The 121896-nt window shown below is 49.1% G+C and overlaps 2 protein-coding genes across 6 annotated transcripts; both read left to right on the forward strand.

Moving 5' to 3' along the window:
• The first annotated feature begins 34762 nt into the window (after positions 1–34762).
• TMEM250 (transmembrane protein 250) lies at positions 34763–39407 on the forward strand. Its single transcript, XM_036394179.2, has 3 exons — positions 34763–34882; positions 36058–36213; positions 38851–39407. Exon 3 carries the CDS (start codon positions 38963–38965, stop codon positions 39380–39382), a length of 420 nt encoding a protein of 139 aa, XP_036250072.1. The 5' UTR covers positions 34763–34882; positions 36058–36213; positions 38851–38962; the 3' UTR covers positions 39383–39407.
• An 18235-nt stretch (positions 39408–57642) lies between these two features.
• NACC2 (NACC family member 2) lies at positions 57643–112151 on the forward strand. 5 transcript variants are annotated; one of them, XM_036393952.2, is made up of 6 exons: positions 57643–57796; positions 92409–93332; positions 101221–101388; positions 103977–104082; positions 104451–104548; positions 106512–112151. In XM_036393952.2, exons 2-6 carry the CDS (start codon positions 92471–92473, stop codon positions 107009–107011), a joined length of 1734 nt encoding a protein of 577 aa, XP_036249845.1. In that variant the 5' UTR covers positions 57643–57796; positions 92409–92470; the 3' UTR covers positions 107012–112151. The 5 variants fall into 5 exon arrangements, with proteins under 5 accessions (XP_036249845.1, XP_036249849.1, XP_036249848.1 ...); XM_036393956.2 differs by lacking the exon at positions 57643–57796 and adding an exon at positions 84703–84723; XM_036393955.2 differs by lacking the exon at positions 57643–57796 and adding an exon at positions 84742–84760.
• The last annotated feature ends 9745 nt before the right edge of the window (positions 112152–121896 follow it).

Here is a 121896-nt window from a genome sequence, read left to right on the forward strand (position 1 = left end):
GTTCAGTAACCCCCAATTCACTATTGCAATCAATGGGTAATTATGTAGTTAGCAATAGTTCTATTAAATCTAAATTAATATTGAGATTTGGTTTGAAAGTGGTAATGTTAAGTGGACTTTGTTTATTGCAACACAAAAGCTTGGGGTAGAGCTGGAGCAGCCTAAATGCCCAACAAGTACAACCAAAAAACAAACAAGGAAACCTGAGAAAAGCCTCAAATCTGGATCAAGCTCATTGATTGGCACATTGTAGTGTGAAAACATCATAAACAAACATTCCCTGTGGGCCCAGCTCCTGCTGCCCTGGGGCTGAGGGAGGGATTTGGGCAGCTCTGTATGGGCTGGGGGCTGATTTGTGTCCAGATCCCCAGGGAGAGCGGGGTGGGGGCTGCAGGTGCCTGGGGAACAACTTGCTCTGAGCCCCTGGGAGATTTCCCAGTCGGAAGAAGACACTGAGGGGTGGTGAGAGGGTGTGGGCAGGGGATGATGAATGAGGGAGGAGGGGGAAAAAAAAAAAAAGAAGCGAGAATGGAGAATGTGAAAAGAAGTGCTTGAACTCTGACTGTGGCAGTGTTACACCCCAGATGGGTTTGGCTTCTGTCTTTAGCAGCAGGAATAAAACATCTCCCTGGACAGTCAGAGGCAGGATCACACAGCTATTCCCCTCTCTGGAAAAACAATCCAGGTTAGTTAACAGGGGTAGTTCTAGAATGCCCAGGAGGTAATTAGAACACTCTCTCACATGGATCCCAAGCTCCAATACCAAATAAACACAGGAAAAAAAGTAAGAATCATAGCTGTTCTCTTGCCACATGTTCCAGCAGCAGGTATTTGCAATATAAAATTCAGTAGGAAAGTCTCATTGGTTTATTTCCTCCACTTTCATTCTGTTCTAATTAAAGAAAAGCCCCCTCCAAAGTTTAGCTAATTATTTAGGTTCCTGGTGTTTTCAGCAAGGTTTACATTCTCTTGATATTAGACGTCTAAATTAGACAGAATTTACATGAAAGCAGCTTTAACACATTGGCTGTCAACACCTATCAAATATGATGTGATTTTGGCAGAGTTAAATCCTGGCTGCCAGGACCACACCACATCAGCCTGGAGGAAGCAGCATCCCTGCTCCAGTGTTCAGGGATGATTTCCTCTCCCAGAATCTGGCACATGACATTCCCATACTGCAGCTTCAGAGGCACACAGTCCCTGCAGCTGGGTTTATCAGGAGGGATAAACTACTTGGTGGAATATCTGGGGGGGAGAAACAGCAATTCCCAGTTTAGAGGCTTTCCCTGGGGCACTGCCAGGTTCAAGCCAATCCCAAGGTGTCCTGGCAGCAGGAAAACCTGGCTTGTGTGGCCTCAGAGAGGGAAACTTTGCTTAGCAGGTGCAGAGATCCCAGTTTCAGGGACTAAAATAACTGTAATAACTCTGGATTAAGTTTACCCACTCCTTGGCTTATGACCACCCCTGGGTAGATTGTCACAAGCAGAATCAGAGGGTTAAAGCTGCTTTCCAAACCACCCAGGGACCACTGAGTTACCAGGATGCTCCTGGTTCTTGACTAGATTTTTTTTAATGAAGTGCAAGTCTGTAACCACAAGACACTAAAAAGCAATTGCATTAAATCAAGAACTACATTTGACTTTATGGATTGTTTATGGGATCTTTCTTTTATTAATTCTTTATCCTTTAATATTATAAAGGATTTGTGTCTACAATAAATAATGTAAAGTTACATTACATCCTCTTTGGCTTAAAATTTTAATATTCCTATTGCCCATGTCCATAAAGAAATTGTGTTTGAGGTCATTGCATATGTATAGCTGCAGCCATAACCCTAATGGAATTACTATTCAAGCAGAGCTGAGATTAGTGTGAATGCCAGGAAACTACCCGGCTGTCAGGGGAAAAGGTAAAAGTTCAGAGTTCAGCTTGCATCCAAATTATTTATCTCCCTAATAACTTAATAGATTGAATATATTACTTGTCAGTGACCTCGATGTACAACAATAAAGACCCCTTGGTAGTGTCAGAAAATATATGAGACTATAATAAGTAGTACTTATGTAGTGGAATAAAAACATATTCTTTATGATAATGAAGTCTCTTCCCCCCAAGGACACAGCAAGGACATGAAACCATGTAAATATAAACACCAGCCTGTATTTGATTATAGCCAGACTGAGGCTTTTCTCCTGAAATCAGCAGTGAGGGAGCTGCACCCTGCAGGTGCCCTGCTGGTGCCACTGGTGCCCCCACACACCACAGCAAGGATGCTTTGTGCCCTTTGCTGCTTGCCCAGAGTCACATCCTCCACCCCATCTCTCAGCCACTTTCTGCACAGAAGAGCCTCCTGCTTTTTCAGATTTCCTGCCACTTCTAATTATTTTCCCTCTTGATCTCCCAAGCGTTTAAAAGAACAATTTAAATTAGAGTTTAGGATCAAAGGTAATAGTGCAAATAGGCCTGTTGTAAACATGCCTAAAAATAGGGAGGTAATTTCCCTGAGTGCTGTGGTGTCTGGAGCAGTGCAACACAGTGTCTTTATTTCTCTCTGTTTCCAGGTCTATTTTTCAGGGCTTCACACTCTCCAAAGGGGAAAACAATAAGCTCTCCAAGGATATTGTTCTTTAATAAGGCTTATGATTATGGATTTTTTTTCTTCCTCAGCCAGCAGAGAATCACCATTAATATACTCAAATGGAATGAGTCTCTTCTCTTTAATAGATCATTTTAATCATATATTTAAAGTTTCACTTGGAGATAGAGGGGGAGAGGGGGCACAGGAAAAAAAGGAAAAAAAGGGACTTATTTGATCTGTTTAATGTTTTTCAATTAATCCTCCCAGTGTTTCCACCCGTGGTGCCCACGCCAAGCTGAGCAGTTGTTGTGCAGCTGGCTCTGATCCGTGTCAGGAGCAGCCCCCTCAAATCCTGGGGTGTGGGAACTTGAAGTGGTCCCATGTCTGACAGGAGCATCGTGGAAAACAGCTCTGCATCCTGTCTCTGCTGCAAATCCTCCTTTCTTCCTCCAGCAGCTGCATGCTGGGCTGAGCCTCCCCAGAATCCCAGGACCCAGCCCTGCAGGTTTGTCCCTGCTCCCAGAAATGCCCCTGGAGCTGGCATCTGTGTGGCTGGGCTCCTGCTCCCCCAGCAGCCTCACGTTTCTGATTGTATTTATGGCCCCTTAATCTGTGCTAGCAGCCAGGATCAAATACATCTCCAGGTATTGATCAGCTTTAGGCTGATAGAAGTTCAAGCTCACAAGGTCTTGGTCTTTGACCCTCAAATAGGATATGAATCTCAATCCAATAGACTGATATTCACACACAGTCGCTGCCCAGGGTTGCAGGCTGCAAGGGAAAAATCAATGAAGAGTGCTAATGATTCACAATTTATAGAGCAGCTGCCATTTTAATATTAGAATAAATGTTATATTGCAAAGGGATGGGAACACAGGTGGTGGCATGGAAAATATTTCTTTGGAGCCTCTTCTGTGAGGAAATGATGTGCACAGGATTTTATGAAGTATAATTTATTGGCCTCATTTAGACTTATAATTTAAAACTCCTTATGAAAAAGGTCTTTAACCAGAGTGGATTGGGTAAGGAAACAGCAAGGGCAGAGCTGGCTGGTTTAGAGTGCTCCAAGCACGTGCTGGTGGGGAAAAGGAACCGATACCCAAACACATGAGACTGGATGGAAGAATTCCCCTTCTGCTTAAACATCCCTGCAGCATCTGGCCACAAAGAGGCCCTGTTCTCTGTCCTGGCTCTTGAGAGCAGACTTGTAAACGAAAATATGTGTATTGAACATGCTGATGAGGAATATGGAGCACATCAGGATGAAATAATGGATCATGGCAGGGCAGAAATTCTGCTGAGTTGGGGTGTGGGGGTTAGAGAGAGATGGAGGGCAAAGAGAAGGAGCAGGTTAGAAGACAGAATTCAAACCACTGGAAGATAGGAACTCTCTGTCCAGATCACACAGAGTTTGTTATATTCTCAAGTAATTTTTACAATTAATTCGTTTCCTTTGAGATTTCTTTACAGTAGCTCATGGGGGCAGGTAATTGCTAGACTGGCAGAAAGGCAGGAATTACAGGGATGTCAGAAAAAATGGAGGGTACTGTGCCCTCCTGCCTTTTCCTGGGGCCTACACCAAGGAGGGAGTAGGCAGGAGAGAATGAAATGTCCTTGGCTGCTGCAGTTCCCAGGATAACCCAACAGCTGTGAGTGCAGTAAGTCTTCACCTGTAAGTCCAGTTCACAGGACACTATTTCAGTGTATAATGATGTCTTTCACTGCACAGATGCAAATGGTAAAAGGATTTTCAGCACAAAGAACCCAGGCTTTTTAGAACAGACAAGGAAAGATGGAAATCCTACATCAAACCCACAATTTATGGCATCTGGTTGGGCCATCTCTGTATTTATTTTTTTATAGAAGTGAAAAGAACTTAAATAATTCATCTGCCTGAGAGCTCATAACTCTCTGGCCTGTGTAGAATATCTTTCATATATCTCCTAACCTGGAGCCTATTGACAAACTGTATGAAAAATAACAGCCTTTTCACTTGCAAAAAGCAAAATCCAATTTATTGATTGTGATAGTCTAAGTAATGGCATTTCTATGGACCAAAAGGTATTGCCCAAACAGGTTAGAGTTTACTTAACTCAGGGCATGAGATGTCCCACGCATAACAGCATAAACCCAGAATCTGCTCCAGGCTTTTCCTTCCTTGGTTGTACAGCCTTTGTGACCAAGCCATTGAACTTTTAATGAAATTAAACTCAAGATTTCTGGGAGGGGGAGTGAGAGGAGGAACAGACCCAGAGCATGACCACATTTTTTATAGTTTGACGAGATACAGCAAAGGCTTATCCACACAGCTGCAGGAGTAACCATGAGGGCTTCTGGATTGACTAAGGGGATCCCAGTTCTCCTGCTGTCAGATAAAGTTTGCACCCTGGTCTGATACTAGAACTATCTGCAGGTCAGGGTGGGTTTGTTCCAAGGTCCTAAATTTTCACTAAGTCTTGCTTTATCCCCGTCTTGAGAGATTTCTGCTTTCCTTTGTTGGTTTTTTCCCTCATTCTCTGTCAGATTGTCTCTAATTAGGCACCAAAGAGTTTGTTACAGCCTCATAAAATACTGAGAACCCTTCCTCATCAATTCTGCCTGTTGGAAAATGTTGTTCTCCAATTCCAGCCTTGCATACATTCTGTTATTTAATTCATAAATGTTGAAATAGGGGCCTAAGAGATCCCAACTGTGTCTTTTTACATAATGAAATTACAAGGAGTGATACGTTACTACCATCCATAAACTTATTGTGCACTTTACATAAAATTCAGATGGGGTGGCTCTGCATGCATGCAGATTTGATATTTTCAACTTTATTAAAGAAATGAGTAGAGTGCTGGAAAGGCTGCTGTGCTGTATGGTCAATTCAGATCCTGGGGGCCATAAATCTGAGGGGCTGTGATTTGTTGCTCTTTGCTCACCATAAATTAAGGCTTTCCTGATGGAAAGGTTGGCTCCATTTGTAGCAGTTTAGGTCACAGTGTTTGGACAAAGATGTGCTGGGAAGGGAGTCTGTGCTGGGTCCAAGGAGGCAGAGAGAATATTTTTATTTTATCCAGCTACTGGAGCTGGAGCCCTGCTCTGATTCTGCAGCAGAGATTTTTCAAGTCAGGATAACCAAGTGAGGTATTTGGCTGAGGGCTGATTGCATTTTAAATGCTTTTGATGTGTTCCTTGAAGGTTTTCTTTCCTTGAATGAAGCAGTGGTTTAACCAACAGGGTGAAAGGCAGGGCTGGCTGCAGGTGGGATTTGGGTGGCCCATCCTGCAGCTGTGTCCTCATTTCCTGGCCAGGAGGAGGACACTGGAGCAGTTCTCAGGAAAACAGCATAAAGCAGGGCAGCACCATGTCCTGGGTAAAGGCAGCCCTGGGTGGTGCACATGACCCGGTATGGCAGACACTCGTGGGCATTATACAAGTAAAATAACATAATTTTATCTCCATCTCTAGTAATAAATGTCCTAAATTGCTGCTTAATGGTGTCTCCACTGGGTAAGGAATAGGATGATACACAGGGTCTGAGAAAGCAAAGAGTATTACTGCTTCAACCATGAAATCATAATGTCATTTAAAAATCAATCACTTCAAAGTGCTTAAGTCTGTCATATCTAGCATGAAGGATGATTTAGTTGATAGTTATAATTTTCCATTAAGAAAAAATAATCACTATTCCTAGGTTTCCTTTTCCTCACCGAGATTTCAACCTTCCTTTAGCCAGGAAGGGAAAGTGTTCTTGCCATTGAGCAAGATAAAGAGCGCTGGTTAGAAACAATCTCAAAGCAATGCTGAAATAACCAGGTGCTCTGAAAACATCCCAGAGTAATGACCCTTCCCTGCCACAAGTTGGCCCATTGTGTGTTCCTTTCCTAGCACCAAATTTTGTAATTAATAAGGTAGATGAGCTGCAAAAGGGAACGCTGCAATTTGAAGGGGAAAAAATAATCCAAGCAGTAACTTCTCTTTTTCTCCATCTGGGAGAAGATTAACACTGGGAGAGGTGGCACTGGGATAAATACAATACTCCCAGCTTATTGTCTCAAAACAAATCAAATGTAAAAAAATCCAGAATAACTGTTGATAAATTGGCATCTGACTTTTCCCTGGAGATGCTTTTGTTGGAAACAGAATTATTCCAATATCTGTATACCTGTGTGAGAGCTTAGAGCTTTTTAAGAATCCAGTAAACAGCTCAGGGATATTGGCATTAATTTTGCCACACTAAGACATAAGGAGTTTAATATTTTCTGTAATATTATTGTAAGACAAGATGGGTGGGTGTGGCACATTCCAAATCTGCTCTGAATCAATATTGGGTGAGGAAACTAAATGTTGTTTCAGTGAGGAACATATTTCAAGTTTATTATTGAAATGGTGAGGTCAGCCTGGAATTCCCTCTCCCAGAGAGGCACTGCTGGCAATTGGATGTTAATCTGGGTTAGATCCCACATCTGCTCCTTATCAGCATCTCAACTTTAATTCAGGAGAAGTTTAACCTTGACCCTTTGGGGCAGTGCCTGGCTGGTCTGGCCATCCTGGGCCTGCTGAGACTTCCAAGGCTTTCCTGGTGCCAAAAATTCCCTGACTCAAGTCTGTGGAGAGCTGAGCAGTGCCCAGCTGGGGTTGTGATGTTGCCTGTGAAAAACCTGATTTTTGTGCTGAATGAATGCTTTACCCATTAATTGCCAGGTAGTAATTGCCTGGCAGGTGCTGGCTGAGGGGGCCAAACTTGCTATTAACACCCCAGCAAGAATAGGAGGATTAAAACACAAAATCAGAGGAAAATGGGAAATCTGAGCTGGTACCTATGAAATGCATGTGAACTTGTGTCCCCAGTGTGCAGGGAAAGCTGCTGTGAGCCTGCAGTCTGCACATTCCTCCAGTGCTGACACAAAGCACCTGACAGGCTCTCCCAAACAGCAGCCTGAACTTGAGGGGAATTGCTTTTGCTGAACAGCGATTATAATTCCATGCTGTATATCCAGATTTTGACAAGTAAATCTCATATTTTAAACACAGGATTAAAAATTTTTATTACTACAGTGGGGATTAAGTAGTAAAGCCTCAGAATGTAAGTCTGCAAAGTAGGAAACAGGAAAATAAAGTGAAATCTATTGTTCAAAATAAGTTGGGCTTAACCCTCTATCCCCTGGTGCAGACCCAGATTGCTGTGGGCAATAATTATCCACGGGTCTCCTGTAGCATTTCACAGGACAGGTAGGGGATATGGGATTTCTTCCTGTTGTTTTCCAAATCCCTCCATTTCCAGACTTGGCTGCACCATCATGCTCAGAAATAACAGTGGCATTGAATAGCATCCGAATGAGAAACCCAAACCAGCCAGGTTCATTTGCTGCTTTGACTTGGCTGATTACAAAGGAGCTCATTTCCGTTCCCCCTCCCTTGTTTTTAGAGGAAAGTCTCTTTATGAAGAGTTTCATTGTGAAAGTGCAGTAAATAAAACAATTTCTGTGCTGAAAAGCTTTCAAAGCTTTGGGTGAAACCCTGACCCACTGGAGCCAGCAGAAGGACACTGAGGACAAGGGCCAGGTTTCTGCTGTACCAAGGATTCAGCTATTTCTACCAATATTGCTTTTCTGAACAACTAATGAACTCCTAGTTTCCAATTAGCTGTTCCTCTGGATACAGCTTAGGAATCGAATAAAAATCACAGGCACAATCTGAATTCTTATGAATCTGAAGTCTTTACTTTTGGTTCTTTTGGACAGGGAGAATTCTTACAATTTTTAATGGCTTTCTGCAAAATAATTTCCACGTCTTCAGCAAGAACGTGTGAGCTTTGGACTTGTTTTTAGAATTAAAAGTGAAATGGTTGATAAACATAAGCCTTCAGATGTTCCCCCTGCTTTGCTAAGGGGCTAAATCTATCTGATCACAAGTTAATTACCAGCTGTTTTCACACTACCAAAACATCCTTAAAAAACAAATCAATGTGTAATAAATGATTTATGTGTGTCCAATAATTAAAACACGAATGCTCAGCAGTCACCAGCTTTTACCACACTGGAATTGTCAGAAGGTGCTATTTCATTCTAGCAGTATCAGGTTTTATTTTACCTCTTGATTCTTGCACAAGGAGATAAAATCATTGAACATACAATTATTTAAACCCTCTTCACGGTAGGAGTCATAACTCTGCATTTATTTATTATGCCAGCCACTGTTATTTTGCTTTGTGGTGCCCTCAGCTACTTTCCTGTTTCTCCAGGTAAGGAGCACAGGGAGGTTTGGCTAAACTGCATACAAAGGGAGCTGCAGGCAGGAGTGGAGGTCATTCTGGGGCCAGAGAAATTTCAAGTTTTTCTTTCCATGTAATTTTAGCTGTCTTTTGATATGGTTCTTAATTAACTAGTAAACCTGCCCTTTCATTCCCAATGAAATGTATTGATGGTGCATTCTGACTTGGCTTCTAATCTATTTTCCCTTTGCTGTAATCAGTATGAAGATGCCACAAAGCTACAGGTAACATTAAAAAGATCTTTTCTTTATCCCATGTGATTAATTTGCTTCTCTAGCTCCTTTCCATTATGTAACCAGTGTAACAAAATAGTCTAGAAGGCTGCCTTGTAGGCAAGGTGGATTGAGGTTTTTGGTAGTACTGCTCATTGCTTGAAGCAGAGCTGGAAACAAGTCCTGGAGTTGGGAAAAACTCTGATTTTCCTGAAGGAAGGGCTGCCTTGCAGGGTCAGAGCCCATTGTGGGGGCAGTGTGTGCTGCAGTTCATGCAATTGTTTTCAGGAGGAGCTCTGCAGTTCCAGGGAGAGGGGTTCTACACATGTGCACACATGGCTGTGGGAATGTAGGATTTGCTCTGCTCTGTCAAACTATTGACTCATCCTTTCTGGAACCCTGCATTTCTTTCACAAACTCATTATCAGTTTGTGCCAACTTCCTGGGAGAAGGTGGCACTGGGGTGAGCAGGAAGAGAAGGTGTGAAGCCTAAATTCTTCAATAGGAAGGATTATTGTTTGCAATTTTTTTTTTACCAGATGCAGCAATTGTAACCTAGAGACTGAAAGGCAGAGGTGGTTATGGATGCTGTTGTTGGAACTGAAGTTCAGGTTAGTTGGAATTAAAAAAGTTACTGGAAAAACTCCCAGTTCAGACATCCTTTATGTTCAGGAGATGCCTGAGTTGTGCTTACTATGGGGACACAGCCATGCAGTTACACAGCCCTTCAGAAACCTCAAACACAAGGTGGGGATGAAACGTGCTGTTCAACAGGTTGGCTCCATAGTGCTTCTCTTGTCAACTCTAAAGTTCTTTGTGATAAATAATAGATAAATACTGGAGGATAATGTTGCTCTGCTGTCGTGAATTGCACAGAGCTTTTATCATATAATGCAGACTGTGTTGTGGGGCTATTGGGTAAAAGCTGTGGGATTTGGCACGACAGAAGGAAAGAACAAAAGACGACAGAAAAGGCAAACGGAGGTTACAGTTTTTGTTAATTAACTTCCTCCCTGGCCTTTACTTTCACTCCTGCCAGTAAGCCCATTCCTGCTTTGTCCATAAAGCCCCGTAGTCACAGGTGACTGATCCTGGGGGGAGTTTATGTTACATTTAAGACAAACATAATGCCACAGGTAAAGCCAGAGGTAATGAGTTTGGAACCACTCCCAGAGCAGCTGGGTAAGGGAAGACTGGGAGAACTGGGGTAGTTCAGCCTGGAGAAGAGAAGACTTGGAGTGAGTTAATTGCAACTTTCCAGTACATGAAAGGAGCCTACAAAAGATGGAGAAAGATTATTTTATTTTTGTCTGGAGTGATGGGACGAGGGGGAAAGGCTTCAAACTGAGAGTAGGCTTAGATGGGATATTACAAAGAAAAAAATTTTCTGTGAGTGTGGTGAGGCTGTGGCACAGATTCCCCAGAGACTTCGTGGCTGCCCCAGACCAGGCTGGAAGGTAACCCTGCCAACGGCAGAGGATGGGCTTTACGGTCCTTCCAACCCAAACTTATTCCGTGACTCTGTGATCACCATGATCACCACTATCCCGTGTCCCCAGGGGCCATATCCATATTTTTTTAACCTTTAAGGAATGATGTGACTCCACAGGCGGGAGCAGCGAGAGGCGGGAAGGCGCTGCCGCCCCCCCTCAGCCCTCAGGGCCCCGCGCCGACGGTGCCGCAGCCTCTGGCGCCCCCTGTCGGCCCGCGCCGCGCTCCCCTCACGGATCGATCCCGCTCCATCACCCGGGGCCAAACCTCGGGGTTTTAGAGCAGGTTCACCAAATTGTCAATTAAGTGCAAATCAATCCCCGGCCATTTATCACTGTGTTAATCCGCCCGCGCGCTGCGAGGCGAGAAATCGATCTGCTCGTGTCACCGGGGAGCAATCGCGGCGCGCTGGCAGCCCGGCAGCTGCCGGATCAGGGCAACCGCGGAAATTTATAATCCTAGAGAAAAATTGCGGCTTGCCAAGAGGCACATTAGGAACTTGGGAAAGTTGAGTGCGGGCAGGGGGAAGGGGCTGTGACAAAGAGGTTGTGTGGGGAGACCCGGCTCTGGAGGGATCCTGCCGGGCGGCTTGGGCCTGAGGAGCTGCTGATTTATCAAGGACATAAATAAAGATTATTGTGAACTCGGATCAATGCCTTAATACGAGGCTTTGGGGGAATGGCTCGTTCGCCCTGCAGGGTGGGTGCAGATATCCTGCAGCGTTTGGCTCCAGTCCTGGGAATCTCAAAGGGGAGCAACAGAATCTCTTCTGCCAAGTAACAAGTGAAAGGAGCAGAGGAAACAGCCTCAGGTGGTGCCAGGGGAGGTTTAGGTTGGATATTAGGAAAAAGCTCTCTGTGGAAAGGGTGCCCAGGGAAGGAGTGGAGTCACCATTCCTCAGAGTGTTCCTGCACAATTCCAGGGATGGGGCAGCCTCAGCTTCTCTGGGCAACCTGTGCAGGGCCTCCCCACCCTCATGGGAAAGAATTTCTTAATAATATCTCTCTAAACCTGTTTTCTTTCCCTTTGAAGCCATTCCCTCTTGTCCTGTCACTGCATGCTCTTATGAAAAGTATGTCTCCATTTTCCTTGTTGGCTTTCTTCATGTACATTTGGACTTGATGATCTTAGAGGCCTTTTCCAACATTAACAATTCTGTGAGTCTGTGCCCATCACGGCTATTTTTAAAAATGCTTCCAGAAAATTCCTCACTTGAGAGGAAATAATACATCTCAATCTTACATGGAGCTCCAGAATTGCTGGAAAAGGCATCAAAATGCCTTTCCTGGAGGTTTGCCAGAGGTCAGCGTGGGCAGAGCCTGTTCTGGAAGAGCCCATCAAGAGAAGTGACTATTGGGGAGCTCATTTCTTGAGCTTTCTTTAGGGTCTTACTGAATGCAAAGCTTGAAATCATACACACAAGCCAAGAGCTGGGGAATTAAAACAGTGAAGTGATTATTAGCTTAAAGAGGTAAACGGTTATTTCCTCTGGAAAAGAAGAGCTGTGCTGGACAGCAGCCTGTAACTCTGGGGATGCAGCATCCCGGGCTGACATTGCCACGGGATTTTGGAGTGGTGATTTCTCTTTCAGAACTTCCTCTGGCTGCTTTTGGGAGCTGTTGTTGCTTCTCACTGGGAGTGTGGAGCGATGAAACTGTGCTCTCATCAGCTGGGTTCCCTTGGTGCCATACTGGGAATAAAAGAGCAACTCAGCTTGTGAAGGGAAATCGAAGCAGACAAGAAAAAGTGTAGTGAACCCTTGAGGTTTTCATTCCTTTAGTCTGAATGAAAAACCTGCCCTTTTATTTTCTTCATGGTTGTGTGAAGGTCAAGAACTTTGGTTCAAGACTCAGACAAATAACTAAAAACCAAAACTCTGGTTTAAAATTTTACATCAGTTTTCACTGCTGTGTTTCAATATATACCAGACTGAAAACTGTCATTGTGTGTCTCAGTTTGTTCCCTGCCAGGATCATAATTGGGTAGGCACAGCTTTCTTGCAGAAAGAAAATCTATGTCCAATCACGATTTGTATTTTTTGGCAATGCCAGCAATCTGGTTATAGATTTTAAAAAAAATCTACTGATTATATTATTGAACTGTTTTGAAACTCCTATATTTCAGCTAAAGAAAAAAATATTTGCTGGCTTCTTCTGACATTTAGGTGCTCTTTATCCATAATGCTGTGTAGTTCTTTGAGTTAAATGGGAGGAAGGCAGAGTCATGTGCATCTCACTCCCACTGACTTTCATTAGAACCAAAAAAATTATATTGAAAAGGAATCAACCCGTGTTGGTGTGTGTGTGTTACATTTTTCTTGTAAAATCTGCTAAAATATCAGTCAGAATCAGGTTGGTTGGTCTTGGTTCCCAGATTAAGGAATTAAAGATCGACTAAACTCTTCTCAAGTATTTAAGAAACGAACCATCTGTATAAGAATCTAGGACAGATTACACTTAACCTTATTCTGAAGCAAGAGATTAAGATGAGAACAGCTACTGTAATTAAGATGCTGCAGATGCTGTTCACTAAATATGCAGCAAAGGAGATCCTGGATGCTTGTGCTGCAAGAGGGTGAAAAATAACACAGGGTCTCTTCTGAAAAAGCCTCAATATTTTGTGAAAACTGTCACACTCCAACAATTTTTGACTGAACTGCTAATTTTTCTCTGCTGTGCTAGTGATTCACTGCTGGGCTCTCTTCTCATGGGCTGTGGGGATATTCCCCACTAAGTCTTTAAAACCAGGCCAGGTGTCTGTTGGAAGGCTGTTCTCTTGCCCTGCTACTGCAAAAGCTTCTGGAAAAGGATTTTATTCCTTTTCTGGGAGGCCAAAGGAAATGGGCAGGCTGTGTCATCCTAGATTTACAATTTATTTTGGGATTCCCAGGTACAATAGGTCCTTATCTCACCTTTTTCTGGGCAAAATTAACAATTTATGATAGCGAGTGTGACTCAGGAGTAATGAGGTCTTGGAACTAAGATGGGAAGAGGGTTGGGTTGAGTTTTTTGAGTTTCTTTTAGGTTTTTTTCTTAGTTTTCAGTTTTTAAAGGTTATCCTGAAACCTTTCTTGAAAGTAAAGTAAATAATCAAGTGACAGTGTGAAATACTGTGTGCCCTGTATAGAATCTGTTTACTTTCTGTTTTCCTGGACAAAAGGATTCCTTGCTGACACCTGCAAGAACTCCAGGCTCCTCCTAACTGCACAGACAGCAAGCACACAGATATTGCCAAATCAGGGATTTTTCATGGATACCCACTCAAGCCATTTCCTATGTGACCTTTGTATCTGGTAGCTAATGAAAGAATTTTGGCTACTCTGACTCTTGGACAGAGCTGAAATACCAGAGCATCAATCTAACTGGCCTTGCTAAAACCACCAGCTGGGATCTGGTTCCCATTGGGAAGCCCAGGCCTGGAAGTGAGCAGATCATTCCCAAGTGCTCATCTGTAAATCGTGTTGTAACTCATCAGTCTGGTGCTTAATGAAGTGTTTATTGTACAGCAAGCTTCCAAATTGTGCCAGTAAGAGACAACTAAATCCCCAGCAGCCTTCTAGCAACTGGGACTCCCAAATGAGCCAGGAAGTAGAAAGAAAACCAGGGTGTTTTTAAAAAAACTTATTTACCAGCAGAGATCAAACTATCAGCAGTAAGAATTTTCTTTCACTGTCCAAGTGGGAGATTTTATTTAAAAAGAGAAATGACACTGAGGTGTTCCCTGAAGGAACTGAAGTTATTTGGCCATCCTTCCTGTGCTTTGTGGACCTTTACTATTCCAAAAGCCCCACCTGAAAGAAGGGGGGAACATCCTCAGAATATTATCTGTGCTTAATAGAAAGCGACACATTTGAAAGTGCTCCAGAAATGAGTTGTGCATTATTTAAAAAGGGAAGAGTATTGCTGCCTTCCTTGGGTCTCACTCTTCTTGCCTATCAGATTATTATTTTTTTCCCTGGGATGGCGGGGAGTTGCTTAAAATGAAAAATTGATCCCGATGAACAGCTGAAAACTGGTTTGCATAAGTCACAGTTATTATTCAGATATTACAACGCAAGGCAGTGAGATCCATGAATACTTGCATGGAAGCATTTAAATATAAAAGCTTAGTACTTCCAACCCCAAACAATCCCTGCAGCCTGCCAACAAACGAGAATCTTACTGGAATACACATAAATCATCTTGTTTCTGACAAATCCTGAAGAAGCAGGGGGAGGGGGAACAGAATCCCTTGCTAATTCTCCCAAGCTGTTGTTTATTGAAATTAGGCAGCAAGGATAAACTATAGCTGGATCAATAATTATCTGTCTAATATAATCAAGTGCCTCCTATGAGAGCCTGTCGGTAAAGCACAACTTCCTGCCAAAGCCGGGGCCAATGTTTCACTGCCGAGAGCTGTCGGGCGGTTCCGATGACGGGAATGCCAAGCAGGATTGTCCCGCTGGGTGGCCGCGGGGCGGGACAGGGGCGCTCCCCTCACCTGTGCTGCAGCTCCCGCAGCTGCTGCTCGTTGTTTGTCCCGTGCCAGCGCCGTGCAGGTGCAGCACCGACAGGGAGAGTCCGATGGACTCACGGGCTGCAAATCCCACAGCAGGTTTGGCACTGGAGCGAGGCAGGAGTGGACAATCCTGTCATGTAACACAAAATACTCGGTTTTTTAAATGTGTTTTTTGTGTTGCAGCCCTTCTCTTCAGTCCTTTCTTTCTCCAAGTCTGAATTCTCCTGCCACCCCCTAAATTTCATGTCCTTGGAGGGGTAGAGTTGAGGACGTGTTCCCATGGGTGCTCTGAGGGAGACTGACTCGAACAGGGAGTGCAGCTGCAAATCCTGGAGCACAGCACACTTAACCAGCACTTCTATTGAAACAAATGAACTGGGAGACAGAAATAAGCAGGAGACATTTCCTGTAGTGGCAAAATGAAGGGCAGAATCCATTTTGCCATATTCAAAGCCCTGTTGCTTGAAACAACCCTCTTTACTCTTCAGATGATGGCTGCTAAGACTGCAAAAATTCCTGTGATTAGATACCTGTACAGACAGAACTAATTGCAACTCTGTGATGAGGGTGAAAGCAGAAAAGTATTCTGGTCGTTTTCTCCTTCTCTAAACTGCTTTTAACATTCATCAAGAGGTTCCTTGCATTTTTCTGATTTTTAGGCTTCCTACTTGAAGTTTCACATCTGAGCATTATTTTGACAGACAACCCACTTACACAGTGAATTAGGCATTTACAAGTGACTTTCTTCTGTTTCCACAGTTCAGCTGCAGAATATTAAAGGCTTGTAGGTGTTACTGATAGTCATATATTGCAGCAATAATGTGTCCTACAGCGATGAACGTCGCTGCAGAAATCATCAGATCCATGAAAAATAGTTCCACGTGCACGAGTGTGGAAGTTCACTGCAGTGCTTGTGCCTGGCCTGTGCTGGCAATAGTCATAGATCACTCCATGACACTGCTGAATGCTTCCCCACATCCATATGAAAATGTCTTCCTGAAATGGAATTCACAATTTTGGGCCCTCCCCGACACCCCCACAGGTACATATGTTCCTGGAGCAACTTAATGTGTGTTCTTGTGATAGGCACAGCCTTATCTTTATATCTTCATTTAAGAGACTCTTTCCTGCCTGTTCTCAGCTTGGATTGGAGTGTGGTGCAGGGCTGGAAATGTCCAGAAGTTTGGGGTTATTATAGGGATTCTTATTTTCTTTAACAATTTGTGTTTCTCCTAAATTAAATACAATTATATAATGATCATAAAATAAAAAGAAATACAGAGGCAAGTGGTTGGTGTTATCTGCACAGGTCCAGTCAGAACTATGTGATTAAAAGCTTTTATGAGTAATAACAGTAGCTATGAAGGGACTCTCCTGTTGGAAAGGCCACTTTTAATGCAGTTGTGCTTTCCCCAGAGAGCTTGCAGCAGACATTTAGACTTTACTAAAAGCAATAAGCAAATATATCTCTGTAACACATCCTCTTTGGTATTTGTGTTTCAGCTGGCAAAATAAAACCTGGTATTCAGAAAAAGGCTCCTTAAAATCTGTCAAGAATAGGAGAGTTTAATGCCTGAGCAGATAAAATCAGCTCCCAGCCTGTGAGATCTGCCTCCTCAGAAACTGCCTGCCAGGTGAGCGTGAGAAACATTTAATGTTTTGATGCTCCATGGCTACTTTCTGATCTAATTTACATTTAATGTTTTGATGCTCCATGGCTACTTTCTGATCTAATTTTACACTTAGATGAGCAAGTTGAGCTGCTTTGAATTTAGCCAAGTAATTTAAATCATTTTTGTGGCCCTTTCTCTTCTGTAGAGGTGTTGGGTAAAAGCTGGGATCCAGATCTGTGAGGGGCAGGACTGGCACAGCTGTGGCCTGAATAAATCAGTAGGGGAGGTGTGGTTGTCACCTGTGCTTTTTCACACTTTTCTTTATCATTTAGCCTTACTTAATAGAAGCTCTGGCAATAAAGGACTAAGCAGCTTTTGATAGGCACCTATGATTAAAAATTAATTTAAATGTTCATTATTCCAGAGGGAGAAAAATTAACTTGGATATCTCAGAGGAAACAGGAGTTTGCCTGTAGAGAAAGCATGGAAATAGCTTTGAAACTGTTTGTAGTACTTAGACCTGGTGATTTGTGGTTCTGCTGTTCTGAGAGCTCTTATACTTCAAGTGCTTTATACAGCCAGAGGTCAATCCTGGCTGACTTAGAAGACTATAAGTCAGCAGCAGTAATATGTAACCTGAGAAAGATTTGACCTCTGGACTGTATTTAGGGATTTTCAGCCATACCTCAAAATAGGAACGTGCAAATAATAAGATACATTAAATTTAAGCCTGCCAGTCTTTCACTACTGGGCCTTTATCCTGACTTACACTGGAAAACCTTTGCAAACAGAACTCCAGTGTAGCAATAAAGTGGCTGGGCTCAGTAGGAATATGTGCAAAGCCAAACATGCACATGTGCATTTAGAAGCTTGAAGCCCTCCTCAAACATCCTGCTCAGAGAATAGTTAAAGCCATGAATAAAAGATCTCCATTTGGCTCAGTGGTCTCTCCAGGCTGGGTTCATTTCCACTTACAGATTATTACTCACCAAATGTATAGTCTATGGAAATCTAACTAATTTGTTGTTGTTTTCTGGTAGCTGCATCCCGCTGAGTTATTGATTGTCTGGACTCAAGGTATGCGTGTTATTGTAATGGGCTCCTGAGCTGTTAGCACACCATTGATTCAATATTTCTCTGGAGCAAAAGCCTACTGCCAAGGAATTTCCAGGCACTGAGAGGCTGTAACTATTCCTATAAATTTTATTCTTAGCACTTTGAACTCGGACAAAACTCTTCTAGTTGTTGCCAAAACATTTCTCGTTATTAGCAGTAGAAACGGGAAGCTGAATAAAAAATGGCAACAGAAGAAACTCCTTTCCTGAAGAAGAGCTTCTAAATGTGCTTTACTGACCCACCCCCATGTTCTCTGTCTTTCCAGCCCCTAAATTAGGGAGGCAGGACATCCTGGTGAGAGGCAGAAGCAGTAAATAAGCTCATGGAATTCTCTCCCTGCCTGCCTGGTGCCAGCAGTGCTCCCAAAACCATGCCTCCCCTTTCACAGGATCACACACAGAGGCTTTCTCACTGAGCAAGGACTGAGTAAAGAGGCTGAGCAAACTTTGTGCAATCTACTCCTCATTGTCAGTGAGGCAGTCTGGAGACATTTAGAAAAGGAGTGTGTTGATCACATTTGGTTGCAGGACTCTGCAGGATCATGGACAGAGATTCTCTAATTTATTTCAGATACACTCATGCCCAGCTCTGTGCTTGGCTTTGCTTTTTTTCCTCAGCAGTGCTGTTTGCAGGGGGTGTAACATCTCCTGTGGAATAAGTGCCACGGGGTGGGGTGAGGGCTTTATAACCATAAGTAAGGATCAGCTCGTATTTGTCCATGGCTAATCCCTCTCCTGTTTCATCACTGATTCTCCCAGCTGAGCAACAAAGCCTGCAAGGAACCAACTTAAAAAAAAGGAAAAAAAAACCTGCATGAAACTAAAGGAAATCAAAAGCAAATTATTTTCCAGATTATAGCCCTCCAGAGCTGCTGAGATATTGCCCATTTTTCACAGCAGACAAAAACATTTTCCTGGGGATCAATTTAGCTTCCAGAAGTCGGCTCCTTTCAACCCATAATCCATCATATTTCCCCATTTGCAATCTCTCTGTGTCTGAGTGTTTTAAGTTTCCTATGAATTATTTTATAAAGAGTATAAAGAGGCCTTTTTTCCTGCTGAAATGAGGGAGTTGCCTTTCTGCCCTATCAGGTCAGATACCATTAGACTGTTGTACAAGGGGGCCCTGCCATCCATACCTCCATATTGGCAACTACCTTAGTAGGCTCATCTGTCAAAGAGATCCAGTAATCAATCACTGCAGTGATCAATATGCAGCTTATGCATTCATCATTCCTTTGAGGAGACTATTAGGATGAAGTTGTCAGTGAAACAGGAACAAAGGGAGAAATATACTGAGAAGGCTGAGGGGTGGGAATGCGTGTTGGGGCAAGAAAGAGCAGCTTAAAAGGAGGAAATACAGCTCTACTGAAAGAGGGAGAGAATTTTGCACCTTGAGGGAAGGAGAAGTTTGTGACAGATTTATCTGGATGCCCAGGAACATGGTGCAGAAGGTGACTCATCTTTCAAGAGGCAGAGTGGTGTAAAAATTTCCAGATCTCTTGATTGGTGTGTCACTATGATTTGTGGGCTGCTCTGCCAAGGTAAAACAGGTACCACGAGGAGCTGGGCACAAGCAAGGCAAGGAGGAAGAGGCAGGAAAGCTTGGGAATGAATCCCTGAGAAGCACGTTGAGGCAGGGAGAGGACTATTTATTTATTGCTCAGAGCTCATGCCTTTATTCCATTTAATCTGAGCCCAGGAATTATTGCAAACATTGATGACCACTTCTGCCTTGAAAAACACACCAGGGTCCCTCCAGGTCTCAGCAGCACAGACACTTGGAGGCATTTCTGATGAGCATAAGCTCCCTGCCTGGGGCACTCTGACCACAGACCCCCCAAAGCCCACACTAAATCTGCCTCAGAGACAGGACTACTTGTCCCCTTTTCCAAAGGCACAGGAGTTGGGCTGGTTCCCAATCCTCACCCCAGGTCCAGTGGAGTCAGGGGAAAGGGTTAACACAGTTGGACCTTGGGACTTTTCAGGCTCACTTATGATTATTCCCTTATCTGATGCAGAGCCATTATTTAGTCACTGTAATAATTTACATTAATTGGATGTAATGCATAACAAATTTATGAGGTTGGGGCTAGGCTCAGCTTTTGCATGAAACTCATCTTTGTGATGTGCTGACCAAGCACAACAGGCTGGGATCTGCCAGTCAGAGGAGAAGTGATGCTGGCCCACATTGCCCAGGGACAGCAGGGAATGTGCCCAGCCCCGGCTGGATGCTGCTAAAACCCCTTCAGCTGTGGTTGCTGTGGGGCTCTTACAATCAGTATCAGTCAGGGGTAGATCTCTCCAGCAAATGGCTCCCACAATTTAGAGAGAGGGATAAAGTTATGTTTGCCATGATTTGTCTCTTGTCTGGTTCCAAACTGGACTGGAAGAGGAAGAAACCTGGATGTTTGTTCAGCTGGGTGTCTGAGCCAAGCCACAGGTCTGTCAGCCAGAAAACTGGAGGCAAGTGGTGACTGGGAGGCTCTGACCAGAGGTCAGAGAGGACTCAGAAACAAAGAGGAAAGGGAAAAGCCTGTGATGTGATCCCTGTTGCTAATTAGCTTGACCCCAGGGATTCTTTCTTAAAGCAACTCAGATGACCTGTGACCGTGAGGTTCTTCACCTGTGATCCAATAAAAGTTGCAGGAATGAATTTTGCTTTGCATGTGTCCCCAGGGTATTTGTCTCTTAACGGATTCGTAATAAGCCTGGAAAAACATAGGGGCCTTCCCCTAACCTCCATATTCTTACTTTACAAGACACAGTTTCCTTCTCATACCTGATAAACAGTCATAAAAACTTTGGTGGCCTCTAAGATCTGAAGTCCAGCGTGTGCCAAGGGTCAAGTCTTGCTGGTTAGTTCCATTCTGGTGCTTTCTTCCCCTGGTACCTCCACTTTTTTCTTTCCTTGTGTGTCCCTACAGTGGTTGGTGACCCCAGTCTTGAGTCACCAGGGCTGGCAGGAGCAGGACTGGCTCTGCACTCAGCTCGTTCTGGAGGTGCTGTAGCTGTCAGTGTTGCACTTGCACACATTTACCTTCCCTAAGCTCTGTTCTGCTCCATGATGGTCCAACCAGTGCCCGAGAGTCTCAAGTCCTTCTCTCTTGACAGTCTCTTCCAGGGTGCAATGTATCTTAGTCATTTGTCCTAATAATTTATTACAGAATTAAGTGTATTGCCTAGGAAGCATGCCAGTAATGCTCTGCCAGTATATGTACAACACTTTGTTAATTAAAAGTATTAGGCAATATAGACTCTATTGTTGTGAATTAATCAGTTTAATTACAAAGAGGATCAAGTATCATAGTTAAAATAATAGCTTTTGTCATGCACCAAGGTGAACGCCTCGCATTTGGCAAATATTTTTTTCATCTAAGCAGTAAATCATTGCCCACGTTCATGTTTCCCTTCCTCGCCACACTGTGTGGCCACCAAGCTGCTGCCAAGGTGGAGAGGGAATGGAATTCACTTTTTCCCTGTCTTTAGCTCGCCGGGGTGGGACCGTTCCGGAGCTGGGAAGGGCAAGTGGCAGAGGCAGCCCGGAGCTCTCCCTCTCCAGAACCGCCGGTATCCATGGGGAGGGCTGGGAGCCGTGTGACAACCTCACAGGGCTGCCGGAGCTATCAAAATCCATTTCCCTTATTTATTTGGGGGATTACTCATTTCTCTCGGGCAGGAGTGGAGCGCAGGGGCTTGAAGGAGGTTTAATCCCCGAGACAAGAGGAAACCTTGGGAAAGGTTAATTGCTGGGCTTTGCGTGCTGTGTCGTGCGGCTGCTCAGGTTACAGCAGCGATGCCATCTGCTCAGCACCCCGCCCTGCATAATTCACCAGCCTGGCATGTCGCTGTTGGGCTCAGCGTTCGATGAGCGCTCCTGGGCTATTCATGAGGAAGTTACCTTTAGGCAGAGCTCAGGTAACCGGTTACCCGACACCCCAGACTGACTTCTGCTCTCTTGTCCTTTTGCCCTTATTGTTCTTGTCCCCGCATTGAGGGAGTTAAGAGCCAGTGGAGAGGAGCTGGCTGGGTGGTCTGTCCCCAGCCTCCTCCTCCGAAGGCACAGGGCCCTGTCCTGTCCCCAGCCATTCCTCCAAAGGCTGAGGCCACTGTTCTGTCCCCAAACCTCTCAAAGGCACAGGGCCCTGTCACAGGCAGTGCTGCTCTCCACCTTGCCCTGCTCAGCACCACCTGTTCCTGAGTCACGCTTTCACACTGGCCCTGCAGGTTTGATGCTGTTCCCTATCCAACCCATCTCCTTTCCCCATGTGTTTGGGCAATGTAAGGACACTTTCTTTTCCCATTAAAGGTTCAACCTGTTTGGAAGTTCCTTCTGGCTTCTCTAACAGCCACAAGCTCACACAGTGTTTCACCTGCCACCTGCCTTAGGGCTCCAGGGTGCCACTTTATGGGTGACACTTCAGCAGCACAGTGTGACTGGGATGTTTTCCTACCTCTCCATGCCCAGGCCTTACATGGGGTAAACCATTTCCACAGGGTTTTTAACTTGATATGGAGTCAGTCTCCTCTGCCAGAGCACCCTTCTCATGTCTGCTGTGTAACCTGAGTTCAACTGCTCCCTCCCCATGAATATTTAACTGGGGATCTTAGCAGATGAGCTCCAGCTAACATGTGGCAAACAGATTTCCAGTACAAAAGGGCCTGCTAAAATGATGATGCATGAAAGAAACCCTGGAAGGAAAGGGAAGGTTCACATTCTGGAGAGGGAAGTGCAGTTGAGCACAGTGAACTCCAACCAGCACTCCAGTGAGCTGAGCAAGGGGACAAAGGAGCAGCAGGGCTCTGGCAGAGCAAACAAGGAGGGCATTGGTGAGGGACAGAGACAAAAACAGCCAGGCAGATAAACTGGAGCTCTTCTAGTGGGTCTAAACCCTTATTTAGGTGAGCTTGGAGTGGTTTAATTGATATCACAGCCCTCAGCAACTTGCTGATGAGAGACTCCTGGGTTAAAAGCAGTAGATGCACATGTAATGCATGTTTTGGCATAGCCTTTTTAAGGTCTTTCATAGGGAAAACTTACACAGATCCTCCAGTAGTGAGTTCCATCATCCTGTAATGCTCTGGGGGAAAAAATAATCAGCCTGATGATTTTACTGTGTTCCACTTAATTCTTCCACAGAAAGGAAACTATGTCTTATTCTTTTCCTTGGATATTATCTTGATTATTTGCAGACAACTACTGTGTACAATTTGTCTATATACTCTACTCAGGTAAATCTGTGGTTCAGAGGTTCATTAAACACAAAATAGAGGATTAATTTCAGATCCAATGAGAGATTAATTTGGCAATTTCCCTTCACCGATGAGGTGAAAACCAGTAGTACTGTCAATAGCAAGAGGTCTTTCTGCTCTATTGAACAGCCTGAATATTAACAGTAATCTCTGCTGCCAAAAAAGAGATGCTCTGACCCCCAACCCCCAAGGACTCATTAATGATAAAGGGCCCAGATTACCAAATTAAACGGAATTGCTTTGACCCAAGTAAGGGCAACAGGTTAATTTTTGCATAAACCATGACCATGTCTGTGCCTGAATTGCTCTCCAGGCCCATGCCTGGGTGTGGGGCTCAGGGACACTCAGAGGTGAAGGTCTCTGGGAGTCTGTGCTCCTGAAATATTGGCTGTTTCACGGGCTCTCCCTCCTGAGAGGGATGAGCAGGATTTACAAGGCAGGGCTGATTTGAACTGAAGCAGCCATTTGCACAGAATAATTTCCTTTTCAAGCCCTAAATTCAGACTTTATGGCTTCCCCTGCTCCTTTTGGTCTGCTGTGTGTCCTCCCTCTGATCTGACTTGTCATTCACGCAGCTCAAAGCAGAGGCTGCCCTGCCAGGGCCAAGGAGAGGTGACAGGAACCTGCAAACTGGGGCCCTTGTTTCAATGTGTAATCCCTGGATGTACTTGTATTCCAAGAGGAAACACACCAGCAAAGGCAGGCAGTGAGAAAGGGGCTGCACTGGACCCAGCTTGGAGGCTGGAAACCTTTAACAGAGCTGGGCTTTTGGGCTGTGAAAAGAGGTGCAGCTTCTTGGGAGAAAATTCCAGCCCCCAAGGAGATGGAGGCTTGGCCATGCCTTAGCAAGTCCAGCCAGGAATTCTGGCACAAAGCCTGGGCTCACTCCAGTGCTTCTGGGACCAACAGGACTCTCCTCCCTAATACATGCTTAGAATTTAAAATGAATCTGCTGCCAGAAGGGGTGAAGAGATCCCTCGGGAGAGATGTGAGGCTGTGGATAAGGACCCTCAGCAGTTGGGGCTCCAAAGCAAGGATCTGCCTAGCCCAGCTGCTCCTGCCCTCCTCCTCTCCCAGGGCCTCCTTGCTCCTCCCCAGTTATTTGGGATCCCCAGGCAAGGGATCCAGGAGGGATAACGGGGATTCCTCTGTGGTGCAGAGCCTGGGGTGCTGCTGGGGGTGGCCCAAGGCAAGCGGGGTTCAGGCTGCTCCATAAGCAACCTCTGGCTTTGTGCTAAGCTGGGAATTTATTGGTGTTAGTCAGGTTAATGTCCTATTACTTTGCATATTAATAATCTCTTATTACATTTGTTCTTAAGAGTGGTATCATGTTGAGGCAATGAGGATTAATGGCACCTCGGTAATATTTACATATTTACATTATTAAAAAGCAATACATCTTTTAGACAGCCCTGGGCATGGTGTAGAATTGCAGATGCTGTTCTGAGCCCACCACAGCCTTCACCCTGTCCTGCTCAGAGTCACCTTTCCCAGGTGTTCAGCAGGTTCAGCCAGGGTGAGGAGGCTTGGGCACCCCCTGGGCAGAGCCAGCCCCTCCTGCTGTCCCACCTGCTCCGTCCTCCTGGCCAACCCCTCCTGCTCCATGGGCCCAGAGACCTCAGCTCTCCCAAAGGGTGCTCAAACCACCCCTCCCTCCGTGGCTGGGAGATGCTGGGGGCTGCACAAGGTGTTGGTTCCCTCCCTGGTGTGCCTGAGGACGATGGACAAGGGAGCAAAGGTTTCTCCCCCACCACGTTGCATCCCCAGGGAAAGGCTCCACGACTCGGCTGGAGGCTCCCAATCACCTCTACAGTCCTAAACTTAATTAAAGCTGCCAGCTTCTAATTAAACTACTTAATTAAGTGCCACATTGTCACTAGGTAAAGATGGAACAGACTTAATTATTTAGCACAATGACATAGAAGAAAAAACCCACTTTAAAAGCATGACATCTCCTAGGTGGGCAGGAGCCCACCCTGCCCTGCAGTGCCAATGTCCCAGCCAGTGTTCCCAGCAGCAGCCTGGTGTGAGAAAGGCCTTTTAGAGCTGTTTTGAGTTTCTCCAGAAAGGAGGCATCTAAAACTTCCAATGACATCAGCAGCCCTGCCCGGGACACTCCGAGTGGGGTCAGCACCCATCTTCTTGTAATCTCTTGGCTCTCCTGAATGATCCCCAAATGTGGCTCATTAACCCCAGACCACAGAGGGGTCATCCTGACCCTGCTGAATCGATGAGCAGGGCCCAGCAGCCTCCCCAAGGTCAGGTTCTGCCTTCACACTCTGGCAGAGGCTGCTGGGTGGGTGCTCTCCCTACCCCAGGGCCTCTCAGAGCAGCACTTGGCTTCACCCACCACCTACTTCACCTCATTTCCATCTTCCTTTTAAAACTCTGCCTAAGGCTCCTGTCTGCAGGGTGATGTAACCTGAGTGACTCCCAGGCTGGCATTCTGCAGGGAAGATTAATGGGCACTGTCTTGTCAATAAATCCATAAAGACCCCAAACCCGGTGATGAACGTGCAGAAGGTAAAGGCAATGGTTAATATCTTCCAAATAGGCCCCAGAGCCTTTGAGTGCAGGCAAAGAGGAAAGCACTGGTGACCCTTGTTAATCTTTTCACTGGCTCCAGCAACTATTGGCACCTTTCTCTGGCCAGAAATTTGCAAGTCTTTGGGGAGCAATGACTCCACAGTCGGGGTCTCTTTGAGAGAGGAAAAAAATTCCCTTTGCTCCTAAAATGGGACCATTCTTCCAAATGAAAATTGACATTTTGGTTTGAACTTCATGACCTCCAGCAATCACACTAATGGCCTTAGCTGGCTGGCTGGGAGGGAGCTGGCTGTGGCCAGGACTGATGGGACCTGTATGGATCGTTGGAAATGGGAGATGGGGATGGCAGAGGCTGCTAACGCTGGGCTCTAACTGGCCAAGACACTGCAGGGGATTTCTGACCTGCTCTGGAGGCTTTGAACTGCAGCAGGTTTGATCTTGGGTATTGACAGGGTGGTCACTGAGTGCTCTGAGCCGTCCATCCATCCCCACCCCTGTCCATCCATCCATGCTGAGCTGCCAAAGCTAAGGAGCACCCCTGGAGCAGGCAGAGAGCAGCTCCTGTGCTCTCCACAGCTCAGAGCCTTTCTCAGACACTGCCCTGGCACTCCAGGAGCAGCAGCACTGGAGAGGGGCTCCCTGCCAGCCCCTCAGCCCCAGGCTCTGAGTCCAGCTGTGCACACTTGTCCAGGAACAGCACCAGGATCCTGGTGCCCAGGGCAGAGCTGGAGCCAGGTTTCCCTTTGCCCCCTCTGCAGACACACAGTGGGAAAAGGTCCCCCCTCTCTTCCTCAGATAAAAATCCCCATTTCCCATTTGTTATCCACCTGCACCATGGTAGCCAGGGTTGGGAATTGGCTGTAACTAAGAATGCAAGAGGGTCCTTTTATTTTATTTTTTTAATACCTCATTTAGTAGGTTAATATTCCATGTTATTTTAGGCTGTTTGTTCTATACATCTGCCACCCAAGCCTGTACAGATGTTTTAGGATTCTTTAATCCTGACAAAGGACTTAGCGTTAAGGAAAAATGGGTTACATAAAGATCCTTATCTCCTTAAGAAATAAAGCATGTTTTGGGCATATTGTGTACAAAACAAGACTAAAATAGAGACAGAACATTCTGGGGCCACTTACCAGATGTCCAGGTTGGGAGATGTGGGTCTGGTTTGCCTGCAGTTTTCCTGCCTGGCTCCTGAACCAGAGTTAGAGCCTGGGATGGGTTCTGCTGAGGGAAGAGGGAGATGAATCTGTGGGAGGCAAAAGTGCCAGCTCTGTGTGGAACAGGGAATTACTGAGTTCATGTAACTTCCCACCAACAGCAGCCTCCTGGAGTAGATGGCCAGAGTTTTGCTTGGGAGAGGACTTTTCCCAGGACAGCAGCTCAGGCTGATGCTCTGCCCATGGCAGGAAAGGTGATCCCAAGCTAAAATCTCTCCCAGCCAGAGCTGTTGGAGTTTGCAGGCTCGTGTTCAGTATTTCATCCCATAAAATTGACACGGTTCTCACATTTTTGTGACTCTGGTGATTGATCCAGCCCCTGTAAATTACAAAAAGGAGTCACAATCCTCTAGGGTCTGAAGCAGAATATCAAAAGAGCATGGGCTCATGCTGCCTTAATTAAAACTTCATTTAATTAAAAACCTTGAGAGCTTTATTAGACTCAGTAATTGATTTAATTTTCTTGTGGAATTCTATTACAAAACACTTCCAGCACATTGGCTTTGGGATCTCCAGCACCATCCTCCTCCCTGAGCAGCACCTCTGCCCTCTCCAAGGGACAAATCCCAAGCTCCTTGGCCCAGCAGATCCCAGAGTCTCAGGGAACATTCCTGCTCAGTGTGGGGATGAAGGCCTGGCTGGAGCAGGCAGCACCTCAAAGCTCTCCCTTGTCAGAGGAGTTTGTCCCTGTCCTCAGCTGGCAGAGCAGCCAAACTGATCTCCTCCTTCCAGAAGGAGCTGGGGAGTAGCTGCACATGAGATTTGTGCTCTCAAACACTCTCTGATCTCTCTGAGGTGACAGAAAACCCTCTGGCTTCTCCCTAGGGCTGAGCCTGCTTTGGATTCACCATGGTTTTTGCAAACACACCGTGTACAGGGGGAGGGCAGGAAAACCTAATCCCCATCCCAACAGGTTTGGCAGCACTTCCCAAAGGTGAGAGTGCCCTGTGCCACCCAGACAGGCTGGCATTGGCCTTCCTGAATTCCCTTTTTGCTCCCAGCTCTGCTCTTCACTTGCTGCCTCAGACCAAAGCGGGTGGCTCTGTGCTGGGAATCAGCTGCCACATTTCCCCCAGGCCAGGCTGCATCTCTGTGCCAGGAAGGATTGGCAGGGGGGAGAGCTCTGGGAATTGCCCCAACACCTCCTCCCCAGCCAGCTGGCAGTGGGTACTCTGGAGACATGATGGGTGTTAAAGTCTTTCTGGTCAGGACACAGGGAATCAAAGAGTAAAATAAGAATAATAATAAAAAAAAACCTCGCCACCACACAATGATTGTCTGATCTATATCTATTTCACAACATCCAGAATTAATAGGATACAGGAGTTAAAGCAACCATGGCAACTGAATGCAGAAAGGGCTGTCCTTGTAAATAAATGAATTCATAAATAACTCACAAGTGCTGATATAAAAAGTCATGGGAATCTAATGCAATGCTAATGCAATTCAAGCCTTCCCTTTTTTCCATGCAGAATTAGAATATTGGGTGCGCCTGGCTTTGCTCCGTGCTACAAGTGTCATTCTTAAGATAATAGAACTTGCTAATTGTACCAGGAGCCAGGCTGTGATTGATGAGGGTTTTGGGTTTTTTGTCTCCTTCATGTTCTTCCCAGAAAAAGGTTGCACCAGTAAGTTACAGGCTGGAAGTGAATTACAGAAAGTTAGGGAGCAAGGAGCAGGATTCATCCTGGCAGAGACACTCCAGCAAAATAAATCCCTTGGGTGACCCTCAGTGTGGCATTTTTGGAAGCAATGTTCTCAGCTCTTCTCCCTGTGCTTCCTGTGATAAAATATATATCATATTATTGGTGGAGGGGCAATTTTGCCATGGAGATCCACATAAGGAGGGTGGCAGTGCTTTGATCTACACCAAAATCAGCTTTATTTCCTTGCAATGATTTCCCCCAGTTTGAAAATCGTTCTTGATAAATTTGAAGATAGTTTTGTCTTATAAACACTTTGTTCCTTTTCCTTGATGATTTTTACTGATATGGATTTTGCTACTGTTTGATGCTGGAAAGCCATTTTCTCCTTTGTACTACACAGTCTATGCATAATCAATGTCAAAAAGACTCTGAAAAGCTTTTGAGCAGCAGAAGTTTCTCTCAAACTGTCAGCAAAGCATTTTTCCAAAGATTGCAGCCAAATCCCTCCTCAGACCTCTTGGATTGCCAGTGCCGATCGCCCTGGGAACACAGGGACAAAATTCCACTGAGCAAAAGAGACAAAGGGTGCGGTTTGCCCCACAGAAACGTGAGAGTTTGGTTTATCCCCCCCAAAAACAGAGGTGGAGAAGGCTCAGGGGCTGCAGCGGAGGATGGAGGATCCATCCCAGAGGGGTTCCCTCTGATGCTCCTTCCCGCAGGCACCGCTCCATCCCGCAGCTCGGATGGATCAGGGGGAACGGGACAAGGGGGACATCCCCGCTTCACACCCAGAGAGCCTCGGGGGAGAGGTTTTGCCCTGAATTCGAAGCTTCCAAGGTTTCGGAGTTGGTTTTCCCTCTCCCCGCCGCTCCCTGCCGGCTGCAGCGCGGCAGCCGCAGCATCCCTGGGGCAGGAGCACCGCCACGTGGGGTGTGACCGCAGGCACAGCCCGGCTCGGGGACCCTGCGGGGACCCTGGGGGCTGCCCACGCCCCGGCCATCGGGGCCGACCCTCGCCCCACACGGGAGATGCTGCCCGGGGAGTTTGGGGTGCGGAGATGCTGCTCTTCCCTATTGGTTCTGAAGAAGTAATAATTTAAAAAAGAGCTCTTACAGTAATGTACATTAAAATTGGGTTATTAGAGATGTATTTGGAGCACCCCATCAAAAAGCACGGGGTGTTTTGGGTTCCTGGCCCAGTGGACTCTCTAGTGCTGACAGCAATCATTGTGAATCCCAGGCAGTGAGGACTTGACACTGACTGATGCTCTGGAACGAAGCCTTAGAAACACATGAAAACTTGGCCTTCCATTGATCCCACCAGGCTGAATGCTGTCCCTAAATCTGACACTTGGCCAATGCCCAGGGCAGGTGAGTTCATTGATTCAGAGCTCAGGCACAAACCCCTTTGCCAAACCAAGGTTTGTCTCTGCTCTCTCCTGTCACCCAGCACTGTGGGTGACACAAGAGGAGGTTGCTGTGGCTAAAGTGACCCCAGAGCAGACAAATCTCATCCACATTGGAGGGTCCTGATGGATCTGTGCAATGAGTTTAACAGGAACCCATATGCACATGATATGGCTGAGATATAGTATTGATGAATGGGAAATCAGGGAACTGAGATTCCCAGAGAAAAGCTGTTCCTTTGACCTGAAATATCACCCTTAGAGAAGCACTTTGCAGAGCCAGAGGGCTTGGGAGGTTTTCTCAGCCATCCCACCAAAGCTCAGCTCCACGAGGCAGGGATGGATTAGGTTTTACTGCCTCCTGCTTAAATTAGACCCAGCCTACAAAGGAACAGAAGGCAATAATGACACTTCTCCTCAAGAGTTTTCTGCATAATAAGCAGTTTCTGACATCAGCCAGATCAGGACTCGCCAACATGATGCAGCAACAAGCTTTGGCAGGAATTCTGTCCCTGGCAAAGCATCCCATTCTATTTTCATTTGTTTTAGAGACAGTTACTCACTCACCATATGTGTGCAGCTGGCTCCTGCTCCAGCCCCCGCAGGCCAGCAGGAATCTTTCCATGACTCCAACATCTTTAAAATAACCACCTTTCCATTTTCCAGAGGTGGAGGGAACAGCCAGCCCAGCGAGGCTCTGTCTTTTGGGGTAGTCAAGTGTCCCTGCTATGGGACAATACACATTTTTTACGTGCATCAACATTTTTGTGGGTTCTCTGGGATCCCACCCACGCTGACACCAGGCTTTCCCTCCCTGTCCTGATCCCTGCAGCAGAGAGGGAGCAGTTTTCTGGGGCAGAGGGAGGCAGGCAGCCCCCAGCCCCCTGAGCATCCCCTGGTTTGTTTTCAGAGCAGCAGAGGCTGGCAGCAGCAGATTATTATGCCCAAAAGCAGCATGAGGTGTCACGTAGATAGAATACATCAAACATTACTGTCTCAGCGAGCCTCACACCAATCATTTATTTCTTTAGAAACTGCAGACTGCTCTAGTTTTATATTTTGCAAGTCACCTGTAAAATATATATCCATAAAACGCTTCCAGGAGGAGGATTCCTGCAGGGACACGGCAGCCTGGCCTTGCTGAGCTCCACAACCCAACCATCTGTGCTGGCACTGCTGCTCCCCAGCCTGCAGGGTGCTCAGTGCAGGGCTTGCTGCTCTCTACATCCCTCACCCCCTCGGGAGCCAAAGCTGCCAAACCCCAAATAACACCCCAAAACTGCAGCCCTGGGGAGCTGGGAGAGCCAGGGGCTCAGAGTGCTGCTCCAGGGCTGCAGAACTGGGAATTAGTTCCACTTTCTGCTACATGTCTTTTTATTTGGTTAGTCTAATAGGCTGCATTATTATTTACCACATGCAAATCTCCTCAAACTGATTAAAGCTGACATTTCCAGCCTCGAGATGAGAGCTGGAAAGAAGAAATAAAGAAAAATTATTTCACAACTTTTGCACTTTGTATTTGCAGGGAGGATCGGTTACATTTAAAATTTAAGGGCCAGACTCAACCCTAAATCTCCTTTAAGTAAAAAAAAAGAGTTAATTCCTTAATTTGTTTTATTTCTTGCTCAGCAAAACCCAAGGGAGTTTAAGATGCCGCTGGTTTTGAATGGTGCTTTTGGATATGACTGGAAGGCGGCAGCATTGAATGCTTGAAAAACACCATGTTAACACTTTATTATCTTTAAACCCTGAGGAATTATGGATGTCTACATGGCTATGGAATTGCTGGGGAAGTAATTGTTTCTGGGTCACCCAAGGAAACCTGTTAAGTATTTTTCTGGATATTCTCTTCAGCACATGGATTTTTATTTACTCATTTCTGCTGAGGACCAAATGGTGCTGAGTGCCAGATATTTATAAAGCACAATCTCCATTTCAAATAAAAAGTGGCCAAAATGCTCAGTTAGAATGTGGAAAGCATATTTTTCAGAGATAAAGAGAGAGGAGAGTCTTGCAATGAGTTCATTCCCCCAGCAGCTAGGTGGACATTGTTATTTTTTGTAAAACAGGTGTGGAAAGGTTAAAGACCACATATGGGTGTGATTTTCCTGAGGTTCAGGTATTTTACAGGGTTGAATACACCTTAAAGCCTCCTTCACATGAACCTGTAATGAGAACCTCTCCATAAAACCTTGCTTACGCCTGCAGAAGTGTAATGTTTAGCTCTCCACAAGTAATGGTATTGAAAGCTTTCCTAGGCAGGGGTCAGGCCCATTTTATTGTAAGTGCAGATCCATTCAAAGTGCAAAAGGACTGAGCTAAAGGACATCTCAATATTGCAGGGCTGTTACTCCAGCTCCAGCCTAAATGACCTGAAGGCAGCAGGGCTGGAGGTCACTGCCCCCAGGGAAAGATCACACTCACAAAATGACTCAAAAATGGGGAGGGCACAGCTCTGCAGGTTTGACTCCTTCACTCATCTCAGGCTGAAATGAGATTGTCTCCATGGGCTAACACTGGGGCCATCCATCCACACAAGGGCTGTCCATGATGGGCATTTGCTGGCAAAAATCCCCCTCCAAATGGGAAGAAAAAGATGTTTTCATTATAAAATGAATGTGACAACTCAGCTGCAGTTTTTTGCCCTCAGCCTCAAAGGCATTTCTTGCATTCCTGCCTCAGCACACCACCTTAGCGGCCCTTCACGTGCAGCACCACAGCAATTCATCATTACCCAGTCTCCAAATTATTCTAGTGTTGATTAAATTAGTAAATGCAATCACAATCTGAAGCAAGTTAATTGAGAGAATTTATTTGGCCCTGACAGTTTTATGCATGTTTGATTAAGTATTATAAGGTTTGTTTTTGATTTTGCATAATTTAACTTTAAATCCTGCACTGGGTGGGGGAGGGAGCATCAACTATTAATGACCAAAATAAACTCTTTTAAGACACACATATTTATGATTTATTTCTAAAGGCAGTATCTTCCAGATTTTTTTGTTCTGTTGCCAAAGTGACAAATATGTTCAAAGCAATATTTTGAGCCGTCCGCTTCTCGCTATAAATCTTGCGAAATGTGCACAATTCATTAAAAGTTTTGAAAGGAGTACAAGTTAGCATTTATATTGCAACAAGTGACATATAAATGTGTATGTTTGTCTTCAGAGAGGGCCATAAAACACCCGGGGCCTGGCCAGCGGCGCTGACGGGGACGAATGGGCCGCTCTCGGGGCTGGTGATGAGTTCCACCACAAATCTCCAACGCTGTCAGCACAAAACTGTTCAATCAACAGGAATATGAGTTGTGTCTTTAGGAAAATTAGCACGGGGAAGAAATACAGCCCCGAGGGCTGTGGGCGGGGTCCCTGCGGGCTCAGCTCCGAGCCCTCCCTCAGGGGCTGATCTCCCTGAATGTCAAAGCTGCCATTCCTGCCTGACCCCAGGGCACTCCCTTGTTTATGGAGCATTTCAGCAGCTCAGAGGTCAAAAATGTGCCAGGCTGGGAATTGAACGGGGCTGTGCTGGTTTTTGGCACAGAATCGGGGAATGGTTTGGGTTGGAAGGGACTGAAAACCTTCTCTCATTTCATCCCCTGCCAGGGGCAGGGACACCTTCCAGGAGACCAGGCCAACCTGGCCATGAGCTGAAGGTCACCCTGACCTAAAAAACTGGAAGGGTCAGCCTTGGCAGTGGTGCTCACACGTGTTTGGGTTGTGGGGTCACTCAGTGGAACTCTGGGGTTTTCTGGAGGGTAGGAAAGACTTTTTCCAACCCAAGGGACTCCTGCAGGACACCAGGAGCCCCCAGTGCCACACTTCCATTCAGCAGCACCCTCGTGATTCCCCAAGGCAAGACTGGAAAGACAAAGTGCCTTCATAATTTTGCTGCTCAGGCTGAAATTCCCATCTCTGGGTTATGGCTCCAGTCCCAAGGAATGGCAGAGGGAATAAATGGAATGTGGGTGGCTCTGCTGCTTCTCCAAGTCACCAAACAGCTGCCCCCAGTTCCAAGCTACTGGGGAAATTTATCAGCTCCTCACATCCCCTTCTCCTGCCACAGAAGGGGCATGGGGGACGTGGAGATGCCAATTTCCTGGGACAGCTCCCCAGAATTCCCTTATCCAGAATTCCCTCTGGCATTTCAGGATCAAACGGCCCTGCAGGGCAGGGGAAGGGCCCGGCAGGAGCTCCGGGACACCGTGAGGGTTTGGCCTGTGCAGAGCAGCAGCTCTGAGAGGTGACAGATGGCCTGAGTTATTATTATTTAATGTTTGTCCACCGTGGCACTGCCCAGACAGAAAGCAGGGCAGGGAGCCAATGCCAAAGTTGTGTCTTCTTTCCACTATGGAGAAGAATTCCTAATTCAATCTCGGGGAAACAGCAGGGAGGAAGTTGTCTTCCTTCCCTTTATATTTCTTTGAATTTTTCTCCACCTGTTTTGTTTTTTAAGAACTTTTTGCATCTTTTGGGGACTCTCTGGACAGCTCTGGGCTTCCACTCTGGTTACACTGTACACAGCACCTCAGTCCTGGAGTGACCCCTGGAGTGACCCCCGGTGTGAACCCCGGTGTGACCTCCTCTGTGTAATCCCCGGTGTGCCCCCCAGAGTGACCCCTGGAGTGACTCCCGGTGTGACTCCGGGTGTGACCTTCGGTGTGACCCCCGGTGTAATCCCCGGTGTGACCCCTCCCGTGTGACTCCTCCGGTGTGACCTCCTCTGTGTAATCCCCGATGTAATCCCCGGTGCAACCCCCGGTGTGACCTCCTCTGTATAATCCCCGCTGTGACCCCTCCGGTGCAATCCCTGCTGTGACCCCTTCGATGTGAGCGGGCCCGGCCGCCCCCGTTGCCAAGGCAACGCGTCCCCGCCACTTCCGGCCGTGGCGCGGCGCGATGACGCCATCACCGCGCGCCGCCGCTCCCCGCCCGCCGCCGCCGCCGGAACCGGAGGAACCGGAGCCGCCCCCGCACATGCGCAGAGCGGGCGCCCGGCGGCCCGGGCCTCGCTCCGCCCGGGCCCGGCGCGGCCATGGGCACCACGGTGAGTGCGGGGTAAGGCCCGGCGAGCGGCGGGGCCCGGGCCTCGCCCTGCGGCGGCGGCAGCTCCGCCCCGGGGCCCGGCGGTGCGGCAGCGCTCGGTCAGTGCCCGCCGGGCCCGGGGGTCCCCGTTTCCCAGGGGGAATCGCGGCCGTGCGGGGCTGCCGGGGGAGGCCGGGCCGGGCTCCCTCCGCAGCTCCCGCCGCGGGCCGGTCGGGCTCGGTGCGGGGTAGGCGGAGTTGGCGTTTCCGCCTCTCCCGGCGCTCGTCCCTCGGCTCTCACCTTTATTTGTCATTGTCCCCAAGCCCGTGCGGCTCCTCCCGGAGCGCTCGGGGCCCTCCGGAGCGCCCCGGCAGCTGCGGCCGGGTCGGAGCTGCCGGTGCGCACCGGGAGTGCCCCGAGCCCGGCGGGTCCTGCCCGGTGTGCGCGGAGATCCCGCCCGCTGCTCACCGCCCAGGCGCCTTTAACGGAGAGGGACGAGAAACTCCGGGAAACGGAGAGTTCTGGGCGTTTGTAACGGCCTGGGGAGGCCGCCACCAGCGTGTGCCGGGGGTGCCTCCCGGTGGAGCCCTCGGAGCTGCGGATGGTGCCCCGGAATGACCCAGCCGGCCCCAAAATGATGGAGGGGGTGCCCAAAGCTTTGTGTGGGCACCACGTGCGAAATCCAGGCCGGGGGATAATCACAGAATCACTGCGAGTTTGGGGTTGGAAGGGAGTTAAAAACTCACCCCATCCCATCCCCTCCATGGGCAGGGACACCTCCCTCTGTCCCAGGGTGCTCCCAGCCCTATCCAGCCTGGCCTTGGGCACTGCCAGGGATCCAGGAGCACCCAGAGCTGCTCTGGGCACCTGTGCCAGGGCCTTGCCACCCTCCCAGGGGAAGATCTGCTGTTCCATATTCAGTTTGGAAAGTCTGTGCTCCCTGCATGGTGTTTCACGTGCCCCAGAGCAGTGTGTGGCAGGGGAAGGTGACCAGCGCAAGGTTTTGTGTCCTGGCATTGAGTAGCAGCTCCCTGATTGTTCCCAGCATGGATCACAAGCTGGAATCCATATTTTACTCAGTGCTGGGCTCTTTTTAGAGTCTTCATGGGCTTAAAAATTCATGCTTGAGGAGAAGCCTGGTAATTGTGAGCGTGTTAATGCACAAATTGAAAATGATTGTGTTGTTTTGTCTTTTAGATCAGCTGCTGTGCAGAGAGTTGTGAGTTTACGAAGCACCTCAGCAGTTTCTGTCACTCTTCCTAGAAGGTGTCACAGGAAAACTTCACTCTTTTGTTCCAAGGATTCAGTGGCATCGCAGAACAGCAGCGAGTTGGATGGCAGCACCCCTAAAATGTAAAAATTCAGAGTTTGTTTTGTCCTCCCAGTGTTCCAGTGTTGATATTTGAGTTCATCCAAAGAGCATGGACCCACCAGAGGCTGTTTGTTCCCAGGGTGGGCACAGCAACTGTGCAAGAGTTTGCTGGAAAAGTTGGTGAGGGAAGTTGCAAGGAGAGGCTGGATTGTCAGGAATGGAATGCCAAAAATGGGATTTTTTGACCTGTCTTGATTTAGTCCTCCAAAAATATCTCTGAGAGCCAACTCTGAGCAGCTCAGAGCCATCATGTGGGAAGTGTGTGGGGTCACATGCTGCAGAACTGGGTTGGTTCAGAGTCTGAGCAGTTCCTGTGCCTTGCTAAAGCCACATTTCTGACTGGCATTTCCTGGCCCCAGACAGCAAATAGGGCAAGAGGCATCCAAAATTCTGAGGCTGTCTGTGATGATTGAGGAGAACCTTGGTTTCCTAAATTCCTTACATCATAATTTAGCCCTTACTCCTTTTTGGGAGTCCCTGATTCATGCAGAGCCAGCACTGCCTCACATTTCTGTATGGGCAAAAAGGAATTGGAACATGAGGCTGAGCAGGAGAGATCAGAGCTGGAATTTCCATTTCCATGGAATTTGAGGCAGGAAGCAGGCAGAGACTTCCCCACTGATACACATTGAATCAGAGAAGGATTTTGGTATCAAAACTTCAATTTCCTGCAGCTTTATCATTTGCTCTGTGGTTAGTTCTATTAGTAATGAAACTAAACAATTCTTGAAGTAACTCCTGAATTAGTTTTAATTTTAAGAACAGTCAGATTTTGGGTTCAACGAAGGAAAGATCTGCCTGGATCTGAACACTTGGGTGTGCAAGGAGTCTGGGGAAGTCCCTGTTGTTTTCCAGCATTATCTGATGAGTGCATTGTCATTTCATAATTCCCGGAATTTGGCACATCAGAAGCCTGGGGTGAAGCAGAGAGCAGCTCAGAGGCTCCTGCTCATCACTCACACAACAACAATGGGTGTGTGGAAGGATGTTAGGATTATAAATCCTAAACACTGCAGAAGATCAAGATAATTTCACTTATCTCTGCAGGTCCCTAAGGGGAGGAATAAACTGGTGGATGCCTTTGAAAGGCTGCCTGGCCCTGCCTTGCAGTGACAGTGAGAGCACAAGGCTGGCCTGAGCCAGGGGAGGTACATCCTGTGGAGTGTGAAAAACATGATTGCCTCATTGTTCTTCCCAGACCTTCCATTATTTTCAGTTTGTTTATTTGGTGAAGCTTTGCCAAGTTTGGAAATGAGCACAAATCTGGAATCCACTTGCGAAAGTACTCAGAGAACTTTTTTTTTTTTGCTTTTAAAGGAAATGTGACCCCATGCAAACACATTAATATTACTGCTCTCACATAAATATTATTGCTCAGGTGGGTGGGCTCTCGAGGGTAGCTGTTAGATTAGGAATGATCTGTGAATTAGCCAGGATAATTTCAGACCAAAGCTCTTTTCTGCGTTATTAACACTGGCATTGAATAGCAGCTCCCTGATTGTTCCCAGCACGGATCACAAGCTGGAATCCATATATTGCTGAGTGCTGGATTCTTTTTAGAATCTTTATGGGCTTAAAAATTCATGCTTGAGGAGAGGCCTGGTAATTGTGAGCATGAGATAAAGTTTATAACAGGCTACAACTGGTGCTGGCTGAGGAATTTATTTGGAATGTGGCATGGAAATAGAATGTGTTTGTGTGAGGAATAAGAAACAAAGAGAAGCAAATATATTCTCTTTTTGCAGTGATTAACGGGGACCCATTGCAATGATCCTCAGTGTTCAGATCCTGGCATTTGCTTCTACTTTCCCTTGAGCTGATTCATTCCAGCTTTCTCACAGAGATTCTTCTTCAAATCAAGGATGTTTTAGGGGAAGAAGCTGAGGTTTGGAAAACAGTTGTAAGGGTGTGCTGGCACTGAAGTTGTCTGGGATAAGTTGCTCTGTTGAGCAGCTTCAGGAGAACTGAAACTTTCTATTGTTTTTTCTTTCAGTTGTAAGGGAGCGCTGATACTGAAATTGGCCGGGATCATTTCACTTATTTCCTGAAGCTGTTGAGCAGCTTCTGGACAACTGAAACTTTATATTGTTTCTTCTTCAAAACAAAGATGTTTTAAGGGAAGAAGCTGAGGTTTGGAAAGGGTGTGCTGATACTGAAATCGGCTGGGATAAGTTGCTCTGTTGAGCAGCTTCAGGAGAACCAAAACTTTATTGTTTCTTCTTCAAAACAAAGATGTTTTAAGGGAAGAAGCGGAGGTTTGGGAAGGGTGTGCTGATATTGAAATCAGCTGGGATAAGTTGCTCTATTCCAGCTGGGATAAGTTGCTCTGTTGAGCAGCTTTAGGACAACCAAAACTTTATTGTTTCTTCTTCAAAACAAAGATGTTTTAAGGGAAGAAGCGGAGGTTTGGGAAGGGTGTGCTGAAACTGAAATCGGCTGGGATAAGTTGCTCTATTCCAGCTGGGATAAGTTGCTCTGTTTAAGCTGGGATAAGCTGCTCTATTCAGCAGCTTTAGGAGAACCAAAACTTTCTGTTGTCTGTGTTATTTAGACAAAATGTCTCTTGCCTGCGTTATTTCTCAGCACCCAACCGAGCTGCTCGCTGTGTCTCCCCGCAGGTGCGTCCCTCGGCGGCCGTCCAGCCCAGGGTTAGCTGCGCCAGGCTGTCCCGCTGCCGCCTGATATGTGCCCCGGGGGTGGCCTGGGGCGGGCAGCGCGGGGCGGGGCCCGATGCCGGTGATCCCCATTCCGCGGCGGGTGCGCTCGTTCCACGGCCCGCACACCACCTGCCTGCACTCCGCCTGCGGCCCCGTGCGCAGCGCGCACCTGGTGCGCACCAAGTACAACAACTTCGACATCTATCTCAAATCGCGATGGATGTACGGCTTCATCCGCTTCCTGCTGTACTTCAGCTGCAGCCTCTTCACCTCCATCCTCTGGGTGGCTCTGTCGATCTTGTTTTGCCTTCAGTACCTCGGCATCCGCATCTTCCTGCGCTTCCAGTACAAACTCTCCATCATCCTGCTGCTGCTGGGGAGGAGGAGGGTGGACTTCAGCCTCATGAATGAACTGCTCATCTACGGGATCCATGTGACCATGCTGCTGGTGGGGGGGCTGGGCTGGTGTTTCATGGTCTTTGTGGATATGTAAATAAAACCAAGCGCATGTGGGATCAGGAGGTGACTTTTCTTCCAGCCCCGAAATGTGTCAACATCCTCTTCTTCTTCTTCTTTTTTTTTTTTTTTTTCCTAATATAAATTAATTTATTTCTCAGTGGTAACTTTTGTGGATAAATTAACGTGCTTGTCTCTGGAGTTTGTATCTCTTTGAGGGTCGAGGTGCCATTTTGATTATCAAAGTGCAACATTTGACTGGGTGTTTTATTCTTTGCACAGTGCAAGTTAGTGTATCTTTTAATCCATAAGAGCTTATTTTGCTGCTGTTCCTGTATTCCTGTGGCCATGAAAAAGGCAGGATTTATCTGGAGGACAGAAGCCAGATAATTTTGAACTCCACACTCTAAATCCATCTTCACGATTTTCCTAGAAATGTTCCTTAATGTCTTAGGCATGTAATAAGCATCTTTCTTGTAGATTTTTGTTTTGCATGTTCCCAATAAGAATTTGGGCCCAAAATTCAACAGACTGTAGGGCTTTGGAATTTTTTTCCTCTTTTATTTTTAGATTTATGGAAGACATACATTTGCCCCACTCTCCTGTTTCATCCACTTTAAGGTGATTATGTAGCTTTGAGTGGCTTTGTCCTTTTCAGGCATTTAGTGCTGAGTAATTGAGTCTTTCCCTAACAGCACAAATCCACAGGAGGGATGGGAGCAGGGCTTGCTATCGTGTGCTCCTGAAATTCCCAGTCACGGCAGATATGTTCTCATTTTGCAGTGATTAAGGGGGACCCATTGCAATGATCCTCAGTGTTCAGATCCTGGCATTTTGCTTCTACTTTCCCCTGAATTGATTCGTTCCAGCTTTCTCACAGAGATTCTTCTGTCTCGGGGAGCACAGTGAGGTGAGACTGTCTTACCTAGGAGAGATGGGAAGCTGAGTGCAGTCTGAGCTGGCAATAATTGTTCTCTGAAATGACACAAATTGTTCTACCTCTGCAGCAGAGAGAGGGAGGGTCACTCCAGGGTGTTTGTCAGCAACAGCTCAAAAAGGCAATTGAATTTTAAGCTCAGTTCTACTGGTCTTGATCTAAGATGTCACTGTGCAGTCAGTTAAGTAACTCTATTTATGGAGCCCAGAAGCTGGCCTAAAGTTTATTTTTATTCTGCTTTTGTTTGTTTGTTTTGCCTTATGATGGAATATTGCCTTTTCCCCTGCATTCTTTAAGGAACTGTTTGAAAACAAGTTGGTAAAAATTATGCAGAAACTTTTTCCCTCCCTCCACAAAATCTTCGGGGTCAATCATAGGGAAATAAGCAAGAGTGAAATTACATAACTGGTTTTTTATCACCTCCTTGGTCAGAGCTGTGAGTTCCAGTTGCACACAGGGACAGATCCTTCCCATTTCAGCTTTTGAGTGGTTGGTGCAGTCTCTTGCTGATACACTTTGGTTTGGAGGCTTGTGGATAGAAAATAGAGAAATTTCTATGTGGAGCCCAAAGCTGAAGCACTCCCCAAAACTCTCTCATTATGGAGTGTTACAGATAATGCAGCTGAACAGCGGAGCTGAATAAATAATGGCCACGGTGGTGTGAACTTTAGATTAGCCCCAAAAGAGCCAAAGGCTCTTTCTGCAGCAAAGATGCAGCATCAGCATCTGTCACAAACTGGTGTCTGGAACTTTCCTCCCAACAGAGAGCTCCCCAGAGCCTTTCCTGGGCTTGTTCTGAGCTGCTGAGTGTCCTGTAGGGGTGAGCTGCAGCTCTCTGTGTGTGCAGGGAGCTCCCAGGAATGCCCAGCCCCTGCCCAGCACAGCTGCCAGCCCTGAGCATCACGGGCTGGGGAGGCTCTCAGGTGGCTGTAATCCACATTTCCTGCAGAAAACCTGTCACAGCCCACAGCAAACAGCCCTGGCAGAGCAGCTGGGATCCTCCTTGGGCAGTGGGACCTGGTTTCACCTGGGAGTGGCTGAATTTCAGCGCTCCTTGGGTTAAAAAGTGGTGATTTTGTAGTGATTTTGTGGTGATTTGCGGTCCCGTGCCTGCCTGGTCCTCTGTGATGGACACACTCAACTGCTTGGCCAAACCTGGGGTGGTTTGAGGAGATAAAGGCCTGGGCTGTCGGCAGGTCGTGAACTTCTCTGGTTTCACGGTGTTCTTTGAAAACCCCCACAGGAACAGGGTGACACGGCCGGCTTTGATGTGTGTGCGCCGGCAAAGGGAGCAGCGATCATGCGATTAACACATGAATAGCAGGTGGTTCTTGCAGCGCTAATTTGGTCAAGGAACAAAGGAGCTGGTGGGTACAAGGAGTCTCACAACCTTTTTCATCACTTGTAATTTGACTGCGAGCCAACTGCTTTATTCCATAAATATGACAGCCTGAGTGAGCCTTTTTTGAGCTGTCCCTGCTGAGCAGCTGCCATGGGGGGATCTGGAGCTGGAGCCTCACAAGGTCACCCCTGGGGGCTGAGAGACCCTTGCCAAGTGCAGGTGTGGGGTAGGTGACCGATGTTGTATCACAGAGCATTAAATCCCATTTTGGTACCCCTGGGTCATTATCACATCCTTGGTGAGCAGGAGATTGAGCCTCACTTTTACACCTCCCTTCAATAAACCCATGTGGGCTGCTCAGATTTCCTCTGGCCCTGTGTTCTGAGGAAGAAGGACATGTCCTTGTTAAATCACAAAAAATAACCTGTGCCAAATGCCCAGATGTTCCTCCAGAGAGGCCCTGGGGCTGAGCTGCTTTAGCTCAGGGACTCCCCAGCATCTTCTCCAAAGGTGGCCAAGTACCTGCACTGAGAGTGCCCTGAGGATCAGGTCTCCTGTGGCAGACAGAGTTAGACAACCCCAACATGAAATCATTGAGGTGGCCTCAAAGGCACCATGATGTTGAAAAATCTCTGATTTTTGGTTGTTACCAGTACTTGGACACCTTGGTGGTGTGATCCTACCAGCACACTGGGGAAGTGAAGTCCCTGTGAAGTCACGCTGGCAAGGAAGAGGAATTAATTTTCAAATTATTTGTTTTATGATGTAATAATTTAGACATTTTAGCTCTACCTGAGTGGAGCAATATTTGGCACTTTTCCTCTTCAAAGCCTTTTCCAACTGGAGCTAATTAAACCTCATAACATCCCCAGGAGGTTGCAGAGTAAGTAAGATCTTGGGAATGGTTCAGAATGTAAATTCATTTGTTTTAATTTTTTTTAAAAAAAGCTTTCAGGATTATTTTGCCAAAGTATTTCTTTCTTGCAGAATTGAGATTCCAAAACTTTCTTAGAAGCTGAAAGGGAGCCAAACCACAACTGAGGGAGGGAGAAAGAGGCAGGCTAAATGTTGTATTAAGTTTATGCAAAGAATAAGTTGAGCTTTTCCTCCCCTTTAATTTCATTGAAAAACCTGGCATTATTAATAAAGGGACCCACAAAATGTTGTAGAATATGAGTAAGGAAACAGGGGAAGTTGAACTTTCTGCTTTTCAAGATGATATTTGCCAGAAATATTTCATGTTGAGCAGGTTCTTGCAAACTGTGCCTCGTTGGGGAATTTCATGTTCTTTTGGGTATTTCACTCTTTCCAAATTCAGTGTTGGGAGGAATGGATCAGGCTTTAAAATATATTAAGTCTATTAAAGATATAAATGGCTTTAACTCTAAAATTACTGCAATTTTCACTTCATCATTCCTTCATGCAGATCCCATCTTGAACAGCAAGAGCAGATGGCTTGTCTGGATTGTTCCTTTCTTTCCATGCCTGGTCTTTAAACATTGCCATTCCACATTGTGGGTTAAAAACCCCCTTAAAACGAATCAGGAAAAATATTAGAAATACTGATTTGGGAGAGTGTGTCCATTGCAGAGCCATCCCAAACCCTTTGGAGGATGAGTGCTGCTGGCTCCAGGGCTTGGCAGGAGTTTGGGGGATCCCTGAGGAGCCGCGCGGTGGCGAAGCCGCCTTGGGCCCGATGTTCAGCCTGGGAACGTTGGAAGGAGGCTGAAGTGTTGGAGTTTCACCTCGTTAACTCCTCAGAACATGGCACCAGCTGGTGTTTTGGGTGCCTGTAAGATTCTGTATGAAACATGCCACCTACATTAAACTTGGGTTGTTAATATGTTGGTGGATGGGTTGGGAAGAAAAAGGAAGGATTTCCTTTTCCTCTTCTCGTGGTGGTTGTGGGGATGTCCTGGTGGTGGGATGGCAAGGGGGGAGCACAGTTCAGGCTGAAGGTTGGACTCGATCTTGGAGGTCTTTTCCAAAATGAATGATTTTGTGATTCTCCAAAACAGAGCAATGCAGGGTAGAGGGGATGGGAGGAGCTGTCACTTCCCACTGAGGGCGCAGCAGTTCACTCCTGGGAGGTGCTGCCTTTCCTCCTTTCCCTGGTGGAGCTGAGCTTGCTGAGCAGAGCTGTAGTTTCAGGACACAGTTGTGATGCTTCCTACGGGATTGGAGGAATATTCCTGCTGTGGTGGACACTGTCATTCCTTTATCCTTGTGTGGAAAGTACTACAGTGATGTTCAACAGCATAAAGATGCTGGACAGGACTTTGCTCCAAAGTCCTGGCAAAGCTGGAGTCCGTGGAGCACAGGTTTTGGAGAACCACAATGGTGTGGACAGGACCATTACAGACCAAACTGGAGACACATTTGTGTGGCTGGAGCAGCCCACCATGCCCATGTGTGTAGGAGATGCTCCTTTCTGTTACCCCAAGAGCTGAAGAGTCACTGGGGAGAACTTGAAGGGGAAGGCGGTTTCTGAGAGAGAGCAGGATTTGGATAAGGGTGGATGTATTTTCACTTTCAGTGATATGTGAATATCGAGCCTTTGCCATCCCCTGGGGAAGAACTTGTTTTGCCCAGTTCCTAGAGGGAGCTTTGGGGCCACGTTTTGTCCCAGATTATAGCTGCAAGTCTCACAAAGTCACTGGGAGCAGACTGGAGAGGAAACCAGCTCCTCACCTGCCTGAAGGCTCACTGCAATTCTTCCCAGGGTTCTCCTACATCATTGGCTTGATTTCCCTCCCTCCTGGGGAGGTAGGAGACAGTGTTTACTTCCAGTTGTGGAGAACAGCACGGCACATTTCCCTTCAGGAACAGCTTTGGCTGTTCTGGAGCCTCCAGCACACACAGATAGAACGCTGTTCCAGCAAACACGTTGCTTGAAAATATGAAGCCTTGTTATCTTTCTGCATTTTTATTTAGCCAAACAAGGTTTCCATAGCTCCTGGACAGCTCTGCTGCTGGGGGAAAGAAAAAAAACCACCCTGTCATTTCTTCACCTGCCAACTCTCTGCACTAATTTTGTCTCCCTGCTTCAAAGCACTCGTCGTGCCCAGAAACCGTCAGTTCAAAGCGAAGTTTGGTCCAGTAATGAGCCAGTGAAAATTGCTCAGTGTAAGATCTCCTTGTGCAGCTCTCAGAGCTGTGCTGGGGTGGGAGCAGAGCTGGGCACTGGGGTCTGCTCTGAGCTGCAATCAGTGCTGCTGTTCCACAGGGGCAGCTTTAGGGGAGCAGATGAAAGGAGCATCCCTGAGCTTCCTGCATCTTCCCAAGGGATAAATTCATCTGCTGAGGGGGGGAAAAAAAACTCCACCCCATGCCTTGCACAAGGAACTGGGCACTTCTCTGTGGGGCTCTGCAGAGCCTCTTCCCCCACTGACCTCCACCCCAAAACGTGGGATGTTCCCTGGGCTGGGGAAGTGTGTGAGAGGGAGCTGCTCCTGCCAGGCTCAGCCTTGTGACACGGCCTGCGAGGGCCGCAGCCTGACCTTGGATGCACAAGGCTGTAGTAAATCAGAGCCTCAAACGCAGCCAAAAGCCAACTTCTCCCTGCAAGGAAAACACTGTATGTAACACCAAGAGACAAATACCAAAGTCCTTAGCTGGTTCTTGAAAAAAAGAAATAAATCTCCCATTGGCCCTGGTGAGAGTTTTGCCTGAGTAAGGACATCCAGATTATGCATGCTAATTACATGAACGACCCATCCCTTCAGAGTCTGCTCTCTGCTGGGAATTCCCCTCTGAGTAACTTGCTCCCAGTGAGGAAAAGAGTTGCATGAAAAATTTCCCAGATGGTGAATCTGTTAGAGAAAATCACAATCTGTTTGTGCCTTTTTCAAACAAAAAAGAGCACAGGAGACGCTGCGGAATAAATTTGTTGTTGCAAACCATTTGCTCAGTAATGGGGAGAATTTAGATGGGCAAAGAGATTTTTTGATTTTTTTTTTTTTTTTTCCGGAGGAGTCTTATCTCCCTGCCTCGAAAAATGAGGCACGTTTTAAAAAATGAATCCCAGGGATGTATCTTTGAAAAGCCCAACGCTGTTGCTTTAACGCTGCCTGTTCGTTTATTCTGACATCAAGGGTGTCTGAAGCCGCCGGGGGGACAGCGGCTCGTCCATGCAAAGCTCCTGAGGAACAATCGCGGCTGTGTGCGGCACAAAGGGGCCGTTTCACATCGCTTCAGAACGCCGTGCCCCGCCGGGTGCCCTGCCAGCATCCCCGGGCACCGGGACCGGCAGCCCCGGGCCCCCCGCCAGCCCCGCCGGCCCCGCGGCCAAAACCAACCCCGGGCAGCGCTGGGGGATGGAGCAGGAGGAGATGGAGCAGGGGAGATGGAGCAGGGGATGGAGCAGGGGAGATGGAGCAGGGGAGATGGAGCAGGGGGAGATGGAGCAGGGAGATGGAGCAGGGGATGGAGCAGGGGATGGAGCATGGGGAGATGGAGCAGGAGGAGATGGAGCAGGGGATGGAGCAGGGGAGATGGAGCAGGGGAGATGGAGCAGGGGATGGAGCAGGAGGATGGAGCATGGGGAGATGGAGTAGGGGATGGAGCAGGAGGAGATGGAGCAGGGGAGATGGAGCAGGGGATGGAGCAGGGGAGATGGAGCAGGGGAGATGGAGCAGGGGGATGGAGCAGGGAGATGGAGCAGGAGGATGGAGCATGGGGAGATGGAGTAGGGGGAAATGGAGCAGGGAGATGGAGCAGGGAGATGGAGCAGGGGGATGGAGAGGGGGAGATGGAGCAGGGGGATGGAGCAGGGGAGATGGAGCAGGGGATGGAGCAGGAGGAGATGGAGCAGGGGAGATGGAGCAGGGGGATGGAGCAGGGGAGATGGAGCAGGGGATGGAGCAGGAGGAGATGGAGCAGGGGAGATGGAGCAGGGGATGGAGCAGGGGAGATGGAGCAGGGGAGATGGAGCAGGGGGATGGAGCAGGGAGATGGAGCAGGAGGATGGAGCATGGGGAGATGGAGTAGGGGGAAATGGAGCAGGGAGATGGAGCAGGGAGATGGAGCAGGGGGATGGAGAGGGGGAGATGGAGCGGGGGGAGATGGAGCAGGGGGAGATGGAGCAGGGGATGGAGCAGGGGAGATGGAGCAGGGGAGATGGAGCAGGGAGATGGAGCAGGGGGATGGAGCTGGGGGATGGAGAGGGGGAGATGGAGAGGGGGAGATGAGCAGGGGAGAAGGAGCAGGGGGATGGAGCAGGGGGATGGAGCAGGGGGAGATGAAGCAGGAGGATGGAGCAGGGGGAGATGGGCACTGGGGCCGGGCAGGATGGGCAGAGGGGAGCTGTGGGTGCCAGGCTGTGCCCTCTGCAAGGGGACAAGTGCAGGGATTAGCACTGGGGAGAGCTCGGCTCTGTCAGCCATCCCTGCCTGCACTCTGCCTCTGCTGCCGCCCCACTGGTGCTGCCTGGCCACGTTTCACTTCAAATCTGAATTTCATAAAAAGCTCCGAGCCAAGAAAAATCCTTCCAAGTTTGTCTTCTTTTTTTTTTATTTCTTTCTTTTTTTTTTTTTCTCTCCCTCGTTTAAACTTCAAATGAGCACTGCTTAATAGTTTCTTGGAAAGGCGTTTGCTTGCAGTTCTGTGCAATGTAGGCACTGTTACTTCCTTCTTTTCCATGTGAGGCTGACTGCAAACTGTCTGGTGGCAAACATGAAACCAGCGTTGTGCAACGGGGATGGGGATGAGGGGAGGGAGGCGGGGAGCAGCACAGGCCTGAATTTTCAATGTGGAGCTTTCCCAGCAAAAACTGCTGGGGAATTCTTGTGCATACATTGCTTTAATCAGCCCTTTTAATAACATCAGAAGTGCTGGGAATTACATAACCACGCTCTGTCTGGGTTTTGCTGGGTTGTTGAGGAGAGATTTATGTGCCTTCAGGACTCGCTGAGCCTCAAGGACTGAGGGTCCAGCACGAGGCACGACGGGACCTGCTCAGAGTTCTGTGCTCCTGCCTTGCCTTGCAAACTGAGCTGGTAGTGCTGATTTGCCAACAAATTTCCTATTTACTGCTCACCAGAGCATCAGTTGTGACAAATAGACAGAAGAAGGCAGCATTTCACTGAAAGCATTTTATGTACTGATTAAGACACTGTACAAAGAGCTCCTCTGGGCGCACGGGGAGTCTGGATTGCAAAGTCGCTGTGCAGCATTTGGGGGGGGCTGCTGTAGGGTCAAAATTCACCCAAATTGCTGCATTTCTGCACTCTGGCTGCCCAGAGCCAGGGGAGTGCAGTGACTGCTCTGTGCAGGAGCAGGGGGTGGTTTCCACAGAGATTGATTTTTTGAGTTGTGCCCGTGCTCGCACATTGTGAATGCCCTCGGACAGGGCTGGGTGCAGGGGAAACACGAGAGGATTTTTCTGATCGGTAGCGACATGATAGCCATGTGCTGTAATAATGACAGGAAAATTTCATGCTTCAAGGACTGTAGCTGCCCTGCAGAGAGAGGGCAGGAGGGGGCTGGCAGGAGGGGGAATGAATGGTGGGCATGCAGGGAAGGGCTGGAGGATTTTTGGTCGCTTCCTTTAAAGCATCGAGCTCCAAAGGAACAAGAACCAAGACCTGAACTCTGGTTATAACTCTGTGTAAATTTCTAATTCTGCTGCAATCAAGGGTAAACTCTCAGAGCTTTCAGCAAGGTCAGGGTTTCACCTTGTTTCCTCTCAAACAAACCTGCCTTTTCTTGGGGAAATAAATAAACCAGTTGAAAGCAAAACCTGGAAGGTCAAGTTGCAACACTCAAACCTACAGAAGATGCACATTGTTTGTGTCCCGTGTCACACAAGAAATATGAGGCCAGACCCTGAATTCCCTCATTTCAGGCCCCTGCTGTGGGATTTTTCCCAGGCTGACTCTGCTGTAATTCCTGAGTTGTGCTCCTTCCTGGCTGGTGCAAGGGAGCAGCCTGGGATGGGAGGAAGGTGAATTTGCTTTTCCAATGTCAGGGGTTGAATTCAGCCCAGGTGTACAAGCTGCACCTCTCTGAGGGTCCAACCGCCCCCAGAATGATAAGAGAATGGTTTGGAGAAACCACCCCAGTCCTGCAGGCCCTGCTGGGCCCACAGCACCCACGGCTTGAGCTCCACACTGGCGACAGAGTGCAGTGAGGCCACTGAGGACAGAGATGGGCAATGAGCAGGTTTGTTCAGGAAGAATTTCTTCACAGAAGAATGGGTTGAAAGGGGCTGCCCAGGGGGGTGGTGGTGTCCCCACCTTTGGAGGTGTCCAAGGAAGGGCTGGATGTGTCCAAGAGGGCTGGAGGTGTCAGGAGGGCTGGAGGTGTCCAGGGAAGGGCTGGAGGTGCCACTCTGTGCTCTGGGCTGGGTGACAAGGTGAGGATCAGTCACAGGTTGGACTCAATGGTCCGGGAGGGCTTTCCCAGCCTCGGTGCTTCTGGGATTCTGTCATTCTGCTCACAGCATGCCCATGACCTTGAACATCTTTTCCCTCCTTGCAGCGCATGATTCGGGGGAGAGCAGGGGCGGGGGCGGCAGCACAAGTATCGAAACGTTTGTTCAGCAATTGCTGCAGAAAGAAAAACTCGCTTCAATCCGCAGAGATGCCAACTGAATTTTTGTTTTGTTTTGGCGCTCTGGAGGCGAGCCAGGAGCGGGATGTTGTGAAGTCTCCGGCAGCTACTGCCTGCTTGTTCCATACCAAGCATAACTCTGGCTGTATTTTTATCGGCAAACTCGGTCCCACGCGCGGGGATGAGCGAATGGAGCCGGGGCTGCTCCCGGGGCTCATCCCGGGCGCTCTCGGGCACAGCCCGGCCCCGCCTGCAGCCGGTGATGCCCTCCGGAGGTTCTGCCCCTTCCCTGCCAGCTCCAGGAGGAACAGCGCGTGGGTTTATTGGGAAAAGGGGAGCAGCAGAAGCAGCTCTGCTCCCACTGAGGTCCCTGTTCCTCGGTCTCGGGGCAGGGAATTTCTGGGATTGCTTTTCTCGTTCCACGCGGACCGGGGCTGTTTGTGCTTTGTCAGCAGAAGGGCCCCGCTCTCTGCCTCGCACAATGGAGTATAAATAGCCTTCCGTGGCTGTCACCTCGCTGGCTCTAGCGGCGATGCCCTGATTTATCCCTGCGGCCGGAGGATGCTTCAGGTGTGTGTGCGCTCTCCCCCCGGGCCCCAAGGCGCATTTCAATGAAACAAACGCCTGTTTAAGATGCTCTCAGCACTGGCACTCTGAGCCCCGGGTTTTAGCGTTTTCCAAGCCGGGATGATGGCACGAGGGGGAGAACCGAGGCTGCTGTCGCTGTTTAAGCGCTACAACTGTTGCCTTCACAAAGGATCCGCGCTCAGAACGGGGAGACATCTTAAGGATGTCTGACAAATATATATACATATATATGTACATTTGGGGACAGAGAGCCTCGCAGCCGGCACCTGGTGAAGGGAATTGAACATGACAGAGCTCCAGGGCAGATGGAGCCGATGCTTTACCTGCCTCCAGAGGGGGAAATGGGGGCTCTCTGCTGTCCCCCAGTCTCTTTGTCCAGCTGCCCATCTCACTCTCACCGCTGCTTTCCACGCCACAGCCCCAGCATGGCCTGGGACCAGTGAGTGTTATCAATATCTGATTTATCTCAGGGCGTTGCAGAATCCCAAAGCGAGTGACAGGAGATCTGTGGTGACATCTGACCAGGTGGCCCGGTCCATGCCTCACCCCTCTGCCTTGCCTGCACCCTGGCTGCCCCTTTGTTCCCAAAAAAAGCCCCCGAGGTGGCTGTGGATGCCTTTTGAAATGCTCATCGGCACATTATCCATCAGATACATATTTACAATCATTCATTAAATTAGGATGTACGTTTCATTCTTCTTTCTTAGAATATTAATGCCTACTCCTGGCTGAAATGCCATATGAATATTCATTAAAAAATCAATCAATTCCTTTGCCAGGAATGATGTCATTTGAGCAATAACTGAAGCAGTAATCGAGCATGCTATGAAAAAACGATGAATGCCATCAGATCTAATGTTTATTGAACCCCGTGTGGGTAAATCACAGCAGGTTTTTTCCCATGCTTTTGTGTGCAGCCACTGGTGCTCCAGTTCCTCCTCCTGCCGGGTGCCAGGAGCCCAGCCCAGCCCCAGCAGGAGCACCTTGGAACAGGTGGGAGACATCCCACAGGGATGGATGGGACATCACATCCCTGCCCAGCTCCTCGTGAAGAGTGCCTTAGAAATTTGTCCTATAACAATGGGACACAAAACTCTCCCAAAATTGTTGTGGGAAACCCGGAAAATTCATCAGCTGAAGGTTTCTTTCCAATGGATCTTGGCTGGCAAAGCTCTCTCTCCTCTCTTGGGGTGCTGTCCTGGGTGGGCTGGAGTGGTGGCTTTTCTTGGGGTGCCCTCTCTGCTCTAAAGGCGCAGCTACCAGGGCAAACACGGAATAAAGAGTCACAATACGCTTCAGGGGGGATCATTATTACTGTAAATTTTCTCAGACCAAGACTTTCTCAACAATAGCAAAGGAGCTGTGCCAATGCACAGGCCTGACTGCAGCTCCTGTGATAAGATCACACTCCAGTTCTGTGGGAAATACGAAGAGATTTGGCTTAACTTCAGCACCAAGAGTCACTCAATCCCTCACAATGAAACCCTAGACCCTCTCGTGTCCAGGAGCAGCATTCCAGGAGACATCTGGGGATGCTCCTTGCCCTGCCTGGTCCATCGGCAGTGACCAAGACAGGCGCTGTGCTGGTTTCGTGAGCAAGGAGAGCCCTCCCTGTGTCACCCCAGCGGGGACAGAGCCGCTCCCGGCAGCACCTGCCGGTGACACCGGATCCCAGCAGAGCGGCAGGAGGAGGAGCAGGAGCCAAGGTTACCCGCTCCCACCCCCAGCACTGCAGCAGCGACTCGTGAATCAGGCTCTGACAGCGCTGACTTGCTGCATCAGTCACATCACAGACACTTCAACCCAAAATATTCCTCTACAGAAAGGAAGGGGAAACACAGACCGATTATGCCAGTCTCATTTACATGCTTAGCTCAGAGAAATCAAACGCCTGACTCTGTCTCTGGCAGTTTCTCATCGAGGGTATCATCATCTCCTGCAGGGCACACACGTGGCCACCTCCTCCCCTTTCCACCTGGCCAGAGTTACCTGCCCTGCAAGGCTGACCCGAGCATCTTGATTTAAAGGCATCTTGCTTGTGTTCCTGAGCACCCACATCAGGAACAGTGAGGGGTGTCAGAGGATCTGCAGGGAGAGCCTGAGCACCATTTGTTGGCTCAGCAGTCAACTGAGTGGCCAGCTTGAAATGAATTTAAATTATGAACCAAGAAAGACTTTGAAAAAGTGATGGTTGATCACTTTCTCTGATCAAAAAAGTTATCAGAGAAATGAGCCACTCTCTGAGAGGGTCTGCAGGGAGTTTGGGCTGAGATACATCCTGAGGTGTTGCTCCATGTCCCCAAATCCCCCAGGCTGGCCCCTCCACATTACAGGGGTGTCCAGGGAGCAGCTTTACCTCCTCTGCCAGACCCAAAGGAGAAGCTCCTTCCCAGTTTTCCAAACTCTTTGAAGCAATCTCTGACTCCAGGGCAAAGCTGCAGCAGGAGTGAGTCCCTTGGGAGCTGCCTCAGTGTCCCAGGGCTCCTGGATCCAGCGCTGAGGGGATGTCTGCTCCCACAGCCAGTGTCAGATGGCTCATCTGGGGAGCAGAAATCATGGGCAGAGCTCAGACAGAGAGCAGGCAGCCAGAGCAAGGCTGCTGGTGTCCTGTGAATTGCGCCAGCTCGCCTGAAATACCATTTCTGAGCTTTAGAGGCAATTAAATATCAGCACCAGACGAGCTTCCATCCACCAGCACGTTGAGTCTTTAAGATGAAAGCAGATACTTTTATGGAAACTTATTTTAATGCTGCTCCTGGGAGCAGAGTCTGCAGGCTGTGTCCAGGGAGGTCAGAGGCTCCCAGGCCAGCAGCTCAGCTGAGCCAGGCTGTGAGCACCTGCCACGGGCAGAATTAACACAGGCAGAAAACGCCTCCCAGGGCTGGGCTTTCTCTTCTCCCGCTTGCACAGGCACCACACCATTATATAATAAATAATTACTAAAACAGGCCAATGATACATGGTTTTCTGTTGTTGTCCTGCTCTCACCTCGGGGGACCCAGCTGGAAACAAGCAGTGCCTTGAGCTTCTGGAGCAATTCCCCAGCAGGATCTGGAGGATTTCTCTATTTACTAACAAGTAAAGCCTTTTTACACACAGCCTTGTGCCAGTTTAGGCAGGACAATGCAGCTGCCTCGGAGACATCTCATTTCTGTTTGTTTTAACTTATTCCTAATCATTTTAATGTAAATCAAATAAGCCTGGCTGGAGTCAAAACAATCCACATCTGCACCGTGTCAGCTGCGTGGCACAGGGTGATGCTGGAGCCTTCTGTAGAGGCTTCATGTGAAGAGCTCAGAGATTTATTCATGGTATTCATAAAAAATAACAACTTTAACTTCACCCCATCCCTGGAAGTGTCCAATGCCAGGCTTGGAGCAGCCTGGGATGGTGGAAGGTGTCACTGCCTTGGATTGGGGTGGTCTTTAGGGTCTCTTCCAAACCATTCTGGGATTCCAGGAACATCTGTGTCCATCCCATCACCCCAGGGGTGACTCCGTCGTGCTGATGGGGGAAAGCCCTGCCCAGAGCAGTGGGGTGGCAGAGGCTGCCAGCAGAGCTTCCCTCTCCTGGCTGACATCAGGAGCTGGGGTGGATGGAGGGCTGGGAGAGCTGGAGCCATCGCACCCCTCTCAGAGCTGGGAAGGAGAAAACCCCACGGAGAAAAAATGAGAGAGCTGAACAGCCACCAAAGACAACAAACAAAGGCTTTCATGGGTAAGGAATCATCCCCTGGGTGCTGTGGCTTTGGCTGAACAAAGATTTCAGGGGCTTGTCCCAAATTGTGGTGTTAGCACCTCATCCCTCGTCCCATGTGTGGCACTGGAGGCTGTGGGGGATGTTCGCTGTCCCAGCTGCAGTGGCAATGGCTCTCGTCACCAGAGACCTCACAGGGTCACAGCCAGGTCCAGCGAGCTCAAACACCATCAAAATGCCAATTCTGAGCCTCCCAGGGGAGCTCTGGGGGCTGACATGGAAACATTGCTGGGCTGGAATGAGACCCCCTGTGACCCAGGAGAGATTTACTGCAGCAGGGTTCGAGCTTTCCCAGTGAAATCCACCCCAGGCAGGCTCCCTGATGGGAGCAGAGAGAAATCCTGCAGCGGGAGGAGATGGAGACACCGCAGCACAGGAGGCAGGGAGGGCCATCCAACCTCTTAATGTCCATTTTCCAGGGGCAAAGGTGGTGGAAGAGCTGCCCTCAGCCCTGATTTGAGCTTTGTGGCTGACAGGGGTGCACCTGGAGGGTCACTGCTCCCAGTGCCAGAGCCTCTGCCCTGCTGGTTGTCACAAATCCCCTCAGAACCAGCTCTCCCCTCACTCATGGTGCTGTTTGGTTTCAGAGATTGTCTCTATTCCTGCACGAGGGAGCGCCACAAGCAGAGCTCCCCACCTGGCAAAGTTCACTGGGCTGCTGTGAACGGCAGAGGAAAAGGCAGATCCCTCTGGCATGAAGTGAAGCACAGAATGAGGGGTTCTGACACATTTTGTTTTGTTGGGTGTGATGCTAATCCCAGGGAACTTGGCTGGGCTGTAACAGAGCCCTGTGTCCTCTCCTCCGTCCATGAGTATCAATTGTGCTCAGGGCTGGCTGAGTGGGCCATGCCAGGGAAGGTTTCTGGAGATCCTCTCCACCTTCCACCAGGCCTTGTAGCTCAGCCCAGCACAAATATCGGTCACACCTTGGGCTGGGGAGATAAAAATTATTCTACCGACAAAGCAAACTACACAAATCCTTCCTAATGTGGCAATTGAAGTCCTCTGAAGGATTGCTGCAGGGTAAGGAGTCTCCTGGCAGACTCCTGAATTTTTGCAGGTCTTCCAGCACCTGCTCAAGGTGATCCCACCGCCACAAAGTGCTGGGAATCAGTCCAGGGGCATTCCCAGCCCAGCATCTCTGCGGGCAGGAAGATTAGAAAGACCTTTTTGCTTTCCAAAGTTTGCTGGAAAGTCACATCCCTGCACAAAATAAATCAGAGATTGGTGCAGAGATTGATGCTTTGCCATGGGCTGGTCCCCAGCCAGCTGGCTCTCTCACCCAGACATCCAGAAATCCACCTGGAAATCAAGCTGCAAGGTGTATTTTAGCCACCTGCAGTGGCCTTAGAGCCCAGAATTTGGAGAAGGAACAAAATCCCTAAAGCTTTGCAGTGAACAGCGAAAGTTCAGATGCAGCCAGAAGGGGTTAAAGGGATGTGGGATGCTGCAGGATTGTTTCTTCTGCTTCACTAAACCACTGTTCAGATGGAAAAAAAAAAAATAAAAAAGTTAGCTGTTCTCCTGCAAGAATGTAAATGTTGGGTATTTTATCAAGTGATTTCTTCAGCCCTCAAGCCATTCTTCAATTTGAAATGCTAGATTGAAAAAAACGCAGGCAAGAGAGAGAGAGAGAGAAAGAAAATATTTCCGCAGCCCAGGAACACTTTGCAGACATTATGGAAAATGTTGCCTGGTTTGTTTCCTCTACTCACTGAACCAATCTTTCGCATTAAAATCAGCAGAGTAGTAAATAAACATGTTTTCTCTAACCCCGGAGCCATTCTGAGACATCAAATGGTACTTAAGAAATGTTTCTTTCTCCATCACAGAACGTTTTTAAAATGTCCATGGCTGAAGGGAGGGAGATGCTCCTGCGCTGGAGCATTAAGGGCTCTGCTGTCTCTCCAAGCTGGGGAGGCCCTGGGCGAGTCACAGAGCTCAGATCTCCTCTCCTGTTGGAGCACTGCAGGAGGGACTGGAGTTTTCCAGCTCCCTGTGGATGTCTCTGGATTTTCTGAGACCCTCAGGGAGGTGCTGGGGGCTCCCAGACCCCAAATCCCTGTGCTGAGCCAGGGCATGGAGCTGCTCAGTGCAGCGCTTGGGGCCACAGGAGTGCCCTGAGCCATGTCCCCATGTCCTGTGTGTCACAGGGATGCTCTGATGTGGCTGTGCTGCTCAGGGAGGGACAGGGGACAGTGCTGTCACCCCACAGGGGTGTTTGTCCCCCAGAGCAGTGCTGTAGCCCCACAAGGTGCTTTGGGGCATCTCCTGGGCCAGGGAAGTTCTTGCAGGAGATATTGCTCAGATTTCACCTCTCCCTGTGCCAGGTGGCTCCAAGCCCTGTCCAGGGACACTTCCAGGGATCCGGGGGCAGCCACAGCTGCTCTGGGCATCCCCACCCTCCCAGGGAACGATTTTGTCCCAAAATCCCACCTAACCCTGCCCTCCCTGCAGCCATTCCCCCTTTTCCTGTCGCTCCTTCCTGATGAGCTGATGTGGAGATGCTTCAATGAAAGCCGAGGAAGAGGAGCTGGGCTCTCCCACTGGAAGGGTTCTACGGCTGCTCTGCTCAGAATGCAGTTGGGGACATATTTCTCATGCATCATTTCTAAAAAAAACCCCCGAATTTATCTTGAGCAGAAAAGCAAATGTGTTTGTCCTGACCTGACACTGTTTTTTAAAGTGTCAAGTGCTAATGAAATTCCTCAGCCTTGAGCAGTTCTAGGCATTCAATGCTGATTTTTAAAATATGGGGATATTTTGCTGCAGATTTTGAGGCAGCCTCGAAATGATGAATGTTGGTGAGTGTGAGAGGAGAGAAACTTCCAGATCCAAAGAAGTTCTGACATAATCTCGCATGCAAAGCAGACAGCAAGAGGCTCCTGCTTTAAAGAGGTTTTTTGTTACTCCTTTGAAATTCCTTTAGCAGACATAGGGCCAACGCTGCACACTTTCATCATGCAAATTTGCTGATTTTAATATTTTGGGCTTAGGGAGGCAACAAAGCAAAAGGACTTTTTTAATTTTTTAGGCTGTAGGATGAAATTTGGAATGGAAATGTGCCCACAAGGCTCGAGCAGTCCCACCTCAGATTACTCTGCTTTTTGTGATGCTTGAAAGGCTTTTTCTGCAGGACAAGGGTGTGGAAAAGGGGCAGCCCTGGAGCTGTGGGTCAGCACAGGGCATCTCCCTGTGACATCCAATCTGGGCTGGGATAAACACCAAAACTGGGGATGGAAGCTCATTATATAGTGAAATAATTAAGGTAATAAGTGTAATTATAAATAAATAAATAACAGAAATGAGATTAAATGAAGTGAAAAATAAAAAAGAAAAATAAATTATCAGGTTAAAAAATAAATGAAAAGGAAATTAGGAAGGAAATAATGAAATTAATTAAAAAGAAAAATAAATAAAATATAAACAGACAAAATAAATGGAATTAAAAAAGTGAAAGAGGAAAAGGAAATTAAAAATATAAACAGCAAAAAAGAAATAATATAAAATAGAAGGGCTAAAATGAGACTAAATATTAAGCGAGAATAAAATAAAATAAAAATAAAATAGACTAAAATAAAAATCAAATAAAATAGACAAAAAATAAAATAAAAATAAAGCATAAAATTAAAAAAAATAGAATAAAATAGAATAACATATAAAATGAATAAAAAATAAAATAAATAAAAAATAAGAAATAAAATAACAATAGAATAGCATAGAATAAAATAATAATAGAATAGAATAAAATAAAATAAATAAAATAATATTAAAATGGAATAAAATAAAATGGAATAAAATGGAATAAAATGGAATAAAATAAAATAAAATAAAATAAAATAAAATAAATAAAATAAAATAAATAAAATAAAATAAAATAAAATAAAATAAAAGTAGAACACATGGGGAGCCGAAGGCAGCAGCCCGAGCCCCGCGGTTCCCGCCCCGCTCCGGGCCGTGCCCGCCCCTCCCGGGCCCGGGGCTGGGGGAGCGGGCCCGGGGGGTTCGGGGTGTCCGCGCCGGTCCCGCCCCCCGCGGCTCCTCCCGCGGGTCCCCCCGGGCCGGTGCCGCCCCCCGCCCGCCCCCGCCCCGCGGGCGGCCCTGGCGCGGAGCCGCTGCCGGTGCCGGTCCCGCCGGGCCGGTCTGTGCGGCGGCTGCCGGCGCTGCTGGGCGAGGTCAGGGAAAGTCCATGTGAGGAGCGGCTGGAATCACTTCCTGCCGCCGCCCGGCCCCGCCGCGTCAGGCCCAGGGCAGCCTCGGGGGCCGGCGCCCCGCAGGTGAGCGCAGCCCCGGGACCCCGGCCCGGCCCCGACCCCCGGCCCAGCCCCGGCCCGGCCCCGGCAGCGCCCGGGGCAGCGCCGAGCCCGCATGGCCCCCGGGGCGGGCTGTGCCGGGCTGTGCCGGGCTGGGCTGGGCTGGGGGACGCGCACATCGCGCCCCTCACCCGCGGGTCCCGGGGGTCCCGGCCGGGGGTGCGGGGAGGGCAGGGCAGGGCAGCGCAGGGGGGACCGGCCGGGCTGTGCCCCCGGTACCCCCGTGGGAAGCGCGGTTCGGGGGTTCCTGGCGGTCCTGCGGCAATGCGGGGTTGGGCTGTGCGGGAACCCCCTCGGGGGCTGCGGGTTAGGGGTGAATGCAGGCGCAGGCTCGGACTTTGGCTCCCAGGGGAGGGAAACGCTGCGAAACGGGAGAGACTGAAATCCAAAACCCGGCCGAACCCCGAAATTGGGGTTTGGGGAAGGACCCCCGAGCCGTGGGCGCTCACGGGGGTCCCCTTGGCCGGGTGGGATGTGCCCCCATCCCAGGGGGACCCCTCTGTCGGGGGGCTGGAGCCGCTCCGGGGTGCGGGGAGCGGGGCGGGAGTTGGGCTCGGCCGGGAGCGCTCCGTGCCCGCCGCAGCCCTGCTGTAGTTACAGCGCTCAAGGACTTCTCCAAACATCTTCCCTGCCCTAGGAAAAGCCAGCGGTACATCGCGTGCTGCTCCGCCGGCCCGGCCGACGGCGAAGTGCAGGATCACTTCCAGCCAAGTCTCCATTACCCCGCCGGCTCATTAATTTGAATATTCCTTTTTTTTTTTTTTTTTTTTTTTTCTTTCTTCCCCTCTCTCCCCCCTCCTCCTTTCCGGAGGCATTTGCGAAGCTTGTGGGCAGCTTGATGTGCTCGCTGCCTGCCAAGTGTTTGCCTCTCGCCCTGCGTAATTGAGGGGCTGGCGTGCCGGCTCACCTTCTCCAGCTGAAATATTAAACAGCAGGAGAAGCTGGGATCGGTAAACAAACCGGGATGATTGCTGCTGCTACTGCTGCTCCGCGGGGACACTGCCCCTGGGGTCCTGGGGAGAGCGGGGCTGCTCCAAACTGCAGCATCCCAGCACGCCTCCCCCCCAAATCTCCTGCCAGATTCGCAGCCTGCTCTGAAATTCTGAAAGCTTTTAACTAAAAAGAGCAAAGCTGAGCTGTTCCTTAGCAGCTGACTTGCTGTGGCTTGCCCAGCTGAGGACAGTAAGGCTGTGACCCCAAGGTGAGGATGATGGGGGTGATAATGCTTGGATTTGAAGTAAGTGGCAAGTAGAAAAAAAATCAGGGGTCTCATCCTGTCCCTCCTGAGAGTAAATGTCCTTCTGTGGCTGTAACTGCTGTGTTTTGGGGATTTTCGTCCTGCAGAGGCCTTTTAATTAAGGCTTCACTGGGTAAAAGCTGTCGTATTGGGACAGAGCAGGGTGGGGATGGATTTCTGAAACTTAAAATTTGTCAAAAAAAAACCCCCTCCCAAGGCGGCTGGAATTACAGAGAGCAGAGTAAAGCCAGGCGTCAGGGCAGGAGCAGGGGGTCCCACGGGGGCCAGAGATGTGGTCTGTGTGTTGGTTGGGCTGTGGCTGTGCAGGGCAGTGCTCCCAAAACGTTGTCCAGGGCTCCCCAAGCTTTTCCCAGAGCCCCCCTCTGTTCTGAGAGATGGATGCCATTAGCCAGGATGCGTGTGCTGATGCTGGATCACTTTGGAAGTGATATTTTTGGAGCCCTCTGGCAATATAAAAGCCTTTTAGCTCCCCCAGCCATGACTGTGCTTTCCTGAGGGAGCCTGCTGGAACTGGAGGCAGATTTTGGCTCCTTTTGGCTGGTGCCAGTGACAGGGCAGCATCCCCGTGCTCGGGGGGGGCACGGAGCATCCTCACTGCTTGTAAGTCCAGGAAAGAAAATTCCCTTCTCCTTGAACTTGAGCCTGGCTGGAGCATCCAGGTGAGTCCCTCTGGGCTGGGCTTTGGCTCAGATCCCAGCTGGAGGTGTCAGGAGGAGCGAGGCCACTTTGCAGCATTGCTGGCCAGGGGAGAAACACCAACAGAGCTCCTGCCAGAGCCTGATCCACCCGGGGAGATCAGGGCTGGCTTGGGAGGAACCTCCAGACTGTGCCTTCCTGGCTGGGGACACAGCCCAGCTCACCTTGGAATGGAAATATTTATTTCAGGCTGTCTTGTTGGACAGCCCCTGGTCCCTGGAGGGCTGTGGGGTGGGCAGGGATGGGGTCAGAGGTGGCTCTGCTGGCACTGGGGTGGCAGGGACTGGGGACAAACACCATGGAACAACCCGGGAAAGAGTGCTGGGACTCGGCTCCTGCTTTGCTCTGTGTTTAAAAATACTCTGACAAAATGGGGTTAGAAGGAGGGTTCAGCCATGGCTTTGAGTTTTTCCAGGTTTTCTGAGCCAGCAGCTTTTCAGGTGGGGAAATAGGGTGGGATGTGCTGGGCCAAAGGGAACTGCTCTGAGACAGCTCCAGGGATGTGAGGAGCAGGGGGGGGCTGCACTTGAGTGGCTTTTCCCCCCCTCTCTTTTCTAACCCCTGAGTTTGCTTGAATGTAATGAAAGAAATAAAACCCAGGCATGCAGCTGGAGGAAATTAAAGGGAATTGTGAGTTCCCTGCCATACCTAATGGCCAGAGCGAGCATCGAGCATCGGATCTTGCTGCAATTAGGCTTCAAATCGAGCTGAGCCTGGGCTTGGCATCCAAAGAGCAGCTTCCCAGCCCATTTCTTCCTCATCCAGGGAAGTGGCAGCACATCCCATGGCCCTCAGCACCCACTGGGATGGGCACACCTACAGGAGGGCATGTGGGGTTTTTTTATTTTATTAAATCAAGCCTGTAGAGCAATTGAGAAATAGGTGAAGCGTGCTTAAAAGAGGGTGAGGCTGTTGGTTTTCTCTACCTGACTTTATTTGCGGAGTGACAGGAATTTTGACAGGCTTTGTGTCTTTTTTAGCAAATCAAGTGTCATGCCAGGTTTGCCTGTGGATGAGATCATTTGCAAAATATGTTTCCCAGCTTGCTTCAGGCATAATTCATTGTGTCAACTGCAATTGCTCATTTGCTAGGAACTGTGATTCATTAGTGGTTTATTTTTTGTTGGGGTTTTTGGTTTTTTTTTTTTAAGTTCAACTTGTTTTTGAGCAAATGTTTGGAGGCAGAACAGGCATCTGAAAAAAAAAAAAAAAGATTAAATCTTAACATTCTTTGTAGCCACAAATTCTGCTGTGAAGGGAAAACTTGCTAAAATGCTGTGTTCCCGGGGAGGGAGAGGCAATCCCAGGCGAGCTCCCTGGGCAGGATTGCGCTCGGCTTTGTCATGTGGTTACTTCTAAATGGGGACGGAGGTAATAAAAATCAGACTGCTGGGACAGAGGATGGAGGCAGAGTGTGGAGCTTCCTCCTGCTCCCTGCTGGGGCTTCAGCCCTGGGCAGGATCCCAGGGATCCAGGCTGGGCTGGACAGGAGGGATGGGGGATGCTGGTGCTGTTGGGATGATGGTGATGAGAGCAGTTCTTTGGTGGCTGTGCCCAAGACCCCCTGAAAGCTCCTGGCTGAATGGATAAAATGAAGATAAATAGCCCTTGGCACAGGTTTTGTGCTCTGTGTGTTCCCGGGGCTGCGAGCAGCCGGCGCAGTTTGGCCTCAGGCTTTTCAGAGGTCCTCACGTCAGACTTTTCACAGAATTTTGCATGTCAAGTACATTTTTTGGTGTTGCATTTCCTATGAAGACAAGTATTTCAGTGAGGTTTTTTTCCCCTAGGTGGGTGGATGGGGGGTAGGGCCAGGAATTGCAGCCACAAACTACCCAGCACTAACAGCCTATGTGGGCTGAATAAATTGATACACTTTTCACCAAAAGATTAAATTTATTTTTTTTCCATAAAACATCTAAGTGATTATGAAATGTACATTTAAGCATAAGTAACTTGACAGCTTGTTGTTTTGTTTTTTTTTGTCCCCCGTGCAACAATTCTCTGTAAAACACTCTTAAAATGTCTTAGGGTTTTTTGTTTTGTTTGTTTTTTTTTTTTCCTTGAGTATTTGCGCATTCTCTCTGGTTTTTAACTGATAAAAGACTTTTTACAAGCCAGAAAAAAATTGGGAAAAGGGGAGAGAGAGCACAGGAACGTGGGGAGTCTGCTGACTTGTGGCGCGCCGGCGCCGTGCCCAGGCCCTGCCAGTTTGCTGCGGAGCCCAGTGCCAGGAGCCAAGGGCAGCAGAGCGTGAGCACGGGGAGGTGGCTCCATCACAGTGACCATATATAGTCACTGGGACGAGATTAAACCCCTCACCTCCTCCCTGGTGTCATCCCCAGGGCTGTGGAGCCACGAGCAGGATCTGTGCATCCTTCATTAGGAAATCCCTCTTGTCCCTCTGGGCAGCGATCAGGGCTCCTCTGCATGATCAGGGCTCCTCTGGATGGATGGGCAGGGGGACAGCAGCCAGCTGTTTTTCATCCTGGGCTTTCTGGGGGCTGGATTTCAGCAGCACAGCCTGTGCAGGGAGCTGGGGCTCAGTGGGGCTGAGGTGGAGGGGCAGGAGGGTCCTGCCAGCGCTGGCTCTGCTCCACGCAGCATTCCTGCCGTGGTACCCACTGGGAAGCATATGGCAGCCTGGGATATATATATACATTTTGTGTGGGGGGACATGTTTTACATGCCAGTTCTCCCTGTCATAGGACAAACATTTACACTTGGATTATAGGAAGCATTAGGGAAACAGGAGAGAACATCAATGCTTGCAGGGAGGCTGTAGGAGAGGCTGGGCAGTGGTGGCAGGGCAAAGGGGTGATGATGATGTTTTGGCCCTCCTGAGCTTTGTGGGGTTATGCTGCACAGAGGTGAAATGTGAGACATCAATAAAGGGTTGGTGTCTCATGGTGTGCCGTGCAGAAGGCAATGGCCCGGTGCCCAAAGGAGATGGGGAGTGAGGGTTTATCCATTTGAAGGTGGATAAAAGGATTTGATTTCCAAGGGAAGAGGCAGATGGGGCTTGCTGGGAGGATTCCAGTGGGATGCATGAGCCTGGCTGCCCTGTGGGATTACAGACCCTTCCATGGCTGAGATCCTGTGGGATGAAATCCCCACAAGCAGCAGTAACCTCTCTCCATAGGTGCCCCTTCACTGGAAACCTCCCTCAGCACCTCACCAGCTGCAGGAACCTTAAAACGTTTAAACCTGAGTAGGATGATGGTTATTCTGTTGTGGCAGGAATCACATCCTCATGGCAAACCTGGGGATTATGATTTCCTAATGGGCATAAGGAGGCTTTGAATCCCTCAGACTGGATTTTCTCTCTTCTAAGAAGTTCTGATGGACTGGGAAGGAAAGCTGTGGTTTTTGCATCTCCCCTGCAGCTTGGCCTCAGGGCAGGCGACAGAACCATATCTCTCACTCATTTCTACAAACCAAAGTTGTTTAAAACTTCATCTGTCTGCTCCCCAATTATCTGCTCCTTCTGTGCCTCCGTTTATCCGTGCTAACATCATCAATACATGCCCATGCTTAATGAAACATTATTGCTTAGGTTTAATTGTCTTCTAATTAAGTAAAATAAAATTTTGCACGGCGGTTGCAGCAGCATCTTTCCTGTCTGGGAATTCTGCTGTGCTTGAGGTGCCAGAGCCCAGGGAGTGGTGACAGCCACAGCAGTGCCATTCCATGGAGAAGGGGATGGACAGCAGCAGCCTCCTCCCCTGAACCTGCTGCTCCTCTCTGTCACCCTGCTAAAATCTGATTAATTGACAGCTTTTTTTTTTTTTTGTTATAAACTTCTGCGTTTGGTAGAGCTTCTGGGGTTGTTGCTTTATGGGTTTTTTTTTCATACAACTTCTAAGTGATTATGAAATGTACATTTAAGCATAAGTAGCTTGACAGGTTGGGTTTTTTTCCCCCTGAAAGACACAAGATGAGGTTGTGCTGAGTACCTGGGGAAAGGTGCCCCTGTTCAAAGTCAAGGCATGCAAGTGTAGGGCTGAATTTTTGACTCTTGTCTGAGCACAGTTTCTACTCTTAATGCATCATTAACATGGTTTTCTGCATTTCATTCAGTTCCCATTACAGCACTCAGTTCCGTCTGTTAATTTTGGTATGTTGATATTTTTGTTGTCAGCAGTTTTTTTTTTCTTTTTCTTTTTTGAAGCATATAAAAACCATTAGTGTGAAAGAAGATTTAAAAGATACATTACAATTAAAATGTTAATGAAATCGGCATCATACAACTTTTGAAACCATTTAGGCATTAATCTTTCTTGGTCTCATGTCCATTAACTCGGGCGATTCTTATTCCACACTGACCCCTGCTGAGAGAGTCGTGCTATAATTGGATTTTAAGAACTGGGGGGAAGAAAAGCAGGGAGAGAGAAAAGCCTTGGAGACAAGGGGAAGTTGGGAAGGTTTCTTTGGCTTTCTGCATGGTGTCCGTGGAAATGAAGCCAACCAAACCCAGCCCTGCTGCTCCATCACTCCCCAGTGCTGTGTTCCCCCCAGGTCGTGCCTGGGAATGTGGGAATGCCGGGGTCAGGGGCTGGGGCAGAGCCCTGGGAAGCTCCAGAAGCTCCAGAAGCTCCAGACTGGGCTCCTGCTGGGCTCTGGCTGTCACGGTGACCTTGGGCAGGACACGAGCACCAGACTCTGCTTTGGTTGATCCCAGTGTAACGTGAGCAGGGCCAGGGCAGGATGGTGAGAGGCCTTTTTAAGGCCCTGGGAGGAAGGGAATGGGAGAGCAGCAAGGAATCGTTTGTCATTATTGCTTCAGCTTTCCCCAGTTCCTCCAAAATAGTATTTCTGCATTTTATCTGTTCGAATTTGGTTGGGTTTTTTTTTTTTTTAAAGAGGCTCTTTTTCAGCTTACACAATATTTGAATTGGGACCAGCCCCCCTCCCCAGGCGAAAGAGGAGGATTGACTAATTCACAGGCTGTGCAGTGAATCCAACATCAGGACTTCTTGACTCACCACACAGCTCCCAGGATCTGTGCCATGGCTGCATCAGGGCCATGGGCTGTGCTCAGCCCCTCCAAGGCTCCAGAACACTCTGTGCTGGTCAGTCCCAGCCTTACACACTCCTGGACACCTTCTCCAGAGCCCAAGAGCTTTACACCTCCTGTGGGACCTTGGATCTTTAGGGAAGGGCAGGTCCTTTAGGGAAGAACATTGTCCTTGCCAGCATGGGGAAGGGTTTGGGGTTTTTGGGAGGGTGGATGTGCTGCTGTCCAGGCAGTGATGCACCTCAGGACCTCAGGCTGAGCTGCAGCTCAAGGGATGAGCACATCCCGCCCAGGGAGGAGTGGAGTACCAGCCCAGCTTGTGTTTATGCTGCAAGCATGAATTTTTATTTAGAGATTTTATTTTTTTTTTTTTAAAGCAAAAAGCTGCACAGATCCATGCGAGCCGCAGAGCTGCTGCCTCCCAGCAGGAGAACTCTGGGCTGGGGAGAACAGAGCAGAACTCTGGGTTGGGGAGAGGAGGAGAATTCTGGGCTGGGGAGAACAGGAGAACTCTGGGCTGGGGAAAACAGGAGAACTCTGGGCTGGGGAGAACAGAGCAGCAGAACCCTGGGCTGGCAGTGGCCTGGGGCTGGCTCATGCCGTGGGCAGTGAGCCGTGCAGCACAGAGCGTGCTGCTGGCACCTCATCACAGGGACCAGCACTGGGCACCCCGGCTGGGGAAGGGCTTCTTGGAGCTCTGCAGTGCCTCTGCACACACAGCACAGCCTGGGTTTTAATTGTTTTGCTCCCTTTTTATGTGGGTAGGAAAAAATATAATAATTTATAGCGGTGTTGTTTTGCTGTCGAGGCATCGCGTGAATTTATAACCTGAGAGAATTGGGGATGGGGATCCAAAATTGTCAAATAATGGCAGGGCTGGGGGAGGCCTTGCCAGAGTGGGAGCCATCCTTGTCCCAGCTCAGCTGGTCAGATGAACTGGGGGTATATTCTGCACCAGGGGTACCCCAGGGGGTGGTTTGTGCCTTTGGGTGAAACCAGCAGCATTTGTGCCAGTCAAGCTAAATGACTTTCCCTTACGGGAAGGGAAAGTTCCAGGCTCGGGAAAAGGGAGCAAGGAAAAGCAGCCCTGAACATTCCCAGTGCATTTTCTGGCCCAGCACACAGGTGGGATTTCTAGCAGGGTGAATTTCTGTGCTGCAGGCTGAGTGAGAAGCACACCAGAATCAATATCTCAGTAGTCCAATAAAACCTGTGGGATTTTCATTTCAGCTCATTTCAAGTGATCTAATAACTGGCCTTTCAGATGACTGCTGGGTGTTTGGTTTCTTTGTGCAAGTGTAAAAATGTAGATGGAGCCCAGGGTCCTTGCAGGGCTTTGGCTGGGCAGTGGGAGCCTCCATCCCAAGGTTTGTTCTGGGGTCAGGCAGTGAGGGCTGGGGGTTTGGCTCTGGGTGGTTTTCAGATGCTCTGGTGGATTCTAATTCCAGCTTGCAGCACTTGATTTAGTGTCCATCCCACCTCTGCAGTCCCTTGGGAGCCAGTGGGAGCTTCAGCAGAGCAGCTGGAGGTACCTGAGCCACGGGGTACCTTCATGAATATTTTTGCAATCAAGTTTAGGAAGTTTCCTCATTTACCTTCCCTTTAAGGTCCCAAGCTGGCTGTTGCTTTGTTCATGAGTGCCTTAGGAGAGGTGTATCCTGCAGTAGTTGCTGACTAATCTGCATTTGGCAGGAGAAATGATGCAGGAGGGAGGACTTAACTCTTTGCAGGGGGGCAGGAGGGCAGCACAACTTGGAGGGGGTGGAGAAACCAGGAGAAGCTGCAGCCTGTGTGTGTCTGGTCCAGGCTGTCACCCCAGCACAGCTTGGCAGAGCACTGAGCTGAATTTTTTTGCTTGACCATCCTGGAAACCCAGAGAAGCACAGTGGCACACTGGTGATGTCCACAGTGCAAAGTGTTGTGAGCGATTTTAAACAAAAATATTCCAGTGGCTTTTACCACTCTTCTGTGAGGTCCTATAGAGTGACAGTCATGATTTCTTGCTTCTTTTTCACACCTCCCAAGTGGTTTTTGCCCCAAAAATCCTGGAAGTTCAATTGCAGTGTATTTATGAAGCATCACAAGTGATGCCGGATGCTCCTGCAGCCTCCCCTGGCTGTGCCTGAGGGATTGGTGCTGTTTGGCTGCTTTGCTGTCCCCTCCCTGCCCTGCAGCCTGCTCCTGACCTCTCCTGGGTGCCTCAGGAATGTTGTGTGAGACCCGGGGTGCAGCATTAGCAATGGAAATATTTGGTGCAGGCGGTTCCCACACCCTGTGCCCGCCCCAGTGCACGTGTGCCAGGAGCTCTGGTGTTTTGCTGGGAGGAGTTTTCCCTCCTGCTGTCCAGGTGATGGCTGTCCAGGTGACAGCAGGTGGGTTGGGAGCTTAGGAGTTGTGTCTGGTGGTAGCACCCACCTCTATGGATGGATATGTCAGTCTGGGGGAAAAAGGGAGAGATTTGCTGGCAGCTTTTGGAGAAAAACCCAACCAACCTCCCAATGCTTGCAAACCCATCTGAGGGAGCCTGGCGTGAGGTGTAGCCAGGAGCTGCTTGGAGCTTGTTTGAAAAGGTATGAAAAGGGGAGATGGATGGGGTGAAGGATTGTTCTCATGTCCATGTGGTTGGACAAACTCTCCAAGTTACCCAAAGTTCTTGAGGGCAGGAATGGTCTCATGGCTCTGGGATGGTTTCATAGCCAGGGCAGTGCTTGAGCTGCCTCAGCGAGCCCAGACTGACATCCCAGAGGTTTTTTTTCCTCCTTGCCTTGGCTGCTCAGATCTGGTATTTGAATTTTAGTCTTGGTTTTGTAGGTGGGACAAGAACCACCCACTGCAGAGGCTGAATGATGCCCTGTTGTGTGTGTGACGGGCGTGGGTGGCACTGACTGTACGTGCTGCCCACTGTGCTCCTGAGGCTGCCATGGGCACAGTGGCTCTCTGGGACACTCTCTGCTGCTGGCACTGCCCTTGGGAGCACTGCCCACCCCAGACCTGAGCTGCATCATTTGTATGTTCGGTCCCAAAGTCCTCATCCCACTCCTGATTCCACCTCCTCCTGTCTCAGGAGCCTCCCTCTGTTCCTGGCAGTTCAGGGAAGCTTGGCTCAGGTTTTAACCACTTGCCTGTGGCTGTTAAGCCTCAGTGACATATTAAGTATTTAATATCCAAGTGCATTAGCTGCCCACCCACATCCCCCTTTGGAGGGAAATCACCCACATCCAGCAGGATGCTGCCCAGCAGAGTTGTACAAATGGCTTCCTCCAGCACCTCTGCTTTGATGTCTGGTTCCTGGCCTGGTTAGCCATGAGTGATGGGGTGAGCAGAGATCCCTCGCAGGGATTTTGGGGAGACCCCTCCCTGCTGGAAGGGACCCCTGTGGGGTGTCACAGTCTGAATGGCAGCTGGGCCAAAGCAGGAGTTACCCATCTGCTGGCAGGCAGGGCATGCCCTGGTACTGCCACCTCTGCTGGTGGCACTGTGAGAGGGGACAATCCACCTGAGCAGCCGCATCTGATGGTGTTACAGCTTCATTTCTGGGCCCTTGCTTAACCCCTGCAGCACATCAGAGGCTCTTGTGAAATGTAATGTGCTGGAGCAGCAGCACAGGAAAAAGCTCTGCCTTCTGTGAAGCCAGACTGTTGCAGTGTAATTTGTTTTGTAAGATTTTGAAAGGCAGTGTTGCAATCTGTAACAGTAGAATAGTGGGAAGATGGTCAGGTGGTTCTTGGGACTTCAACAGACAGATTTCATGTCTGTGTGTTTTTGCAACACCTTTCTATAAAGGGAAACATAATTTAAAATATGATTACTTAGTGTTGTAACAGTCTTCTCAAACGTTTTTGCATTATGCAGAGATCATTATCAGAGGCTGATATTAACTTGCAAAGAATATTATGCAAATCATTCTCCTGTTCTTCTAAAAAGAAATTTCCTTCATAATGCAAAGCGTGACAAAAAAAATTGTGCAGAGGCTTTTGGCAAAATTACATTCAGAAGATGTAACAGTTTTTCTGCTTACTAGCACAATCCGTTTCTGCCTTTTGACTGGATTTGCTCAACTCAAGCTGATAAAGGCTGAATTTTAAAAGCAGGCTGGGGCTGGGGGGAGTGAGTGGTACCTCGTGGGTTCAGGGATGGTCAGGCAGGGTTTTTGTGCTTGGATCTTTGTTTCCAATCCCCCTGATGGTGATGACAGGCGCTGGTGTGCTCAGCTGTGTGGTGCTCTCTGGAATTCCGTGGCGGGGCCTCGTGTTCCTGGGGTGGGGATGCTCAGCACCAGCCTGGGCACCAGCAGCAGCTCCAAGGAACAGGCCTGGGATGGATCCCACAGGGACAGACTCCCCAGGTGCCCAGTGCCACCTGTGTCAGCCTCTGGGCCACTGGGACCAGTCAGACCACCCTGGATGGGGTTGGACCCATCCAGTGGGGATGGGATGGGTGGTCGTGCCCCATGCAGCCTTCACGGGGTCACTGAGGCTGGAAAAAACCTCTGGGATCATTGATCCCACTGATCAAAAGTAGCAATCATTAAATCATTTGAAAAGAATCAATCATCAGGCCCATCCTGGAGCACTGAGTGCCACATCCAGGCCTTCCCTGGGCACTCCCTGGGCAGTGCCTGGCCACCCTTTCCATGGGGAAATTCCTGCTGCTGTCCAAGCTGGGCCTCCCCTGGCACAGCTGGAGGCTGTTCCCTCTCTCCTGACCCTGTTCCCTGGCAGCAGAGCCCGACACCCTGCCTGTCCCCTCCTGTCAGGAGTTGTTGGGAGCACTGAAATCTTCCCTGAGCCTCCTTTTCCCAGCCTTGGCACCTCCCTGCTGTTTCTCCAAGCACCAGCACGTTCCTGGAGGTGATCCTGGCCCAGCTGAAGCCATTGAGGATTTTGCCACTGACTTCATCCCTGCTGTATGTATTTTTTTTGTGTGTGTGTGTGTATTACAAACTGGCTGTATCAGTTCAGAGCTGCCCCTTTCTCACACAGAAATCGGATTGTGCTGAAATGGAGCTGATTGTTTTATAGGTATTGGCTGTTCTGCTCTTCTTATGGATTGATTGACAAAAATAGAGCCTGATAAATATTGTAAATGACTAAAATACGTGTAAGCTGTGCATTCAGTCAGCTTTGGAGAGGCTCTTTTGCTGTAGAACCCCGTTTTCCAGGCACTTAACACCATTTTGAGAAAACGAGCTCCTGATTTCTCAATACAAATGTGATTGAGAAAAGTCAGTAATATTCAGACATGTATATTGAATTAAAGCAGCAGGGAGAGTTTTCACTAACCCAGGAAATTTTCAGGCTCTCTTTTTGTGTCTGGTTAGATAACTCAATATTTAAAAATCAAGCCAAATTAGATAAATAAGCTGGAAGTCATAGTTAGCATTCGTCAAGCAACTTAGGCTGGATGTTCCAGCCCTGCCTGACTCCACCTCTAGCTGCAGGGTTTCCCTGTTATGAACGGGTGAATTCTAATCCTTGTTTATTCCCTGCTGCAGAGAAATGGATTTATCCGGAGTTTTCTGCCTTGAAAAGGAGCCCTGGGTGCAGGGGGCTGGGGCGCCCTGGGGCGGGTGGGATGTGCCATGTGAATTCCGCCCTTCACACCTTCCACCAACACCAAATCCTTTATTTCCGTGACACGGAGAACTTTTAACACCCCGAAAGTGGCCCCAGGGTGTGGTTGTGACCTGAGAAATCAGGGCAGTGAGGGGTTACATGAGCTGGCTCTGCTCCCGTGGCATCTCCTGGGCTCAGGATGGGAACTGCTGGGGATCCCTGCTGGACCCACTGGGCGAATTACAGGCAAAAGCTGACTTTTTATTTTTTAAACACTGCAAGGAAGGCTGAATCAAAGTAGGGAGGTGTTTTATTCTGAACAGTGTGGCGGAAAGGAATCTTTTTATCTTCTGGGTTTCTTTGTTTCCGTAATGTTTTGTAGCATGGACTTGTAGCAGAGCAGTGTTAAGCACATTCCTGCAAATCTCTTTCTGGTAGCCTCTGGAAAAGGGTGATGCTGCCAAAATCAAATCAAATATTTAACTCTAAACTTTTTCTTTTTTTTCCTTCAAAGGATGACTCTTTATGACTATTTTTGTTTTTTGGTTTGTTGTATTTCTTAGAAGAGCATTTGTAGTGTTCATCACAGGAGAACTGCTCCTGTTCATCACAGGAGAACTTCTGTTCTTCCAGGAGAAGCTGTGGCTGCCCCTGGATCCCTGGCAGTGCCCAAGACCAGGCTGGACAGGGCTTGGAGCAGCCTGGGACAGTGGAAGGTGTCCCTGCCATGGCAGGGGTGGCACTGGATGGGCTTTGATGTCACTTCCAACCCAACTCCTCCAGGATTCTGTGATTCCCTTTGTTTCCCCCCTTTTCCCAATTAACCTCATTTTAAGCTGTGATCACCAGCAGTGCCTTTTACCCTCTGCTGCCCTTCTGCAGGTTTTCCATCCCCACCTGCCTCACTCCAGCCCTGCTCTTCCCACCAGGCATTAATAAAACCAAAGCAGAGGCCAGTGTGATCATCCCCTGCCTCAGCCTGCTGCAGGGAAACCCTTCCCAACAGAGTGAAAATTGCAAGTGGTTATGGAAATTATGGGGCAGGGAAGAAATAGCATTCCAGCCTGGTTTAATTTGTGAGTGGATGTCCTGGAAATAAGGTATAGCAATGCATAGCACAGGTTGTTCTAACGTGGATGTTGGGCTTGCCCTTGTGTGAGCGTGATGCTGCCTCATGATGTGGGAGCAGATATTATAACCTTGAAGAATCTTGTAGGACATAAAAGTTTTAATTAAAAATCCAGCTTGGTTGAGGGTATTTTGGTTTAGTATGAATGTCTTCATTTCTTTTGAAAAAAGAATTAAATGAAACCCTTAGTATTCCTTTTTTTTTTCTTTTTTTTTTTTGATTCCTGCATATTTATTCTTGAAGTTGAAGCATTAGAAAATAATTGAGTAAAACAAAATCCACAAGGCTTCAAATTACCTCTAGCTTAATGTTTTATTTAAAAGGTTTGCTAACTGACATTCTTTATAATGAATTAGGTCACGCGGCTCCGAGGAGTGTTGTCGGTTTTCTTTTTTACATTTAAATTTGAGGCTGCTTCCCTTGAAACTTGGGCTCTGCTGCCAGAGCTGTGACTCCCTGGCTCAGGGAATCTCACTCTAATTATTCTCAATCACACCAGTGCAAATGAATATATCCATGTTTGGAGGGTGGCAGCGGTGTTGTCATGGCAATCTCCGTAAGGTCATGAGAAACTCATGGATATTGTTCCCTGCCTCTCCTGGGAGGCTCTACCTTTGCAGCACTCGGGGTTTGGGGAAGAACTTTGAAGCAGGATCTTGTTGGGGTTGGGCTGGAAGGATTTGCTGGCTCCTGCTGGGGGTTCAGGTGAGCGTGGTGGAGGGCTGGTGGCTCACTGCTCCCCCTCCTCTGGGCACCACATCCCGAGTCAGGATGGACCAGGCTTGTTCTGGAAGGTTCTGGGGTCCTCCTGAACCTCAGGGGCAGCAGGAGGACCTTGGGTTGGTGCTGGTTAATGGTGTGCTGGGGTGAGCCTTGGATTGGGTTTTGTTGGGAGAGCTTCACTTGTATAACTTACTGCTAACTTATGCTTGTTCGCATTGTAACTTAAAAAAAACCCAAACCCCAAACAATAACATGCCCCAAGACAACAGCAAAACACCCAACTTTGTTTTTCTTTAAGGCCATGTTGGGTGGAACAACCTGGTCTAGTGGAAGGTTCCCTGTCCACGGCAGCTCTGGTGATTTTACAAATGTCTGGTGTGGAAGGAAAAGGAATTCACTGAAACTGGAATTCACTGAAATTGGAATTCACTAAAATTGGTGTTTTGCAAGTCTTGGTTGAGGCGATCCATGTAGTTGTGGTTTTATGGTTTTGTATTTCTAAATTCCTTTTTGCTTAAAAAAATACCAAAAGAAAACTTAACCAAAAATAAATGTTATTGATCGAGAGCCATCAAAGCATTTTAATTTGCAACTAAATCCATGTTAAAACTGTAATGATTTTGCTAACCCAAGACATAGATACATATATGTGTGTATATATATATTTATATACACCCCTATCTCTTTGAGCATTCAGATAGCTTTAGCATTGCTTGGTCTGAAAGATCTGACATTATTTAATGATTGATACCAATATTCCACAAAAAAAAAACAAAACCAAAAACTGAAAGAAAACCTTGCACTTTACTGGCTGCAGAGGAACCATGGCCGTGCCCGCAGGGTGTCAGGTGAGTCTCTTGCATTATTTGTGTTATCTGCCCTTAATTGCTTCTGGTTGCTGAGTCTTTGGAGATGTTGAGCCTCTCTGATCTTGTCCTCTCACACCCAGCGTGTTCTCACGCAGCAGGGGAAGCAGGCAGGTTTCCACAGGGTTTTTCAGCTGGCAGGTGTGCCCTGTTGGCCCATCCCTGCAAGGCCTGGCTTGCAGAGCCCCTGCCCTGCCCAGGTGTGCCCCTGTCCACACAGGGCACCTCTGCCCTGCCACTTGTCTGCTGCTGTGACCTCGCTTTCTCTAGAGCTTGGCACACAGGGTGGATTAAGGGGTTTTAAATTGGAATTTCGGGGTTTTAAATTGGAATTTTAGGCTGGCAAAGCTGAACTGCAGAGATGAGTTGGTGTTGAAACGCTCAACGAAGCACCAAGCAAGTGGAATTTACAATTAAAGGCCTATTTGCATTTAAAAATCATTTCAGTTGACCTTCTGGCCCCCTGGCTTTCTCATTGGCTGTGGGATATCCATTTACACTTTCAGGGCTCCTGGACTTGCCAAAAACCCTCTGAGCAACTTACCCTGGTCCATTCTGCCTTGCACACCCAACACCTGCAGGAGTGGCCAGTGGGCTGTGGGGGGAAAAAACGCGTCTGATGAGGTTAAAAAAGGCACAGGGGAGCCTTTAATGCTGGGAAAGCATTTAACTGCAGCTTCTGCAGTATTTAACAGGGCTTCAAACCCCTCTGATTATCCCTGGCGTTGGCTTTTGTCGATCCTTTGGTTGGCTAACGTGTCCCTTTCAGCTTTGGTGACAATAAAATGTGAGTAAGCAGAAAACTCACATTTCTGAACGATGGCTCGTGGCAATTTCCTAATTTCCTGAGTGAGCACAGGCTTCTTGGAGTTTCATTCCTGTGCCAGAAAGACTATTTGCTCATACAAAGTTCTTCATTGTAATAGGAAAAAATCAATTTGATTACTTTCATGTCAGCATGCATGTCTAATGGCTTAGAAGTTATTGCAGCCATAAAATATACAGTATCATTTCTCTCTCACTCTGAAATTTGACAGGATTAATATAGTCAGCATGAAATCTTAGTCATAAAGTCGACCATAAGTGATGGTAAAATTAGCTGCTGAAATCGTCTGCTTATGGAAAGCATCTTCTGTTTTTCCTTCAGGGAAAAAATATCAAGGGGCTGGCGTGTGGATGGGAAGGAAGTGTTTGCTCTGATGGGAAGATGTCCATTTTATTTCATCTTTGTGGATCTGTGATGTCCCTGACAGCCCCAGGTGTGGCTTCACCACCCGTTCATCCCTGCTGGTGCTGCTGGTGGGGCTGGGCTTGGTGTCCAAGCCAGGCCCTGTGTGAGACACAGTGCAGCTCACACAGGGCCTGGAGAGCACCATCCCCTGCAGGGGCTGGGTTTTGGGTTGAAATCAGGGCTTTTGAGGAATGTCCATTGGTGCTGTGTGTTCCCCAGGGCAGGCTGGAGTGTGCTGCTCTGATTTATCTCATGCAGAACGAGCCTGGTGGTGGTTGAAAGGTGTTTTTTTCCTTGGCTCAGTGAGGCTGGAGGGAGGAGAGGTGCAGGTGAGGTGGTTTCACCCCTGGAATTGAGTGGATGCTCTTCCTCCCGGTGCTGCCTGCTGCCACCTTTTTGGTCACCCCTGTCCTCCCCACATGGTCCCCTTGGGAAGCGGCTGAGCACCTTCATGGGGCACAAAAGGGAGCTCTGAGCCGAGATTGAGAAAGTTAAAGTTGAGTTTCCCTCTGTGTGGCTGCCCTGGGAGGCAGAGCAGCCTCTCCTTGCTGCTCACCCACCTCCACCCCTGTCCTTGGGAGTGCAGAGGAAGTGCTGGCTCAGGCAGGTGTGTGATCCTGCACCAGCCCAGCCTCTGAGCTCCTTCTTCATGGTTTTGTTTCATGATGTCTCATTTCAGCTGCATTGGGTAAGGTGCCCGTGCTGCTTTTTCTGCTTATGAAGCTGATTACAGAAAGAATTAAGGAGCTTGGTATCTTTAATAGCAATGAGCTGCTATCTTTAATATCAGCTTTAAAATTAAACCAAGGGAAGGCATCATCCTGCTTATGGCCATTAATTGCCCATTCCAGAAGGTCCCAGAGCTGGGTTTTCTTGCCAGCCTGGCTTTGCAAGGGGAAATTCCTCCTGTTCCTTGAGCAAAGACACAAAGTTTTGCTCCTCTGGGGGGGATCAGGGGTCCCTCGCGTTGCCTCCGGATGTTCCAGCCTGGCTGGGAGCTGTGTCCTGCTGGTTTCACAAGTCCTGCCTGCCTTGGCAGCCCGTGGTGAAAAGTTAATATCTGGTCATTGCTTTTGGCTGCATCTCCAAGGCAACTTCATTCATAGGCAGCTATGCCTGGGTGACTGACTCCAGCTCCTGTTACATCCCCCAGGAGCTGTTAACTCCTTCAGGGCACGCAGGGAGCAGGCACAGAGCAGGTGGATGCCAGAAACTCCCAGCAAGTCTGACCTGCTCTGTTTGGTTTCCTTCCCAGAGCCTTTTTCAGCGTGGAGAGAGAGCAAAGAGCTCGTTGCTGTTTGAGATCCTTCTCGGTGCAGAGAGGTCTCAGACTAAGTTTGTTTCTCCTGGAATTATTGTGCTCCATTATCCTCTGGTTTGGGCAGAACGTTGCCTTTGGGATCTGCACTTGCTGCAGAATTTCACTGGGGAAAAAGGAGCTTGGCTGCTCTCTGCAACACAGGGAAAAATGCAATTTCGCATTTCATGCAAAACCAAGGGAGGGTTTTCCTCCAAGGGGCAGGTCATGGGGTGAGACCACCATGTTCCCAGGGGTGCTCAGGATCCATGAGTTCTGTGGGATGGAGGTGTGCAGGTTAAACATGGACATGTCCTGGTCCCTCCCTGCTGTGCCTATTTCTGTGTGAGTTCTCCAGATCCAGATTTGCAGCCTCCAGAGACTGCTTCGATTCTCACCAAAAGATGTAGGAAGGAGGAAAAGGAGCCAAACTCTGGGCTTTTTGCTGTTTGTTTCTCTCACAGCAATGCAGAGAGGTGCTGTTCCAGGAGATGATGATTTGTCCTTAAAATCCTCAGCTCTGGCTGGGATGGATCCTGAAGCAGCAGTCCCCAGGAAAGCAGCATCCATCTCCAGGGAGGAATGGGGCTGGAGAGGGGCAGAACAAGTCCAGCTCAAACCAGCACCAGGCAAAGCTTGGCTTGAACTGGCTGAGCATTCTAAAACCATGGAATTTGGTTTGGTTTGGAAGAGACCTTAAAGCTGTCTTGTTCCATCCCTGTTCCAAGGGCAGGGAACCTTCCAGTGGATCAGGCTGCTGGGCTGTGCCCTCTTCCATCGAGATTTGAGCCCATGCTCCCACCCTGGTGCTCTTTGGAGGCCCTGGAGGTGATTTGACAGGAGGGGACAGGCAGGAAAAGCTCCCTGGGTTTCACTGGACACATCCCTGCAGCCCAGGTGGGGCAGCTCAGCAGGGATCAAGGTCAGGCTGGCTCTGGGGACAGCTGAGATACACAAACCTGACAACTAAAAATGAACCCTGTTCATTTTTTAATGCGTTTTGGGAGATGTGTTGCACTCAGGCAGGGAATGGGACACACTGGGGCTGAGGATGCTGCAGTGGGAAAAGGTGGTACCTGTGGAAAAGTTCATTAGCCATGGCTCAGATGATCCCAAGGAGCTGGGGTGTAGCCTGGGTCCCCTAAAACCTGGCCAAGCTCCCTGCTCCAGGTGCTGCTCTCCCTTCCCAGGGAGGAAAACCTGCTCTCAGACTCCTATGGAGCTGCTGTAACTCTCAAATTTTAATAATAGATTACCATTAGTATCAGCCTTATATAATGCACAGCTCATTATTGCTTACTCAGAATAATTTTGCAGCCTCCTTATAGAACCTTGGAACTTTATTTGCTGAGTATAAAATATGCAGAAATGCATGAATAGTTTTAAGACTTGGTACCCTAAACTAATACAGTGTGCTGCTTTTTTTTTTTCCCTGCTCCATGATTGAAGTCAAATTAACATATTTACCTTCAGTGCTCCCAGGAGTAGCATTAAAAAATTCAAGAGGTGATTCAGAATAGTCTCCGATTTACTGTGTTTAAAGCTGGATTTCATTTCTCACTAAAACCATGCAAACACTTGACTCCCTTTCAGCTTTGCAGCCTCTTTGCTCCCCGTGCAGGTCCTCAGACTTACCAACAGATGGGAGCAATATTATTACCACTGCGTTCCCAAAAGGAAGCTTTTTATTTTATTTTATTGGCTTTTGGGATGGTGGAGAAAGCAGGGGCAGCGAGTAAGGGAGGAAATGAGTTCTAACAAATGGCACAGAAGTGTGGCTGCTGTTTCAGGCTGGAGTAAGGAGAAGGATGCAGTGTGGTTTCTGTCTTTCCTAGGGCAAATCACGGAGCCTGATTTTGGCTCTATGTTCCCATTTTCCCAGGAAAAAAAGCTGTGTGAAGGCCAGGGTAGGAAATGGAAACTGTTGCTTTATTGCCCAGTAGTTTTTTTTTTTATGAATATTTCCCAGTTTATCTTTATGAATGACACCTGTGCCATCCTGCTGTGCTTTGATTTGTCCCTGCAGCCGTAGGGTGCAGCTCCTGGAGCTCCAAGGATTTCAGACCCCAAATCCTGCTCCAAAGCCCCCAGGCTGCTCCACCACCATCTCTGTCTTTAAAACATGGAAGGGCTGCAGGAAAACCTTTGACCTTAACACTTTTCCTGCCCCAGGGAATAAATATTCCAGGGAGAGGGTCTGTGAGAGGAGGCTGGGTCTGCTCAGTACCCTCTGAGCAGGACAAATCTGCACTGGAGATACTGCACTGGGTTTTTTCCATGCCTGCTGCTAGATTAGGAAGTTGTTTCAGCAGATGTTGTTTCCTAAGAAAATGGGTTAATGCTTGGTGGTTAGAATGGTGTGGCAAAAAAAGCTTATTTGTGTGAGGCTTTGGCTAATTGCCTTGCAAGAGTTACCGAGCGTTGCAGCAAATTTCCTGATTTCGCAATCGCCACGGTTCTGGTTTAACTGGCCAGAAAGATTTGCAAAAATACACAAATAAATGGAAATACAGAGGCAAAAATCACTGGATGGCTTGCTGCAAAAAGCTGGAGGGCCTTGTGAAGAGGTGTGAGCATGTGGCTGAAGCTGGGGATCTCAGGGTTTTATAGAATTCCTGAATGATTTTTTTTTGAAAAGGACCTTAAAGCTCATCCTATTCCATCCCCTTTCCACTGTCCCAGGTTGCTCCAAGCCCTGCCCAGCCTGGCCTTGGACACTTGCAGGGATGGGACAGGCCTGCTGCCCGCTGCTGCCTTGGCTCATGGGACTGGTCCCAGCACACTGATGGAGCTGGGAGCTGCTCTGAGCTGGGACCACAGGGAGGAGTTTCCATCTGGAGGCAGGGATTTGGTAAATTGGGCCAGGAAAATGCAAATCAAGTGTTGCTGTTTCTAAGGGCATCACCGTGAAAAGACTTTTACTGCTTCAAAAAGCACCACGGCAATGAACTGGTGGGGCTGGGAGGGACCTGGGGGGCTCTCCAGGGAAGGGTGGCCACTCCTGCCATCCTGTGCCATGGATAAAACCCTGTCTGGCACAGAATTCCCAGAGCCACGTGCCAGCACAGCTCTGGGCTGGGGGCTCTGGCGTGGGCCAGCTCTGCATCCCCCAGTGCTGCTTGAATCACTAATTCAGTTCTGTCTGAGCAGCAGCCTAAACCAGGAATAAATGGACTTGGCTCCATAAACTTAGCACTTAAATATTTTCCCAGGCAGGGGAAAAAAAAAAACCACCAACATTTGCTTTCCATGCAAAACATGTAAATCTTGGCAAAGTTCCCAAAGTTGTGTGTTTAACTGTTCATATCTGTGTGCTTGTAGGAGAGAAGTGGTTATTCCCCAGCATAATTATTTTCCTTTTTTAAAAGGAAGCTGGAATGTTTGTGAGGAAGACATTTTAAGCCAGTGGTGGGGATGAAGGAGAGTGAGGTTGGATGGGGAAAGGAAGCACCTTCCCCTCAATTTGCTCTGTGCCAGGACTAACCACAAATGCTGCTTTGACTTGCTGTGTTTTGGGGCTGTTTCTGCTCGTCTGATGAGTTTCAGTGAAACATGGATCTGCTTGTTGGTTTCTTTTTAATCCTATCCCAGTACAAGAGCTGTTAGTGGAGTTTATTTAAAGTTAAAATCATGGCTGCTGCATTAAACTCAGCTCTTCCCTCCTTCCCAAAGCCCTGCAGCAGGTGGATGCTCCTGTATTTCCTGCTCACCCCAGGAGAGACCCCACTGTCATTATTCAAGCAGAGATGCAGAGATAGATTTATTTTGGTATAAAATCCCTGTTTCTCAGGAAATCCCTGAGGAGGCCCTTCCCTGGGGCTGGGGTGATGCACATCTCACCCTGTCACCACCCTGTGCCCATCCTGGGGGTGCAGGTGGCTCTGGGAATGGGCACAGGGGATGGAGGACAGGGTCTGTGCTGAGTGTCCTGCCTGCAGGTTGGAAATTTCCCAGCCCACTGCCCCTCCATGAGCACTGTGAACACACAGTGCATAGATCTGGGGGATAAACCCACCCAAATCTCCTCTGCAGAGGGGAAAAAAAATCCCAATAACCATCCTGCAGCTTCTCCCCACTGCACTCTGTGCCTGGCTGTCCTTGCAGTCCCTGTTCCAGAGCTGAGATGTTGAATTTATTTGTGTTCTAACACCTCTGTGTTTCATAACAGGAATCACTCCTGGGTTTGGCCGGGAGGCAGCGGAGCTCCCTGTAATCCAGGAGTGAATCAAAGCAACTTTTTACAAAACAAGATTCTCTCTCACTGTTGCAAAAGAGCTTTGGGGAAATCTGGTTTTTGTGGTTAAGGATCTTACTCTTGATGCACAAGGAAAATTATGTGTAGCTTTTATTTGGCCCAAAGGATTCTTACAACATTATCCGTATTTCCTTTAATTTGTGGGATTTCTAGTAAATGGGCTTAAAAATAGGTCTGGGCAAGATGCCAGGGTACATAAGAAGAGCAGAAAAGCTTTGCAGGCTGTGAGCTGCTCGCTTTCACTTCTCCCTGGGTGCAGGCTGGGGGCACGGGGCGGTTGCTCACCTTTTGGAGTTAAATTTAATGATGTCTCTGGAATCCTTTGGAAGTTGATATGGCAGGGGAAAAAAAAAATCTTTTAACTCTTTCTTAGAGCTGATGCAGTGTAGTTGCTGAGCTGGAGTTGAGTCTGGAAAGGGGCAGGATGAGCTGCAGCACCAGGGGAGGGCAAGAATTGGGGACCCATTCACTGATGGGATTTAGGGACCCTGGAAAAGCAGCATTCAAGTAGGAGCAGAATATGGCAGGAATGTACTAATAACAATTTTTATCCATGAATATCGAGGTGCTTTGCAGGTATAAAGTGTTCTGGTGTCTCTGTGAGCTGGGGGAGGTGGGGGCAGTTCATCTGTGCAGGGGCAAACACCTCACCCCTGTTTGCCCCAGGGGTGCAGCCTCAGCTGATGCCGCACTTTTCCCTAAAAGCTGATAAATTGGGTATTGTTGCTTTTCCCTAAAAGCTGGTAAATTGGGAGTTGTTGTGGACCAATCCTCCAGGGCTGTGGTGGATGGACTGAAGTCCCAGGAGCCACTGCCAGCTCCACATCACTCCCCAGGATCCTTTCTGGGGGAGGCAGTGAATTTGCTGCAGCTCCCACAAACAGGGCTGATATTTGGGATGTGTCTGGAGAGAGCACAGGGCTCACTGAGGCCAAACCTTTCCCTGGCAGGGCTGAAATGGGGTCTTGAGCCTTTTCCACAGGACTGGTGTCCCACTGAGGGGCAGCTCCTGCCTCTGAGGGCTCTTCCATGTTCCAGGAGAAAACACAGCAGAGAGGAGCTGCCTGTGCTGCCTCTGCCTGCTTTTGGTACATTGTGAGCAGGAATTGTTTGTTTCCTTCTGGACACGGAGCTGCTGAGTGCCAGCACCCCAAAACTTCCCTCATTAAACCTCGGGACTGAGCAGCTCCCAGCCCCAGGGCTTTCTCCTTCCCAAACCCAAAGCCCTGACCTCCAGCCAGCCCAATTAGCACAAGTTCAGATTTGAGCTGATGTTTCAAATTTGCCTCCTTTGCCTGGGATCAGCTTTCCCAGGCACCCCGGAGCAAAAGGCTCCTGATGTTCCTCCAGAGACCAAGGTTAAATGGGCAGCTGCAGCCCAGCCCCGTGGGAAGGGCAGGGCAGGTTTTTGGGGGTGGTTTTGGGGAGATGGGCTGGCACTGGGGGAATGCTGCTGGGTCCCTCGCCAGGGCTGGGGCTGGGATGTGTCAGCTCCTCTTTGAGAACAGACAGCGTGAGCCCCTTTGATTTTTCTTTTTAAAAATAATTGGGTTTGTGAGCATGATTGGGAGGGGGGGGGGATGTTTAAAAATTTTTAACTGAGAGCCAGCAAATTTAATATTTTCTGTGTCTTGGCTGTGTTGTGATTTACATTTGATTTTAGGCATAATTAGAAATGCAAGTGGAGCGCTTTGTGTTTTACCTCTGCTCCAACTATTTATGGCATGATATGCAAATGAAGCAAGCTATGAATATTAAAGATTAGAGTGTGTTACAAAGTATCACTGTCTTTAATGAGTTGGGTAATGGGCACAGGCTGTGGAACATGGAGGGATCGGTGCTGCGTGCCGGCTCGCCCGGCTTTGGTTGCATCCCAGGAGAGCAGGGCTGGGATTTAAAGGCTCTCCAGCCCCTCTCGGCTGCAGTAGGTAGGTGAGATTCCCCGGCGTTCCCATGACAAAGGAGGCTGCAGCTGAGGGCTGCTGATGGATTATTTCAGCGAGGCTGTTGCAGTTCTTGTCTAGGTCAATCCGTTTCGTCTGCGGCAGCGCCGGGGATGGATGTGAGAATATGAAAGCGCTCGCCGACCTTTCAAGGTGCTTTGCAGCCATGGGAGGGAATCTTAAACACAAATCCTGCCAAAATGGAGCTGCTGCTCCCCCGGCACTGCCACCCCAAGACATTCCTTCAGCTGCTCCTCCGGGATTAGGGAATTATTTGGGGGGTTATTGACACGTCTGAAGGAGCATCTCATCCACTGGAGAGCAGAGAGGTGGGAATGGGGCTCCTTGGATTAACCCCTTCTGGGGGTAGGAGTCAGGACTGCCTGCTTTTAGCTTTAGATCAGTAACTGGGTTTAATTCTCAATCAGCAACTGGTTTTAGCCCTGAATCAGTTACTGGTTTTAGCCCTGAATCAGTTACTGGTTTTAATTCTAAATCACTAACTGGTTTTAGCCCTACATCAGTCACTGGTTTTAGCTTTAAATTGATCACTGGTTTTAATTCTGAATCACTAACTGGCTTTAGCCCTAAACCAGGCACTGGTTTTAGCCCTAAATCACTAACTGGGTTGAATTCTAAATCAGCAACTGGTTTTAGCCCTAATCAGCACTGGTTTTAGCCCTAAATCACTAACTGGTTTTAGCTTTCAATCAGTTACTGGTTTTAACTCTAAATCACTAACTGGTGTTAGCTTTAAATCACTAACAGGTTTTAGCCCTAAATCAGTGACTGTTTTAGCCCTAAATCACTAATTGGACTTAGCTCTAAATCAGTGATTTTATCTCTAAACCAGTGACTGATCTTATCTCTAAACCAGTGACTGGTTTTATCTCTAAAGCAGCCTCGAGAGCTGTGAAAGAGGAAGGGGGCTCTCTGTTTTGGGGTGCACACAGAGGCTCCACCCAGAGCTGCCCTGCAGAACCAGCTCTGCTGGGATCCCTGTGGGATGCAGAGGATGCTGGGGGGCTGCAGGAGGGGGGAAAACCCCGCCAGATACAGAAAGCAATGGATTTTATTCCAAATGGGGCTTGGGGAGGGTGGGTGGTGGGGAGGGAGAATGAAGCATGCCCCAGGGAGCGTGCTTTTCAGATTTGAGGTATTTAAATTACAAATTTTGATGAGGAAGATTGTCAGCAGTATTCAAAACAGTGCTTAAATTCTTTTGAAACACTGTCGAGCTGTGCTGTGGCAGTTGAAAAGTTTGGCACACAAGAACTTGGCCCAGAAGTTGCTGCTTGGGTTTTTTTCCTTTAAAACTCAATTCATCTGTATTCAAGTATCCCACATGCTTTAAGGAAAAATAACCCCACCAGGCTCATTCTGGTTTGAGACAGACCCTTGCCTGCAGGAGAGGCTGCAGAAGTGAGTGATCTCTAATATTAGAGGCTTCTCTGTTGGTTAATCACCATTAATAAGTATTTATACTTGGAAAGAAGAAAGGGTTTTGCAGTGTTTGTGTCTGCTCATGAAAACAACCAGCTAACTAAACTGGGGTTTGGCATTTTTTTGTGTTTCACTGGATTATGAGTCTGTATGAATTAGATAGACCTGTTTATATTTTTGGGGCTTGGTCAGTGTTTGTTGGTGTGGGACCAGCTCAGGTTGTGAGCACTGGGGAGACTTTCTCACTCCAACCTCTGACCTCTCCCTGCTGCAGAGATTAAAAAAAAAACAAACAGATTTTAGAGGGCTCTCCCAGCAGCTCAGAACTTGTCAGATGTTGGTGGACATAGTTTAGTATATATATATATATATATATATATATATATAATATGCTTTATACATATATATAAAAACAATATATTGATCATACATCATCTATATTATAATATTCCATATCTATAATCATCAGCAGTGTATATATAATACAATATTCTGGGCTGCAGCGTTGTCTGGGGGTGGTTTAGGGTGTGATACAGAAATAGGCACATTCTGAAGCTTTGGGCACAGTTTGTTGCCCCCAGTGAGGGGTTTTGCTGCAGGAGGAGAGGAGGCAGAAATGAAAAGTCGGTGTTGAGGCTCCTGTACTCAATGCTCCTGGGAGCAGGGATCAGCCTTGGGGGGGTTTTTCCCCCAGGAAAAGGGGGGACAGGGAATTCTTTGCTGGACTACAAGCAGTAAATGCAGTATATAAAAAAAGCAGATTTTCAGCTCTGTCTGGGCAAAGTGGGTGTCAGGCTGGGGTGGCCACCTCGCGTCACCAATTTTGGATTTGTCAGGGGTTTTGCTGGATCACCAAGCCCCTCATTTTCGAAGAAGCTCCTGTGCAGTCTCGTATTTGCCTGTCTGAGCCCAGAAGCACAGAGTTAAATTTCTGCAGTCTCTAACTTCCCTTGTCTGCAAGCTCCTCTTTCCATTAAAGATCAAGCTCAGATGCAATTGTAGCTTTGCTTTATTGAGTATTAAAAGTTTAATGCATAAATGTCTCCCTTCACCAGAACTTTTTGGCAGCCCTGAAATTCCTACAAAACCACAAAGATCCCAATTGCTGCACGGGCTCAGCTGCCCTTGAAGGGTTAATTATACTATGTCTTTTTTTTTTTTTTTTTAAAGCAGGGAGAATAAGCTGTAGCCAAAAGTAAAAGTCATTAATTTTAAGACAGAGATGTAAGCAAAGTTTCCTTCCCCTCTGCAGGTTGGTCAGGGTAGGCTATGCAGTAATTGAAAAGTAAAGGCAATTGAATTACAGGCTCCTGTCCAAACCGAGTGCGATTTCTTCTTCTTCTTCTTTTTTTTTTTTTTTTTTACAACCTCCATTGCATCAGAACTAGGCAGTATTCCTGATGTTCTCATGTGTGTTAATGCTGACTCACAGACTAACTTGCACAAGAAAAAAAAACACACAGGCAGCTCCACCATACTAGGTAATGAGCTCTAGCGAGAAGCAGCGTCTGATGTTTTGTAAGCTTTTTTTAATTGACCTTTTAAGATATTTACTTTATTTTAAAGCTTTCTGTTCCGTAGTGGCACGGTGCTAGGACTGAGTCATGCATGTTATATATTGCTAGCTCTGCTGTTGTGTACTAGGAGTGAGGAGAATAGGATTCAGCATGGCACTTGTCTTTTTTGATGTGTTACGGATGGGAATTAGTGCTTGTGATGGGATGCTGCAGGCAGGGTGATGGGGTGCTCTGTGCTTTCCTGTGGCCATAACTTACTCGGGGTCTTGACTTTTTATTAGATGGCAAAATACTCCGTTCTGCAGAATAATTGTATTTTCTAGCCATGTCTCTCCCTTCTCCCTTCCCCTTGCAGCAATCTGAGAGAGAGAAAAAAAAAAATTAAAATGTTGCATTTTCTATTTTTGCTTCTCTTTGCTTTGAGAGCTCTTAAGATCAGTTTTAGGGAAGGGGGAAAGAAAAAAAAAAAAAAAAAGAAAGCCTAATTAAATAATAATGGCAAAAGCACGCTTTGCCTTGGCTGAATGACGGCACTTTCGGAGCTGCCGGGTGGGTGACCTCGAGGAGCCGCGGTGCTCCCGGGGACGGTGACTCACCTTGCAGCAGGACAGAGGGACAGAGCCGGGCTGCACCGGGGAGGGGACACGGGGCTGGGCCGGGTCCCTGCAGAGAGACCCCCGGGGATGAGATGGGGGACTGGGAGAGACCCTCGGGGATGTGATGGGGGACTGGGGAGAGACCCTCGGGGATGTGATGGGGGACTGGGAGAGACCCTCGGGGATGTGATGGGAGACTGGGGAGAGACCCCCGGGGATGTGATGGGGTCCCTGCAAAGAGACCCCCGGGACTGTGCTGGGGTCCCTGCAGAGAGACCCCCGGGGCTGTGCTGGGGGACTGGGGAGAGACACTCGGGGCAGTGATGGGGTCCCTGCAAAGAGACCCTGGGGACTGTGCCAGGGATTGGGGAGAGACCCTCGGGGCTGTGCTGGGGTCCAAAGAGACCCCCGGGACTGTGCTGGGGAACTGGGGAGAGACCCCCGGGACTGTGCTGGGGTCCCTGCAAAGAGACCCCCGGGACTGTGCTGGGGAACAGGGGAGAGGCACTCAGGGATGTGATGGGGATTGGGGAGAGGTCCCTGCAAAGAGACCCCCGGGACAGTGATGGGGTCCCTGCAAAGAGACCCTGGGGACTGTGCCAGGGATTGGGGAGAGACCCTCGGAGCTGTGCTGGCACCAGGGGGACACGGGGCTGTGCGGGGTCCCTGCAAAGAGACCCTCGGGGCTGTGCCAGGGGTTGGGGAGAGACACTCGGGGCAGTGATGGGGAACTGGGGGAGACCCTTGGGGCTGTGCTGGGGGATTGGGGTGAGACCCTCGGGGGGATTGGGGGAGACCCTCGAGACTGTGCCAGGGTTTGAGGGAGACCCTCAGGGCTGTGCTGGGGAACTGGGAGAGACCCTTGGGGCAGTGTCGGGGTCCCTGCAAAGAGACCCTCGGGACTGTGCTGGGGATTGGGGACAGACCCTCGGGACTGTGCTGGGTTCCCCACAAAGAGACCCTAAGGGCGGTGATGGGGAACTGGGGTGAGACCCTCGGGGCTGTACCAGGGTTCCCAGGAAGCGCCCCCAGGACTGTGCCAGGGTCCCCAAGGAGAGACCCCTCGGGGCTGTGCCAGGTCCCCAGAGGAGATGTTTGGAGAGCCCCCAGGGCAGTGCCAGGGTCCCAAACTGAGCACCCAGTCCCCATCCCCTGGCAGTGGGGCTGCCCACACCTCCTGAGCTGCGGCATCAGCGGGATTTTAATTCACTTTTCCACCTTTTCCCCCCCATTTTCCAACGCCCAGCCTCTGGGGCTGCACTTTCTGTGTGAACTTTGCGGGCTCTGGAGCCGTGGTGGCTCCGTGCTGCATGTCTGCTGCGTGGGGGCTGCCCGTGTGTTACTGAGTAATATTTGCAAATTCACTTTCTGCTCTTAATAAGGCAGAAATAATCTTCTTTCACCCATTGCCACTGGCTGCTACACTAAAAATAGGGTCTGTCCGCGCCGCTTGCCACTTGCAGCATTTCAAAAATAAATACTTTGGAGCTGCAGATACCAGTGCTGCAGGAGAGGAGGCTCATTGCCATTTGATTACTGAACTTAACCTTGTTTTCTCCACCCTGTGCAGGAATCCAAACCTGTGCTCCAATCCCTGTCCCTTGCCCTCCTGGATTTTCTCACCTGGAAGAGGGGATGCTCAGTTGTTGGGGTGGGGGTGCAGACTTTGCATTTTGGCTCCTTGGCTCCCTGGCACAGCCTGTGATGCAGGGGTGGGGGGAGTATGCTCAGCCTAGACCCGAAGTGCATTTTATTTGGCTATTTATTTTATTTAACTCTTTAGTTTACTGAACTCTATTTTATTTAACTCTCTATTTTATTTGAGGCATTACAGCATCTCCGGGCTCGGGGAACGACACTTGGCCACTGAGTTTGCAGTGAGCTGTTGCATATTTTCTCTTGGGTTTTTACATTTCCTTTACATTAAAAAATGGGGAAATAACCCCCAAACCCTGCAGTGAGAGCAGGGCAGGTGCCACCCCTGTGCCTGGCGGATTGGGTGGCTTTGAGCACCCCCTGCCAGCCTCAAATCCAAGGGTGGGATTTTCCCCCCCTCTCTCCTCATTTACAGAAGAAAGGGAAGTTTCCTTTGACCCTTTGGGGCCTTCAAGGGCAGGACTTTTCAGCTCTTTTCTTTCCTGGGGCTTTGGCTGGGGGGGTGGAAGCCTTTGGCTGCTTTGTCTCCCAGCCCCAGAGGGTCCCTGTCCCTTTGTCCCTGTCCCAGCTGCTGCCCAGCTCACCTTCCTGGGGAGCTGCAGGACTTGGGGGATATCTGGGGGGTTTTGGGGAAATGATTCTCCACCCAGTCTCTCTGTTGTTTGGCTAAGAAAAAAAAGCCAATTTAAATACATTATCTAATTATTTCTGATTACTCCTGGGGGAGCTCTGATGGCAGCATCTCATTCTAGGTCGATGCTTTTTTCCTTTGTTGCTGTCGCCTCGCCCTGACCTTTCAGGCCTCAGAGCAGGGAATTAGTTTGGAAAAGAGCAAACCTGCTTTTTTCTTTCCCCCGAAGCAGATGAATGCAGAAACTGAGAATTCCCAAACTCTCCTGGAAGTTGTCTCAAATAACAGCTGCATTTTTTATGAACATCTTGTGACAAAGGCTATGACTTTACAAAAATCAGGCAGAGATGTACAAATTATCCTCCTGGAGAAAGAGGCTGCCATCAGAAAACAAAATGATGTTTTGCTTGAATGGTCACATTTGTAAAATGATCAAGGTGGGGGATGTTTGTCTGGTTTTAATCCAGTTTTATCCAAGTTTTCCCATTTGGAGATGTCCTGTTGATGGTCTGTCACCTGTAGGACACTCCAGGCCAAAGGGAACTGGATTTTTTGGGGTCATGGTCATGCTGGGGGCTCCTCCTGCACCTTGGGACACAGCTCAGCTTGGGAGATGAGACTGGAAAAATACAGTTTACATCTGTAATTGCAAAGGTCATTTCTCCTGTAGCACAGCTCTTCCTGTGTCAGATGGGCTGAAGCCATTTCAAACCCTTCAAAAGTCTCTTGGTGCTCTATTTAAAAGAAAAATGATCATATTTAATAGAGGAATTTTAAAGTTAGAAATTATCAAGCTTTATTGCATTTGCTGTCTAATCTCACTAGTTTTTTTGTTGCTGTTGTTTTTAGGGAATGTGAGGTTTGGTGGTGAGCAGATTCTCCTGGGCTTTCAAGACTGTTTTATTTTATTTCTTTATGATTTGGGGTTGTTGGTGGTTTTGGGTTGGGTTTTGGGAGCTTTTTTAATGTATTCTGGTCATAAAAAGGAAAGGGGCAGAGGGAGGAAGAAGGGAAAATTCCAGCAGTCCTGGTTGATGGTTTATTGGGGTGGTTTGGGCTTCTGCAGCTTCCTTGTGTGGCTTTGCTCCTGTTCCTTGATGCTCTTTCTAAACCAAGCACTGTTACTTCCCTCCACTTCCCTGGGAGCTGCATTTTGGGAGGGACCAGTTGTGTCCAGCATCTTGGTTCAAACTCTCCTGGGAGGTTTTATCTGAGGTTTGCCAAAGACTTGGGATGCTGGGGCACTTTGTTGCTTCTCTCTGGCTTAAAACATTCCCTAAACCAGCCCAATTTGGTGCTTTTAGGGAGAGACAGGGGTTGCTCCTGACAAGCCTGTTTGCTTATAGAGCAAATTCTAAGTAATATTAATAATTGATATTTATTTTAAGTTTGGCTTGTTCTGTGCTACCGAGCTGTCCTTGGCTGGTCCCACACACCCTGCCCAGCTGGGTCCAAGGAGGTCCATCCAAGGCCTCCCTGGTGTCTTCTCCAGCTCTGAGGGAGCCCTTCCTGGAAGAGAAGAGGAGGAAATCCTTCTCCACCCGTGTTCTTCCCATCCTCGTGGAAGGATGAGGCTTCCTTAGGTGCCTGAGCAGTGATGTTTTTTCTTTAACTCGGGTATTTCTCAGTAATTTTCACAGATCCAGAGCGGATCTTTGTTTGCCAGGGCGGATTCCATCCTTTCTCCAGCAGAGGTGGGTGCTGTCGTGCTTGGGAGAGGTTTTGGGCTCTCAGGCTTGGTCGTTGTGGTGTCACCTCTGATCTCCTCGTGGAATGTCACCTTGGTCCCCTCTCAGCAGCGCCAGGCAGGGACCCCAGTGACCTCCTGAGTGTGGGGAGCATTCCCAAGGCAGGGAATGGGAGCAGTGGGGCTCTCCAGGCTCCGTGGGGCTGCAGGTCCTGTGGGATTTGGGGCACCGATGTCACAGGGCTTTGCTGGGAGAGCAGCACTTCCCTGCCCTGGGCTTGAACCTCATGCACCAAACATCCCTCAGGATGTGGAAGTGGAGCTGTGAGCAGGATCAGGAGGGAAGGGTCAGGCTGGAGCATCACCAGCCCTGTGCTCCCTGCAGTTATCCTGCTCTGGGGATGGCCTCACCTCTCATCCCTGGAATTTTAACTGTGTGTGACCATCAGAGCGCAGCAATTGAACCAAACCCGAGGCCAAAGGCACGAGGAAAAACGCTCTGGGCAAGGAGAAATAAGCAAAGGGAGGCCCCACCCTCTTTCCCAGAAAAAAGCACCAAACATGCTCAATAAATGCGAAGGTAATTTAAAATCTGAATCCAGGAGACAATGTGACTGGGATTTCATTACTTAAGCAAATGGATTTGCTTTTAGTGGATTCAGCCACAGACTGAAAGAAGCTTTCCCCAAGGGGTAAACATTTTTCCTGCATTTGAAAGGCTTTCTTGTATTGGGGGGGGGGGATCTGGGGGGGGACAGGAAGCAGGACTGTGGCTGCCGAAGGAGCACCTTTAATTTGGGCATTCCCAAAGCTGTGCTTTTGGGCAGGTGCTTTTGGGGAGCTCTCGGGGTGGGATGCTGGGCCAGGTGGGAGGATGCTGGGGGGATGCAGGGGTTGTTGAGGGGGATGCAGAGGATGCTGGAGGGATGCAGGAGGATGCTGGGGGCATGTGGGGGTAGTGCAGGGAGGATGCTGAGTCCATGCAGGGGTGATGCAGGAAGATGCTGGGGGGATGCAGGGGATGCTCAGGATGCAGGAGGATGCTGGGGACATGCAGGGGGTACAGGAGGGTGCTGGGGGGATGCAGGGGATGCTCACCAGCCCTGCTCCCTGCCTTCCCCTGGCCGCAGGAGTTAACCAGCAGCAGTGCCAGCTCTGCAGACTGTTTGGAATAGTTTAAATGCTTTGACACTCTGGATGTACTAGATGGCAGGGGAGGCAGTTTACAGCGTAATTCATATGCAAAACTGCACTATAAATTTAAAACCTGTCTCAGTTGCCGTGGCACCACTAAGCATTTCATCAGCATACAGTACAGTATTTCTGCCATCTTTGTTTGCATTGCAGTGACTCATCAAAAGTCTGTCTTGTACCAACACTGAGAGCATTCCTCTGGCACTGATATTTCTCTGTTTTTAAAGCTTCGGTTTGAAACTGGCATTTACTTCAGGTCCCTAATCAAAGGGCTCTATTCATTGCAGAGAGCAGCCTGAATGTTAATCTGCATCCGGCCTATTCATTTAGATGCTGTGCGCTGCCGGGGAGATTTGACTTGGTAAAAGCTCGAGCTCCAGCAGATACAAACCTAGCTCTTGATACTATATTTTATTTTCCCCCTCCCCCGGGCACTCGGGGCACCAGAGCCCCTCGGCAGCGGCCGCTGCTCAAGGTACGTTCGCTCCCGGCCAGGCGAAGGCACCGCGAACTTCCTCGCTTGGAAGATTTTTTTTTTTTCCCTTTTTTTTTTTTTTTTTTTTTTTTTTTTTAACCATGCAGATACAATTAAATTGGCTCCGAGTGTGTTCCCTTTTCTTCCTGTTACCCCGTGGCCTTGCAGATAGGACTTTTTTTTTTTTTTTCCCCTCGGCAATGGGAACAGAGCAGCTCTTTGTGGGTTATTATTTTCTTTCCAGAGATTTTTTTTTTTATCTTTCTCAGATAAACTTCTAATTTTTTTTCTCCTTTTTTTTTTTTAATAAAAAAAAAAAATCGCTCTTCTGAGCTTTCAGTATTAGTTAAAGGTAGTTTTTCTTCAGTGGTATTGCAGGATTTTAAATCTCCTGGAGTGTTCGGGGAGGGAGCACGGGGGGGTCTGGGCTCGGTGCATCCGCAGTGATTTGCTCCGCTGGAGTTTCAGCGCCCAGGCTGCACCAGCGTTACCTGCTCGGGCTCTGCGCACCTCCCGGCGCCCTTCCAGCGCCAGCCTCTGCTTCTGGGAGCTGGGAGCAGGGATTCTGCCCATGGCCAAAAGGTACAGCTGGCCCCGGAGAGCGGCCGGGGCGGGCTGCGGAGCCGCCCCCAGCCCGGGCTGGCTCGGAGGGTCCGCGCTGCCGGTACCGGGGGCGCCGGGGGCTGGGCTGGGGCTCCCCCTGCCCCGCTCGGCGTCTGGGGGAGGAAAATAAGAAGACAACTTGGTAGGCGGCTCGCTGCGGCAGGCACGTTGGTTTGTTTTATTGGGGCTCAAATATCTGGCTTAATTTGGAGATAAGCTTCGTTTTGTTGGAGGATAAATCTGTTGAGAAGGGGTTTAACTGTTGAAACGCTCCCTCTTTCTGGTGCAAATGGGAAGATTGCTTTTCAAAGTGCTTTTTCCTGGGAGCTCTCGCTCCGGCAGAATCCTGTATTTATTTCGGGCAGAATGGCACATTGTTTTATAAATATCTTTTCTGTAGTTTCAACATAGCTGCTGGTTGTTGTGTTTCTTATATAATGCTACCGAGATCTGTCTGACTGCCTTTCGTTTGCTTTACTGTTCTCTCCCATTATCGTTCAGATTTTCCTGCATAAAGTAAAAACCCCCGGGGGAATAAATCAGTGGTGCTTATTTAAACAGACCACAACTTGAAGGAAATACTTGCTTTTTTTTGAAATATCCTTTGCCATCCACCAATGGCATTCCCAACGCTGCTCAAAACCACCGATAAGTAATTTTTGCAAGCGATCGCTTTTCCGCCTTGGCTCTGGGAGCTCGCCTTGGAGCCTTTGATGTCGGGTGAGGTGGGTTCCTGTGCTCCCGCCTGCCTTTGGTGAACTGTCTAAAAACCTTGTTCCTCTCTCCCCTGCCTTCTCCGTTTTTCAGATGTGCCCTACTTTGGATATTCCTGCATTGAATGTCTGAGGAGCTCCGGCCGATCCTGAGCCATGTCGCAGATGTTGCACATAGAGATTCCCAACTTCGGGAACACCGTGCTGGGCTGCCTGAACGAGCAGCGCCTGCTGGGGCTCTACTGCGATGTCTCCATCGTGGTGAAGGGCCAAGCCTTCAAGGCTCACCGGGCGGTGCTGGCCGCCAGCAGCCTCTACTTCCGAGACTTGTTCAGTGGGAACAGCAAAAACGCCTTCGAGCTGCCAGGCACCGTCCCCCCCGCCTGCTTCCAGCAGATCCTCTCCTTCTGCTACACCGGCAAGCTGACCATGGCGGCGAGCGAGCAGCTGGTGGTGATGTACACGGCGGGCTTCCTGCAGATCCAGCACATCGTGGAGAAAGGCACGGACTTGATGTTCAAGGTCAGCTCCCCGCACTGTGACTCTCAGACCACCATGATCGAAGACCCCAGCTCGGAGCCGCAGAGCCCCTGCAACCAGCTGCAGTCGGCCTCGGCGCCCTACGTCATGTCCCCCTCCATGCCCATCCCGCTCCTCACGCGCGTCAAACACGAGAACCTGGAGCTGCAGGCCCTGCCCGGCCTGCCCGGCAAGCGGCCCCTGGAGCCTGGAGCTCGGGACGGGCCCGGCGGCGGCGGCGGCACCAGCGCGGGGCCCCTGAAGCTGTCGCGCGTCTCCTACTACGGCGTGCCCAACCTGGCCACGCTGCTGCCCAACGTGCAGCAGGTGCAGTACTCCCAGGGAGAGCGCACCAGCCCCGGCGCCAGCAGCATCCCCACCACCGACAGCCCCACCTCCTACCACAACGAGGAGGATGAGGAGGATGATGAGGCCTACGACACCATGGTGGAGGAGCAGTACGGGCAGATGTACATCAAGTCCTCAGGAGGTTACTCTGGTAATGGATGGTTCTTTCTCTGCTTGGGTTTTCTGCCCCCTTGATGTGGTTGTGTGGGCCTTGTCCAGCCACTGTGGGCAGATTTGGGTTGGTCACCGGGTTTTTGTCTTTGGGGTTTCATTTGTTGGTTTTTGCCCACGTGGTGGGCCTGGTGCTGATGTCCAGGTGTGACATGGGCAGGTCTCCCCTGCCATCGCTCCCTAGCTGGGAGATTCTTTAGATGAGAGGCTGTATCATCCACCAGGGTCAGCTCAGCCTTTGCTTTTTGGCTGAGGCTGCCAGCGAGGAGCCTGGTGGCTGCACGAGCCCCGTGGTGGTGGCATCCATCCCGAGGTGATGGCTGAGCTCACCTGCCGTGGGTCACCCTCTTGGCCCAGGGCCAGGTGGTCACTCTGGGAGCTGTCTTCTGTCCTGGCTTTTTGGAATAAGAGTTTCCAAAAAAAGTGATGAGCATGGGATATTTGGAGGAAGGGAGAATATAAATGAAATAATTTTTGTTGAAGTTAACTAGGAATGTCTGCAACAGGAAGGAAAGATGGCCTTTTTTCCTCACTGCCTGAAGTGCCCCTCTCTCCTTGTCCCACACATCACTGTCGGAAAGGGAAAAGCATTTTTGGGGCTTGATGTTCTTTTATTTCTCCATTAGAAACACAGTGTCAAGAACTAAGTAAAACCCCTCTGCTGCCCTTCCAGAATTTGGGATTAAGGGATAAGTGTGAATCCCTTGATGGGTCTCAGACAGAGGAGGCAGCTTCACTTTGGTGGTGCTTGGCTGGGAGCTGCTTCTCAGCCTCAGAGTGGGCACAGGGACACGAGAGCTCCTTTCCCTCCCACTTCCTTGGGCACACATCCCCTTTCCCTGGCACCTTGCAGGGCTCAGACCCTCCTGAGGAGCCAGGACAGAGGGGCTGCAGGTCCAGGAGCTCAGTTCCAAGGGGAGATGCCCCTGGGTGCTGTCCTGTGAGCATCCCCCGTGGAAGCAGCTCCCAGCACCCCGCACAGATGGGGCTGGCAGTGTCCCACATGGAAGCTCAGCCTCCCAGTGGCCTCCTCGTGGGAGCTGCAGGTGTTTGTGGCAGCAGCTTTGATCCTCAGGAGCTCCCCAGGGAGGGACATCTTCCCACTGGCTCTGGCTGCACGCAGCATCCCCTCGCCTGCAGCTGCTTCCCCTGCTCTGGCTCCTGGAATTGCTGCACTGATGTTGCAAATATTTTAACTCTGGTTCATTGATGAGCTTTCCTCAAAGCCATTTGATTTTAGTCTTCACCAAGGAACAAGATTTGGCAAATAGGACATTTTTTGTTCCATAAAACAGGTAGGCTTCCTTAGTACTGAGAGTGGGCTCACCCCCACACACTGTCCCATCCCATCCCATCCCAGGAGCTCAGCATCCTCTTGCCACGTTCCCTGACAGACAGCAAGCAGATAAACAGGATTTTCCAAGGTGTTGTTTTACTAAGTCATATGAAAAAGGGGGAAATGGCAAATTCACTATTTTAATATTAGAAATATTTGTTAAGAGAAGTGGACAAGGAGATGTAGGAAGTGAACCTCAAAAGCCTGAGTACTCTCCCTGTCCTGCTTCAGGTTCCAGTGGTTGGGATGGGGCAGGAGAGGAGTGGGATCAGGGGTGGGACAAGGTCAGGGTCTCCTCCATGGCTGCTGTTGGAGTCAGACTGAACAGGAATTTTGCTGTTGCTCACTTGCTTTGGGTTTATTTTGCTTTTCCCTGCTGTAGAACCTGTGGTGAGCAATGTGGGTTTGCCCTCAGTTATTCCTCAGAGCAGTGGGATCATGCCCTTGGAGTGTGTTTTCCATCCCTGTCACGGGGCCAGTTCCTGCAGGAACAGAACAAAACCAGCTCAGAAGGCAAGGACAGGACCAGCCTGGGGATGGTGGAGGCAGCAGCTCTGAGGCTGTCCCTAATCCATGCTGGGCAGGAATCATCCCAGCTGGAAAAGTGAAAATCTGAGCAGCTTTCTCAGGTGTCACTGGAGATGCTGCAGCCCTTGTGCCAGGGCTGGGCATCCCACAGCCAAGTTTTCCTGCTTGTTTTCTGCAGGTGGTGATGCTGAGGCCATGCAGGGAAGAGGCAGGTTGTAAGGCTCTAAATATCCCACATTTCTGCTGAAATTCCTCTTCCCCACCTGCACCTTTCAGGGGAGTTTCCTGTTTGAAATAAGGCAGCTATAGGTATCAGGCTTCCTGGAAAAGAGGGCATGCAAAAGACAGGTTACAAAAAGTAAAACCTAAGCTGTTCCATTATGGTTTGGACTTGTAGAGCTAGCTGTGTTTTAATTACTCAGGATAAACTGTACCCTCTCAAAAGGTGCAGAATAATGAAACTGTGAGATGGAAGAGAGAAGGCAGCTAATCCTGCTCCTGGCATGGAGATCCCACAGCCTCACAAAGCCCTGGGGGAGGGGGAGCCCTTTAAACCAGGCATTGCCAAGGTTTCCAAGAGCCCTGTTTGTGAAAACAAAAACAAAGCCAAAGAGGAGCAGAGCAGACGAAGCTCTGAATTTCAGAGAGGGTTGCTGGATTTTTTTTTTTCCTTCTTTTTCTGGGCTTTTTTGTTCCCCATCTGAAGTGTTGGTGCTGGTGAGGGTGTGGTGGGACACTGGTGGCTGATGCTCCTCACCTGCCTTCAGCATCACCCACCACCCTTGGGAGGGGTCACCAATCCTCTTCTTGCCCCAAGGCTGGGAGTTTTTAATTTATTTTCTTCACCCCTTTTTGTAGTCAGAGCCATTCTGAATTTCCAAAGCTGGATCAGATCCACATCTCCAAATCACAGGATCGTGAAGGCTGGAAAAGGCCTCCAAGATCAAACTTTGACCAAACACCACCAGGAGCACTGAGCGTTACATCCAGTTGTTCCTTGGGCACCTCCAGGGATGGGGACTCCAAAACCTCCCTGGGCGGCTCCTTCCAATGCCTGAACCCCTTTTCCATGAAGAAATTCCTCCTGAAGTCCAATCTGAACCTTTTCTGGCACGGTTTGAGGCTGTTTCCTCTCGGAGGAACCCTGGGAGAAGAGGCTGGTGCCACCTGCAGCGGTGGCACTGCTGTGAGGGACCAGGACGAGTGTTGGACCTGCAGAAGGAACAGCAGCATGAGGCCAGGATTAAACACAGGAGGGTCAGGCTTAGGTGTTGGCAGGCAGGGTGGCAGCTGCCAGAGGGGGGTAGGAAAAGCTGCCTCAGTTTCCCCCCAGGCTCTGGCCAGGTTTGGTGGCCACGTTTGCCGTGCCAGGCTGGGAGCACTGCGGTAAAATGGCTCCTGACTCCAGAACTAGGTCTGGGTGTGGAGAACATGTGGGCCTCGAGGACACGAGCGAGACTTAATGAGGTTTCCAGCATCTGATCTGAGGAACGCACAACTCCAGAAAACATTAAACAAAAGCAAAGTATTTTTATCCCTGTTAATTACAGCGTCGTGGGCCTGAGCTGAAGTGGGTTTCAGCAGGACTTGCAGATGCTCGGCGCTTTTCTGCGCTGAGCCACGTTCTTGTCAGTCAGCTCTCTGCTGAGCAGATGCAGTTAATTTAATTTTGACAGGCACCAGAGAAGTTGTGCAAGGGTCCGTCCTCCTCCCCTGCTCCTGCTGCACCGGTTTGCAGGGAAAAGGGAAAAATCTTGATGCAGCAAATGGCTGGAATGTAAAGGCTGGACTTGAAAGTTATGAAATCCTGAACTGACAAGAGCACACTTCATTAAAAATTCATCTAAAATAGCCATTATAGAATAGTTGTGGTAATTAGCTGAGAGAATAGTTTTCTCTCCTGGCCTCTGATTCCTGACAGTAAGGAAAGAGGGCAAGGAACAGCCCAGAATCCCAAATGGTGCAGCCCGTGCAGCATCCCGAGCGGAGCCGGGCACGGCGCGCTGCAGCCCCGTAAATCACAAACCACGGCAGCCACAACAGGAATTGCAGTGGGATGGAGCAGCTGGCTGCCACTGCAGGGACAGCCCCTGCTCCTGCCAGCTCCCCCTGCTCCCCGTGGGACCAGCCTGTGCACAGGGAGGATGCTCAGCAGCAAACGGTTCATGGATTTTAGAGGACTGCGCCAGTTATCCACCAGAGCCCTTTGGCTTTTGCAGAGGGATTCAGACACCTGCAGACTGCTGAAAGCCTGGCTGTGTGTGTTCATGGGACAAGGTGGGCACTGATCACAGGTTGGACTTGGTGGTCTTGGAGGTCTTTTCCAGGCTGAGTGGCTGTGTGGTGGCAGTGCCCCATCCTGACCCTGGCACGGTCGGAGCTGAGCCCCAGGCTGGGGGCAGTCAGCCTCTGGCCTTTTTTGGCATTAAACTTCCAGCCCCATTTTCCTCCCTCTGAACCACAGATGTTTAATTTTAGGCTGGCAGATGTTTCACTCCTGGCTGAGATCTGAGGCGAAGGCAAGATAGGGGTATTTATAAACCAGTAATATTTTTCCTATACTAATTCCAGATTACCTCCCTGTATAAATAGGTCACAAATCAAAGGCTACATTTCAGTACGTTGGTATAAATGTACTATTTGGGAAATGTAAACTCTCCCCGTTGGGACTCTGTGATGGATCTATCCCAGGGTGCTTGCGTGTGTCCTCTGCTCCAGGTTTACATCTGCAGCAGATGCTGGGGATGCTGAGGCTGTGGAGGGAAGATATTTTTGAGGTGGTCCCACTGCCAGTGGAAAATAGGCTGATGGGAGAGAGATGGTAAAATATTGCTGTTTGAAAAGTGACTTCTGGCTGTGTACAGAAAGGATCATCCACATGTTTGCATCCGTGGTGAAGCAGGTGGAGATGGGAGCAGGAGCTGTCCTGCCAGCCTTTTATTCAGGGCTTGAGATGTGTGGTTGCATGTTGGGACTCTGTAAGGATCCGTTTTTGGGTGAGGCTCCATCACTCTGATCTTTCTGTATCTCCACATCCCATTCCTAAACCAGCAGCAGTTGTTTCTTACCCACAGGAGCACCTTGATGTTTACGTGCAGTTTGGAGAACCCAAACTGGTGGGAATTGGAGCTTTATGACCCATTTTGAAGCCCTGCTGTCAGGAAGTAAAGAGATGAGCGAGTGCTGGGGCCGGGTGTGTGTCCAGCAATTCCCAATCACTCACCTGAGCAGCCCATTCCCAGCAAAGCTCAGGTGGGACATGCAGAAATCCCAATGTCACCCAAGCATCATGGGCTCAGCACTAAGGGGCTGTGAGGGACCTCTGGAGTTTGTTTTAGGGATAAGGAGGACACGAGCCCCAACATCATGCAGGGCCTGGAGCCACAGAGCATGGACCAGTGAGTTAGTTTGAGGCTGTTTCTTCAGCCAGAAAAATGCAGGAAAATGGGTTTTTCCCATTCTGCACCACCTGTTGCAGCTGCAGCCTCCAGCTAAGTTTGGGATAAAAGCATATATCCAAATAAATCAAATATTCCAGTGTTTGGCTGGCAGCTCTGGTGGCTTCCTCTGTAATGATTTCCTGCCCCTCTCTGCTGGCTGGGAGCTCCTTTCTTGTTCAGGAACAAAACTGTATTTAACAATACTTCCCATTGTTTGCCCTTTCATTCAAAGGGAAGGAGCCGCTGCCCTCTGAAGATACAAATTAATTAGAAGCAAATGCTCTCCTGTTCTCTGGAGCAGAAAGGCCAAACAGAGTGGCTTTCTGTGGAAACATGGCACCAAAGTGGCTCTTGTGTCCTGCTCCTTTACATAACTGATTGCTATCTGCTCAATGGAGGTGCCACTGAAAGCCCCAAACCTCTTTTTGTTTGGTATCGTTGATTTTCTGCTAATGCTTGAATGGAAACAAAGCCCCCCAAAATGATTCATGGCCATGCTTAATATGAGATTTATAGACAGTGAGCTAGCAGGACAGATGTAACCAAAATCCAGCAGTGGGTTGAACTGCACTTGGTCTTTTTAGCTGAATTTTAGTTTGGTTTATGAAGTATGGTGCTGATGGATATTGTGGGTCCTTTCGACCTGAGCCATTGGTTAGAGTAAAAATGAAATATTAAAAATTCAATTTTTAATAATTTTAGTAATTTTTAATAACCTTGGCAGAGCCCTGTGCTGGGGTGGGATTGTGTAGGTCACATATACAGCTCCTAGGGGTTGTATATTTAATTTTACCTCTGAGTAAAATTTTGCCTCTGGGAGATGACTGAGGTGTCCCGTCTTCCCCTGGAGCTGCCCTGGTGGCCCTGCCTTGCCTGGGAAGGACAGCAGAGCAGGACTGGTTCCTCCCACTGTCCCTTTGCTTTTTTTGGTGTCTTTGAGCTGGAAAATATCAGTATTTTATGGGATATGGTTTGCTTATCACTCTTTAAAGGCCTCGAAACAGAGCTGGTCTTTGAGATGCTCCCTCAGTGGGAGCTGACCCCCATCTGCAGCTGGATCTGGGCTCTGGATGCTTGGGAATGCAGGGAATATTGCAGCTGGGAACGTCAATGGTACAGATTTCCCACTGATGATGGGGCTGCGATGGCACAAAGGGTTTAAAAACACCCGTGAGTCGTTCTGCTGCTCTTGAGTCTGTCTCCCTGAGCAGGGACCGTCCTCCTGCCATTCCAGAGCCCCTCCTGGCATTCCTCAGGGGCAGAGGGAGCCATCCAGCCCATGTCCTGAGGGTGGGGATGCCCCCAGAGCCTCCCTGGGATGCCCCAGCCCAGCAGGGCACCGTGGCCATGTCCTACTTAGAGCAGAACACTGCTCCCTTTGTCCCCGAGCCATCACCCTGGGTTACTGAGCAGCAACTCTGCAAAACTTGTTATTTTATCTGCAGGGAGGAAAAGCGAACCCAGAACTCGGGGATAATTGCAGGAAAAGGACACCTCTGGAGCAGGTTTTGAGTGCAGAAATGCTCCTTGCTGGGGTTTCTGCTTCTCTCAGTGTTGACAGGTTTCGAGCACAGAGCTGGGTTTGGGTTTGTGCCTGGCACTTGCCACGTTATCAAACAGTTTTTGGGGAAAAAAGGTGGATCATGGCAGAGCTGGGCTGCAGTTCAGCCCTGGAGCTGCTCCCACTGTGTCCTGAGGTTGATGCGCATGGTCAGCCCTCATTGCTGTCAAAAATTGTCATTTTAAGCAATCTGGTGGTCTTGGACTGTAAATGTGCTTTACAAACCAATCCTCTGTGTGCCCACAATGCCCAGGTTTGGAGGTGCTGGCAGGACAGCCCAGTATTTCCAGCTTTTCCATGTTACTGCTCGCTCCTGGGCAGTGGTGGGCTCTGGAGATGGTGCATCAGAGCAGGTTGGGAAAATCTGGTATTTTGGTTTTTATTTTGGTATTTTTTTTTAAGCTACACCTTAATAACATTTTTTGCCTTGTTGATGGGGGCTTCTTTCTGTTACTGAGAGGGAAAGCTGGCCTGCAGAAGGCAGAGGAAGGGAAGGTGGGCTGGAGGTGGCTGGTGGGTGCACAGAGAGGCTCTGCTGACCTCTCTCAGAGCAGAGGTGTCTGCAGGGTCTGGATTTTAACTTCAGCAGGGAAAACCATCAAGGGAAGTAATGATGGAACTGCTGCAGGTGTTCACCAAACTGGGGCAATTCACTGCTTGTTCAGAACCCCTGGTGAAATTCCTGCCACCCTCGTGGGGTGTGTGGGGCAGCAGCTCCGTGTGCAGAGTGATGTCAGCCATGCAGAGCTGTCCATTTTCACAAATTGTTGACTCAGGAGACGTTAAAGCATAATTAGATTCTGAGGATCCCTTTTGCAGAACCTGAGGCTGCTGTGGAGGGGGAGACCAGGGGATTTTCCCAAGCTTTCAGGTGGCACCTGGCCCATGGCTGGACGTCTGGAGGGGGGGGATATTCCCAACTGCTGCGTGAAGAAGTCAGCCCTGACCTCCTCGTCAGCGTCCTGACAAGTTCTTTTAACAGCTTTCCCTTTTCACTTTGAAGTTGCTCAGGAGAAGGCAGAGCAGATCCCTCTGGAGAACCGCTCCTGTGTGCTGATCCGGCGGGACCTGGTGGCGCTCCCTGCCAGCCTCATCAGCCAGATCGGCTACCGCTGCCACCCAAAGCTCTACTCCGAGGGGGACCCTGGCGAGAAACTCGAGCTGGTTGCAGGTAGATTCTCCTTGGAATGCCTCTGGATCGCTGCTGTTTCCCTTCTGGAGTTGTGCTCTCCGTATCTTGTGTGCCCTTGCTGTGTCTTTCTGGATTATTCGTCACCAATGGTCTTTTGGAAAGTTCCGAGTTTCCTTTAATTTGCTGACAGAAAAATGTGTCATTAACAGGATTTATTCAATTGAATTAATTTAGCATTTTAATTGAATTCTGCAGCTTGTGTTCTTCCTGCTCGGTGTGGCTGCAGTGAATGTGTTTTCATTTAGAATCACAGATCTAAAAACCCAACAGCCCCCCCCTTCAAAAATTGCCACATTGCAAGATTTACAAAGCAAGGGAGATAAAAATCTGTGTCAATGAACAAGCTTTGAAAAACCTGTAAAATTTCTTCATAAATTTACTAAGTGGTCAAACGCTGCAGCAGGAGGAGAAGGAATTGGGTTTGGTCCTTTCTTCTGTCTTTATTTTCATTTTGGGGGGAATTTACAATACTGACAGAATTTACTCCTTCTCTAGAAAAGATTTCTGGCCAGTGTGAGGTGGAAGATGTTAGAGAATGTAGAGCTGGAGGAGTGAAACCAGGTGGTTGTGCCAGCCCAGGCACACCCAGCACTGCGCAGAAAGTGTTTAACTGGAGTGACTGGGTCGAATTCCAGTGGAAATAATCATAATAATCATATTCTGCTTTTAGAAGCTCCCCCCAGCTTTACTTTGCAGTGGCTTGGCTGTGGGTTTTTCCCTTGGATGTGGCTGTGTGGGGATGACTGGGCAGGGCATCCCAGACGTGCCCCCAGGTGGGGAGGTTTAATTAATCCCTGCAAAGCCCTTGGTCCAAAAGGGACATGTGGCAGCACAGTCCATCCAAATCAGTTCTTCTTCCCTTCCAGTCATTTGTCTCTTGGTGAGTAGCATGATTTCATTTTCATTCTGGAGAAGGAGTCAGGATTTCAGGGGATGCCCACAAAGGTTTGCAGCTGATGGCGGACAGGACTTTGATGGAAGGCAAAGCACAGCGTACAACCACAAGTATTTATTTTGGATCTGGAATATTCATTTTGTACCCATTTCCATTTAATGTGAGACTTCTTAAAACCATCAAGTGGTGCAGGTTATTTTCACAGTGAGAGCTGCAAATTGGTTTGAGGCAACTCTGCTTGATTTACATTTTTCAATCTGGAAAAAAGCAGATTAATATCACTAACCGATAGTGGCTGCCTGGTTATTTTTCATTTATTAAAGTGAAGTTCCCCTCAGTGGTGGCTGGTGTTTGCTCTGATGCCTTATCTCTTAAAATACAAAATAAACTCCCCTAATTCCTGTCTAAGACCTGGAGGGAGGGCTTGATCCTGCTGTGAAAGTTTTCCTCAACTCTCCAAGTGGGAGTGTTTTCCTTTTGTTTCTGGTTTTTCATGCTACAGTTGATTCAGCAAACTCGAGCAGCCCTCTCTGAAAAAGGGTCTTTAACAAGGCTTGCAGTCACCACAGCACATCTGAGGGAGGGGCTGAGGCTGTTATTAAAAAAAAACCAACAGAACAAAACAAAAACCCCTCATTAGATGGAAGAGAACACGAGGAGGATTCCTGGTGAGAGGTGGCATGGCTCAGAGATGCAGAGGGGTGCTGGATCCTGGGGCAGGATCGGGGTCCTGGGGTGCCTCTGGTGCAGCCCAGGGGCTGCCCTGAGCTCCAGCTCCATCCACAAGGTCAGGTACAATCCTCTTCCCTGGAAATCCAGGAGGAAATGGTACTGCTCTAGCAGATGGTTTTATATCTTGAGAACAGAGTGTGTTCTGGATCCAGCTATGACCCATTATTTAATCTTAATTAAAAGCAAATACCAAAACCCTCTCATGTAAGAGAATGCTTGAAAAATGGGATAACCTCTCCCTGGAAGCAGAGCTGAGGCAGGAGCAGGTTGGTGTGTGAGCAGAGTAAAAAGGTTTGATATAAAACCTGCTGTAAAGTACTGCCAGACCTCTGGACATGTCCAGCTGCTTTGCACAGGGTTCCTTTTTCTTCCAGAAAACATCCTTAAAGGCAGCAGCTTCAAAGGCAGCAGTTGCTGTGCATTAGAAGGAAAATTCCCTGCTCACCAGAGGTATCAAGAGGTGATGGGCTGGGGTTTTGGAAGCAGTTAGATCTGTAACCAAGTACCTCTTTCTGTGCTAGATGGGTTTTTTTTCTTTCATTTCCAGCTCTGTGTTCTACAGTCTTGCACTGGGAAAAAAAAAAAAAAAAGAAAAGGCCAAATGGATTGGGGTTTTCTTGCTTCAGAAAAAATAAATAATCTGATCTGTACATATCAAATCACAGTGTAAGCCTTGCACAGTGTGCATTGGTGAGAAAATAAGAACCCTTTCATTTGATTCCCATAGACTTTCTGTCTGTACAGATAAAATTAGGAGTTGTTATTGCCTGGGACTCACCAAGGCCCCAAGGATCTGTCAGGATTCTCCAGAAACCCCTCTGTCCTTGTTGCAGCAGGTGAAGAGGAGGCTCCCACCAGCGAGGAGGAGCTGTGGGTGCCTCAGGGGTGGCTCTGTGGCTGTGTCAGGGGCTCATTCTGGATTTCCCTCTCCCCCTTGCAGGCTCAGGTGTTTACATCACCCGGGGCCAGCTGATGAATTGCCATTTATGTGCTGGTGTCAAACACAAGGTCCTGCTCAGACGTCTCCTGGCCACCTTCTTCGATCGGTAGGTCCTGTCCTGTCCTGTCCTGTCCTGTCCTGTCCTGCTGCTCCTCGTGCTCTGCCAAGGGATCCCTTCCCTGTTCCCTTCACCTCCCAGGGGTTTAACCCTGGGTCAGGGGTGCCTCCTCCTCTGCACACAGCTCTGTGCATTTTCTTAGTGATGCTCGGGAACTTGATTCCATTTCCATGCACATTTTCCCATTCCTCAGCTTAAAATCCTGGTGATGCCTCCAGCAGGACCTGGAGGGAGCAGGGCAGGGAGTGGCTGCCCCCTGGTCCCCTCTCCCAGGATGTCCCTTATAAATAATAAATCAGAAAGCTGGTTTATTATTTTATGATATATATTATATTATATCCTTTGCCTCCCCACAGGAACACTCTTGCCAACAGCTGTGGAACTGGAATCAGGTCCTCCACGAGCGATCCCAGCAGGAAGCCCTTGGACAGCAGGGTCCTCAATGCAGTCAAATGTAAGGAGAGGGGTGTTCTGCTGCTGGGGTGGGACAGCATGGCCCAGCCCTGGGCAGGGGAGGGCACGCTGTTGTGTGGTAATGGTGGAATTAGGTTGTAGGAAAATCAATTTATTTTTTAGTTTACGTCCTTTTGGTTGCCCAGAGAAGCTGTGGGTGGAATCTGCTCTCCACCAGCCACTTCTCCCTCAGTCATCTGTAGTGTTTTGGGACAGGAGGTGCTGGAGAAAACCCTGAAGGGTTGAGAAAAATCTATTTGCCATGGACTTCATATGCAGTGGGAATCACTGTGTTCTCTCACCCTGGCTGAATTCTGGGGAGTAAATCTATGTGTAAATATTACTGTGCTGGAGAACAAAACTCTTAAGCAGTTTTTTTCATTTTGTTTTTAAGATTTGGAAGAGAAATCTCTCCCCTCCCTAACTGTAAAGTGCAGGGGCCTTCCAGCTGCCCTGTGGCATCTGGGGGAAAGGGAGAAGAGGGCAGATGTTCAGTAATGTGGTTGAAGATGGTGGAGCCAGCTCCCTGTTGGCAGTTTTATCCTGCAGAGTCCCAACTCTAGACTTTGCAGCCATGAGGGGGGCTGCAAGGGCATTGGTGCTGTGTGCCAGGATATGGGGTGGGTTCCTCCTGCCTGGATTTGTCCCTGTGCAGGAGCTTTAGCTGACAGTTGTTCACCATGGCAGTTCCTTGGATGCTGCTCCATAACATCAGGTGCTTGGCTGCTGCAGAGGAGCAGGGCACGAGGGATTGCAGGGCTCCTGCAGCTCCCAGGGCTTGTGCCAGCACAGGGATGGGTGCTGGAGCAGCCAGGGCCACGCAGGGGTGGTGTGAGGAGAGGGACAGGCAGAGGGCAGTCCCTGGGGCAGCCCCTCAGCTCTGACACTTCCTGCAGCACTGGGGGTTTAGGAGCCATTAACGGGGAGTGTGTGGGGTCTTTTGTGTGTCCACCTCTGGTTTGGCCATCCCCTGTGGCTGTGGGGGTCTCCATGCAGTGAGGGGCCTGTGGTGGTGTTTGCAGGGGTCCCAGGATGAGGGAAGAGACGAGGATCTGACTCCATGTTTCAGAAAGCTGATTGATTATTTTATGATATATATTATATTAAAATGATATATTGGAGCTATACTAAAGAATAGAAGAAAGGATTTCACAGAAGGCTAGCAAGGAAAGGAAAGGAATGGAATGATAATAAAGTCTTGTGACTGACCAGAGAGTCTGAGCCAGCTGACTGTGATTGGCCATTAATTAGAAACAACCACATGAGACCAATCCCAGATGAACCTGTTGCATTCCACAGCAGCAGATAACCATTGGTTACATTTCGTTCCTGAGGCCTCTCAGCTTCTCAGGAGAAAAGATCCTAAGGAAAGGATTTTTCATAAAACATGTCTGCGACAGGGGCCCTTCTGGGGTCTTCATACCTTCTTGATTGTGTCCCTTCTTGTTCATACCTTCCTGGTTGTCCCTTCCTGGTTGACCCTTCTTGTTCATACCTTTCTGGTTGTCCTTTCTTGTTCATACCTTTCTGGTCCTTCTTGGTCATACCTTCCTGGTTGTCCTTTCTTGTTCATACCTTTCTGGTCCTTCTTGTTCATACCTTCCTGGTTGTCCCTTCCTGGTTGTCCCTTCTTGTTCATGCCTTCCTGGTTGTCCCTTCTTGTTCATACCTTCTTGGTTGTCCTTTCTTGTTCATACCTTCCTGGTCCTTCTTGGTCATACCTTCCTGGTTGTCCCTTCCTGGTTGTCCCTTCCTGGTTGTCCCTTCCTGGTTGTCCCTTCCTGGTTGTCCCTTCTTGGTTGTCCCTTCTTGTTCATGCCTTCCTGGTTGTCTCCAGCTGAGGAGCTCTGTCTGTGTGGAGAGCTCAGGCCTGTGGGTGAAGCTCTGCTCCCTCCTGGGAGTCCGGGCTCACCTTTGTGTCCCTCCCCGTGAAGGCTGAGCCCCGTGTCTCCCTGTTTTTGCAGTGTACTGTCAGAACTTTGCCCCGAGCTTTAAGGAGAGCGAGATGAACGTGATCGCGGCCGACATGTGCACCAACGCGCGGCGCGTGCGCAAGCGCTGGCTGCCCAAGATCAAGTCCATGCTGCCCGAGGGGATGGAGATGTACCGCAGCGTCATGGGCTCCTCCACAAACACTGTCCCCCTGGAGCCCGACTTCCAGCCTGGCACGGCCCAGCCCTTCGAGCAGCGCATCTATGCAGAGAGGAGGAGCGAGGCGGGGACTATCGTAGCCCTGAGAACTAGCACGGTGAACGTGGAGCTCAGCAACGGGTCCAGCCAGTCCTTCGAGCAGGGCGAGGACGCCGAGGGCAGCGGCTCTGTGATCCAGGAGGCAGCTGCCACGGAGGCTGTGGCGTCAGAAACCCAAAGCACCCCCCAACCCTTCGAGCAAGGCTCGGGCTCCTCCAGCCGGCCCGAGACCCCCGTGAGGAGACAGGATGGTACTTATGGAGGGACTTTATAAAGAGAGCAAACATTTCATGACCTATAAGGGATCTGTAATACTAAAGCTGCTTGCATGCATTACTAATACGAAACAAAAAAAAAATGTGATCAAGCCACTTACCTACTGAACTGCTACTGTTGCCTGAAAAAAATGTGATTTTTATTCTGCTTGTATTTAAAATTTATGAAGGAAATAATCGCATTCGTTATACTGTAAACGACTAGGTCTGTGGCGACCTACTTAAAAAAATATTGGGCTCCTTTTTTGATATTCCTGAGGTTAGTCTATAAGATTGTAGCTTTTTCTTTTTTTTTTTCCTTTCCTTTCCTTTTTTTTTTTTTTGTTTTTTTTTTGGTTTTTCCTTTTTTTGTTTGTTTGTTTTAAGAAGGGGAGGAGAAAAGCTAGCCACCCCCCACCCACCACCACCCCGTCATCACCCCATCCATCACTCAGCTCAGAAGTAAAGCCATCGTTAACCTTGTCCTCTAAGGAGAGTTTTGTCACTGAACAGGAAAGCGAGGCGTGTTCGGGTGCAGGTGCTGTGACTGGCCGCGTTTGTCTCGGGAAGGGCTCGAGCCAAGTGGGATGGGCTGGGGGAAATCGTGGCAGTGAAATCGTGGCCAGACCCCTCTGGAGGCAGGGGGAGCCCTGGCCGTGGGTGCTGCTGTCGCAGGGAGGTTCCTGCAGCCCCCTGGAGCAGGGATGGTGCTGTGGGAGTTCAGGCTGGCACGTGTCGGGAGGACTGTGTGGGATGCAGGTGGAGAGCCTGGCTGCCGTTGTGGTTGTGGTCTGGTTTTTGCCCAATATGGCTGGGTTTGGGTTTGGTTTCTCTCTCCCTCCTCCCTTCCTCCCTCCCAGCCTCTCCTATTCCTTTGCTTCTCCGTGTTTGCACCTTCACGTCCCCGCTCCTGGGGGCTCGGGCTCTGTCACCCCTCAGCACCCCAGGGTGTGCAGGTCCAGGGGCACCCACTGGGAGGGGAGCAGCCCCCCCTCAGCCTGTGAAGGGATTCAGGGAGGGATCTGAGCATGGAGAGCACGTTGTTCTTGCTCCAAAGGGCACGGAGTTGGGAGCTCTTGGTGTTGGCTCCTGGCAGCATCCCCACCAGAGGCAGAGCTCAGTGCGTGCAGAGCTCACCCTCTGCCCCTCCCTCCTCCCCAGGCCAACCAGGCTCTCACTTTTTAATAATATGGAGTGTATTGGAAGCAAAAATTAAAAGAAAAAATGAGCTTTGAGCCCTTCTGTGAAGAGGTTTTGGGCAGGAGGAAGCGCTTTGCCTCCTGCCCACCCTCCTGCTGCCCCTTCTGGGGAAAACCCGATGTGGAGTTATTTGTCTTTATTTTTCTTGTTGCAGGCTGATGTCCCCAGGCTGTGGTGGCTTTGGTGGCCTCGGGATGGGACTTGTGGGTGTCCCTGGAGCCCGATGGGCAGCAGGTACCTGCTCTGTCCCTCCCCTTTCCAAACCCCAGAGTGAGCAGAGTCCGTCCAAGGGGACCCTGCAGCTTCCCCCGAGTGCTGGGGGTCCCACGGGGATGGCACTGCTGGGGTGCCCCCAGGGGATGGGGACAGGAACAGTAAAGCCAAGTTTGGCTTTTTCCTTTTTTTCCTTTCCTTTTTTAATGATGATTATTTTTACTGTGATTTAACGACCTGCTTTAATGACACTTGCAGCTTGTTCTCTAACACGTTGGGGACGAGGAACAAGGTGCACAAAGAGTCACTTTTAGGCTGCTGTGGCTGTGCTCCTCTTTTCTTTCCTGCTTTGATTCCCTAATCCAGACAGTGCTTTGCTCAGGGTTTTCTTCCTTCTTTGTATTTCCATTGGGAAAGGGGGAGTGGGGAGAGGATAACCCAACTTTTGGCCATTTGTTTTGTTTTCTTTGATACTTGAAGCAGTTTTTTTGCATCGTAAATAACGAGGCTGCCCAGCCTGTGCCACTGCTCCTGACACAACAAATCAGTGATGGGGGAGTCCTGCCCCACGCTGGGATTTGGCACAGCTTTTTGGGGGGGACTGTGACGCCCCAGACCAGGTTTTGGGGGCTGGTGCAGGTGCAGAGGTGTGGGATGCTTCAGAGAAGTGGGAATGGGCACGGCTCTATTTGCACTTTACCCACGTCACTGAACAACCCCGGGGACCACAGGCTGAGCTTGGGGGGTTTGTCCCCAGCCATCCCTGGGGACGTGGAGCAATTCCTGTGCCCTGGGGACAGCTGCTGGAGGGCAGCTCAGCCAGCTTGGTGGGGCTCAGGTTTGGCTGAGGACCCTCCTGATCCCCAAATCTTTGGGTTTGCCAAAAGTTTGAGGCAAGCTGGGAGCGGCTCCGGGTGCCGGAGATCAAAAGTCGTCCCTTGTGTGTGTGTCTGTGTGCATATATATAAATATAAATATAGAGAGAAAAGATATTGCAGAGGATTCCTCCTCCTCCTTTTTGGCACTTGCTGGGGGTGGGGAGCAGGCTGAGCCCCCCAGCTGGGGGCTGCACTTGGCTGGAGGGATTAATTCTGGACCAAACCTGTTCCCAGACAGCCAGGGGGGCCACCAGGGGGGCAGCAGCAAAGTACTTGAATGGCTTAGGACAGAGAGTCTGGAGAGAGTCAAGTTGCACAGTGAAAATATATATTTTTATACCTAGCACAACTTCCTGTATATTTTGGGGTTTTTTCCTTTCTTTTTTTTTTTTTTCCTTTCATTTCCTTTTTTTTTTTTCCTGATTTGGGTTTGTTTTATTAATTATTATTATTATTATTATTAGGAAGGCAAACTTCTAAAATGTGAAGGGCGTTGGGTTTTTCCTTATCTGGTAGATGAGGGCAAGCATTTTGCACTAATGTTTCCTGTGTGTGGAGGATTAATGATATGTTTGAAAATGTTATATGGTAATGATTGTATTCTTCCGAGAAAAAAAAACCAACAAAAAAAAAATGCAAAAAAAAAAATAACCCCTTAAAACTGAATGTAAGGTGAGAACAGAGCAGTCCATCGATTGTATGCGGCTTTCCTGAGTGCCTTAGAATTTTTTGATCATTTTTTTTCCAAGGAAAACAGATTAAGAAGATCAGATCATAACCAACTCCTTCCTCCTCTTTGTTTACGACACTATTTTAAATTCTAGAATTTTGGGGCTGCTTTATAATGTGAATAGGAAACTGCATTCATCTAGGTCTGACAGTGTAAAATCAGAGCATCAGTATTTATGGTATGTCTGCACCTTTATTCTTATGCTTGACTATTAGCAATATTACCTGTATATTCTATATCTAAAGTTATACCAAGCACCTTTAACGAGCGCAGAGTGTAAAAGCACCCGAGTTCCCCGCAGCTGCCGTAGCCTAGGACCAGCTCCTCTCCTCCTCGTTAGCGCTAATTAAACACCGCTTTGCACAGCCGAGGGGCTGCATGACCCTCCCTCCGCCACCCCCGCTGGCGCACGGTGACACGGTGACATTCCCGGCCTTTCCCGGCGGGAGGGCAGCAGCTGGAGCGGCTCCTCGGGGCTGGGAATTCCCTGGGGATTCCCGGGGCGTCGGGCTGGGAACCGCGGGCTCCGAGCCCCGCAGCGCCCCAAAACTGGAACTGCCCGCGGGCTTTGGGGAGCAGAGCCCTCGGTGGTGTCCCCAGGGCTGTCCCCAGCCCTGTCCCCATCCCTGTCCCCATCCCTGTCCCCCCAGCCTTGTCCCCTGGGGCTGATCCCATCCCTGTCCCCATCCCTGTCCCCCATCCCTGTCTCCATCCCTGTCCCCATCTCTGTCCACCATCCCTGTCTCCATCCCTGTCCACCATCCCTGTCCCCCATTCCTGTCTCCATCCCTGTCCCCCATCCTTGTCCCCCATCCCTGTCTCCATCCCTGTCCACCATCCCTGTCTCCATCCCTGTCCCCATCCCTGTCCCCCATTCCTGTCTCCATCCCTGTCCCCATCTCTGTCCACCATCCCTGTCCCCATCCCTGTCTCCATCCCTGTCCCCCATCCCTGACCCCCATCCCTGTCTCTATCCTTGTCCCCCATTCCTGTCCCCCATTCCTGTCCCTATCCCTTTCCCCATTCCTGTCCCCATTCCTGTCCCCATTCCTGTCCCCATCCCTGTCCCCATCCCTGTCCCCATCCCTGTGCCCCGGGGCTGTGCTCAGAGCTCTCGTTTTGCTGGAAATCGCTCGCTGCGAATGGAGAAGGAGCCGTGGGAAGCCGGGGTGAGCCCGGAGTGTCCCCAGCTGTCCCCGCAGCCCCCGTGGCCATCCCGGGATTCAACTGCTGTTCCAAGTGTTCCTGCTCTCCAAACCGTGCTGGGAGCGAGCCTGGGGGGCGAGTGGGACACACTCACATTGGAAACCCCTCCACTCCTCCTCCAGTTTCTTCCACTGTTTAAAAGCGTTTTGCACACACACAAAAATTAAAAAAAAAAAAAAAAAAAAAAAGAAAAAAAAATCGTGATTTTTATGTCAAGGTTATAATAAATAATAAAAAAAAAAAAGCCAAAACTTGCAATACTATTTTTAGCAGACAAGAATAAAGAAAAAAAAAGTAAATGAAATAATTAATAAATAATAAAAAACAACTGAGTATAAATGTATAAATATTTTTGACTTGAACATTTGGATGGCACTTGATTCAAATAGAACATTAATCCTTTGGACAGAATGTTTGGGGAAAAAAAAGGACTTAAAGTACAAGGTTGTTTTTAAAGCGTCTTCATAGGGTATTAAGTAGTACTGTAATTCATGACTGTTAAAAATACTTTCTGTGCTGTAAGGAAATCTCACAGTACCACTGAATTATGTTCCTCAACTGTCTCAGCCACGAACGATGCTAGCTTCTTCTTTTTTTTTTTTTTATTTTATTTTATTTTATTTTTTACCGTGCATTATTCACTAGTATTTATGTGCTCTTACTCTGTATAGTTCAGACTGTTATTTTGTAGCCATGGCTGACACGATATATCAGTAACTAAAACAAAAAAAAAAAGAGAGAGAGAAAACATGAAGACCCCCCCTGCCCCCGAGCTGGAACTGTGCTCATAGCTGTTTTCATATGATGAAAAAATCCATTTAAAAAAAAACAAAACAAAAACAAAAAAAACCAACCCAATGTGATCATTAATTGTAAAACGCTTTGTAAAATTCACATTTACAAAATAATAAAGTAAATTACAATTAAAAGGTTTCCTTTGCTCTGGTTTTTGTGTTTCTAGGTGGTGGGCAGTGTTAAGCAGGGGGTTGTTAATAGATGCTGAGGGGGCTCTGGTGCCTCAGGCTCCACTTCAAGGTATGAAACATTCCCCAGATTTGGCCAATTGAAGGGTTTTGCCCAAATTTTGGGATTTTGAAGTTCCCTGCACTGCCCTGGGCCTCACCTGATGTGGTTTGGGCATCTTTTGGCTTTTTTACCTGGACACATCACACACTCCCTCCCTCCCTCCACTCATAAAAACTAATATTTATTGTTATAATTATTTAAAATTGAATTTGCTGCGCTCCCAAATTAATCTGGGGCTTTTCCAGAGAGTGGGGCCGGGACTGGAGGATGCAGCAGCAGCTGAAATCCTCCTGTCCCCTGCTCTGCTGGGAGCTCCCCACCTCACACCAGGGAAAATCCTTCCCCAGGCTCTGAGAACGGGCAGGAGGGCTCCTGCCACCCCCCAGGGACACGTGTGACGAGTCTGCCAGGCCTCAGAGAGTGTCCCACGGCCCTGGGGCAGGGTGGGGATGCTCAGGGGATGCTCTGGAGCATGTTTGGGGGATGCTCAGGGTGGGGATGCTCAGGGGATGCTCAGGGGATGCTCTGGGGGATGTTTGGGGGATGCTCAGGGGATGCTCTGGGGGATGCTCAGGGGATGCTCTGGGGGATGCTCTGGGGGATGCTCAGGGGATGCTCTGGGGGATGCTCTGGGGGATGCTCAGGGGATGCTCTGGGGATGCTCTGGGGATGCTCAGGGGATGCTCTGGGGATGTTTGGGGGATGCTCAGGGGATGCTCAGGGGATGCTCTGGGGATGCTCTGGGGGATGCTCTGGGGGATGCTCAGGGGGATGCTCAGGGGATGCTCTGGGGATGCTCAGGGGATGCTCAGGGGATGCTCAGGGGATGCTCAGGGGATGCTCTGGGGGATGTTCGGGGGATGTTCGGGGGATGCTCTGGGGATGTTTGGGGATGCTCAGGGGATGCTCAGGGGATGCTCTGGGGATGCTCAGGGGATGCTCTGGGGGATGCTCTGGGGATGCTCTGGGGATGGGATGCTCAGGGGATGCTCTGGGGATGCTCAGGGGATGCTCAGGGGATGCTCTGGGGGATGCTCAGGGGATGCTCAGGGGATGCTCTGGGGATGCTCTGGGAGATGTTTGGAGGATGCTCTGGGGGTGCTCTGGGGATGCTCAGGGGATGCTCTGGGGATGCTCTGGGGATGCTCTGGGGGATGTTTGGGGGATGCTCTGGGGATGCTCTGGGGATGCTCAGGGGATGCTCCGGAGATGCAGCAGCGCTGCCTCCCCTGCTCCAGGGGGAGGTACCAGGCACCAGCAGGGCAGATGGAGCACCAGGAGCTCCAAGCAGCATCCCAGGACCCCTGGCTCTGCCCAGATGGGGCTGTCCTGGAATTGTTGTTGTCTTTAGGATGTGGAGGGGGAAAGGTTTCAAAGGCAGGGAGGGTTGGGGGTGTTGGTAATTCTCCTTTCTGAGAGTGGTAATTCTCCTCTCTCTAATCTTTACCCTTTTTTCCCCCCCCCAACCCAATTGGCCATAAAATTGCTGAGAAGCTGCATTTCCTCAGCTTAGCAAAATAGAAAGTGCCCAAAACCACTTGCATTTGGGGTTTCATTTAATCTCATCTCACTGGGAAGGAAAAACACAGAAACTTGGATGCTTGGCGCACGGCGCATTCCGCCGCGTTACATAAACCATTTCAAACTGATTTATTCTAAATGAGTTGTTATAATCAGAATTTTCCTTATGAGCAGCTTTCTTGCAAACGTCAGTATTTCAGGGGGGGAAGAAAAAGAAAAAAAAAAAAAGGAAAAAACCAACCCCAAGCCCATCGTAGGCCCTGCTCCAATATTTCAAACTGATTACTTCTAAACACCAGCGCTAAAATTAGGGCTTTGGTGTGCGGTATTGTCAGAGTGGGTGTATTATGATCTGCAGAGAGTATAAAAAGATAAATGAGTTATTTAACCAAGTAAACGACGTTGCTGTAGAAATGTGCTGAGGGAAAATGCGCAGGGGGGGTTGGCTCAGGCCGGCTGGGCCCCGGGATTGCGGCAGCAGAGCGAGGGGAGCGGCTGGAGGAAGCCTGTGGGGTGCAAGGGGGATTTTCTTGGCACTGATGTTATTATTTTTATGGCTATTGTTATAAAACAGGCCTTTTCCCCCTGCCTGGAGTGGGGTTGTGATTTTGGCAGTGCCAAAATGAGAGGGAGGTGGGTGAGAGCGGTGATGGGTGTGCTCCTCCCCAGGGCATTAAAAATTGGTTATTGGTGTGTTCTTAGGACTTCACCTGCCTTAATTTCCTTGGGATCTGCTCCAGAGGGAGAGATTTTGGAACACCTGCTCGAACTCTTTGAGTCTGGCTCTCTATTTACACACACACAGGTGCAGATTGTCCCCACTGGGGCCTCCAGGGAGGGACACCCTCATCCCTCTGGGAGAGGAATTATATCAGCCCAATTCAGGGACAGGGCAAAAATGCGGGGAGGAAAAAAATAAAGGCAGAAATGCCAAGCCACAAACCAAGGCAGATAAATCCAGGAGAGCAATGTAATTTCACTCACTGGGCCTCACCAGAAGTTACAATCCATAAATTATTGCACCTAAAAGCATCTCTAATTTCACTTGTGAGTGATTCACCAGGACACACCAGGCTGCCCTCTGCATCTCCCCATTTGATTAGACATTTGTACCAAGACAGAGCTCACGCTTAAAATAACATTACTGGAATGGAGATGGACAAGAGAATTCATTTGAATGGAAATCAATTTGATTAGAAAAGTAAATTACCTGCAGTCTATGAGCAGCACATTGTGGCTCGGAATAATAATAATAAAAATAATAATAATAATAATAAAAAAATAAATCAGTGGCAGCAAAGGATCTTAAATGCTTTTACAGACCTGGCAGTGAGTGAGCTGTGATCACTTCCCACATGGAAACAGGGCTGGATCCCCGCTCCTTGTGCAGGAGGGACACTGCCAGGCAGGGCTGTCCCCATGTCCCCTGTGCCACCAGGACGAGCCCCAGAGGGACGGGGTGGGCGTGGGGCTGCAGGAGCTGGGCATGGCTGGGCACCAAGGGCTGTCAATGGGTTTGTGTGGCTGCAGGTGCCCTCAGAGCGGGGATTTGATTTTCCCAGGGCTGGTGCTGGTCTGGAACCAGTCTGGGTGACACTGGGATCCAGCATGCTGGGGCACTGGCCTGGCTGGGGGGGACAGCAATGTCTCTCCCTTCGTGTCACCACTGAGGTGACAAAGAGCCAGGCAGGCCATGGGGGCCTGGCAGGAGCCCTGGGTGCTCCCCCAGGTCCCTCCCCTGTGCCAGCTGCAGTGCCAGGAGCTGCACACTTTGCTGAGCTGTGGCACCTTCTAAATAATCAATTGGTATTTAATTCCCATGTGATAACTGTCTTATTAAATCTAAATTTAATGTGTATTTGGGAAACCCTAATTTAAAGTGTTACTGCATGCACCATCTGGTGTGCTCTCTAAATACAAATGCAATAACATAATTCAGAATTACATCATAAAAGTAAGTTATAAGAGATTAAAATGCACAACTCTGTTCTTCAGTCAAGGCAGCTTTTATGCTTTTGCTCCTGACTTAGACACAAATCACAGCCAAAACATCCCTGCCCTGATTAAGTGATTTTCTGCTGGGATTTTGGGTTTGATGGGGAGCAGGAGTGCACAGGAGGGAGGCTGGGAGATCAGGAACTCTGGAGATGTGGAAATGTTGCCCAGGGAAGCTGTGGCTGCTCCAAGGCCAGGTTGGACAGGGTTTGGAGCAGCCTGGGACAGCGGAAGGTGCCTGTACCCATGGCAGGGCTGGCACTGGATGAGCTTTAAGGTCCTTTCCACCCAAACCATTCTGGGTTTCCATGAATCCTCTGCTCCCACCTGCCAGGGAGGTTCAGGGCTGGGCTCAGGGGGACTCAGTGACCCTTTTGTTGAAGAATCAGTCAAATACAGCCCAGAGTTGGTTGCATCAATGATCTCTTACAGTGGCAGTAAATCTAATATCTTTGCAAAACCCCCCATTTTCTCTCTACGTTGAATGAAACATGAGATCCCTTAATAGAGAGGGAAATTAAAATCTAGCTTTATTGCAGTTCCTGTAACTGGTATCTAAGCTATTAATAATCAATCCATTCTTGCTTAAAAGCCAACATTTATCACCCCAGCTGAGCTGACGGGCACTGGGGGGAAAGTACAATTGACTGCAATTACACTTTGAAAAATGTTATCTGTGCCACTGACCACTGGGGATAAATGATGAGATTCCACTTGCTCCTCCCCTCTTCAGGTTCATTCCCCCAATTTTTATTATTGGGTGGTTTTGCTTCTCCTTGGGGATGCCCTGAGGAGGATCTGAGGGGAGGGGTCTGTGCTGTCCCAAATTCGGGGGGATCTGTGTCCTGCTGGGTGCACAGGGACCCCAAACCCTTCCAGATCCAGCAGTGCCTGCAAGAGCAACTCCAAATCCCTTTTAACAACCCCAAACACAGGAGTTTATTGGTTTTCCTCCTGTCCTGTCCAAGGGGGAGGAAGAGGCTGGCGCAGGAATTGATTTCCTGGAGCTCCTGGTGTTAATGAAGCCGCTGACCACAGACAACATCCCCGCTCCCCATCAGAATCCTCCAGACTCCAAACTTTCCAAATGAGTTTTTGCAGTTTAAAATTAATAATTGTTCTGTCTAGAACAAGGATAATTAAATGCCTGTTCATCCTCATTATTGTCAGCCGTGTGATTTGTTGTTTTCTCCGTAATAAAATTAACCGGTTTAACTAATGGGTGCCAAAACTTGATAATTAAAGCTGAGCAAATAATTTGCAACAAATAATTCACCCAGTGGGTTTGGAGGGGTTTGTGGTGGGTCTGTGGCTGATGGTGAGGGGCTGGGAGCCACAGGTGATGCCCAAACCCCCACAGGGCACCCCAGGAACCTCCTTTTCCTTGCAATGGTCATTTTTTAATGAAAATACTTTGGGGTTCTTTTCTTTCCAAGGAAAAAGGTTCCCTCCATGGGCTTTTGCTCACACCTGGAGCACGAGGCAGGTGGTTCAGCAGTGTAGGCTCACCTGTGGATGAAATCCCAGAGGAAGGAGCAGCTGCTCTCAGGTAAATCCCAGTGAGGATGAGGAGGTGGCCAGAACACGGCAATTCCTGGAGAGGAGAGGAACTAAAATAATGAGCCAACAAAAGGAGTCTGGTCAGACACAATCTTCTAAGAAGAAAGGACTTTGAAATGATGGTTATTAGCCAGGTTTCATTCTGGCAGCAGCTAAAGAAGCTTTCGGAGGTACCACAATTAATTTGTAGGTTTATATTACACATTACCACGTGAGGGGCCATTAACGAGGCGGTGACATTAAATTTAATGTACTTGGTGATGGGACAGTTTGTCTCTGCCCTCTGGGTGTATTCCCTGCATGTTTGGGGTCTGGCCAGGCCGGGTTTCTCCCCGAGAGCTGCTGGGGAGGAGCCGCCAGCACTGGGGGTGTCACTGAGGTGCCACACTGGGGACACTGGGGGACACTGGGGGGACACAGAGCTTTGCCCCCAGCTCCGTGGCACAGCCAGCAGGGCTCAGAGGAGCACAAGGAGAACATGGAGTGTCTCATACCTATAACTTTAAATTAAAAAAGCAATGTGCTGTTTATTGGCGCTGCTGAGCGTCTCCGGAGCGGGAGGCTCATAAAGATCATATTACAGTACAAGCCATTATGCAAAGAGTTTACTATATATACATTTCTAAATGCTTCAGCAAACAGCAGCCTCCTTATGAGCAGAGCAGGATAACTGGTTCGTTTGGGGTAACAAATGATCCTTGATTTGATTTTAAATGCAATGACAGCAAAATTTATTTCTTATTTAATCACTTGCCAGAGCTGTTGAGGATGGGATGGTATTAAACTGCACAATGCAGCATATGACTACTGAATCAGTTGAAATAGGCATAAGAATATATTATGTTTATAGGATAGAAAAAGATTGTACAGCAATGCATATAACTAGAATGGGTATTTTTGTCATTTATACAGTAGCTTATATCATTATTCCTTCCCGCTTCCAATTTTTCAGTAATAAAAATACAGGGGATGTGATTCTCTTTGCATAAACCAAGTTGATTCTTTATTAAATATTTTTATTAATCTGAAGTACTACAAAGCATTTGAGCAGATAAATCAGGCTCCGAGCAGTCATTTCCTCCCTGCTATGGCTCTATAAAGTGGATTCATTTATGAGCGAGCACTACCCGAAAAGAAGGATTCCAGATTCATTAACATGCTCCCTCATGGCTCTGGCTTTTCATCCCCCTGGACCACGCAGAAGGGTCTCCAAAAGAAGCAGGTCTTGGAAATCTGCTCTGTGATCCCTGCCTGGTTTTGTGCCCAATTTAATGAGGAGTCACCTCTTGGGTATCTCAGGATGCTCAGAGTCTTTCTGGCTTTGGCTCCTCTCACACCCAGTTTGGGACATCAGCACCTTAGGGGTGATTTGGGGACGGACCCAGCGCCAGAATTGTCCCACACCACCCCAGCCAGTATCCCACAGGATGTGGGGATCCCATTATGCACCGGGGGGGATTTATGGACCAGCCCCTCTTGGGAGGATGCCCAATACCATGGGACCCCTCTGGAGGCTTTTTGACCCCCCAAAGTGTCCCTGGCCTCCTGCTGCCCCTCCTTTCCCGTGACCCCACATCCTCTCAGCCCACAGAGGCAGCGTTTGGCTGCTTTTGGCCAATGCCCCGGTGCCCGGGCAGTGCCAGCCCCGCCGGGGCTGCTCCCGGAGCCGGCGGGCTCAGCTGAGCCATTCACTCTCTAGGGGAAGCTGTGGCGGGCACGGGGGAATGAAACCCGTTTAAAATAGGAATGAAACCCGTTTAAAATAGGAATTAAACCCATTTAAAGCCAGTCAGGTGTGCAAACAAGTTTCTCCTCTCACAGCAGCTCGTGGGGAATCGGGAGGGCTCCACAAAGGTCACGGCAGCCAGGTGGGGCTGTTGGGGTTCCTTGGGACAGGTGACATTTGGCATTTGGGACAGGTGACACTCAGCATTTGGGGCCCCTGGAGCTGCTGCCTGCAGCCAGGCGAGCCCAGGGCTGCGATTCCTGCCCTGAGCTGGGACCAGCCTCATCCTGCCCTCCTGCCTGCTGCACCCGGAGCTTTGATTTCAGGTTTTCCTGCAGCAGCTGTCTCACATTTGTTTGCTCTTTGGGAACAGGAATTATGGCACTCTGCAAAAAGCAGGGACCCTCTGGAGCTGCTGCTGGCTCAGCCTGGCATCCCAGAACATTCCTGCTGCTCCAGGTGCCATCTTCAGGGGGATTTAGCCATCCATCTGCTGCTTGCCTGCCCTGGAGCAGTCCAGCAGGGCTGTGGATGCCCACCAGCAGCACCAGGACAGGGATTTACCTTCCCTCCCTCCCTTCCCCATCCCACTGACTGCACTGGGATCAGCTGGAGCAGGGCTTGGTCCCCACAGAGGGGCTGCAGTCAACCCAGGCTGTTTCACCTCTCTGCGTGCACTGGGGTGTTTTCCTTGCTGGGAGCTTCTGGGGCTGCCCATAAATCTGCCCTCAGCAGCAACTGTGTCACAGATGTCCCAGGACATGAATTTTTTCTCTGTTTTCAGTGCTGGTGTAAAGGTAAATTATGGTCGTTGTCAGCATTAGCAAAATCCATCATCCCCATCCTGCCTGTAAAGCACAGCAGAGGGGCCTGGGGCTGGCAGGGGTGGGGGAAAGCTGGGGCAGCTCCTGGTTTCTGGGAACTGCAGGGGTTTGGGGAGCTGGGACTGGGAACTGCAGGGGTTTGTGGAGCTGGGACTGGGAAATGCAGGGGTTTGTGGAGCTGGGACTGGGAACTGCAGGGTTTGGGGAGCTGGGATTGGGCATTGCAGGGTTTGTGGAGATGGGACTGGGAACTGCAGGTTTTTGTGGAGTTTTGGCTTTGTGGAGCTGGTGCTGGTGATTTTGCCGTGGCCAAGGATGATGCTATGACGGCAGGAGTGTCACTGCAGGCACTTCGGCCACCGGGAGCTCTTTCCCATCCCTCCGCCTCCCTCCGGGTGTGGGCTGCACGCTCAGGGCCCGTGAGGAGGAGGGTGAAGGTGCGTTCGAGCTCCGTCCAACCCAAAATCTCCTGGCGCTGCCCACGGACAGCTTGGGAAGCACCAGAAGTTGGCACCGGAGTGGATGCAGAGCACCCCCAGGAGGGGCTGGCACCGCTCAGCACCGAGGCCAGAGGGGCAGGAAGGTTTCACACCTTTGCAAAACCCATTGGAGAAGGAAATGAGCAGGCAGCAGCTGTAATTGAGATGGATGAAAGGGCGGCTGCCTCCCCCAGAGCGTTCCAGGCACCAGACTCGAGAGGAATATGAAGCGCTGCTCCTCTCCAAAGATCGCCGCGCTGCCGCTGAATTATTAATGAGCAGGAATGATTTCATATTTAATCTAAAGACTATTAATTACACTGCAGAAGAGCAACACACCATCCTGAGAGCCCCTCTCGCCAACTGAATAATTGAGTGGTGCCCCATATTTTACCTCAATGTCAGGGTGGGTGGGGAGGCCCCTCCTGCCTGAGCAGACAGTGGTGGCCCGAGGGGTGGTGTTGAGAGCCCACCCAACCTGTGAGCCCCCCCGGGCTGGGCACAGAGGGATTATTTGGGGTCCCTGGGGGCTCGGGGCACTGCTGTCCCTCTGTGCCAGCCTCAGCAGCAGCCCCAGCTGTGGCAGCACTGAAGACAGATGTTTATTTGTCCGGGATTATTGGCTGATCACTGCTGGAGTGATCCAAGATGATCATTAAAAAGGGAAATGGGCTGTTTAATAACGATGCTGGGAGCACGCAGTGTGCCTCGCATTACCAGGGTGTTTAAGCATCAGCCCAATTAAGTCCCTCACATCCCTGCAGAATTACCCCAGTTGTGCAAAACTATTAGGCAAACTCCAGGCTCCTCATAGTCAGAGGCAATCCTGGAGCCTGGCACTCTGCTAGAGACCCATTTCTGTCCTGAAGCTAAATTAAAATCCTATTGTGCCAGTGCTGCTAATATTTCCTGCTCTTGTTTCCAACAATTAAATTGTGACATTCTGCCAAAACATACAAGGGAAGGAGAAAATGCTCTCAATCAGCTGGAAAGAGAAGGCAAATCCTCCCAGCTGCCTCCTGCCACCCCGTGCCACGGTGACAGCCACAGGTTAAGCAGCAGCTGATGGATGGGGCAGGCCTGGTGCAGGTGGGGATTCATCCTTCCCTGTGGGAACTGAGACTTTGGGACTCCAGATATGAAGGTGAAAGGTTTTTCTTAGTTCAGGGGAGGAATCTGGGAGCTGGATCCATGCAGTACCAAAAGGGAGAAGGCTGATGTGCTGGGTTTGTGGGGCAAGGGTTTGGGGTGGAGGGCTGCGAGGGTGGCAGTGATGGAGCAGCTTTGGTGGCACCTGGGGCCACCCCACCACAGCTGCTGCTCAGGAAGGACTTGAGGGACAATTCCCAGCCCTGCTGTGTCCCCAGCACCACCAGGGGCCTGATGCTGCCACCCTTCTCACACAGGTACTGTACATCCTTTTCAATATTCTCCTCAATTCTAATTCTGTTCCCCTCCCTTGCTCTGCTCCCCCCTGCACTCCTGGGGAGGGCACAGCTGCTTCCCTGCCCCACACCCCCTGCAAGCCCCCAAAGTGAGCCCACAGT

This window comes from Molothrus ater, chromosome 20, assembly GCF_012460135.2.
Source record: "Molothrus ater isolate BHLD 08-10-18 breed brown headed cowbird chromosome 20, BPBGC_Mater_1.1, whole genome shotgun sequence".
Lineage (NCBI taxonomy): Eukaryota > Metazoa > Chordata > Aves > Passeriformes > Icteridae > Molothrus > Molothrus ater.

Coding starts and splice junctions, on each gene's coding strand:
- NACC2 (XM_036393952.2), top strand. CDS start 92,471: ATGTCGCAGATGTTGCACATAGAGATTCCCAACTTCGGGAACACCGTG. Junction 104,083..104,450: donor CTGGCCACCTTCTTCGATCG/GTAGGTCCTGTC, acceptor GCCTCCCCACAG/GAACACTCTTGCCAACAGCT. Junction 104,549..106,511: donor GGTCCTCAATGCAGTCAAAT/GTAAGGAGAGGG, acceptor CTGTTTTTGCAG/TGTACTGTCAGAACTTTGCC.
- TMEM250 (XM_036394179.2), top strand. CDS start 38,963: ATGCCGGTGATCCCCATTCCGCGGCGGGTGCGCTCGTTCCACGGCCCG.